Source organism: Poromitra crassiceps (genome assembly GCF_964638095.1).
Source record: "Poromitra crassiceps genome assembly, chromosome: 21".
NCBI lineage: Eukaryota > Metazoa > Chordata > Actinopteri > Beryciformes > Melamphaidae > Poromitra > Poromitra crassiceps.
Window position 1 is genome coordinate 9,425,304 of NC_139638.1, and position 144,179 is coordinate 9,569,482.

The 144,179-nt window shown below is 43.5% G+C and overlaps 6 protein-coding genes and 1 long non-coding RNA gene across 8 annotated transcripts; 3 read left to right on the forward strand and 4 right to left on the reverse strand.

Moving 5' to 3' along the window:
- Nucleotides 1-18,382: 18,382 nt before the first annotated feature.
- hook3 (hook microtubule-tethering protein 3) lies at nucleotides 18,383-62,253 on the reverse strand (the record flags this gene model as incomplete). The annotated part of the gene is made up of 23 exons (XM_083657601.1): nucleotides 18,383-18,523; nucleotides 19,582-19,653; nucleotides 21,392-21,496; nucleotides 22,529-22,629; nucleotides 22,893-22,975; nucleotides 23,207-23,241; nucleotides 27,478-27,565; nucleotides 30,023-30,163; nucleotides 33,767-33,836; nucleotides 34,138-34,222; nucleotides 36,791-36,901; nucleotides 37,092-37,205; nucleotides 38,454-38,541; nucleotides 38,666-38,806; nucleotides 39,234-39,397; nucleotides 42,386-42,469; nucleotides 44,020-44,082; nucleotides 47,087-47,154; nucleotides 47,738-47,870; nucleotides 49,475-49,525; nucleotides 50,347-50,419; nucleotides 50,613-50,698; nucleotides 62,197-62,253. 23 exons carry the CDS (start codon nucleotides 62,251-62,253, stop codon nucleotides 18,383-18,385), a joined length of 2,154 nt encoding a protein of 717 aa, XP_083513727.1.
- A 4,320-nt stretch (nucleotides 62,254-66,573) lies between these two features.
- On the reverse strand, nucleotides 66,574-73,546 carry rnf170 (ring finger protein 170). Of its 2 annotated transcripts, none has more exons than XM_083657731.1 (7): nucleotides 73,454-73,546; nucleotides 71,966-72,129; nucleotides 71,693-71,768; nucleotides 69,725-69,839; nucleotides 68,591-68,664; nucleotides 68,257-68,388; nucleotides 66,574-67,324 (listed from the first exon to the last, which is right to left on the reverse strand). In XM_083657731.1, the coding sequence occupies exons 2-7, from the start codon at nucleotides 72,103-72,105 to the stop codon at nucleotides 67,055-67,057; spliced, it is 807 nt and encodes a 268-aa protein (XP_083513857.1). In that variant the 5' UTR covers nucleotides 72,106-72,129; nucleotides 73,454-73,546; the 3' UTR covers nucleotides 66,574-67,054. The 2 variants fall into 2 exon arrangements, with proteins under 2 accessions (XP_083513857.1, XP_083513858.1); XM_083657732.1 differs by lacking the exon at nucleotides 73,454-73,546 and adding an exon at nucleotides 73,086-73,157.
- A 1,004-nt stretch (nucleotides 73,547-74,550) lies between these two features.
- On the forward strand, nucleotides 74,551-80,923 carry gpn3 (GPN-loop GTPase 3). Its single transcript, XM_083657642.1, has 8 exons — nucleotides 74,551-74,756; nucleotides 75,337-75,445; nucleotides 76,263-76,430; nucleotides 78,387-78,511; nucleotides 78,669-78,784; nucleotides 79,975-80,071; nucleotides 80,240-80,368; nucleotides 80,520-80,923. Exons 1-8 carry the CDS (start codon nucleotides 74,709-74,711, stop codon nucleotides 80,574-80,576), a joined length of 849 nt encoding a protein of 282 aa, XP_083513768.1. The 5' UTR covers nucleotides 74,551-74,708; the 3' UTR covers nucleotides 80,577-80,923.
- Nucleotides 80,924-81,562: 639 nt separating this feature from the next.
- Nucleotides 81,563-86,264, forward strand: arpc3 (actin related protein 2/3 complex, subunit 3). Its single transcript, XM_083657593.1, has 7 exons — nucleotides 81,563-81,668; nucleotides 82,075-82,171; nucleotides 82,573-82,649; nucleotides 83,268-83,336; nucleotides 83,932-84,058; nucleotides 84,819-84,913; nucleotides 86,128-86,264. Exons 1-7 carry the CDS (start codon nucleotides 81,663-81,665, stop codon nucleotides 86,188-86,190), a joined length of 534 nt encoding a protein of 177 aa, XP_083513719.1. The 5' UTR covers nucleotides 81,563-81,662; the 3' UTR covers nucleotides 86,191-86,264.
- Nucleotides 86,265-87,517: 1,253 nt separating this feature from the next.
- ube2g1b (ubiquitin-conjugating enzyme E2G 1b) lies at nucleotides 87,518-95,582 on the reverse strand. Its single transcript, XM_083657574.1, has 6 exons — nucleotides 95,400-95,582; nucleotides 94,689-94,791; nucleotides 94,501-94,598; nucleotides 93,927-94,105; nucleotides 90,978-91,086; nucleotides 87,518-89,621 (listed from the first exon to the last, which is right to left on the reverse strand). Exons 1-5 carry the CDS (start codon nucleotides 95,440-95,442, stop codon nucleotides 91,000-91,002), a joined length of 510 nt encoding a protein of 169 aa, XP_083513700.1. The 5' UTR covers nucleotides 95,443-95,582; the 3' UTR covers nucleotides 87,518-89,621; nucleotides 90,978-90,999.
- A 20,005-nt stretch (nucleotides 95,583-115,587) lies between these two features.
- LOC310795521 (uncharacterized protein) lies at nucleotides 115,588-117,670 on the forward strand. Its single transcript, XM_083657586.1, has 3 exons — nucleotides 115,588-115,788; nucleotides 116,177-116,312; nucleotides 116,465-117,670. The coding sequence occupies exons 1-3, from the start codon at nucleotides 115,610-115,612 to the stop codon at nucleotides 117,218-117,220; spliced, it is 1,071 nt and encodes a 356-aa protein (XP_083513712.1). The 5' UTR covers nucleotides 115,588-115,609; the 3' UTR covers nucleotides 117,221-117,670.
- Nucleotides 117,671-118,793: 1,123 nt separating this feature from the next.
- Nucleotides 118,794-121,372, reverse strand: LOC310795822. Its single transcript, XR_014553649.1, has 4 exons — nucleotides 121,099-121,372; nucleotides 119,192-119,386; nucleotides 119,020-119,099; nucleotides 118,794-118,862 (listed from the first exon to the last, which is right to left on the reverse strand). It is a non-coding gene; the product is annotated as an uncharacterized lncRNA (long non-coding RNA).
- Between the last annotated feature and the right edge of the window lie 22,807 nt (nucleotides 121,373-144,179).

A 144,179-nucleotide genomic window follows, 5' to 3' on the forward strand; every position in this document is an offset into this window, starting at 1 on the left:
GGCCAGTGGTTCTCATGTCCTGTTAGTCCTGTAGGACAGTGGTTCTCATGTCCTGTTAGTCCTGTAGGCCAGTGGTTCTCATGTCCTGTTAGTCCTGTAGGACAGTGGTTCTCATGTCCTGTTAGTCCTGTAGGCCAGTGGTTCTCATGTCCTGTTAGCCCTGTAGGACAGTGGTTCTCATGTCCTGTTAGTCCTGTAGGTCAGTGGTTCTCATGTCCTGTTAGTCCTGTAGGCCAGTGGTTCTCATGTCCTGTTAGTCCTGTAGGACAGTGGTTATCATGTCCTGTTAGTCCTGTAGGCCAGTGGTTCTCATGTCCTGTTAGTCCTGTAGGCCAGTGGTTCTCATGTCCTGTTAGTCCTGTAGGACAGTGGTTCTCATGTCCTGTTAGTCCTGTAGGACAGTGGTTCTCATGTCCTGTTAGTCCTGTAGGCCAGTGGTTCTCATGTCCTGTTAGTCCTGTAGGACAGTGGTTCTCATGTCCTGTTAGTCCTGTAGGACAGTGGTTCTCATGTCCTGTTAGTCCTGTAGGCCAGTGGTTCTCATGTCCTGTTAGTCCTGTAGGACAGTGGTTCTCATGTCCTGTTAGTCCTGTAGGACAGTGGTTCTCATGTCCTGTTAGTCCTGTAGGCCAGTGGTTCTCATGTCCTGTTAGTCCTGTAGGACAGTGGTTATCATGTCCTGTTAGTCCTGTAGGCCAGTGGTTCTCATGTCCTGTTAGTCCTGTAGGCCAGTGGTTCTCATGTCCTGTTAGTCCTGTAGGCCAGTGGTTCTCATGTCCTGTTAGTCCTGTAGGACAGTGGTTCTCATGTCCTGTTAGTCCTGTAGGACAGTGGTTCTCATGTCCTGTTAGTCCTGTAGGACAGTGGTTCTCAAAGTGAGGTCAGGTCCTGTAGGCCAGTGGTTCTCAAAGTGAGGTCAGGTCCTGTAGGCCAGTGGTTCTCAAAGTGAGCTCAGGTCCGGGGACCCAGGGGTCCTTGAAGCGGTTCCAGGGGGGTCCCCAGCAAAAAGAGGAATAATTCATTTTGACCATAATTCCATCCATCAGTAGGCTAACACAGACAGAATGTAGGACTATTTTGGTCATGGGTTTCATACCCTTTCTGCAATCAAATGTCTCAAAGTAAAATCTATTATAAAAGCTAGCATGTGGGCAAAGTTCTCTGTTTCAATTTGGTCCCAGAAGTGATGTCATCAGTGATGTCACTTGAGCAATGGCGCATTGTGACATCGCTGATGATGTCATAGGCATTGTGACATCATCAGTGATGTCATAAGAGCAGGGGTGATGTCATCAGTGATGCGAAGTTGTGACATCATCAGTTTGTGACATCATCAGTGATGTCATAAGAGCATCGGAGCCCGCACAGCCGTCGAGCTGCAAGGCTGCACACTGGCCAAGCTGCGTATGCGAGCTGCAGGGCCAGCTTGGCGAGCTCACGGATGAGGGTTTCCAAATTCCAATCATGGAAGTTGGAAAGCCTCATTAGTGTTTTGCTTGCACCTGTGTTTACCCTGCCTTTTCGACACAAAATGGCCCCCGTGAGAAGGGTCTCTATCTCACGCGTGTAGCGTGCGAGATTCCTAGTCTTTTCAAATGGGGGCCCGCCATGGTGTAATTTGTGTCAGTTAGGGGTCTTTGATGTGAAGAAGTTTGAGGAGCACTGGGCTGCAGCTCCTGAACGACAGCCATGAAACAAACAGCTGAATGCCCAGATTGTGGGATTAAAAAGATGAATGTGTGAACAAACACTTAGCTGGTGCCGGCTGTGGTCGCCGGGAGGAATCTGATAAGGATGTGGCCGCTTTCTGACTTCCGTCTTTTTACTGACGATATGTCCCGCACACGCAGACACATTTCACAACCCTGGGACCAAGTCAAACCATTTGGAATGTGTGACTACTTCTAAAAATGCACAAGCTTTTCAGCGGGGAAACCACGCAGGATTTCTCAATTCCGGGAAGTGGACTTTTCTAGATCCAATGTTTTTCCTCTTTCCAGCAGACAGTGAATACAATCAGCAAATTGTATATCATTCTATAGGTAACATTATCTGGCCAACACCTGAAAACTGATTTATATGAAAATGTATTTTCTGATTTAGGCGTTTAAAGTCCCAACATTATGAGTTGTTTTGGCTTCAATTTTGATTGTGTCAATTAGTAGTTGCTGAGCTGTCGGGTGAATAAACCGCGTTTTAATTCTGCGTATAAATTTGTAGAATTGTTGTCGGTTCCTTTGTTCCTCTTATTTTGTGTGAATTCTGCTCTGCAGGCCGCAGCAATGCAAGTGTTTGCATGCTTATATAGCCTCTATGGGTGTTAATATGATTGTTTTCTTTCGGTTATTTAACTGCTCTTTGTCAGCTTAAGAACAACACTAAGATGATAATGACCGTTGTTGTAAAAACAGCTTGGTGCATGAGGCAACGTCCAAGTGAAAAAAGAAAACTAAAAACAAACATCAAATAGTTTAATTAGGCGAAGGAAGGGTGGTTCCGGCATTAAGGGAAGGGAAATCCAGCACAGAGAAAGAGTTTAATAGGGTCTTTATATGACCCTGGGCAGTTAAGAAGGATGGATTTACAAGGAGTAGAGAGAATAACTGTGGTTTTGAAATGTTAGATCTGAGCCCAAACAAGCTTATTCATAACCACAAACATTCTGTAAAGTAGTAAAAAAATCATATCCCTGCATTTTTAGGCCATGATCACTGCGTTTGATGATGCCTAACCTATCGGCACATTTTAGCAGGAGATTCAATGTTAGAACAAGCCTGAGAAAGTGGTCCGAAAATGTCGGGGTTTCATCGGTCGGAAACTAAGTGACCTCTGCTTTTGATATGTGACCTATCAATCACAGAGACGGGGGGCTGTAATGGCATAACGAGCACGAGAGAACAGGCCAGGATGACAGGAATACACAAATCTCCATCAGAAATTAACCGGATTTATGTCTCTGAAGAAAAAAATCATGATTGGTCTTTTAAATGTTTGCGTTTCTAAGTCGTGGTGGCCTCTATACACATAGAGGGGTCTGCCTGCCTGTCAAACGAGGCTTCTTCTCAGACCGGCCTCAGTTCTCCTCCTGGCTCACGGGGGTCAACACAATCCGCAGAGCCACTTTCCCTTCCTTTCACTCCCTGACTGTGTCAACAGGCCGACCATCAGGTTTGAGTTTCCCCCGCTGCACTTCTCACCTGCGCCTCACTGAAGCGCTGCCAAAAATGATCATGTAAAAGTGGAGAGGTCGTGTGGTTGTGTGTTGGGCTGGTGGTGAAAGTGATGCGTGTGTGCGTGTGTGTGTGTGTGTGTGTGTGTCCATGGTTGTGTGTGTGCATGAGCACGTTAAAGTCTAGGGTCAGGTATCCACCAGGCTCCAATCCAGAGGGTTGAAACACCACCCGATCCATGAGACCCATGTGTGTGTGTGTGTGTGTGCGTGTGTGTGTGTGTGTGCGTGCGTGTGTGTGTGTGCGTGTGTATCAATGAGAGCCTTGTGTTATCATACCCCCCCACCCGCGTCTGATTGAAATGTAAATTGAACGTGTCATAAAGAACATATTGTCAGCCAAACGCTAAGTTATGAAGAAATAATAACAGCCTCTTTCATTAGGGGAATGACAGCTCTCATTTGCTGTGATTTTCCTCTGGGTGGAATGTCTCCATAATTACTTCAATATTGAGCGAGCAGGAAAAAAGAAAGCAGCTGGGACGAATGACAACTTTTTTCTCTGACCAATAACAATATCGTGTTCTTCAACTGACAGCGTTTGCTGTTAATAGTAACAATGTTCTGCAGAATTTTTGCACCTACAATTTTGCCTCTCTCTCTCTTTTTTTAATAATAACTGACTGTCTACCTCATTTATGGGTGAGAGATTTGCTTTTCACTTTGACAGATTGGAGTAGATTGCATAGAACTCGGACCACGAAAATCCTAAATAAATATTAAATAATTTTGTAGTACTGTAGCATTATTATGGAAAACCAAATATGAAGAGGGCACATGGGATTGGTAGGACTTTTGGAATAATATGACAGTCGACTAATCAGACTAAGAAAGCTAAGACTATTTGGCCTTGCTCTTCACTGGATATGAATTATGTTTTTTCTCCCCACAATGAAATCAGAGGAGGGATTCTGGATCGGCCCGGTCCGGCTGTCTATTTGTCTGTCTGTTCAAACGGCGCCACTGATTAGATTTTGACAAAACTTTGGCGAATAATGTGTGCCATTGTGCAGCATATTCAAAATTACATTGATTGGCCTATAGGGGAGATGTGAATGACGCAGGTAAATGACGTGCAGCGCACAGGCCCTCTTGAGGCGTCCTTGAGGCATCCTCTCAGCCTCTGGATTGCCTTTGCCCCGGGAGGGTCTGGTGAGACGAAGGAGGAGCACGGCCGGGAGAAACCCACAGAGCCTAGATCCTCCATGCACCGAAGGTCCAATACTGCGGCGTAGCACTAGCTCTATTGCAGCGGATTGGGCGTTCTCTCTTACCCCTCCCGCGGGCAACGTTGCAGACAGAGTAGTAAGGCTGATCCGTGAGCGGCTTCTGGGACGCGAGTCGGGGTCTTAATTGGCCTCGGCTGGGTCTACTGGGCGAGGGTGTATGATGTTGACAGACCCGAAACACCTTACGACCCCAGATAACATCACTGATGACGAGTCCCAGCGCATGCGGCAGTAGTGTATTTGAGAATATGAGGTCTCTAGACCATATTTCAAGCAGAAGGCCATTCGTGCATAATCTAATCCGATCACCCCCTGACGTCAGTCAAGTTCTAGTATGACGTGGTCAGTCAAAGTCTTAGTATGACGTCTGTAATGACGTCAGATATGACGTCAGTTAATTCTCATATATATAGCAAGGGTTCTACGTCACCTCTCTCTCTCCGGCCGATCATAGCAGCAGCTAGCTTCACGGCAGTCCATCTCCCCTGAAGCCATCCTCCGAAGCGTTGTTTTGCCCCACCCACCTCCCCAGTCCGCCACCAACGAGTCGTGACTCCTGATCCCCCACGGGGGGGGGGGGGTCTCCTAGCCTATGCAGATGCCCTCCTCTTGCCTCAAGAGCAGCACCACTGGCTAATGGAGTCATGCGCCAAAGTATTTGCCATGCATGCCGATTGCTAAATAAAGTTTGTTAAATCCTACCAACTGGCCTCTCATGATTGAAACAGCATTTGATTAATTCCCTGCATGTTTTTTTCTCTGCACAGATTTCGATCAGAACCGAGTCTGTTTCCCTCTACGGAAGCAGAGTGGGCTGTGATTTAGATTTGACTCCTGTTAACTCGAGATCACAAGTTAATTGGGGAACTGATTGTGTTTGCATTTTCTGCCTGACATACCTTGCTCGCAAATTTACATACCTCGACTAAAGTCAAATCTGTCGTGATATCGTCAATTCCACTTTAGTCTGTCTGCACTTTGGCAACACCATCAAGCTGATAGGTTTGCCTCTCATGAAGGCAACAGCAATGCGGGACAAAAGATGTAATCTCAGCAACATCACAAATGGAAACATACGCCTACTGTATATGTATACAGGCACGTGCACACATAGACATGAAAGGGGGCTTGAGCCCCTGCCTTTTTTTCAGTCTGTAAAAAGTGCCCTTTTTTTTTTTTTTTATTATAATACATTTTTCATTTTCATTCCAACAACACATGAACAAAACAAACAGCTCAGACACATAAAAAAATAAAATAAAAAGTGCCCTTTCCTGACCATGAATGCATTTCTAATGGTGCTTTGTATGGAAATTGCCCTTTCCATGCCGTCACTGAAGGCAGCATTCAAAGAGAAATGCCTTTTCCGAGCTCTCTTGGCCTTGAATGCACCATTTGTAATAGGCCTCTGCATGGAGCAGTGTTTTTCTAAACTGCCCCTGAAGGCACCAACCCAAAAATGACCCCAAAAATGAATGAATAAATAAATACATAAATAAATAAACCACCCAATAAATAAATAACAAAAAATATAGGGAACAAATGCAGAATTGTTGCTCTTGCCTACTACTATACGCCTACTGTATACTTACAGAGGGAATCCCCGGGCCTTTCTGTGTGCACTTTGCATCTTCTCCCTGTGTTTGCGTGGGTTTCCTCCGAGTGCTCCGGTTTCCACCCACAGTCCAAAGATATGCTGTGATTGTGTAGTATCCTAATGTATATACTGTAGCCTAATCTAGTAAGAATGTGTAGTAGTGTACTCCCTGTAGTATGTATCATGTATGTATGTATGTATGTATGTATGTATGTATGTATGTTTGACAAACATACATACATACATACATACATGATACATACTACAGGGAGTACAAACATTGTTTGTATGTATGTATGTATGTACTGTATGTATGTATGTATGTATGTATGTATGTATGTCTGTATGTATGTATGTATGTATGTACTGTATGTATGTATGTATGTATGTATGTATGTATGTACTGTGAGCGCTGATCAACACCAAGAGGCAGAGAGGCTGGAAGTTCCAAAAGCAAATGGTTTATTGTAGGCCAAAGTCAAAGGGGGGGGGGGATAATGCACACAACTTAAATCTTCTTCCCCATTGGGGCGTTTCAGGAACCGATCAGACGGTTATAAGTCTCCAGAGGTTGCCTATGGAAGGAGAGAGTAGACTTATTAAAATATGTCCATTGACAACAAATATCCGTCTAACATAGTGGAGTGTGTGTGTAGCTTACCGCCCGACGATGCTTTCCTCTCCCAGGAGCATGAGCCTCTGACCGAGCAGGTTTGGCCTCAGTGTTATACTCAGCTGATCAGAGCACAGGTGTCCTCACTTGCTTGATCAGACACACCAGCCATCATTTCACACTGATTGAGTATGTACCGGGGAATGTACCGCCCCTCAATCACTCTGCCAAGGGTCAAATAGCTCCACCTACCTCTGGGAGGGCGCATGTCAGGGCGAGCCCACAGTGACACTCCACAGTACGTACAGTTAGGTCTATATGTATTTGGACATTGGACACAATCTTCATCATGTTGGCTCAGTACACGACCACAATGAACTTGAAATGTAAATATCAATATGTGTTTTAACTGCAGACTTCCAGCTTTAATTCGGGGGTATTTATATCCAAATCAGATGAACGGGCGTTACATTAGATTTTAAGGGACCAAGATTACATTTTAAGGGACCGAAATAGTTGGACAAACTAACATCAGACAACAGCAGCAGAATAAATTCTGAAGTGTTTCAGACAATATTATGATCTGCTCATATTCAGTCAAATGCTTCACAAACCATTTGGACAATTGCATGATTATGTTAGTTTGTCCAACTATTTCGGTCCTTTAAAATGTAATGTCACTCCTACACCGTTCACCTGATTTGGATGTAAATACCCCCGAATCAAAGCTGGAAGTCTGCAGTTAAAGCACATTTTGATTGTTTCATTTCAAGTCCATTGTGGTCGTGTACAGAGCCAACATGATGAAGATTGTGTCCAATGTCCAAATACATATGGACCTAACTGTATGTATGTAACCTATGTTGTGTGTAGATATGATATAAAATATGACTGTGATGATGCTAAAGCCCTTTGATACCTGCTTGTGTGATAAGGGGCTACAGACGTAACTGAACTGAAAAAGTGAACTTACACATACATAGGGCTGTCACCTTTTATTCGAAATTCGAATTTAACTTCGAATGTGGGGGAGGAGGGCATGTTCGAATGTATAATTGACCTGTTCAATTTTTATTTTTTTTACAATTAATTCTTTTTTTTTATTAACCTAAATTAACCAACTGCTGCTTGCTGGTAATGTTAATCCCATGTCAGGAAAAGTCTCCAGATTTGTCGCGTTAGTCTCTTCTGAGAAAGATTGTCTCCAGGGTCTGAAAAGTTGTCTGGAGTTGGATGCAGCCAAGTTTGTGAGGCAGTGTTGTGACTGTGAGCGTCCAAGCTAACACAGCAAGTGAAGAGGAGCTGACTGACTGGACCATGAGGACAGCTGAGGATTTTTTTAAAATATTATTTTAATATTTTATATTATATTATACGATGTAACCGGCAGGCGCGGACTGCATAATCGGGCACGTCGGGCCGATGCCCGGTGGCCAAAAAAAATTAAAAAAAAAAATTAACCAAAAAACTTCGAATATATTCGAACATTTTGCGGGCAATTAAAGTTTGTTCAAACTTTATTTTGGTAAAAAGTGACAGCCCTACTTACACAGCAGTGCAAACAGAAAGGTCAAAGGGTCACAGTGACCAATAATACTAACAACTAAACTTATATCTGCCAGGGTGCAACATTTACACCTCCCTGTTATCGTCTACCTTTGTAACTCGTGCTCATTGAATGAACCTGGAGGCTGTTGCTACCCTCGCCTGTCTGGAACCCAACTGGGATCAAATAAACCATGAAACCCACTGACACACTGTTTGACCCGTGCAGGTGTGTGGGAAGCTAGCATTGTCCCTGCTGGCTGCACACTCAGGTGAAACCATCTCCCTTCCCACTCGGGCTCTCCGTGGTGGGATCCAGTGGGGAAACCAGAGAGGTGTGTTTTTTATTGACAGCGGAGTGTCCCTGCGGGGCGGAGCCGTGCTGTGACATGTCGGCAGGAGGAACTTCCCGGAGGCGGATGGATGCTGCAGAGAAAGACGAGCTGTGAGGAGGCGAGGCCAGGCCAGGCGAGCGCGCCGGGCGGGGACATCGATACGGGGAACTTCCTGCGTCCACAGCCTCCGGGGGTGTCCGGGGTCTATTTCCCAGGCATGGCTCTGTGTGTGTGTGTGTGTGTGTGTATGCATAAGTATGTATGGGTTTAGGTCAACACTCAGGATTCAATTCATAGGGGAAACAGAAATTGCAACTCATGAATGAACCTAAACTTATGATCTGACCCATTGTTAATAAATATGAGAGACTAGTATGAGGAATAGTATTGGTATTGATATCAGGAAAAATCCCAGAACTAAGGAAAGGGTGGGGATTTCCCTATAGACACGCTCCATTTCAGTGGTTCTCAACCTGGGGGTTCGGGACCACCCAGGGGGTCGTGAGATGATTTTATGGTTGACATAAGGTGGTATTTTTTTTTGTATTCTGTCCCCCCCCCAACTGTTGCTTTTTTGTGAAATCGTGAATGATTTGAAGCCTAAGCTTCCTCTGATAATGAATCAAATGAAACAAACTCACCAGCGTCAGTCAGCATGGCTTCATTTAAGGCGCCACAAGCCCAAACCTTATGAGCACCACTGGCTGCTCTGTTGGAACGGAAACAAGCTGGACCCAGACTGCTGCTGCAGTACCCGGAACGGGCCAGCCAAGAAATGCCTCAGGAGGATACTGACTGACTGACTGTCTGTCTGTCTGACTGGTTGGCTGGCTGACTCTCTAACTGGCTGGCTGACTGGTTATCTGTCTGTCTGTCTGTCTGACTGACTGACTCCACATGGTTGAAACACACATGTGTGAGTGTTGAGCAGCAGCGGCAGCAATCCGGGTTCAGCGTAGCTAGTCTGCTGCTGCAGCTCAACATTCAGCATGCATGTTCTGCGTCCGGCAAATAGGCTACCCAACATGTTTCCCTGTTACATTTAAGCATAAGCTATCTATCTATATATTATATATACATTTGGCAATGTGGGCTATGTTCTCTGTTTACATTTTTGTCCCACTGACACACATACACACACAAGGAGGCATTGTGACATCACTGATGTCATACGACTGATGATGTCATCAGTGATGTCATAAGGGGCACACTTACTGATGATGTCATCGGTGATGTCCTAAGACTGATGTCATTAGTGATGTCATAAGGGGGCACACACACCTGCGTGGATGTAAACTTAAGGGCAATAACATTTTGTGAACACACACACACATGTGCGCGTGCCAATAGGGCAGGCGAGGCCACGCAGCAGCCGACCTGCAGGGTGGGCGAGGCCACGCAACGGGCGAGCCTAGGCATCGAGCGAGCGAGAGCTTAGATAGACTTTGCCTTTGTTTTTTTTGGTACATAATGTGTAACCGATTTCCCTTACATTTGACTGCAACTAGATTTTTTTTGTTTTTTTCTATTATCATGGGGGAGGGGGTACAATTGAATATAGTATATTTTGTATTTACACTGCCACAAAACGAATGATTAAAAACTACTAATTATGGTTTAATACAAGTCATCCTATCACGAAGAACTGTGGCGGCCCTGCCTGTCTATCTGTCTGTCTGTGTGCTGGTCTCTCATATTGTCTGTCTTTGCCAGAGGAGATGACTGGAGAGCTAATTGGCTGATCATGGAGGAGCAGCTGATTACCAGATCTGGGGCACCTGGGCCCGGTGCTCCATAGCCTCTAAAAGCTCCTGGTTCTGTCTGTCTTTCTCCCTCCTGCCAGCTACCTGCATATTGGTTTTGTTCTTGATTTACTTACTTGACAAACACCCTACACTACACTATCCACACGCATCCACACTGACACTACTGATGCTACAGATAAACACACTTCATACTTACCTTCATTTATTTACATTTATAATAAATACTTTATATTTTTGGCACTTTGCGTCCTGTTGCCTTCTTTTGCCATAACCCATAGAGCCGGGTTATGACAGAATGGGGGCTCGATCCGTTTTGATCCCATTTGTTGGCACAAACTAGTTGTATCTCTGGCATTTTTATAACTAGTTGCGCGTCTTTGCGTTTGCGCGCATCTGTTTGTCTGTGCTTTGATTACAGTAGTTTGGCAGTACTTTGCTGTTGGCACGTTAGTGAGAGATGCCAAAGTGTCTTTCAGGGACAGGAATGAGTGCAATTTTGTTTGGTTTGGTTAAACCAGTTGTTGTTCTGTGTGGAGAGTTTGTGCAGGTGTACAATTTTTTATTTTTATTTTGTTTTGACATCAGTTTTGTTACTGTGGTCTTAGTGGAGGGAGGCTTGGTGTGTGTGTGTAACAGTGGCCAGCTTAGAAGTGTTGTTTTCATGTGTATGGTGCTTGTTTGAGTGTGCGGAGTTTTCCCTTGTAGGCTTTAGAGCCACGTTCCCTTTTGGGTGCGGTGAGCATTGGGGTGGTGTAATGTTGCGGTGAAAGTGGTTGAAGCTTGTTTGTTAAAACACTGCTGGGAGCGCATCCCTAGTATCGCAGGGTTGCCAGCTTGCTGGTCGCCTTGCAATTCTAGCGGGTTTCGACCCCCGGAGTTCAAGCGCATAATTACCCGCCCAAGTACCCGCATGAAGAACTTATGTTAGTTATTGGGAGGGCTAAATAGCGGGGAAACTCCAAACTGGTTTGGGGATTTTGATTCTCTTTTGCACATGGAGAGCTCCACTTGTGTTGCTGGATCTGTTATGCATTTGTTTGTTTGGTAAGTTGGTAACTAAAGAAGTTGTTCTTAAAAAAAGAAGAAATGTGAATTTGTTTAAAGAAAAAAAGGCCTAAAATAATTTACACAAGCATGCTGAGTTTTATACAAGCTTTATTTACAATGTAATTTCCACGTTTTGCAGTGTAGGAAGCACATTTTTATCAACAAGTCCTGAACGGACAAATGCGATATGAAATCCATCAAACTCTAAACGTGACCTTTTTATTTCCCCCCTTCTCCAATGGCCAGAAACGACCTCTGACCTCTACCACCGTCTCTCACAGTTATGTACATAGAGGATTTGTATACAAGCAATAATATAAAACTTGGCAAATGGAAAGGTTATTTGCTACTTCAGTTAAATGTTGAAATATGAGTAAAAAATACAGCAAACATCACAGGGTGGTGTGACAGATTCTGACCTGTTGCCTTTTGTTGTTGGTTTTCTCTCTAACATGCGTCTTAACTGTTCCACACTGGAACTAACAGCCAAGTAACAAAGGGAACATCGGGCTACTGGTCGGGCACTCATTTAGGCTTATACTGTGTGTGTTAGCAATATGCAGCAGTTAGCATGAGCTTTGTCATGATTTGAGTGATCCTCAACCAGTATTTTGCTATTCCAAACATGGATGGTAATTAAGGATTTGTAGTGTAAATCATCTTTATTTCACATTTCAAACTTTGATGATCATTTGACTAGAAATGATCTATCATAAGCTAGTGAATTAGTGACAGTACCCAGGGTTCGCACACATTTTCATGGATACAATTTCAAAACTTGTCCATGACTTTTCAAGGATCCATAATATAATGTCCATGTAATGTGAGGCGATGACTCCGAATCAATATCAGAAATTATGACAATTATGAATACTACACTGGACAAATAGAACACACCTCTTTATGGATTGGAGCGCTTTGGGTCACTGTCTCTCATTACATGGACGCTTTTGAAAAAGGAAATTTGAATTTTCCATCCAAATATTAATATAAAATACAAGAAGCACTAAAATCCAATCCACGTAAGATTACTCTAACAATTAATTTCATTACACAAAACAAAATCCCATTACGACCATGACATTTCCAGGCCTGGAAAATGAGATTTTGAAATTCCATGACTTTTCCAGGATTTCCATGACCGTGGAAACCCTGATCTACCGTCCCTGGTTACTGTAACTCCCAATATCATCTCATGATCTGCCTCAAAGAGCTAATAAGCAAAGTATAAATACACACATACGTATGAGTAATAAATGAGTGCCAAATGTGAGGCGGCTGATTTGGGGGATGAAAGGAGACAACATCCTTCCTGATAAAGGAAGTGATGACGTGTGTCTGGTTTCTTTTAGGAAAATATTCCAAACACAAAGCTTCAATGTCTCCCCACAATCCCTGATGTTCAATTTAAAACAGGTCAACCAGGGTGTGTGCGTGCTCCATATAAGCATATCTCTTATCAAATCTTTGACCCATGGGGGTGGACGGTTAGGAGAGTCTTGTGTGACTTAACTTTACAGTTCAAACTGTAGAAGTTAATGACAGGTGGTTTAGAAACTAGATTTTTTTTTATTCTTCCTCGTAAGAGACATGCAAAAACCCCCAAGTACCGACCGAGACCAAGGAGACACGTGGAGGAGCAGACACCTAACAACTTCATTTATACTGAAAACTAATTTTCACTTCTGGGACATCATATTTTCTGTATAAACACGGAGTCCGATTTGTCCTCGTTTAGCCAAGATATAGGTTTTCAAACATATTTTAATGCCATTATATGCAAACATGTATGCAAAGAGAACAGTGTGTCAGAATCAATCCACTCTCATTTTAGTTAAAATTTAAAATGTGCTTCATTTTCAGACGGGACATGACAAGTTTCTTACATGATTTTTTTTTCCAATAAGAAAATCCTCTTCCTAAAGAGACTGACGGAGGTAAATCTGCCCCATTATTAAACTCATTTACATTGTTCTGCGCTGGCACGGTTAAGAGAACGCGTCATTTTCACCACATGGAGACGAGTCTTAATCTCATACAAGACAAACATCGCACGATCATCTTCATCCTCCTTCTGTTGCATAATACGGGCATGTAACAGTATTTTGATCAAGTATGAAAACACCACATCCACAGTAACAGTTTAAGGGTGAGATAATAATACTATTACTAATAATAATAATAATAATGAGTTTGCACTCTTTCAAACAATGTTACAAAATTGCTGTACAAGCCGCAGAAGAATAAATAAGCAAAGAAAATAAAAATAACTACAATGCATGGCATGATTTCAACCAAGGTTACACAATATAACAATTAGGAGTAAAATTGGTTATAAAATATAATAGGGGAAAAGCCCTCATTAAGCCCACTTAAATCCAAAATTTCGGACAGTTTCTATATGTGTCTCGGAGAGAGACACGAGGAATCTTTTGTCAAGAAATATGGATGAGTTAAGATTAAGCTAATCTGAAATGGAAGATATTTTTTATTTTTTTTATATATAATATATATGCCTGAAGGGGTAAGGCATATGACCACCTTTATTCTTAATAGAACCCATCATGTCTTACTCCCCACACCCCCAATAGCTGGTTTTACAAAAAAGGCACTGCAAATTGACCAAGAATATTAAACCATATTATCTTCCTATGCACTTATTGTCAATTTAATGAGTAAACCTTAAATAGCAAATACAAAACAAATAAACTGTACAGAAAATGGACAACATCCAGCAAAACAAAAACGGTTTTCCGATGCATGACATTATCGCTTGGTTAGTTCCCCAATACACCTCAAGTCCTCACAAGCGCTAACCATAAAAATGCAAATATTTACGTGAGCTCGTGAACTTCCTCTATAAACAGCAGTAACGGTAGAGAAGGGAAATAAATCCAGAACTACTCGGGAAGTTATTTGCACAGAAATTGTGCAGAAATTGACCCATTGACTTGCATTAACCTATTGATACCTGATGCAGCATTTGCGTGTATATCCCTCATTTGTGTGCGTATCCCTTTAAGACCGCGAACCGCGTTAACGCGGTTCGCGGTCTTAAAGGGATACACACACAAATGCTGCATCAGGCATCAATGGGTTAACAAAAGCACCCAAACACAAAGACAGGGTCGTTACCAAATCGCCCGGCATGAAAACTTTAGGAATGTGTTCAGAGGGGGTTTGACCTGTAATCAATAGGATTTCACGGGCTTTTTCACAGTCTAATGTATAGTTTAAATATTTTTTTTAAAATCATTTCGACCGTATTTCCATAAATTAGGCCCGGCAGTCGTAAAAAAAAAGAAAAGAAGTGTAATCTATGCGATGAAAATAATTGTACGCAGTGCTCTTCGCTTCAGGCTCCATTAGACAATGTAGCCAAATGAACACAATTTAAAAAGTCAGTAACACGATATGTACATTTGACTGAAAAATAGGTGTTTACACTCCGACATGAGAAAAGACATCTTCATGGAAAACTTTCAAGTAGGCTTAATGGGGGCTTTAATCCTGTATAAAAACAGACCTGTAAGAATGTTATTCAATTTTTTTTTTAGAAGACGTTGATTTTGCCATCCTATGCTCCTCATACAAGGTGTCCAAAAGCATGGGAGACATGAGAGCAGCTCCTCTCCTCCTCCTAAACTCATTGTACACCCACTCACTAATACTTGAGGTAAAAGCACTTCTAACATGTTCTCTGGTAACATGGTGAGAAGAAGTGGTCAGGCGGAACCACTACCGGTCAGCCATGTGCTCTTTTCAAAAGGTGACACAGTGACACACAGACAGGAGAAAAGCCTTAAGTCCATCCTGTTATGCAGACTGATCTGCAAGCTACAAACAGTAGAAACAAAAACACTTAAAATGACAAAATAATAAAATAAAGAAAATATCCAACCGCTTGATCTTAAGTCATTGTCAAATCAAACGGAAGAACTCATATATATATGCACTCCGCTTCCTATTTCTCTCTCATGGATCATCTCTCCTACGACCATTGTTCTGAACCAAGAACAGATGCATGGAAACATGTTACTGAGGTATCCTGAAACAACCAGAACTTCAACATAGGCACAAATACCACAGAAAATGCCTATTAATTAATCAACTGTTTGATTGATTAACTCATTACAGGCCGACTATAATGATAGTTAGATAAATAGATGATAGATAGTGGCAGATAGTTCTGCCTGTGTCCTAATCTGCGCCTTAGGTCATGATGGAAGCACAAGCAGACATGTCCATGTGTGAGAGAGGAGACACAAGCAGACATGTCCATGTGTGAGAGAGGAGAGGAGAGGAGAATTTGAAAGGAGTCTTAAGAGGAGGTTTGCATTTTGAAAGGAGCCTCCTCCGTCCCTCCTCAGGCTTGTCTGCAGGTTACAGTACATGACTCTGCAGGTTACAGAACATGACTCTGCAGGTTACAGAACATGACTCTGCAGGTTACAGAACATGACTCTGCAGGTTACAGAACATGACTCTGCAGGTTACAGAACATGACTCTGCAGGTTACAGAACATGACTCTGCAGGTTACAGAACATGACTCTGCAGGTTACAGTACATGACTCTGCAGGTTACAGAACATGACTCTGCAGGTTACAGAACATGACTCTGCAGGTTACAGAACATGACTCTGCAGGTTACAGAACATGACGCTGCAGGTTACAGAACATGACGCTGCAGAGGGTTGTGTTAGTGCTCATGCTGCTGGTGCGGTGTTGGTTATTCGCAGGCTCAACTCAATACAAAGTCATGCAAACGGCAGGCAGGCAGTTCATGCATCGCGGGCCTCAGCCCAGCCCAGCCCGGCCCGACCCAAGCCAAACCAGGCCAGGCTAAAGCAGGCCAGGCTAAAGCAGGCCAGCTCAGCTCACTGGAGAGCCCATCATGCACTGACATTGCTGTTGAGGGAGGAGAGAGAGAGAGAGTCCAAAAATGTCAAGAGGAGATCATTCGTGATGCGCCAAGCAAAACAATGGAGAGGTGAGGAGAGAATGGATTCAAGACAAAATGAGAATGGTTGGTTGGGTTACTAGGCATTCCTATTAAAAGTCATTAGGATTTAGTGACACAGAGACGAGGAGATGTGGGGAAGTAGTAACATTGATGAATAATACATGTCAAAAATTGTGTAGCACCTTTTCTGTATGTAGCTAGGTGTAGCGCTGCTTATCCAATCACCTTTCAACACAGCTTGACGGGCACATTTTGCAAAGACAGTGAACCTCAAACTATATGGAAATGAGTGTAAGTCCATGTCAACATGTATTGAATCCAGTCCCAGCCACCCTCCAGTGAGCCACTGGTATTAACGCGCATCAACTTGATCAAAAAGGCAACAAATTAATGTGATAAATGCTGGTAAAGCTGAAGCTATAGAGAGCCAAAGTGAACGTCACTTCCTGCTTCAGCACTGTACCAGAGATTTTCATCCGCCATTTATTTTCCCATAGACATTTCATAAAATGCTTATAAAAATAGTTTTACTTGTTCAACCCAAACGGTTTAGATATATTTAGAAACAGGAGAGACCACATAACATTTCACCCGGACCAAAACGTAAAAAAAAAAAAAAGCGGATTTAAAGACAATATTTTTTCAATGTTTTTTTACGTTTTGGTCCGAGTGAAATGTCTCTATCTCTCCCGATTCTAAATATAGCTGAACCGTTTGGTTTGACCAAGTATAACTAGTATTTTTATAAGCATTTTATGAAATGTCTATGGGAAAATAAATGGCGGATGAAAATCTCTGGTACAGTGGTGAAGCAGGAAGTGACGTTCACTTTGGCTCTCTATTTGAATCCGTTTAACGTACTCGCCACGTTGCTCCACAATGGCTCGATGTTCTTCAAGAAACATCGTTGAAACCAGTTGACTTTGTTACACACCACACTGATCTGTGGCACGATCTACCAAACTCTGCAGTGCATTTTATGGACTGCCTCTATTTTATCACGTCAAAGTAGTTATTTCAATGATTTCTTGGTAGCACGCTAACATTTCAACTTTTTTCTGCAATGCATTGCAACTGACAGTTAGGCCACAGGTTTCCACATCATATAAGCTCATTAGAGATCATTCTTCATCATCATTCAATGTAATGTCATGTCATGTAATCATTAATTAAACATTCAAAGCAAAACTCACAACACACCGCATTAAATCTATACATCCTCCTGCCTACACCACTCTGAACTTGTTGCTCCGTACTGATGCCATTCAGAACAAAACATAATGACAGAAGCCACTGTAGAACAACTTCCCAAAAATATCCTCCATTTGTACACAACAATTTTAAAGAGTCGACACATAATACTGTATGAAAAATTGCTGTCATCTGCTTAAAGCTTTTAGTGTTAAAACAGACAACGTGTGGCAGAAATTCAAAAAACGGCAACTCCGAGTCAAAACGCAAACGGGGAATAACAGGTAGAGATGTGCATAAATACTGCATGAACAGGTAGAAAAGTTTCTCAAAATGAGAAAAAGAAGTTTCCAAGAGGAGAACGGAAAATTGGGTGTCGTCGTTTCTTCTCCGCCTTCGGAGGGTCCAGGGGATGCTGATGCTGTGTGGCAAGAGCTCGTCACAGCGTACGTACGTACGGGGGTTGTTGGGGAAAGTCAGCGTTGGGATGGGAGAGGGTTGGAGTGGTTAGTCAGACCTTCCAATTATGTCTATAGCGGTTGGGAAAGGAGGGTTAGGCGCTAAAGCGGATATATGGGCTGGGGGGTGCAGACCGGGTGGATGTCTGGCGTCAGACGAGTCAAGAGGTGAAATATGCTTAGTCGGGAATAAAAGTGGTTCATGTTTTGGGCAGCCGTGGCTGGCATCTCTACCTCAAGGATCTGACACAAGAAGACAGAAAAAAGTGGGAGTCAAAACAGGAACCTCCGTTAGAAATGAATTGGAAATAGTGCGCCTGAGAAAAGGAATCTGGCACATCTATCTATGTTTAGGGGGGACTTGTAAGGTAGTTTGGCGTGCTGTTTTTGTTTTGGGCCCTGGTACTGTCTACCTGGCGGTAGCGGGCTGGACGTGGCCCGGGTAGGAGCGGCGCGTGCTGGTGGCCTGTCTCTGCCGGGCCAGGAAGGACTGACCCGACCCGGTGTTGGCCAGCCGGTCTTCAGCCGCCTTCTTCTGCAGAGACATTCCCTGCGAAGAGAAACCGATGAGAGAGAGGAAGCTTAATGGAAATGATACACAAGAAGTGTGCAGGTCTAAAAGCTGGCAGAGAGGAATAATCATAATAATGAAGAAGATGGATAGTTCAATGATGGTAACAACTTCAAGTCAGCAAGAGAAGAAAACTGCTCTGCATCCAATATTACCCAGGGAAAGAGTAAAAGAGGCACAGGAGTGTCAGCACAGCAGTTAGTAAAAAGTCTACACTGCCCTCTAGGGGTCAAATGTACTTCAGCATAAATACTGTGTGTAACATCAGTAAATGCAACTCAAATTAATTGAATACCCTTTTCCACCCATAGAAAGATGTTTAATCTCTGAGGAAAACCTGACATATCAGTTATTTCTGTCTAGATATTTCATCAATAGCAAATAATTTGATTTGCCTTTGCCTCAGATGCTTGAAAATAAGGTAACACAAAAGGTTTAGTGCTTACAATCAAACTGCTAATAATACAGGCGTTGTACCAGCTACTGAGCTCAATCCATAGGCAGTTGAGAAAAGTATAACATGGCAACCAAGCAAGAAACTCACCTTTTTGTCTGATGTGTCCCTACATCACCAACCATTTTCACTTTCCTCGTTTTAAGCCCGAGTAAACCCAAACCTCTAATTGAGGGTTGGCTTCCAGCCAGCGTGGTGGAACAGACACATTTACCTGCCACAGCCCAAACTGACCAACATGTGTAGTATGGCAGCTAGTGTTCATTTCCTGTTCCGATTACAATCTCAGTAACGGCACAGTCAACTTTTTTTTTAATACAACGTTATGCTTTGCTCTTGGGGTTTGGCCGCTGTATTGTGTAATTATACACAATAGACAGACTTTGATTACCAAAAACCTTAAAAAGTGTGTGGGAATCGTACAGGTGTTTCTCCCTGTTTGCCCAATCTCTCTCTAATGTGTGTGTGTGTGTGTGCGCGTGTGTGTGTGTGCGTGTGCGTGTGTGTGTATGTGTGTGTGTGTGTGTGGGGGGGGGGGGGTTGGAGTAGGGAATCCGTTTCAGACTATGTGGGCCTTTCTTACCATGTTGTACCAGGCTGACACAATCAGTTTCTCCTCGTAGTCTCTCTGGCTCTTCGTCTTGTCCATCTCTTTCTGTTTGGAGGAAATTACATATAACTCGTAAAAAAATTATCCAACGCAGCAATGTTTTAAACTACCGTAAATTCCGGACTATAAGACGCACCGGTGTATAAGCCGCGGGACCAAAATTGACTATTTTTTTCTTCTATAAGCCGCACCGGACTATAAGCCGCGGGTGTTTTGATGTTTAATTACCATATGAAAGGGTTCGTGCACAGAGAGGAATGTCGGGAAAGAGATCGCTGTTTGGGGAAGCTCCCATTTATTAACATTTCAACAAAACAAAACAAAAGTCAGGTCACTAATCCCCAGACAAAATCACACAACAATAGGCTACCGTATATGTGCAGCAAACCTGTAACCAGAGAAGTCAAGTCACTAATCCTCGTCTTCCTCTTCTTCCTGCGTACTGAAACCACCAAAGTCCTCATCTTCAGTGTCGGAAACGAACAGGTTCAGGGTGGCTTCGTCAACCACTCTCCTCTCTCCTTCAGGTGCCATGGCACGAGTCCGATACCTCACGAGTCCGACACCTCACGAGTCCGAAAAAAGAGGCTAACTTCCCCCAGACCCTAACCCAAAACCTAACCTCTCCCACCCCCACGCCTAAACCTAACATCCCCCAGACCCTAACCCAAAACCTAACCTCTCCCACCCCCACGCCTAAACCTAACCTCCCCCAGACCCTAACCCAAAACCATGAGGTGTCGGACTCGTGAGGTATCGGACTCGTGAGGTATCGGACTAGGGGGCAGTCCCCGTGGCGTCATCCTCTTCATCCCGCAGCAGTCCAGCGTTTTGGAACCCGTTGGTAATTGTGGATGTTTTCACACTCCTATAATATTCCGTGATCTTCCTTTGTGTGAATTCGCCGAAGTTTGTGATTTTCTCCTGATAGTCGGGAGGGAGTTGTTCAGTAGTTCTCCCCCGGACGGACAGTCCCTTTTGCCCAGGTTACGCGCGGCTGCTCTGTTTGATCGGCGGCTGCTCTCTTTTAATGCGAGATTGACTGCTTTCAACTTGAAAGCTGCCTCGTGTGAATTTCTGCGTACCTTCCCCATGGTAAGTGAGAGTGTTGCTTCTACTGCTCGTCTTGTTGTGAATATTCCTTGATCTTCCTTTGTGTGAATTCGCCGAAGTTTGTGATTTTCTCCTGGTAGTCGGGGGAGGGAGTTGTTGCCCGAGTGGCCGTTTGCTTACCGTAATTACCATATGTAAGTGGTCACGCACAGAGGGGATTGTCGGGAAGAGATGGCTGTTTGAGGAAGCTCCCATTTACCGTATTACAACATTTCAACAAAACAACATAACACAACACCACCGTTGTTTATTTTTACAGTGCACACAGTGTCCGCGGTGTGGTGAAAAGAGGGCAAGAGAGGAAATTAAAACAGAAGTGGATTTATAGTTAGAAAGAGTGCTAAAAAAGAGAGATTTTTTTTTTTTTTTTTTTTTTTTTTTCTGAAAAAATCCATAGATAAGACGCACCGTTATATAAGCCGCAGGGGCCAAAAAACGGGAAAAAAGCCGCGGCTTATAGTCCGGAATTTACGGTACATTAAAGTAGTGACCATGTTTTAAACAACATTAAAGTATTGTCCCAAGTTCTGCAGAGGGAGCCAGTGTTTGTCCCACTTTTACATGCTCACCCTGCCAACTGGATCAATGAAATGAATGATTAATTAAGTAATTAATTAATTGAGTGGGAGCTGAAGAGTCCTGATGAAGTGCTTGGCTGATGGATGCTTACCTCCAGTGAGTGCAGCATCCTGTCCTTCTCCTGCAGCTGGTTCTTAAGGGCCTGAACCTCTGGACCTGAACCCTGGTTCTGTTTGGGGTCCAGGGTCCGGATCACCTGAAGAGAACACACACAGTTTAACACACAGGTGTTGGTGTTGGCCTGTACCTAGAGAAACTACCAACAGTCTACAACAGTTCTTAATCATCATCTGTTTGGAGTCCTCTTTCCAGGCGCCACTGGGTTGGACTGAATCCTCGCTGTGGCTGTCCTCCACCGGGGATGGTCCATGGACCATCTTTTGGTCTATGCGGAGCGCTCTCACGTCAGCCGACACGGTCATCTACCAGGTCTTCTTTAGCCGGCCAATGGGTCTTGTGTCATTTGCTTGCCTCCGTACAGGCGTCCATACCATGTCAGCCCATCAGGGCCCGCTTCTGGCTTCCGTATATACAGGCTGAGAACACCGGTCCTTTCATCTTCAGGGACGGGGGGGCCTTGGATGTTAGAAAAGTCAAGAGTTCCCTGAACTTCTTCCATCCACTCTGACCCTCAGAGTCACCGCCAGGTCCACCCCTCCATCCACGTCCATCATGTCTCCAAGATAGCAGAAGCTATCCGCCACCTCATATGTCTCTCCGTTTGCGACTAGACTCTCTTTCTCATCTGCGACTACCTGTGGAACTTCTCTGCTACACCGCTTACACCTAAATGTCTCACTTTTTACTCTCACTTGCTGCCTGCAGGCTGCCTTTTTACCCCACTGCACCGCCGATGGACCCACTTCTGACACTCCTTGCAGTGAACAGAGTTGGTTTGAATTCCGTTTCTGCATATTCCACATGGCCATGTCCCGGTCTGCGGATTCACCCCCATGCCAGCACCACCAGACATGATCCTAGACTTTTCGACATTCCCCTTCATCCCTTTCGATTCCAGGCATGCCCTCCAGGCCGCTGGCTTCTTAGCAACTTCTTCTCTGGTGTGGGCCATCAGCACTAGGTCATCTGCGTAAAGCAGCTGGTAGTCCACCCCTCGCTTCCCTCCATCACAATAGCAAACAGCAATGGGCTGAGGACTGATTCCTGGACTGGTACGCCCCACCTTTATCAGTAGGACCTTTGGTAATGCCATGAATAATAAACTCACGCTCTTGGCCTTTTCCAGGTATTTCTTATATCTCTCCTCCATCTGCTTCATGTCTTCATCTTTCTTCTTCAAGGCATCCTCCAGCTCGTCCACTCGTTGGGCTGAGGGGACAGAAGACGAGACATTGCTCCTGAATGAGCCAAGGGGTTGTACAAGACAAGTTTCAGCTGTCTTCTGCAACTTTAGCATAAAATAAAATGAAAGAAAATGTTATTTCCATATTCTTTCTTAAATTCAGAGTTGATTTTCTTTTTCTTTTATTGTCATGTTATTTGACGTTCTACCATTTTTGCACTTTCAGTTGATCAGTTTCACGTTTAAAAACAACAACGAAACCAATGGATAGTAGTGTCTCTGAACTCACAGGTAGCGTTGAATTTGGGCTCCATGTCGTCGATGAAGGCATTTTTCTTCAGCAACTCATTATTCAACTCGCGCAGTTTCTCCCTGGTAGAAAAACAAAAACAAACAAAACAATGACAACACTTTCTGGCCTAGATCTGTCCACAGTGTCCCAGTATTCCATGTTTACAAGTTTGTCAGTACTTCACTACTAGCACAGATTTGAAATAGTTTCAGATCAGCTTTCAGGTTATCCAGACTAGATGAAAACAGTGTTCCGCGTCTCATTTCAGCAAACTAAAATGGTCATTAATTAATGGGGGGGGCGGTACTTACATGTGGTCTTCATATTTCTTCTTCAGGATAGCCGACTGAAAAATGAGAAACAAACATTTACTTTCACGACCGTATTCAATCTTCCATAAGTGTTCAAAAGAAGCCCTGGAAATATTCACTCTGTTGGATTATAGGATTAATGCAGTTGATACGGCAGCGCACTGGAAGAGCAGCAGTTTCCTCTCTACAGTTCATCTTTATATGTGAAAGACACCACAAGGCCATTTTGTGATGAAGTTCTACTTTGATAAGTGGACAGCTAAGTGCCCGTTAGAAACCTAATGATTGCTGTTAGTAATGGCGTGGCAGATACATTAGGTTGAAGTCTTATCCAAGATGAGGAGGACTGAACTTCAGAAGATCAACAGCAGATCATGGCCATATACTTCTACATGGTGGAGAACAGGTCAAGCACGGGACCCGGTTGGTTTAGGTTGAAAAGGTTGTGTCACGGGTTTCATGATGAAAACCTTATCTGACAAAATCCTGCATATTTCCCTTGGCATCCAACAGAGGGCAGTACAGAGCAGGGAACGTTTACAATACAGAACAATCCTGGCAAAAATACTGAATCAAAGCTCTGGTATGACGGTAAACAAATAACCAAGAGAAACCAAATTTCTCCGGCAGAATAACCTCGTGTTAACGTACGATTTGATGCCTCAAAACCAAACGGTGTGCTTTTTAGAAGCGTTCCAAATCATCGTTTTAAGGCTGTGTACAGAGATGCCCTTGGGCAGTGTCACTCTCTACTGATGTGGTATTTGGCAAATCGTGTGAAAGCAGATATCTGCAGAGTATTGGAAACAGGATTTCATGCTCAGTCTGGCTCTAAATCAGAAGGCAACAGCATGGAGGAATCAGGAGGAAGCGGACCTAGGGATTCTACATGGAGAAAAGATCTAGCTGTAGAGAGGGGGGGGGGAGATGTATCAAGACTGATCAAAGATGACTCTGAATATTTCTAATAGGAAAAGAAAAATGGAGAATCATGAAAGAGACAACTAGTATGGGAGAAAAACTAAGGACTTATTATTCCAAGTGTAGCAACTCAATGTAACAACTGCACAAAGTGTAATGTGCATAAGTTAGTGAAATTCTGAAACCAATGTAAGATATTAGAACATGAATTGCCATAATTAATTTATGAATTAGCAAAGCAACAATGTAGCATTGTGTGTGTATGTAAATAATGTAATAAAATTAACTCGTAACATTGTAACATTACATTATGAAGTTAGGAGCACATTTGTGACTCATATGGCATTTGTGTCTACATGAATTGCAGCCATATGCAGAACGGCAACTTTTATATTCTGTGTGTAATGTGTCTACTAAACATTAACCCATAATCTGATCTTTTCCCTAAGATATGGCACTCAAAATAAATTTGAAAACATAGATAGATAGATAGTTAGTTAGATAGATAGATAGATAGATAGAGATAGAAATGGTCAGTTTGGTTTTGTATTAAATTGTATTCTTGAGTTCTTACAATATTGTGTAAACTTCAAAGTCTTCATGCAGTTATTACAATTTGCTTATTTGTTACATTTTGCTACATGTGTTTCAGGAGGCCTAAAGAAACCACTGCAAACATTTATAGTCTAAAGCAAGGTGAGTATTTGGAAGTTCAAACTCTACAGGAGGGAGTTTGTTGGGGATCTACACGTCATACTTACTATAGTCTGATAGTGCGAGCACCGAGTGAAAAGAAAATGCACAACAAATGATTTACTGAATAGAAAGAAGCACAGACCTGCCAACCAGGATGATTTTTCTAAAATCTGTACTCTTTCCCCATCATCCCTTCAGTCATGACCACCCCAGCTGGTTAAGTTTGGCTGAGAGCGAATGGTTGACTGACTGTGAGACAAAACGCCCTTTTGGAGGTCATCATGATTACTCGTGGGAATGAATGGAGCTGAGTTGACCTTAGCTGACCTTTGACCATCAAAATCTAATCAGTTCATCCTCGAGTCCAAATGGATGTTTGAGCCAAATTTCAAGAACTTCCTAATTAAAGGAACACTCCACCCATTTTCAACCAGCTTTGTATCATTAGAACATCAGTAGTATATCAGAAAACTGTAAACGGTTTTGAAGTCTGTCATTTAATTTGACAGTTATTGAGTGTTAAAGTGTGGACCAGTGACATCACTGGTCCACACTAACTCAAATTAATAACTCAAATCAACTCTCAATAACTGTCAAACTAGATGAATGATGAATAGTTTGACAGTTATTGAGAGTTGATTTGAGTTAATGAGTTATTAATTTGAGTTAGTGTGGACCAGTGATGTCACTGGTCCACACTTTAACACTCAATAACTGTCAAATTAAATGACAGACTTCAAAACCGTTTACAGTTTTCTGATATACTACTGATGTTCTAATGATACAAAGCTGGTTGAAAATGGGCAGAGTGTTCCTTTAAGGAGACTCGGACGCACGTACGGACAAGCCGAAAACATAATAATGCCTCCGGGCTCCGGCCATGGCTATCGCCGGGTGGAGGCATAAAGAAAGTGTTGTGCCCGTTCATCTCGCTGCATTTTCCCACATATTTGACTGACGGCAGCTCAGCTCTGATGGCTGGAGCAGCAAGGTCACACCCACAGTCAACACCAGACTAATGATTCACTTGTAATGGGGATGCAAAATGGGATGCAGAATGAGTACAGTCTGGCAGGAAGGGAACCAGGATCCCCACGGAAACAGAAAACATGAAGCGTTTTAGATTTCAGGTTAATGAAGTGAATCATGTAGCAAAGACACACATCAGCTGATGGAAGATGCATGCAAGCTCTTTCGCTCTCTCTCTCTCTCTCACACACACACACACACACACACGCCACACAGACACACGCCGCGTCAGGCAAGTAGAGAAGTCTGCCGAGTGCGAACGGGGTCACGAGCAAAAACGCAAAACACAACAGAGAAAAAACACAAACAAAATGTTCCCATACTGCTCTCCTGGCGTAATCCAAGTCTCCACAAGCCCTGAGATTCCCAGGTTGACTTGAAAGTATGTCATTTACATTTACACCCTGGTTTTAGCTGAAATATCCACTGTAACCAGGTGCGGCGAGAAGAGGTGAAAGAAGTGGGGTTGCTTGCTGCACCACCTGTCTACACAGTGCGGATTTCCGCTAAAAACAGTGGATAAATGACGTCTTTTCACGTCAACTTGGCCTCCCGGGGCTTGTGGAGACTTGGATTACGCCAGGTATGGAAGCATTTTGTGTGTTTGATACTGTATGATACTGTACTTTGATTGATACTTTTATCATTGTATCTCTACACCCCTAACCAAATTGATGGTCTGATCATTGCGGGCCACATGTCAAACAAAAATGTATTTTACTTCCTGTAGAACAGTCCTCGGTATCCACCGCTGACAAGACAAGGAGAGGTTTTAAGTAGCTTCTTTCCCAGTCTCCACTATTTTTTTTAGAGAGGAGGTGTCATGGCAGCCTGAACATCAATCTCCCGGTCGCAGAGGAGACAGGGTAGCGGGGGAAAGGTAGTGATTTTTGTGTTTGTTTTGGGGATGCACTCAAGGTGGTGGTGCTGTGCCAAATATCACTGTTTCCTTGTAATGTCACGGATGACATGAAGGCCCTCAATCCAAGCAGGCATCTTCAACAAACAAGGCTGGTAGCCATCCAAAGAAAGATACTACCTTTCCAGCGCTAGAACACAACACATAGATTATGAAACCACGCACGCACACACAGACAGACAGACAGACAGAAAAACACGACCATCACAAACATGGATGACATGGGTGTTAGGAAATGTTAGTGTTGGGAAGAGTTAGTTACACATCACACAACAAATGGATATATGGACTATAAATAAAAAAAACACACAATAAATAAATAAATAAATAAATAAATAATTAATTAAATAAATAAATAATCTGATGAAGGCATATGAAACACAGTTACTCATTTTGCCTTAGCACTTTAAAGAGCTGCTTTTGTTGACAGCAATATGAATTTTTTCTTTTAAATTAAATATTTGATTCTGGAGCCAAAACCTTGACAGAAGTATTTCCCCCCTCCCTCCAGATGGTGGCAGTCTTGTTGTAGAATGTTACAAAGAGGATTATCTTTACTCACAACAATCACCAACAACGACTACATGTAAGATGGAATTTGACTTCCTGTGGTTGTTGCAAACAGTTTGACCAGAATCAGTGTTGAACAGACAAAACAAATCCGTAGAAGACCTTCACATCATGGTGTTGTAGTTGTTCTACTCACATCATCTGCTTTGGAGCCTTCTTCTTGAAGGTTCTTCTGCAGCTCCTCGACCTGACTCTGTCCCTCCATCAGGCGTTGATTTACTAACCTGGATGAGAAACACACAATCACACATAACATGAGTTTGTTATCCTTTATTCATCCCCATGGGGAACTTCATCCTCTGCATTTGACCCATCCTCTATTCCAGAGGTTCTCAAATGTTTTTCAGCCAAGGAGCCCTTACAAGATAGAAAATATACCAGGGACCCCCTCATTCTGATTTGTGATTTTGGGCTAAGCTTAATTGTTTCCACGGTAACGTGCTTGACTTTTAAATTGATAGGTTTGTTAGATTACGATTCAAAATACAATGCTACAGCATGCGCTGGGACGCGTCATCAGTGATGTTAACTGGGGTCGTAAGGTGTTTCGGGTCTCTCAACATCATACACCCTCGCCCAGTAGACCCAACCGAGGCCGGTTAAGACCCCGACCCGCGTCCCGGAAGCAGCCGCTCACGGATCAGCCTTCCTACTCTGTCTGCAGCGTTGCCCGCGGAAGGGTTGATCACGCCCAATCCGCTGCAATAGAGCTAGTGCTACACCGCAGTATTGAAAGACCCTTCGGTGCATGGAGGGCTAAGGCTCTGTGGGTTAATCCAGGCCGCGCTCCTCCTTCGTCTCACCAGACCCTCCCAAAAGGCAATCCTACTATGCCGCACCATAGACAAAGAGGATGCCTCAAGGAGGCCTGTGCGCTGCACGTCATTCGCCTGCGGCGAGCACCTCGCTCTAGCCTGAAGGACCCCAGGCCGCGCCGATCTTTTAGATTAGAATGTAATCCATGAACCATTTTAGAAGCACCACATTAAAGCATAAAATATTTTCATTGAACTATGAAGCTTTTGCAAAAAAAAAAAAAAAAATCCTTTAAACTTTTCGCGTGCCACGGACCCCCATTTGAGAACCACTGCTAGTCTACTAGGAACCTTCCTAGAACTAGGAGCAGTGGGCAGCCGCAGTGGGCAGCCGCAGTGCAGCGCCCGGGGTCCAACTCCAGTTCTTTCTGCCATTGCCTTGGTCAGGGGCACTGACAGGAAGGAGTCTTAACCGTGGACAACATCGTTTTAACGATGATGTCAAATTCCTGGATCCCAAATCTCTGGATTGACAAACACAATCCTGGAGGGGGAAATACATGGGAGATTGCTGTAAACTTCGAAACACGAAACCAAAATCAGGCCACAAGCAAAATGTGGCCCTCATTTATACCGAACAAAAATATCAATGCAAAAATATCAACTTTTGTCTTTGCTACTATTTTTAATGCGTTGAACTTAAAATTCTAAGACTACTTCTACTGTATGGACACAAACTTCTGTCAGGTTTAGTTGACAAATGAGTTGAAATCCGTGTTAGTGAGCAGTTCTCCTTCGCCAAGATAATCCATCCACCTGATGTCATATCTTGATATGCAATATCAAGATGCTGATTAAAGCAGCTGGATTATTGCACAGGTGTGCCATGGTGGACTGGTCACAATACTGCTGCCTTCAAAGGGGGCCATGTTTACCGTTGTTCATGAGAAGAGTCCATATGAATCCTGTGGTATTCACAACTTGGGATATGGAAATCTTCTGAAAGTTCAGAATTCATATCATCGTGTACACAACTTCCCATGTCGTAACCACATCTTCACCAAGGGCTCAGGTTCCATTTGATGGCAGCATAACATTTTGGAGATGGCTTATGGTCGTGAAATGGACATTCAATTCACAGGCAACATCTCTGCTGGACATTCATTGATGTCAGCATGCCAACTCACAACTTATGACATGTGGGTTATTGTGTTGTGTGAGAACACTGCACATTTTAGAGTGGGCTTTTATTGTGACCAGCCCAAGGCACACCTGGGTAATAATCATGCTGTTTAATGAGCACCTGGATATGACACACCTGTCAGGTGGATTATTTTGGCGAGGAGACGTGCTCACTAACACGGATTGAAACACATTTGTGAACAAAATCTGGGAGAATAAGCCCTTTGTATGCAGAGATTTGTTTTAGTTCAACACATGAAAAATGGGAACAAAAACAAAAGTGCTGTTTATATTTTTGTTCAGTATAGAATATATTTAACAGTGCTAAGGATTCAAGGTAGTAAAATATTTTAATTGTGTCCATTCTGATGCAATTTAATAAGACGACGTGTGCTATTGAGAAACATGTTGAGCCTCGGCTCTGTGCGTGTCCACGCTCTGTGCGTGTCCACGCTCTGTGCGTGTCCACGCTCTGTGCGTGTCCACGCTCTGTGCGTGTCCACGCTCTGTGCGTGTCCACGCTCTGTGCGTGTCCACGCTCTGTGCGTGTCCACGCTCTGTGCGTGTCCACGCTCTGTGCGTGTCCACGCTCTGTGCGTGTCCACGCTCTGTGCGTTTCCACGCTCTGTGCGTGTCCACGCTCTGTGCGTGTCCACGCTCTGTGCGTGTCCACGCTCTCTGACCTGTTCTCCGTCTCCAGAAACATGTTGAGCCTTGGCTCTGTGCGTGTCCACGCTCTCTGACCTGTTCTCCGTCTCCAGCTCGTTCTTTCTGCGGTTGGCATCCTCCAGTAGACTCTGCAGCAGAGCGATCTTCTCATTGTCTGATCCCTCCTGGGACAGCTTCAGCATCTTGTTCTCATGCTGAAGACGAATCAAATGCTCTCTACAAAAACACATGGGACAGCAGCAGGTTCAACACATGGGACAGCAGCGGGTTAAACGTGACACTTCACTTTAATTGGTAGAAAATTGTAACTACAAGTATAATATTAACTTATAGCACTTTTCTAAAAATAGTAACAACAGTAATAAGAGTCAGTCAGGCAGTCAGCTGCTGTTTGAAACAGTCTGTCAGGTTGTGTTAAAAGGGTTTGTCTCATTAGGTCTGTCTGCATCATGTTTTTTTTCCTCATTCAAGTTTATGAATAACTTTGCTTCTCTGTTGAAATGCTTAAGATGATTTATCTATCCATCCATCTATGTATCCATCTACCTATCACACAGATAAGACAGGTTGTGTTTTTTTCTGATAGTGTTTAGTACAGTACATTCTGTCTTTTGAGTGCTGTATTTTCTGGGTGTGGCTGTGGACTCCTTGCCAGCTGGAGGACTGAGGAAAATGTTTCCAGACATAGCAGACTCTGAGCTGCTGAGTAAGACGGGCTGGGCCAGGAAAGACTCTGAGCTGCTGAGTAAGACGGGCTGGGCCAGGAAAGACTCTGAGCTGCTGAGTAAGACGGGCTGGGCCAGGAAAGACTCTGAGCTGCTGAGTAAGACGGGCTAGGCCAGGAAAGACTCTGAGCTGCTGAGTAAGACGGGCTAGGCCAGGAAAGACTCTGAGCTGCTGAGTAAGACGGGCTGGGCCAGGAAAGACTCTGAGCTGCTGAGTAAGACGGGCTGGGCCAGGAAAGACTCTGAGCTGCTGAGTAAGACGGGCTGGGCCAGGAAAGACTCTGAGCTGCTGAGTAAGACGGGCTGGGCCAGGAAAGACTCTGAGCTGCTGAGTAAGACGGGCTAGACCAGGAAAGACTCTGAGCTGCTGAGTAAGACGGGCTGGGCCAGGAAAGACTCTGAGCTGCTGAGTAAGACGGGCTGGGCCAGGAAAGACTCTGAGCTGCTGAGTAAGATGGAGACTTCAGAACAGGCTCCTCCTGTGTAGCTCATTAGGTCAACTATCGCACCAACACAGAGTTTGAGCTTTGGCATAGATTGAGAATAACAGCGTTGTGTTTTCCAGCTGTGGCTCCGGTTATAAATGAGAAAAGTGGAAGGCAAGAACTTCTCCCTCAGACAGAAGCTCCTGGTTTAGGCAACAGGTTGGATCCAGGGAAAATAGCACAACACACGCTGGTCCTTTTCACTCTTGTGATCACTTCAGGACTCAGAAAAGTTGACCGAAAGTCAACAAGATGACCAATGATCTTTCTCACACAAAACATCTTTATTTTCCTTTCTCCACCTCCAGAGATCAAATAAGCTCTGATTGCTCCATTTCTAACTTTAAAACAGCCTCAGCTTCAATATCAAGTGTGTGAGCAAGTGAGAACATGAGATGCTGAGCTCAGTAAAACCTGTACTAGCCTGCTTGTGATCAAATAACTGTTATTTGATCAAAATCAGGCTAGGGCTCCACCGGGCAGAGTTTGGGAACCAATGAAATAATATAAAAAAACTCTCGTAACGGACAAGCCCGTCTTTTATTGTCACACGAACACCACAACACACTCATGCTGACGGTGGCCGGTGAAAAGTGTCCTCTGCATTTAACCCATCCAGGCATGTCCTTTCCTCCGGGGGGCAGGCCAGGAGCAGTGGTCGCTTTCTCGTACAGCGCCCGGGGACCAACTTCGGATGTTGTCGTCACTGGTCGGATGACGATGACGATCTGATCTTCTGCATGTTTTTAGTGGGGGGGTTATATACGGAGGAACCCCCTGGGGGAGCACGGGGAGAACATGCAAACTCCACACAGAGAGAAAGGCCATTACGACGAGATAACCCACCTGGGCAGTAGGCACTGAAGATATGGGGGGGAACACAACCACAGCGCTCACAGTGTCCCAGGCGAGAATCGAACTCAGGACCTTCTAACTGTGAGGCGACAGCGCTACCGACTGCGCCACCGTGCCCCATATCCATATGGCAATGTTTTTTCCTCTTCTTCTTCTCATTTGCCCCATTTTGGTAGTCTGGGATTGAGATAAACACTATACTGCAGTCTGCGGGGCCAAGCTGGCAGTGATCTCCGAAAAACTTTCTAGTGTTGAAAAAGCTTTGTGAAAAGCATCCACTGATCTACTCATGAGCATGGCCACGAGCAGGCCAGCAGGTGGCGTCTCCAGCAGGAGGAGCCAGGCTGATGTAACTAACTCACGCATCTGGAGTCTAACTGTTACATAACTCACTCACGAGTCACGATACACACACAGATACACACACAGATACACACACAGATACACACACAGATACACACACAGCTCGCTTTTCAGGCCTGGCTCATCTGCCTTCCAACAGTGGAGGGAGCAACAACAGGAAAAGCCTAGAGGCTAGCTGGCTACATGGAGAACAATAACACACACACACACACACACTCACATGCATACACACACAAAACAAGGTCAGTGCCAAACAGACCAATGTAAGGTCAAAGGTGAAGAACTTGGCCTGACTGAATTTAAGGGAGTCAAGCTTTGAAAACGACTCATGAACGTTTAGATTTAGTCCCAACCGCCGCTTTTATGCAGCCTTCAAATCTTCCCCTACTCTGATGTGATGTTTTCATGAAATACTGTGGCAGAAAACAGCTCTTCTGACGTAGATTAAATTTGTATTTTATTTATTCTTTGTCATTCTCCCTCTTGCCCTGTCAAGCACATTTTGAAGCAAAGGGTGCGATGAGGATGCAACCTTTATTATGCCCGTGGGGAAATTCATCCTCTGCATTTGACCTATCTAATAAAGAAAAAAAAAAACATCGCATGGATGCATAACTGGGACGTATCCTCAGTGATGTACCCTGGGGTCATAGGATGTTTCGGGTCTCGCAACATCATACACCCTCGCCCAGGTGACCCAGCCGGGGCTGGCCAAGCCCCAACTTACGTCCCAGTAGCTACCCACGGTCAGCCCTATAGGAAGGGTCGAAGGTGGTCACGTGGTCAGGGCCACTCAATCCGCTGCTCCGGAACTACTCTGCCGGGACCGGGGGAGGGGGAGGGCTCTGGTACGTAGAGGGACCGGGCTCTGTGGGTTGCCACCCGGCCGGGTTCCTCCCTCGTCTCACCAGGTCTATGACCTGTGCGCTGCACCAGACTCCCCCGCTCCAAACATCTCATTCCGAGGTGATGGTATCTTAGTGGATACCATGCAGTACCAGTACTTGGTGGCACTGCAGTCTCCACTTGCGGCTTGAATGGCCCTCCTAAAAGGCCTCTCGTGGGTTGTTGGGCTTCTTCCTCACGGAAGACACAGGCTGGGGAGCTAACCCATACTGCTACCCGGGTGCCGTCCCTGTTCCGGCTGTCAACTGACTCTCCAGTAGTCACTAGTCTTTCCTGGTTGTCACATAGTCTATTCCTATGAGTCACTGGCTAGGCCTGGCTAATACTATGCTACAGTAGGTAGAACCTAGGAGTAGTGTGCAGCCGCAGTAGTGCAGCGCCCGGGGACCAACTCCAGTACTTTTGCCAGTGCCTTGGTCAGGGCAGGGGCAGGAGTATTAACCCTAACATACATGTCTTTGATAGTTGGGGTTCAGAAATCATACCGAATCTCTGGGGTGGTGATCTCAGCAGCCAACGAATCAGAGCCCTCGTTGCTGGCCAATGGGAACAGACCTGGACCAAGAGGTAGTATTGTTAGTAAAGGGTAAACAAAACTATGCAGGTACTCCAGCTTCTAAGGTAGCAGATTAAGATGTGTATTCAAAATTAGACAAGACACTTGTAGAAATACTGGCACTAACTACTCCTACTAACTGGAATGAAAAAGCCCATCACATTCAATTATTCTATTGACAAGTATGAGTCACTTCTCTTAAAATATGAATTTGTTATTTCATAAAAAAAAAAAGTCAGATTGCATTGATTCACAAAATGCAACAGTTACACGACTAGTTCTCGTTTTAATTAATTTTACCTGAGGTGAGCCGTCCCTCTTGGGCCTGGACACAATGCAGCTCCTCAATAGTCTCTTTGAGTGAGTCTCTTTCTGTCCTCATACGCTAGACAGGGAGACAGACAGCAAACACGTGTGAATGCGTAAAACAGAATCAGACACAAGTAGAGAAATATCGCAGGGAAATAAACACCCGCCAAGCGGCAAGTGGTGGTAAAACGGCTTTTTCTCCAATTAATAATTTCACCCATAACTTTTTCTGATTATTCATGAGTTTCATGGAAAGCCAATGGGCGCTTCCATGACATCCTCCTTCCCTGTTTCCTGCTGCCGGTTTCCTGTTTCCGCCGAGGGCCGTTAAATTTTTTTATACAGTCGATGTTCATAGCGGAAGAGGCTAAAGCTCCGTTGTATAAGCGAATATAAGACTTCCAGTCGCGAACGATAGTGAAAATAAGACTTCCGGTTTGGACGATTAGCCTTCAAAATAAAAGCGGGCACTATGCAACCACGTACTATTTTTAGTCATTTCGGCTCAAATAAGCCCATACAGTACCACAATAGCTCTTTGACAGCGACGCGCACCCTCTTTTGCTAGTGAAGAGAAATGTAAACAGGATCAAGTCGACAAACGGCTACCGCTGAGAATCATGGGAAAGGTCAAAGTGCAGGAAAAAGGTGAATAATGGTCACTTAAGTTTAGCCTTTTCGCAAACTTTGTCCCTGCTGACCGGTCTGACCCCGCGAGTAAATCCTTTCAAAGCACAACAATGGTTGTATCAAACAGGCTCCTGGCTGGCTGGCTGGCTGGTTGGCTGGCTGGCTGGCTGGCTGGCTGGTTGGCTGGCTGGCTGGCTGCCGGCCACACTGGCTCCACACAAAACGGTAGGATTGGTGAGAAAACAAACATGACTGGATGGTAGCAAAGAAAAACTGACTTTGATGCTGTCAATATAGTATAATATACGATATTGATTTGAATTTAATATACTATATTATAGTAATACTAGGCTTTTTCTTTGAGATCATTGCAGTACTTTGTAACATTAAATCCATAATTTACGTTTACATGGGAGTGTACTAATTTTTCTGTAAAACAAAAGAAAGAAAGTTGAAGTTTAAAACAACTTTTGAGAGATCAGATCTTATTTGGACAGCAGCACTATGCTTGCCGTCACAGCTGGTATGTCTGGTTTGAGGAATAACAGATACACCATGTGCTGTAATGCAATCCACAGGTCTTCAAACCATTAACCACACAGGGACGAGGGCACTGTTTCTTCAGCTTGTATCCCTACAATAACACAGACTCTACTAACGTTAGTTCACTCCAAATGTCTGTCTCAATAACACTGACTCTACTAACGTTAGTTCACCGAGGCGGGTCTGTCTCAATAACACTAGCTGGGTTTCCATCCAAATGTATCGCAACTTTTAATCGAATTTTCAGAAAGTCGGCAAAAGAAAATGCGAAATAATGCGCGTTTCCATCCACTGCTATTTTGAGAATCATAGAGCTGTCAATCACCTGGTGTTTGAGGCTGTCTGAGCTGCTGATCCACCAGGACCTGACATGGGCCAACCACACCGCCACTGTTGTCAAAAAGGCCCAACAGCGACTACACAGACTCAGGCGCCTCAAGAAATTCGGGCTAAGGCCAAAAATCCTCAGGGACTTCTACAGAGGCACCATTGAAAGCCTGCTGACTGGCTACTTCACCACCTGGTACGGGAACTGCACCACCATGGACCGCAGGGCGCTAAGAAGGGTGAGGCGCACGGCCCAGCACGTAACAGGATGTGAGCTGCCAGAACTGCAAGATCTGTACAACCAGCGGTGCCTCAGGAGGTCCCTGAAGATCATCAAAGACACAAACCACCCCCACAACAGTCTGTTCTCCCTGCTACCCTCAGCGAGGAGATACAGGGTCCCAAGAGCACGCACAAATCGCTTGAGGGAGTTTCTTCTCACAGGCCACGAGACTCTTTAACATATACAAATAGTGTAGTAGCCGTACTGTACCGCACTGTACATGCCACCATTATGTATGACTAATGTTCAATAGTATGTTTAATTAGGTATACGCTATTTGCACCGAACAGAATATTATTATGTTTAATTATGTTTAAAATATGTTCATGCCATTTGCACTATGGGCAGTGAATACGCCACTGTCTGTGGCGTGTCTTACTGCTTTATTGCTTGTTGCCTCTTGTTTTTATTTATATATCTTTTATTTTTTGCACTATGTTGTAACGGAGCCTACAGCACAAGAATTTCACACGTGATACTTGTACTACGGAGTGACAATAAAAATCTTGAATCTTGATCAGCTGCTAGACCTGATATACAGCTCTGTTAAACACATCTAACGTTAATCATTTAAAGTTTCTTGATGATCTACAAGTAGACAATCGATACACCCGACTTTTCCACCTCCCTCAAGCGTGAAAACTTCTTTTTTGCAAAATTTGGAGGTTTTTGCGAATTAGGCAGCGTTTCCACTCAGTGTTTTTGTGCGCAAATTGAAATTTCGCATAAAAACAGGTGGATGGAAACCAGACTACTGACTCTACTAATGTCAGTTCACCGAGGCGAGTCTGTCTCAATAAATGAGACCAGTGCGCCTCCTCCCCCCCCAAAACAAAAAATGTATAAACAAATGGTGCGTACATCTTTCTCTTTTTGTAGAGAGTCCACTTTCTCTTTGAGGCGTTTGTACTCAAACTCCATCTTGTCAGCCTTTTTAGACTCTTCTGACAGTCTGTTCTGAAGTTCGACCACCTGTACCGGGCAGAGAGGACAGTTAAAGGGGAGAAATTACTTTGTAAAACAGGTAAACGTAGCTATATGTCTCTGTGTGCATATCGTTGAATCTAGAGGATCTTGTTGCAATGGTGGTTAGTGGTCAATTGATGTAATACAAAAGGCAGTAACAATGTCTGCTTGTCTTCACTAGGTGTCACTTGGTTACCTGTCTCTTGTATGCCTCTAGCTGGCCCTTGGTAGCATTAGCCTTACGTAACTCCTCTTCCAGACTGACTGCGTTCTGCATGTAGATCGTGTTCTTCTCCTCCAAAAGCTTCACCTGAAAAGAGAGAATGAAAGTGTTACCTGTTCTCTGCCTGAAAATGAAAGTGTTACCTGTTCTCTGCCTGAAAATGGCCTGTTAGCAGGCCAACCATAATCTTGCAAGGCAGCTGGATTCACGCGAGATCATGAGATCATCTTGCCACGCTCCAATCTATCGGTTTGAATCCGAACCACCAGTGGATCGCACCAATCAGCATCCAATGAGGCAGCTACTGGCGGGCGCATGACAGACAGTTCATCCAATCACCTGCCAGGTATTTTTTGAAAGTGCCTACCCCTTTGAAACGGTTTCCTGAGCGGCTTGTTCGCAGCGTCAGGTTAGGGCGACCATTTGTCTGATCTCAATACGCCAAATAAAGGAATAAGGAGACTAGTATGGAAGTGGTTGTATATTTGCAGTAAAAAGTATGAGTCAATTTGAGGCAGTCAGTAGAACATTATTAGCAATGTAGGCATGTTGTCCATCTGGCTGTGACAGTTAATTTTAGACACGGTTTTTGAACTTCAGAACGTATGATCATAGATCAGAAGCTGTTTAAGTTTTTAGAATCTTAAAGGAGAATTTCGTTTTTTTTTAACCTGCAGCCCTCTCCTCACATTAATTATGATCTGACGACTCACCCAGTGCTCTCCGCAGCGTTTTTGTCGTCCTAGGCGTTGTTTTGAGATCAATAGCGTCCAAGCCAATCCTAGAATGGAGCTCCGTGAGGGCCAGTGACAGCATGCTTTTCCTCCATTTAAATAGACAGTTTTATTCCCGTTTGACGCATATCGTCATAAACTGTTCCCTAAGGAACGATCAGACTGCATTTCTCCCCCTCGCTCTTTTCACTAGTTACAGGCAGGAAAGTCCCGCAAGACTTTCCAGACGAGAGTCGTGTCTCTCACTGACCAGACAGGCAAAAATGGGCTGCCTGTAACTAGTGAAAAGAGCGAGGGGGAGAAATGCAGTCTGATCGTTCCTTAGGGAACAGTTTATGACGATATGCGTCAAACGGGAATAAAACTGTCTATTTAAATGGAGGAAAAGCATGCTGCCACTTGGCCCTCACGGAGCTCCATTCTAGGATTGGCTTGGACGCTATTGATCTCAAAACAACGCCTAGGATGACAAAAACGCTGCGGAGAGCACTGGGTGAGTCGTCAGATCATAATTAATGTGAAGAGAGGGCTGCAGGTTAAAACAAAAGTGAAATTCTCCTTTAACAGACTGGCATAGCTACCAAGTCCAAAAATGTTGTACCTGTTTCCTGAGAAGTCCCAGGTCCTCCAATTTCTTCTTATAGTAGTCCACCGTGCCCTCGAGTTTTGTTACTTTGTCTGATGAATGTCTTGAGGAGGGAACAACAACAGACACGGTCAGATTCGTTTGTCTGGGAACCAGATGGCAATAAGCAATGACTGGAATTTGGATTCTGTAGCATTAGAGTCTCATCCTTGAGAGACTGGGCTTACCTGAGAACATCCATCTCATCTTTGAGAGACTGGGCTTCGTCAGCCAGTGACGTCAGCTCCTCGTTCTGAGACCGAACATCCGACAGTTCTTTTTCCAGTTCCTCACAACGGATACGGTAGTCGTCTTTAGCTGCCTCCAACCTGGAGAAATCACAAACATCACCTTTAGCACTAGTCTATGGCAGAGGTTCTCAAATGTTTTTCAGCTAAGGACCCCTTACAAGATAGAAAATATACCGGGGACCCCCTCATTCTGATTTGTGATTTTGGGCTAAGTTTAATTTTTCCACGGTAACGTGGTTGACTTGTAAATTGATAGGTTTGTTAGATTAGAATGTAATCCATGAACCATTTTAGATTTAAAGCATAACATATTTCCATTGAACTATGAAGCTCTGGCACACAAAAAAAAAGTTTTTATGTTTATTTTCCTGAAAACTTTTTGCAGACCCCCTGGCAAAGTGCCACAGACCCCTGGGGGTCCCGGGACCCCCATTTGAGAACCACTGGTCTATGGGGTTGCTCGTGACTGACCTCCATCCCTCCTTCCACCTGGTTAATCGCTCACCTGAACGTCTCTTCCTGTAGTTGCTCCAGTTGTGTCTGCAGCTGGAGGTGTCTGCGTCCTGCAGGGCTGTTGACATCCTCTATGGAGTCAGAGTGGTTAAGTCTCTCCATCAGGATCTGGTTTTCCGCGAGCAAACTGCCCTTCTCCTCCTGTAACGCTGCCACCTGCAGGAAGGGAGGTGACCCAGAGAGAGAGAGTTTGGATAGTGGAGAGCGGGGGAGTCGACAGAGCAAGAGAGATGAAAACAAAGTATGATTTATTGAGTGAAACTTAGTCAAATTTCATCTCGCAATTTAAATTGACATAATAGAGAGCCAAAGTGAAACGTCACTTCCTGCTTTCTCCCTCTACCAGCGCTGTGAAAAATATGAATGGCGGTGGACGGAGAATAAGGTTACTTTTTTGATCCCGTTTGAATTGTGCCACGGGGTGCCAACGCCAATTTTGTCCATTTAAAACATAACTTAGCATGTCAAGAAAGTCACAGTTTGTCGTCAAACTGAAACGTAGGGGTTAGTTTCGTATAAAAAACTACATAGCTCGTGGAAGCTCGTGGCATGTCGCCGGTCTTCAGCTTTGCCGGCAGAGAAAGTGACGTCACTTAGGCGACAGTGTATGTAGTCTTTCTGATTTATAACTTCTAGTGCAACAGTTTGACGACAAACTGAGACTTTCTTGACATGCAAAGTTACGTTTTAAATTGACAAAATTGGTGTTGGTACCCGGTGACACAATTCAAACGGGATCAAAAAAGTAACCTTATTCTCCGTCCACCGCCATTCATATTTTTCTCAGCGCTGGTACAGGGAGAAAGCAGGAAGTGACGTTTCACTTTGCCTCTAAAGTAACATTTTTCTTTACAGCATAAAATCCATTGGGTATTCACAATCACTGTGGTATCCATTTGGGTAATTAAAGCAAGCACACATCAAAAACACTTCAACAAAGGCAAACCAACAAACTGTGACATAGCCGACGGGGCTACATGCGGTTTGAGGTGGCCTTCTGATGGGTAGCCGGGGAGGGAGGGTGTCCAACTCCACACAAAGCAAAGCGCCAGCCGGGGGTTGGGTTTTTATATACCGGTATATATTGTGTCTAATTATAAAACACCAACCCGTGAAGAGCGAGTTAGCCGCGCCTAAGAACCAACTTCTTTCAACAGCCCACAGTGAAAATATTAGGGATTTTGCACACCTTAATATTTTTGTGGAGAGAAAAGAAATATGACTCATATTATTCAGGTTTTCAAGTACTGATCGGCAGTGATAGCCCTTCTTCAAAACACTTTAAATGGAATGAGACGAGTAATGAGAATGAGATGTTACCTCATCTCTCATCTCTCATCTTGGGGGAAGTTAAGTCTAGCCTCAATTTTATCAACATATTTTACCAGTGCATTTTGCCTGTTGTCGTTCCTACAGTAAAATAAAGATCACATAAAAGAGGTGATCAGACCAGCACAAAGAGCAGGAAATAAGGTGGGAATCAGTCCATCAATCTCCATTGGAAAATAACTGAAATAGTGAGCTGAGAAATCCTTGAAGTCATTCACCATTGAATTCCAGCGGGTGTTGAGTTACATTCAAGACTTAATTGTCTCTCTGCTGCTGACTTCTCCCTGCACAGTGCCACTAGAGAAAAGCATACAACAGACGTGGCAAACAAATCGTTTTGAAAATATTTGACCTTCTTGACGTGCACTTGATTCATCTTCCTATCCATGGAAATAAAGCAGAAAGAGCAACACCACACACAAAACTTAATGCAATCAAAGTGCACATCATGGTAATATTCTCAAATATTTGATGCGCCTTCAACGATCTGTCTGCATCAATGATGTCTGTTAATGACTTCGCTCTGTGGTCCAAAAACAAAGCTCCTCCCCTTCCTGTCTACCATGGCCATGAGGAAACACCACGCTCCTCCCCTTCCTGTCTACCATGGCCATGAGGAAACACCAGGGTCCACAAGGCAGAAGGTTATTAGTCACACAACACTGCAATTGTGGCTGGTGTGGCCAAGGATGCACACACACGCATACACATATGTGCACAAACGTGTAGATACACACACACACACACACACACACACACACTTTGGAGAAGGGGGAATCTGGATTCCAAAGGTTGTTGCAAGCAGACTGAAAAGAATCCAGGACTATTAGACACGCCACACACCATGAATGGAAAAAAAGAAAGAAAGTTTGGATTTACCCTCTCTTCTAGCTCATTAAAGTCTAACCTCAGTCTATCACGCTCTTCTTGGACATGGAGGGCCTTCAAAGCAAGGCACACACAGTGTCGAGAGTCAGGCCATGAGAGGAAAAGGATTAATTGAAAGAGGAGAACACGTAACCCTTTAAATTACAGCTCCATATTTTTTTATGTGGTCATTAAAATATATATATATATTGTACAAACTAAAAGTAATAGTCTAAAGTATATGATCAACGGAGTTGATTGTTGTCAAGGTGAAGAAAAATTCACCAATCTGACATGGAATTAATTGATATAATTGAGATAAACTGATAGATCTACTGGCAGCGACAGAACCAGCTGAAGCTGTGAAATTACACTGATTATGCAAAAAAGGGAGCTGCTTTTTAAAGTTTAACCAAAAATATATAGCTTCAAAGGAACACAGTATTCTGTGTTCCTTTGAAGCGATATATTTTTTCAAATCAGACAGCTTAAAGAGTTGTTAAATAAAACAGAAAGAAAATACCAGTGGGAATTGTCGTCATTGTCATGTATGGTCATTATGTGTCAGTATACTTAAAAAAAACCTTAACCTCATAAAACCTGAAATGAGATGCCTTACTTAACCTGAACGTAAAAATTATAGTTATAATACAACTGCGCCGATTTATCCATGGCTAAACAATTTAATCTTTCGGACGAATCACTTAATGTAGTAACTTAATGAGTAATGTATGGCATTCACAGTTCAAATGATACATTTGATGATATTTCATAATAGATCATTGTCAAAACAAACTTATGTGACTGCCTGAATGCTTCAATGCTGTGGAGGTTCAAAAATGAATATCTCTGCTAAGAACATTACGCTGTGGCTGTTGTCTACCCAATGTGAAGACCTAACTATTATCTTTGATCTTCCAATAAGTGACAGTTGATGTTCAAACCAACCTGCATGTCAAGCTCACGACACCTCTGGGCAATCTCATCCTTAGTGGACAAAGCATCGTTGAGCTCCTCCACCGTCTTCTTCAGCTGAGAACAGAAACAACATCACATCCAGAGTAAGTTACATCCATACAAGAGAAACTAAACAAACAAGATCCAGTCCACCCAATCACAATGTCCCATTTCCAGTCCACCCAATCACAATGTCCCATGTCCTAGAAATTATTGACCTTTCAGGCAGCTTTTCAGGGGATGATGTTACCCAGTGCTGCTCGATTGATTAATAGATCCAATGATAGACAATTTATTTAAAGCTGCGTTCACACCGACCTATTAAAGTTTTTTCGCTGGCATCGAGTTTACATACAAAGTCAATGCAAACGAGCGATTGAGCGTATATTCGCCCGGGATAAAAAACGCTGGGCGTCCGAGCGACAGCGACAGAGCGAAAATTCGCTCGTCGCCCGATATGAAATATCCCAACTCGAGCGAAATTTCGCTGCCAACAGTCGTGTTGTTTGCGTTTTCATCCTGTCTAACGTTAGAGCTGTGTGCTGCTTGTTTCTTGACAGTGAAGATCTCTCTCGTTTCTCAAGCTCGCTGCACCCCGCCCACATCTATCAGCAGGCCGACACAGGTGCTGCCAATTGTGCACAAAATAGTCTCTCCCTCTCTCCGAGCTCTGAGTATGAACACCTCGGCCCGAGGGCGGAGTGCGCTCCCGGTTTGCGGAGCGATTTAAACACAGCGACAGAGCCATTCCCAAGGGTTGACTCGAGAGACAGGGAGAAAAATAAATATCTCGGTGTGAACACAGCTTAAAAGGAAATTATTTTTTGCAGTGTACACATGTAAAGACTAAAGACCAGAGGCCGGTTACACAAAGCACGTTAAGTTAATATTTTCCTTAGGGTCCGATTTAAGGTGTTCATAAAATAAAACCGGTTGCACAAACACCCGTTAAATCTTCTTCTTAAGAATAAACATTTTAAGGAAAACGTAAGCACAAGGTTTAAGGGTGTTTTGTGCAACTGATTTTATTTTATGGCTGCCTTAACTCGGACTCTAAGGAAAATATTAACTTAAGGTGCTTTGTGCAACCGGCCCCGGTCACACAGGAATATGGAAACCATAAAGAACAGTAAGACCTGCTATAAACAGTTTACAGCATACATTACAGACCATGCCGACACTACAGACATACAAACACAAATAACCCCAAAGTAATCGGAGACATTATTGAGACAGCTTGTTCAGGGCCATGAGGGCAGAGGACACACAGTTACTGCTGAAGCCAGCTGTTTGACACATCCAGGATCAGTGTCTGTGGCCGGATGGAATGGTTAAATATGTCTGGGTGGTGGGGGGGGGGGGGTTTGTGTGTTATACAGTGTGCTTTACATGTACCAGAATTTGCGTTGTGGTCTGTGAGGTTCAGAGTGGAAAGCCCACGTAGTTTCACTGAGGGAAAATGTCAGTGATCACTGAAAAATATCACCGATCACAAGGTAGATGATCGTGTATGTTCCTTCCGACGTTTGAGACAGTATGGCTGCCATTGTTAGACAAAAAAAGAGAAAAGAAAAGAAAGAGAAAATTGTATGCACCACAATAAAGGCTGTATAAAATCTCCATACCTGTCTGTCCAAGTCCACATATGACTCGTTTCCTCCCGTCACTGGAGTCTCTTTACTCATCAGCTGGAGAAACACAGAAATAGGTTAATGGTGTAGGGAAAGTAGTCCATAAAAGGGCAAACTCACTGCCTCGACTCAGGGTTCCAACCCACACTTTAGTTCCATAACGACAACTAGCTGCAGTGGTAGTTTGCCTCGTCAGAAAACACTCCTTCGGTACAACTCTGACACAAGAAACTCCCACTACACCAACTTTTTTTTATAATTTGACGTTTGCGTTTTATAAGATTGATTGTCCCATGAGAACTCTAACAAGTTGAGCATTTTTCAACTTTTCAAGGTGCTCTGCTCTACCTAAAAAGAAGTCAGGTGCAGCTCTTTGAACAACTTGCCTGCTTTCTGACAGCCTCAAGGACCACATGGGTTGACCACATGAAGCCAGTAGTTCATAATGGAGGTTAGCCTAAGTTCAGACAGGAAGACTGTCTTTGTTTTCCATTCACTCACTCTCCTTCTCTCTTCCCAGCTCCCCTGCAGAACAGCTGATAAGAGGGCATTAGCATTTTTATGCTAAAGCTAAACTAATCAGTGTTAGCCACATCTTCCCATTCAGCCAATCCCACTCTTAGCCGGCAACCTTAAGAGCTGTTCTCCTCTCATTATGCTGTCTGCTGTAATTTCAATGCGATCTGCTGCAACCCTCCTCCAGCCCATTCTCCTCCAGGTCCCAGACTTCCAGAAGCCCTCTTCTAGGGCTTTCACACCGGCAGGGCTCCGTGCCGGTTCCGGTTCCCGAACCCTAATTTGAACCGGCCGGCGCGTTCAGACCGACAAAATAATTGGTTCGGAACCTGAAAAGTTGGTTCTCAGCGGAACCAAAAAATAGTTGTTTTTTCCTTGGGAACTGTGACATCATCAGTGGGCGTGTCTCATTCACTCACTCAGGTTCTGAGACTCCAGAACGGAGCCAGAGCCAGAACCAGAACCGTGTCTGTCTGAAAGCGGTATTCTTGTCCTCCCAATGAGTTCTCAGAGTCGGAGTCCATCACCAGCAGCACATCTAGGCTCCACAGGGGGATATCCTACTCTACTGTCGGCTTCACTGCCCCCTTCATAATCACCATGATGTCAGGATGGAGTCTAATCGCCAAACATTCATTTCATTTCATAATTATTGTTCACCTGTAATTAAATCATTGTGTTCACTAATGAATTAGTCTCGCCTGTGTGAAATGGTGCCAGGGAAGTAAACCATTGAAGTATTGGATATAATTTAGACCAGTTTAAACAGAATGGTGGGTCTACCTCCTGGATGGCTGTCATGATATTAGATATAATTTAGACCGGTTTAAACAGAATGGTGGGTCTACCTCCTGGATGGCTGTCATGATATTAGATATTATTTAGACCGGTTTAAACAGAATGGTGGGTCTACCTCCTGGATGGCTGTCATGATATTAGATATTATTTAGACCGGTTTAAACAGAATGGTGGGTCTACCTCCTGGATGGCTGTCATGATATTAGATATTATTTAGACCGGTTTAAACAGTATGGTGGGTCTACCTCCTGGATGGCTGTCATGATATTAGATATTATTTAGACCGGTTTAAACAGAATGGTGGGTCTACCTCCTGGATGGCTGTCATGATATTAGATATTATTTAGACCGGTTTAAACAGAATGGTGGGTCTACCTCCTGGATGGCTGTCATGATATTAGATATTATTTAGACCGGTTTAAACAGAATGGTGGGTCTACCTCCTGGATGGCTGTCATGATATTAGATATTATTTAGACCAGTTTAAACAGAATGGTGGGTCTACCTCCTGGATGGCTGTCATGATATTAGATATAATTTAGACCGGTTTAAACAGAATGGTGGGTCTACCTCCTGGATGGCTGTCATGATATTAGATATAATTTAGACCGGTTTAAACAGTATGGTGGGTCTACCTCCTGGATGGCTGTCATGATATTAGATATAATTTAGACCAGTTTAAACAGAATGGTGGGTCTACCTCCTGGATGGCTGTCATGATATTAGATATTATTTAGACCGGTTTAAACAGAATGGTGGGTCTACCTCCTGGATGGCTGTCATGATATTAGATATTATTTAGACCGGTTTAAACAGAATGGTGGGTCTACCTCCTGGATGGCTGTCATGATATTAGATATTATTTAGACCAGTTTAAACAGAATGGTGGGTCTACCTCCTGGATGGCTGTCATGATATTAGATATAATTTAGACCGGTTTAAACAGAATGGTGGGTCTACCTCCTGGATGGCTGTCATGATATTAGATATTATTTAGACCAGTTTAAACAGAATGGTGGGTCTACCTCCTGGATGGCTGTCATGATATTAGATATAATTTAGACCGGTTTTTTTTTTTTTACATTCTCAAATACACTACTGCCGCATGCGCTAGGACGTGTCATCAGTGATGTTATCTGGGGTCGTTAGGTGTTTCGGGTCTGTCAACATCATACACCCTCGCCCAGTAGACCCAGCCGAGGCCAATTAAGACCCCGACTCACGTCCCAGAAGCCGCTACAGATCAGCCTTACTACTCTATCTGCAACGTTGCCCGCGGGAGGGGTAAAAGAGAACCCAATCCGCTGCAATAGAGCTAGTGCTACGCCGCAGTATTGGCCCTTCGGTGCATGGAGGATCTAGGCTCTGTGGGTTTCTCCCGGCCGTGCTCCTCCTTCGTCTCACCAGACCCCCCTCATGACAAAGGCAATCCAGAGGCTGAAGGGATGCCTCAAGGACGCCTCAAGAGGGCCTGTGCGCTGCACGTCATTTACCTGCGTCGAGCACCTCGCTCTAGCCTGGAGGACCCCAGGCCGCGCCGATCTTGCGCAGATTTTCAGGAGGCTAATCCGTAGCGTTTGTGGATTTCTCCCTCACGAGAGAGCCAAGATGGGGTGCTAATCCCATCCCGTACCGGGTTGCCGTCTCTCCGGCCGTCAACTGTCTCTCCAGCTCGTCACCAAACTATACTTGGCTGTCATGATATTAGATATTATTTAGACCGGTTTAAACAGAATGGTGGGTCTACCTCCTGGATGGCTGTCATGACAACATGCTGCACTGATTCTTCCATCATCATTATGGTCTGGATGTATTCTGGAAGAAACGAGACAAAATAATGAGAGAAATTGAGCTTCTCGTTCACCAAGTAATGCAGTGTGATATACAGATCCTTTCCAAAGAATTGGAATATCATGGAAATACCATGGATGACCGTGGGCTTCAGCAAAGACGATTAAAAAGATTGGCGGAGATTCAGAGGGAGTGGCCTGAGGCTGGAGTCAGTCAGAACTGAGAAGTAACTGCTGATTTTCTTCACACTATTCTAATTTCTTGAAATACTGTTTTGGGGGTTTTCTGGAGCTGTAGGCCAAAACTATGAAAAATGAAACAAATAAAGGCTAGACATATTTCACTTTGTGTGTAATGAATCTATAATCTATGAAAGTTCCACTTTTTGAAAGGAATTATGGAAAAAAACTAACTTTCCATGATATTCTAATTTTTTGGAAAGGATCTGTATAAGGGTACTTTGTTTTCCAGTATCCAAGTAAAGCCTACATATTACACATGATAAGTTCTCTCTCACACACGTGCGCAAACACACACACACACACACACACACACACACACACACACACACACACACACACACACACACACAGTGGCACACACACACCTTGTTTCTGTTCACAGCTGACAGCACAGCCCAGTATAAGTTGTAGCATTCTCCCCAGCTCTGCTGCGTCGGAGTGTTCTCCAATAAGGTTCACGTCTGGCAGTGAGAAGTCATTAATCTGCTGACCTAGGATCTACAGCAGACACAGAGATGAAGGCTGTTACAATGGATTCAATAGCTTAGCATGATAAGGTTCGGTTTAAATGGATATTGGTGCGTTCGTTTTAGAAATGACAGACTCAAAAATCATTATTTTCAAAACACAACCCCGCACATGTCAACAGGCACTCATAGAATAGGTTCATGCATCTCACTCAGTTTTGACACCAAAAAAAAGTTCAGTCTGTTCCATTTAAACAGCCAGGGTTAGCCCTAGCCAGGCTAGCCATTGTTAGCAGTAACACTTGACAAACAATGCATTTCGTGGTATTTTGCTCATACAAACACGGTAGCAACATCTCCACAGCTAGAAGTTAGACAGTACTGTGTGTACATGATTGATTGATTGATTGATATTTTTATTTAAGAGTCATGCACCTTAGGGTGGGCTTACAAGACACTATGATACAATAGCCAAGTACAACTGATTTAATGAGACCCAACTCAGACAGAAGTGCTAATAAACAGTATTTAATACAACTTGAACTACTGTTGAAGCGTGGAGCTGCCATCTTGGCCCATGAGGTGATGTGAGAATGGCCATTGTTGGCACATACATTGAACACAGGAGGATTCACAGAAAACAATAGGCTCTTGTCCATGGTCATGCTCAAGACCAGCATTATGAAGTAGCATCATTGCTTCCTGTTTGCTTCACACTTCAGTGGAGTTTTCTTTGGCTTTATTGCAGTGGTCTGGTCACACCTCAGGCTTCTACTTTCATTTAGGCCTTTTATTATTTCAAGCTACAAAGAAGCTTGGACATGTTTCAGAAGGTGACATTCAACAATGACTATAGAGAGGCAAAGTGGAACGTCACTTCCTGCTTCAGCACTGTACCAGAAATTTTCAACCGCCATTTATTTTCCCATAGACATTTCGTAAAATGCTTATAAAATAGTTGTACTTCGTCGAACCAAACGGTTCAGCTAACGCTACAATCGGAAGAGACCATAGAACATTTCACTCGGACCTAAACTAAAAAAAAACAACATCGAAAAAATATTTTCTTTAAAGCCGCATTTTTTTAACGTTTTGGTCCCAGTGAAATGTTATGCGATCTCTCCTGTTTCTAAATATATCTGTACCGTTTGGTTTTGAACCAGTAAAACTATTTTTATAAGCATTTTATGAAATGTGTATGGGAAAATAAATGGCGGATGGAAATCTCTGGTACAGTGCTGAAGCAGGAAGTAGGCGGTCACTTTGCCTCTCTATAGTTATGCACGGAAACTCAACACCATGTTCTCTTTGCATTTCCTCTCAGTAATATGATGCATGCATTTTTATTGTAGAAGGGATTAAAGGTGGAGTAGCTGATGACGTCTTCCCGCTCCCAAACCCTCCAATCAGACGCAAGGTCTCATGTGATTGTGTCCAAATTGATATACACACACACGAGGCTTGTGTTATAGACGAATGATCATGCTCACACCCCCACAGCCAATGGAAACCCTCGACTCACAATAGTTTTACCACTGGGTTCTGATTTCAGGCCCAGGGACCTATAGAGCTGGAAGGGACCTATAGAGCTGGTAACTATTTGATTTAAAAATGAGTAGAGTAGATTCTTCTCACCTCCTGGTTATAGTCTAGGATGCCTTTCAGAATTTTCTTTAGATTGCTGATCTGAAATGAGAAAACGTCACGTTGGGGTTTCACTGGAATAAGCACACAATCAGATATCTTGTTGTACATGCAAGCTTCTTTCCCCCGCAAAAAATATCTGATGCAGATGACACTAGTGCTGTATGTAATGTCATGCACTACAGGTGGCAACAATGTGTTTGGATAAAACCTTAAGATTTGACATGGATAGGCCAGGTACTGTTATGTCATGCAACCAATGCCATACAACTCAGTACCAGTTATATTTTATTACTTGTGCTTGCTGTGTGCACTTATAACAACACATTGTGTTGTTGTTGTTCTTAGAAGAGAGTCTGGGTAAAATACATCCATCATTGAGGCCATTTACACGTGGCGTTAACATGTGTTTTCTGTGATCAGATTCAAAATCAGATTGTGTTTTTTTATCACTTGAAAGTACAGGTGTAAACACCCCCAAAACGCATTGAAGAAGGATTGCAATCTGATCGGCCAAACCACCTCCGGAGGTGGTCAGGGATGCATTGTGTACACATTGAACACAAGTGTAAATGCAATGTGACCTCTCAATCTGGATACAGCAACTTTATGCGGATTGAGAGGACAACCATTTCTGCAATCAGATTGCAATCTGATAGCAGAAAACGCATGTTAACGCCAGGTGTAAATGGCCTCATTAATTCAATCAGCAAACAGATCTGGGATTGTCTGATCACTAAATAAACACTATATATATTTTTTATTATTATTGGCAAGCAGAATCTGCCCCATGAAACCTGATGGCTGGATCCCTAGTCAAAGGAAAACAAGGGCAGAAAATAAATGTGTTTCATAATTCATACCTTTAACCTCCAGTTGTCCCCAACATCAGGCTTGATTCTGCTGATCCAACTGTCATTGAAATATGATACATCTCTATAAAAAGAAATATCAAAGAGACAGGAGAATAAGTGGTGATCGATATGGCATTTTATTTAAAATCAAAATAGACATGTAATCTATTGTTATGATGTAAGAGTACACCTCTATTTTAGGCCAGTACTAAATTCAGAGAAGTTGAATTCATTTGAACAGTGTTTCAGGATCATTTTGAATTTATTTAACTTACATTTTCTGTAGAGCTTGGGCCATGACGATACCGCTGGTCAAGTCATCTACTGTCTTGCATGGAGCCTCCACTCCAAATGTCTGGATCTAAAACACAAACAACAAAGACTGAGTACTTGGGCGGTCAGAGGTCTGTGGGACAGCAACACCTATACAGAGAGACAACGTCACAATCTGACAGTTTAAAGCCAAGTTTTGAAAAGTTGAAACCGTTTTGAAATCTTGTAGCTCACTTTTGAATTTTTGCAAACTCGAAACAAAGTTTCAGCAATTTATTGCTGGAATTTTCTTGTGGGATCAGTTTGTAACTTCCTGTTTCATCAGCTTGTACATGATGTCCCAAACTAGTGGGGCCTGGGGGCGGGGCCATATACTAATCATCTGCCCTCTGTCGAAATCCAAGCCAATCAAATGCCACCTTTCACACTGAGACTGCTGCCATTGGCTGGACTTCATCTATCACACTGAAGGACAGTGACTGTCCAGGAATCTCCATCTAGACAGCATGGCTGAACACTGACTAGAAATAACACCATCCTATTTTGGTCCTTCAACCCAGCAGCATACAGAATGCTTGAAGAACATTAGGGGGAAAAAAACACCTAAAATAGCCTGAAAAGCAACATGAATCATTTTGCAAAAATCACATTTATAGACGTGTAAAAAAAATATATTTTTACATGCCAAGAAATAAAAAGCATCCCATGTTTTTAGCTCTAGTGTAGTTTTAATAGTGAACTTTATTGGTTATATGGAGGGGTGCGCACTCACTGATTGGCCAATAAACGTTCAAAAGTGGCTCATCAACCGCCCAATTAAAAACAAAAATAGTTTGAAATTGCCGGATCTGGAATGCAGTCAAACAGCAGAACATTAGGCATGTCATCCAGCTGTCACTTTTTCAAAAATATCTGATGCAGATCTCACTATCAATCATATATGCCCACGTGTCTTTTCTTTCTGTTCTCTTTCTGCCCACCATATTATCCCTCTCTACCGCCCCCTCCCTCCAGTCTGGAAGACTGTCGCCCAGACAGAAGGGGAATGATTTTTTGGGCCAGCCGCCAACGGTCCACGTGCCAGAGAGAGGAGGAGGAGGAGGGGAAATAAATGGAGGAGATGAGAGCAGGAATGCTGGAATGTTGACAGGAAGAAAATGACTGACTGGGATGTTGAGTTTCTGCCCGGCACGTCTTCCCTCCTGCCTCACCGGCTTCTCAATACGTGGCTCAAAAAACCACGTGTCCTTTTAGCTGCAGCTCGCTCAAATACATCCAAAACAAACTAGCAGAAGCAGGTGGCAACAATCACATGGCTTTCTAGATGTCTGGAAGGCTATAGAGAGGCAAAGTGACCGCCTACTTCCTGCTTCAGCGCTGTACCAGAGATTTTCATCCGCCATTTATTTTCCCATACACATTTCGTAAAATGCGTATAAAAATAGTGTTACTGGTTCAAAACCAAATGGTACAGATATATTTAGAAACAGGAGAGATCGCATAACATTTCACTGGGACCAAAACGTTAAAAAAATGCGGGTTTAAAGAAAATATTTTTTCGATGTTGTTGTTTTGTAGTTTTGGTCCGAGTGAAATGTTCCATGGTCTCTCCCGATTATAGCGTTAGCTGAACCGTTTGGTTCGACAAAGTACAACTATTTTATAAGCATTTTACGAAATGTCTATGGGAAAATAAATGGCGGATGAAAATCTCTGGTACAGTGCTGAAGCAGGAAGTGACGTTCCACTTTGCCTCTCAGTTTCTGAGAAGAAACAGCTTTTCCAATAAGGGAACAACAGGAAGTGATCAGGGACACAGGGTCAAACCCCAATGTGGACAAGCATCATCTGGCCTGTCCCATGTGTCCTCCTGACTCCTGCTGTCCCATGTGTCCTCCTGACTCCTGCTGTCCCATGTGTCCTCCTGACTCCTGGACACTGAATCCACAACAGCTCCACCGGTGCTGCTGGCAAACAGCTGATCCTGCACTGTAACGTCCCTCCCTCCCTGGTGCTACTGGCAAACAGCTGATCCTGCCCTGTAACCTCCCTCCCTGGTGCTACTGGCAAACAGCTGATCCTGCACTGTAACCTCCCTCCCTCCCTGGTGCAGCTGGCAAACAGCTGATCCTGCACTGTAACCTCCCTCCCTCCCTGGTGCAGCTGGCAAACAGCTGATCCTGCACTGTAACCTCCCTCCCTCCCTGGTGCTGCTGGCAAACAGCTGATCCTGCACTGTAACCTCCCTCCCTCCCTGGTGCAGCTGGCAAACAGCTGATCCTGCACTGTAACCTCCCTCCCTCCCTGGTGCAGCTGGCAAACAGCTGATCCTGCACTGTAACCTCCCTCCCTCCCTGGTGCTGCTGGCAAACAGCTGATCCTGCACTGTAACGTCCCTCCCTCTGGCAAACAGCTGAACCTGCACTGTAACCTCCCTCCCTCCCTGGTGGTGCTGGCAAACAGCTGATCCTGCCCTGTAACCTCCCTCCCTCCCTGGTGCTGCTGGCAAACAGCTGATCCTGCACTGTAACCTCCCTCCCTCCCTGGTGCTGCTGGCAAACAGCTGATCCTGCACTGTAACCTCCCTCCCTCTGGCAAACAGCTGATCCTGCACTGTAACGTCCCTCCCTCTGGCAAACAGCTGAACCTGCACTGTAACCTCCCTCCCTCCCTGGTGCTGCTGGCAAACAGCTGATCCTGCACTGTAACGTCCCTCCCTCTGGCAAACAGCTGATCCTGCACTGTAACCTCCCTCCCTCCCTGGTGCTGCTGGCAAACAGCTGATCCTGCACTGTAACGTCCCTCCCTCTGGCAAACAGCTGAACCTGCACTGTAACCTCCCTCCCTCCCTGGTGCAGCTGGCAAACAGCTGATCCTGCCCTGTAACCTCCCTCCCTCCCTGGTGCTGCTGGCAAACAGCTGATCCTGCCCTGTAACCTCCCTCCCTCCCTGGTGCTGCTGGCAAACAGCTGATCCTGCCCTGTAACCTCCCTCCCTCCCTGGTGCTGCTGGCAAACAGCTGATCCTGCCCTGTAACCTCCCTCCCTCCCTGGTGCTGCTGGCAAACAGCTGATCCTGCACTGTAACCTCCCTCCCTCCCTGGTGCTGCTGGCAAACAGCTGATCCTGCCCTGTAACCTCCCTCCCTCCCTGGGGAGGGCGGCACACAAAAAGAACACTTCCTCTACAGGGATCAATACAGGATGACATCACATTGTGTTGATGACAGACACCTTATCCAGTTCAGACACAGAGCAGAGCTCAGCTGAGCAGAATGTATTGTTGCTCTGCTGAAACTGTGACACAAACTCTAACTGAAGCAGTTGAAGCAGTGCGAATGATTTGGATCGGTTAACTTAAAGAGCCCTGGATGACCTTTCAATTTATGAACATAAGGCGTATGGTGATGATACACTCACTGAATATTGATGTTTTCAATTTCCATCGATACACAACACAATACGATCGATGATGTATATCGATGTACTATCGTCCCACGGTCCCACCCCTAGCTAGTCACAGTTGTGGGGCTATATGAATAAGGATGAATGAACGGCACTTTAGCTTAAAGATCCTGACAAATAAAAAAATAAAAAAAAGTGTAGTTGGCTATTTTTTGTGCTGAATAATTGTCCAACAAATACCACAAAGTACTAAGTAACCTGATCGCTATCCTAGACAGTCTTTCTTTACCCCTGACTGTTTGACCTGTCTCTGCTATTTTTCTGTCATTCCGTCTGTTGTCTGGTCTGGTGTGAGGAAAGCTCTCCCAAACCTGTCTTGCAAATCTCTCATCTCCCTCCTTTATGTGTGAGACAGAGAGAGAGGAGTAAACAAGAAGACAACGACACCTGACACTGTCCTCCTCACTGAAGGATACACCTCACATGGCATGGGGGGTGACAGTCACCAGAACACGCATACCACCCATACCACCACTGTTCAGTAATGTAGGATAACTCAGTTCAAAGTAAGGGAACCTAGGCTCAATGTTAGGCTCAAACTTTTGTTCTACTTTAGGTTTCAGCAAAGAAGAGTGATTGTTGAGGCTTGAAGACCTGCTGCGCGAAAACGTAAAGATCCGATTTAGGAACGGGTTAGACATTTTGTCCATTATCATCACCAGTAACTACCTTGTGTATCTGCTATGATTCCTACTCCCACCAGCTAGCGTTTCAGCCTGTCAGTCAGTCAAGCTAGCAACAAGTTAGCTGCTTAGCCTCTCAGTCAGTCAGTCAGCTAGCCAGGCCACTGGCCCACAGCCGACACGGGGCTGCTGCACCAAAACAATACCCTGTGTAACGTGCTACATAACACCAGTTACCAGTGAGAGGCAGAGAGGGAACTTCACCAGCTACACACACACACACACACACACACACACACACACACACACACACACACACACACGTGTGGAGAAGCGGAAGGTAGGTTGTTCACTTTTTCTCCAATATAGGAACTTGGGAGGTTACTCTGGCTGAGACACATCATCCTATTCAACAACTCACATCATCAGACATCATCAAGCTGGCTGGCAGTGCAATTGTGATTTCACACAGTGGACAGACTAGTAGAATTGCACTCTCGAGCCAAATGCCAAGCGCGAGGGGGGGGAAAGTATTAATAGATAGATAATTAATTACTAATTAATATATCCAACAATCCAACACAGGCTAAATAGCCTGAGCTCTGGTCACAGTTTCAGCAGCAGCTCCTCCACCTCCCTCTCCGCACAGCTCTGTCTTTTCTTCCGCTGCCGACTGAAATGGTCGGTACGAATGCAGTCAGACTATCCTGCGCCTACTAGATAGAGACACGTCCCAGAGCGTCCTGGGCCTAGATAGAGACACGTGCCCGAGCGTCCTGGGCCTAGATAGAGACACGTGCCCGAGCGTCCTGGGCCTAGATAGAGACACGTCCCCGAGCATCCTGGGTCTCGATAGAGACACGTCCCCCGAGCATCCTGGGTCTCGATAGAGACACGTCCCCGAGCATCCTGGGTCTCGATAGAGACACGTCCCCCGAGCATCCTGGGCCTAGATAGAGACACGTCCCCGAGCGTCCTGGGCCTAGATAGAGACACGTCCCCGAGCGTCCTGGGCCTAGATAGAGACACGTCCCCGAGCGTCCTGGGCCTAGATAGAGACACGTCCCCGAGCGTACTGGGCATAGATAGAGACACGTCCCCCGAGCGTCCTGGGCCTAGATAGAGACACGTCCCCGAGCATCCTGGGCCTAGATAGAGACACGTCCCCGAGCGTCCTGGGCCTACTAGATAGAGACACGTCCCCGAGCGTACTGGGCATAGATAGAGACACGTCCCCCGAGCGTCCTGGGCCTAGATAGAGACATGTCCCCGAGTGTCCTGGGCCTAGATAGAGACACGTCCCCGAGCATCCTGGGCCTAGATATAGAGACACGTCCCAGAGCGTCCTGGGCCTAGATAGAGACACGTCCCCGAGCGTCCTGGGCCTAGATAGAGACACGTCCCCGAGCGTCCTGGGCCTCGATAGAGACACGTCCCCGAGCATCCTGGGCCTAGATAGAGACACGTCCCCGAGCATCCTGGGCCTCGATAGAGACACGTCCCCGAGCATCCTGGGCCTAGATAGAGACACGTCCCCGAGCATCCTGGGCCTAGATAGAGACACGTCCCCGAGCGTCCTGGGCCTAGATAAAGACACGTCCCAGAGCGTCCTGGGCCTAGATAGAGACACGTCCCCGAGCGTCCTGGGCCTAGATAGAGACACGTCCCCGAGCATCCTGGGCCTAGATAGACACACGTCCCCGAGCGTGACTGACAGCCTGACAACAACTGTCACCTGCAGAGCTGCTATACAGTTTCTCACAAGGAAATTCACCGTGTGTCCCTTCATTTATGTCCAGTAGTTGACATCAGAATGGAAAGCCACTTGCAAGCATGTAGCTAATGTTAGCATGTAGCTAATGTTAGCATGTAGCTAATGTTAGCATGTAGCTAATGTTAGCTGTGCATCCCAGCGTGCACAGTCTGTGTTTTTCAATTTCTTGAAAGATGAAGCAGAATCCACATCTCTTCTAAAACATGGCTTAGGGGAGTGAGTGTAGTTGGGATGGAGGAGGAGTGGCTACCTCCTCGCCAGGCTGGGCGTTCTGTGTCACGATGCCACTAGCGAGCATGTGTGTGCTAAAAACAGAGCTATAGAGTTATTGGAGTCGGCTATGAAAACAAGAAAATATGTTGTTTGATACATTTGATACCAGGGTGGAGTTTGAATTCCTTTTGATTTCTTTTGACACTCACTGAAATTCAAATATTGAAATTCATTCTGACAGCCTCACAATTCACATGCTTTCTTTCCATTGAGCGTGGTTGAGCTATGCCAAAGCCTGTGTCTCAAAACTTTATTTCTCCGCTGTCTTTAGAACCTAGCGTAACCTGCAGGACCACACTTCAACTCCTATGTTCACTATGTTTTATCGCTCCAGTACTGAAAATAAATATGAATTTGAAGTGTGCATGATTTATTGTATATATATATTTTTTTTTTGTTCCCTTTTATTTATACAGGGGGAGTTTTTCAGGAGCTCCCTGTTCACCTTCTCACACACATTCACACCTGGAAGCTGACCAGCACAACCACAGTCTGATCTGCTGGCCACTGAGCAGCTCCGGGTTAAGGGCCTTGCTCAAGGGCACCTCAGTGGTGGCAATGAGGGAGGGGCAAGCGCTGCTTTTTCACTTTCCCCACACAGATTTATCCTGCTGGTCCCGGGGGATAGAACCGATGACCTTCCGGTCAAAAGCTTGGGTTCTCTAACCTTTAGGCCACCACTGCCCACATTATTCTATGTTGATGATCCTCCAATAGCAGCTTGTTTGAGTGATATCAGTGATAAGGGCTATTTGGTGAATAAGTCTCTCATCTCATCTCACAGCCAGTCCAGGGTTTCCTAACCAGCACATGGGAGCTACATTTAAATCTCCACAGCACAGCGTGGTCACTGGTCAGGATAACATTTTACGACTATAATTGACCTAATGGTCGCTGGCCATTGGTTGGGCACTTTTTTTTTTAAACAACTCATTATTAATAAGGCTAAAGGTGTTCACTTCTTAGTGAATAGAGATGAATGAAATACATTTTGAGCACTGGAGAACCTGCAATTCTGAAATGTGCCATTGTGTGCCAGGTCTGAGCTCAGTATGGAGTTGTGTAAAAGACTGTGCAAAAACCTGTTTGGGTAATAAAACCTGGCAGACAGAAAGCCAGCAGCAGTACTAAGCAGACAATTGTCCAAGTCCCTCTGATCCGAGTCCCAAGCGAGTCTCAAGTCAATTGGTCCCGAGTCTCAAGCAAGTCCCAAGTCTTTCCTTTTGTCGGCAAGTCAAGTCAAGTCAAGTCACAATGTTATTTCAAGTCAAGTCTCGAGTCGAGTCACAGGTTATGTCAAGTCGAGTCACAGGTTAGAAAAAATGACAAGGCAGAGATTATTTAGGCTGCAGATGTGCGCGTTCACGTTAATACGTGCTTGTTGCCAAGCAACACACTTCTCTCAGACGAGCTCCAGACAGCTGACAGACAGCTCCAACTCAGCTCCAACTTATAGAGTTGTATTCAAAGCATAGAAACGTTCTCACAGCTCAATTTGATGGGACTTGAAAATTGGGTTAGCTAGCTGTAGTGTAGTTGATGTTGAATTCTCCCTCTTGGGTACTTTTAAGCAGACTTATCATCTTAATGCTAAATGCATAAGGTTATGTAATATGGTACCAAAACAGCCTATGCAGATGAATCGATGAAGGAATTTCTACCGTAATATTCAATTAGGAATGGACATGTGTTATTAAGTTTCCATCAAAAACTCTGGAACGCTGAAAAAACTGGACAAGCATTCCTGCTTATGTGGGATTATGAACACAGAAAGAGGCAGAACTATACTGTATACCGTATAATGACAGACTGCGGTCAAAAAAGGAAAACCACACCTACAAACACAGCACCCAGAGGCATACACAAACACACAGACAACACAAACACACTCTGGTTTGTGGAAACAGTTGGAAATGGGGACAATTGAGATCAGGAAAGATCCCTGTGTCTATAGGCCTAAAAAAAAGGGAGGGGAGGGTTCAAAAAGTTGATACAGACTAGTAGCTAACAGCTGACATGAAAGTAATGTGTGTGAAGAGACTGCTTATACCACTAAACTGTTATTGTCACAAATGTCCACATGAATATATTTTCATGGGTTTTTGCCACCAATGCCAGACTTGCCAGACTTGGGCAACCTTTTGGATTATGAAGTTGGAGTTGAAGTTTTTCCAGCTCATACAGCTCACATTTGCGATCAAAAATATCCAACACATACAGTATAATTTGATATGAGCCAGAGCCATTTATTTGATCACTGAAAACTACATTTTGACTGTGTGTGTGCATGCACCTGAAATGAATATCGCACAATTACAGTAGCTCAACATAAGCAGTCAGTAAAAAATAATAAATAATAATAAAAAAGAAAGTTGTTGAACTACCCACATTTGAACTCACTTGCATCTTACCGTTTTCTCACCAAAACTGGTTTGTTGTAAATGATAGATGGTATACTATTAGGGCAAAATGGTTGTTAATTGAGCAGATAAACTTAGGCTAACAGCCACAGCAAAAGTTAATAAGCATTTAGCTTGTGGCTGGTTGAAAGTTTCCACCCTGGTAGCAGGATTTGCTGCCTAGTAAAAGCTGGCAAATACGACAGCTGGCAAAAAGCCACTGCAACCAATGAGGAGCAAATTATTTTGGGAGCATCAAGTCAGTAAAGTTCAACTTGTGATAATCTGCAAAGACGCTTGTTTCTTTTGGGGACACCTCTGGTGATAATAAGCAGTCATCATTACTTGCACTCAATGTCGGCTTCTAATATTTCTCCTATACCTTCTCCTATACCTTCTAATATTTCTCCTATACCTTCTTATATTATTCTAATATTTCTCCTATACCTTCTTATATTATTTCCAAACAAAACCGCTGTTGTTGATGTAAACGTCAAATGCATCACTTCCTGTGCAGGACAGGAAATGTCCCGGCAAAGAGGAAGTCCCTCGTACGGTTAAAGTTCTACGACTCCTTGAGGACGCCGTCATCCGTGGCCGACATTACTTTCTTTCAGACGCTGTAGCGGGCTCATTTTTAAAGCCAGGGTGAAGATACTGCGCTGGTATTCTCTGAACTAAACTGATAGATTTTTTTAAATTTCAAACACAATGCAAACTAATTGTGTTTATTAAATTAATATTGAACAGAAATTGCAGACAGAAAAAAGTTAAAGTGTGCATTATTTATTTAGGTAGTTTAAGTCAGTCTTTACAATCCTTGACTAACGTTTCCTTGCAGAAAGTGTGGGTACACGGTCTAAAAAAGCTTTGCGTCCTTAATATCCTCCAAATAAACACTTTTGTGATTCTTCATGCTAGCCTTTCCTATCACCATTCACCTTGGCCTTAGTCTCGCTGGCCAGCCTCCTCTCCCTTCCGTCCGAGGAGTCTGGCGCCGCAGGTCTCCATAGTGGGATTGCGACGGGCGGCGCTTAGCGGCAGTGACCTTGGAAAATAGTTTCAAACAATCCAACTTGCCGTTTTCAGCGTGTAGCAAGGAGCTAGCATGTAGGTTTCTGCGGTTAGCTTGCTAGCTAGTTAGCGTTGTTGTTTTCACTGCGGCGGCAGGGCACTGTTTACAGCGACACACACGGAGGAGGGAGGGAGCGGAAGCCGCTCTGATTGACATGGTCGGAGCCAATGACAGAGCTTGTAATAAGCCGGGAGCGGACATCCGGCTGCCACCGAAACAGTCGCTCAAATGGGAGAGCAGAGTAGAGCAGGGGAGGGTTTATCCCAGTTATGGAGACCTGCGGCGCCAGACTCCTCGGACGGAAGCGAGAGGAGGCTGGCCAGTGAGACTACCTTGGCCTGAAGCATAAGTTTATGGTTCTTCATGCTTCTAGCCTTGTCTATCACCTTGGCCCTGAAGCAGAAGTTGCAGAACCAGTTGGTTTTTATTGTTTGCATTGTAGTAAGAAATCACACTCTCTCCACCTGGTGTTTTAGCAACAATCAGCAGTGTGACTGCACAGTTAACAGGTATGTGAGGAATGTTAGCCAGCCACATCATTACTACAGAGATGAGAGGCCTGCCTGCGTTTTCACACATAGGAGGACAGGAGGAGGAGGAAGCAAGCGACCCTAGCTAGCCCTGATGGGATGGACAGATAGGATCCATAATGGGCTACAACTGTGCATAAAGAGTTGACCAAATTGATTCTTATTGCACTAAACGGGCCTCAACAATCAAACCTGTGCCAAGCAGGAAACCAAAATATCTAACATACAAGTCAACTTAGTCGAGATATTTAGAGGCAACGTAGAGTTGAAGACTTCATACTGGGCTACACTACCACTGTGGATGTATGTATGGTGTTAAAGGAACACTCCGTCCATTTTCAACCAGCTTTGTATCATTAGAACATCAGTAGTATATCAGAAAACTGTAAACGGTTTTGAAGTCTGTCATTTAATTGGACAGTTATTGAGTGTTAAAGTGTGGACCAGTGACATCACTGGTCCACACTAACTCAAATTAATAACTCATTAACTCAAATCAAGTCTCAATAACTGTCAAACTAGATGATACAAAGCTGGTTGAAAATGGACGGAGTGTTCCTTTAATAGATACAGATAAAACAGGCCATATAGCCGAAATATTGAAACTGTGGGGTAGGATCAGCTTCTCGACTCTTCTCTACATGATACACCTGTGATGCAACAGTCTTTCAACACACGACACACAAAAAAAAACACTGACGACCAGTGAATTCGGTTTGACACTATTGACAGTTACACCAGTCTGCAGCAGCATAGCATGAAATGCTGTTTGTCAGGCGCCTGTGCACATGAACTACCAACACCCTGCGCTGAGCTTAGAAAATGTGACTGCCCTCTACAATGTAATGCCCTTTTCCTTGGTGGGCTTTGTATTCAGATTGGAGCAGTTATTATTAAGCCCCGTATTTGCTCGTTTGAATCGAGGGAGATGGAATGGGGAAGGCAACGGAGAGGCGGACATATCGACAACAATGACTGGAATGTACCGACCCACGGTACTACTGTACTGTACTGTATGTTCAGCCCACTAAAGGCTAGCTAAAGACCATTCTCCAAACGGTACTATAAACAAGGGCGATGTCTTTACCGATGAGTAAACAATCCGACCGTGACTGACAACATAACGTTTGGCATTAAGAAAGTTGGCTAGCTAATGTTAGTCACAAAGACAAGCAGATGGTTTGCTGTTAGCGGATATGAAACGACACACCAGCAGCTATTTCAAACACCATACAGCTGGCCTGCTGTATACGTAACCAAAACGTGAGCAGCCGCTGTTTCATATTTTTTGCCCAGTAGCAGCTAGCCAAGAGAGCTAACGTAATCGTTAGCTCGTCTTGCTAGCATTTAGCCTTCGAATGCTAACACCACCACCGGCGTCCCCGGCCGGGGAGCTGTCAAAATGTTAACCAAAAAGGAAAGAAAATCTTGGTATTTCATGAAACTTACCCATGTCAGGAGACTCTCACACAGTTCCATTCGGTCCAGGGACTCCGAGGTACTCATCGTAACTTAGCGTACACTGACTTTGTGCTGGGAACGGACAGTCCGCTTCATACACTTCAGGGAGCTCTCTGTCTCTCACACACAGACAGGCGGCGTATGCCAGAGGGGCGGGGCGGGCTGGGTGGGCGGAGTCTGCAGTGCATTTAATTAAACGTCGCCGAGAAGAGCCTGGTGACGCGAGGTTAAATTAAACGAGAATTGGGTGTGTGACACAATGACGGGACATGACACGTGACATTTATGAACTAACTCTATTTGCAGAACTGGTAGTTTTTTCCTGAAAATGATCTACCATGCACACAAAATAACTTGTAGTTTTTTCCTGAAAATGATCTACCATGCACACAAAATAACTTGTAGTTTTTTCCTGAAAATTATCTACCATGCATGCACACAAAATAGCTTGCTGTTCAATGGTCCAATGCTGAAGTGGTATTGGAGGACCAGTAGGAGGTGCATGCATTGCACACAGCTTGCTGTTCAATGGTTCAATGCTGAAGTGGTTTTGGATGGCCAGTAGGAGGTGCTCTTCCCTCTGGTCTAATGAATAGTCTCCCCAATGCCCAGGGCAGAGACAGGGACTCTGTCCTGTGAGTGTGCACCGTCCTTCAGATTAGATGTTAAAACTAAGTTGGAAGTCCTGACTCTCTGTGGTCATTAAAGATCTCATTAGCACTCTTCACAAGAGTAGGGGTGCGACCCCGGAGCCCCTGGCTAAATCCCCACACATAAACCTTCCTTCAATCATGTCCATTGTCCACCTAATCATTCCTTACTTTACTTTTACTTTACTTTTACTTTACTTTGGCACCATGGTGGGTGGTGGATGAGTTAAGAAGATTACTCAATATGTAAAGTGCTTTGAGTATCTAGAAAGGCGCTGCAATGAATTATTGTTATTCGCTTATGGAACAGACTGGTTAATATGCCTGATCATAGGCTGACGAGAAAGATTTTCAATTGGGAAACATCAAAACTATCTCCCTGGGCCAGTGAGGTGAAATCCTTATTTTCCATCTTTGATTTGTCATTCATATTTCACAATAGACTACATTGCAATATTCAGGAAATTAAAAAAGCTTTCTTCCAATTACATAAAGAAAAATGGACTATAGAAATATGGAATAAGCCTAAATTAAGAACTTATTGTCTTATAAAAAATACTTATGAAGTAGAAAAATATGTTGAACAAAATCTATCCAAAACACAAAGATCTCTCTGTGCCCAGCTACGCTCAGGTACCTTGCCTCTTGCCATAGAGACAGGCTGGTTTAGCGGTGTACCTGAGGAACAGAGACTTTGCCTGTTCTGTGATCTAGAACAGATTGAAAATGAAATTCATTTTATGTTCTTCTGTCCTCTGTATGATGAATTTAGACATGTGCTTTTCGAGAAAATGAGCTTGCTATATAATGATTTTTTTTATTTGGATGATTATAAAAAATTTGAAATATTGTTTAAGAAAGGGAGCATTCCATGCAGCCAATTTCATTTCTAAAGCCTGGGAAAAGAGAAAAAATATGCTGTATATTTGATTTGAGTTCTATAATGTGTACGTTTGTGTATATGTATCCAGTGTGGATATGTTTATATATGCATACACATTGTGTGTGTGTGTATATATATGCATACATACTGTATGTTTATGTCAAGTTGTTTACACACCTTGCAAGATTGTTGTCTTTAGTGTCTTATAAGCCCATGCGGGCTGGGCACCCTGTGTGCATGACACTTGAATAAAAATATCTATCTATCTATCTATCTATACTCTCAGGGAGTTTGTTCCATAAAATAGCTGCTGAGTAAGAGAAGGTACATTTACCCTTTAAAGTTTTAAATTTGGGGGGAACAATGTTGGCTGATGATTTCATACCCAGTGATGATGTCAGACATTGTGACATCATCAGTGATTTCATAAATTCCTTGCTGAGGTTATATTTATTACTTTCTCAATTCTGTATTGAATTCATGTCTAACTTTATTATGGGTTCAAGCCCTCGAAGGGGGATGGAAACCCTGCTATGTTGTTTCTTTCTTTATTCTTTATTCTTATTTTCCTTCCGTAAAACTGTGTATATCTCAGAAACCCTAAGGCCCACAGTAACCAAATATTGCACCTAGGCTAGAAAACTCACTCACTACTCAGAAACAAAAAATTACACCAAGACCTAATTTCCTGTTTTTCTAACCATCCATACCACTGGGCCAATCCATGAAATTTGGCCCAATGACAGATATGACAGATATTCAAGCCCCTTCGGGGGCAATAGGCTTGAACCCCTGGTATTGCCGCTTGCGGCTATAATTAGGGGTCCAAGCCCCCGAAGGGGGCTGCAGGCCCTAATGTATTTGCTATGTTTATGCATCATGCATGGATGATGCACTGAAACTATAAAATGATTGGATGGAATACAAAAAAACTCCCTTCACACTTTCATGGGGTGTGAAGGATCCAGCGAAATGATACTGTACCACACAAGGTTATTCCATTTTCTCATATTTGAAGTTTGTCGTTCTCCATACTGGGCACCCAGGCCAGAGTCTATCAGTCATAGATGATGATAGATGACTGATGACCTATCACATCATAAACATTGTGACATCATCAGTGATGTCATAGACATTGTGACATCATCACAATGGGGACTCTGTGAAGTTTGCTGTTTATAGAGGTCCTCGAGTGACTATGAATCACCTCATTAGATGCAAAGCAATTGCATCAAAATTTCCCCATTCTCTGGGGTGGAGTTGTACAATCTCTACAACCCAGTTTCACGGGGGTTGTAGAGATTACTTGCATTTGTTTTCTTTACCAAAATGCTGCTGGGCTACATCATCATCAGGAACCCAATCTGTCCAGCGTGTTTCCCTCGGCAGGCGGAGTGCTTCAGCGGTGCACCACTGATAACGTTAATTTCATTCTGCTGCTATACTTGTACCAACCACAATCATCAATGCAATATTGACTATATATTTTGCTCTAAAAGCCAGTATATTGACCTTATGACCTTCAGACCATCTATTCTAGTGTCCCCCCCTTCTCACCAATGGACATTTTCTGTTCGCTTGTTTAAAGGGATAGTTGTGATTTTTTTGATGTGTGGTTGTATGAGGTACTTGCATACAGTCAGTGTAGACTACATGCAGTAGAATGTAGCCGGCAATCGGCATGGTCCCAGTTTGGAGAAATGCGACAGGCTGCGTCAGGCAAGTAGCAGAGATGCTCACAAGTCATTTAAGTCCAAATCAAGTCTCACGTCTTTGGTCACAAGTCCAAGTCAAGTCTCAAGTCTCTTATGGACAGTGTTGGGAGTAACTAGTTACTGTAACTTAACTACTTTTTTCAGTAACTAGTAATCTAACTAATTACTTTTTCAAATTCAGTAACTCAGTTACAGTTACTAAAATAGTAACTGGGCTAGTTACTAGTTACTTTAGGACATGAAAATAACGGACAACTTCAGAGGATTACCCAGTTTCTGATCCTCAGACCTAGTCCGGGGAGAGAGCTGCAGCCAGAGCCCCAGAGGCTAATGACCTTGATAGGCTATAAGCCTCCCCAATAAGCGAAGGTTCAATGCCACACTGTGGCACAGCAACACTAACATAATGTGTGCATTACTAACAATCGAAGCGGACTTTTAAAAGTAACGCAAAAGTTACTTTCCCTAGTAACTAATTACTTTGAAGTAACTGGTAACTTTCAAGTAATTAAATTACCTTTTGAGAGAAGTAACTAGTAACTGTAACTAATTACCAATTTTCAGTAACTTTCCCAACACTGCTTATGGATGAGCGTTCTATCATCTGCTGCATGTCATCCAGTCTGCTTAGAACACTGCATAGCTAAAACTAAGGGATTCAAAGCATGTACTGTATTTTCCTCACTCCTTTCTATTAGAATACAATGTACATGACTATTTTGGTCATGTGTTTCATACCCTTTGTGTAAGTGACCCTCCTCCTACTCTCCTGGCTCTACTCACAGGAGCCGTTGAGGTCACATGATATCTCCAGCCCCGGAAGAGAACTTCCCCATTAATTTTCTCCATAGACATTTTGAAAAATCCTTCTATGAGTTTTAAGGCTGGAACCAAGCCAACCAGCGACCTACTGAATCGTCAGTGAATCAAAATCTCCCCCCCCTCACATTTTATTGATCTATTTATCTATTGACATCGTGAATATCGATTTTTCCGACACGTGTCAATAACGAGCCAATTACAGATTCCTTTCCATTTCTTTTCTTGTGTGTGTCATTACGATTTTTAGTCAATGTCCACCACAGACTGAACCTCGGTTTCCATCGTAACACATCAGGTTTTTATTCATTCATTCAGAATTGTCAGAATTGAAAGCTCTGAGTTTTCATCTGCACATATATGCTAGGCTGTAAAAGAGAGACTGGTGGCAAATGCTCGCTAAATATTTCCCACGGGTCGTTGAATGGGCCATAAGGATCTACATGGCTGTTGGTACAAAGTGGAAATCCAAAAACATGTAGTCTCTCAGCGTTGGAATTGTTATGATTCAATCTACCGGCGGTATGCACATTTATCAGTGAATTCTATTTACAAAATCAACACATATGATTCAAAGTATTTCACCCTGTCAAATAACAATATCACACCCCAGGCAACTAAATAAACCCATGTCGAGAGAACCGGCATTATCGATCAACTGTCCTACAAAACTCAAGTCTCTCCGTGTCTGTAAAGTGTCGACATCTCAAGATGCAGGGTCCACTCTTCCCGAGGTTCTTTTGCCTGATGAGAGCACAGCGCAGGCTGAGCAGCAGCTTTTAGCCGTTCAGTCTCTGCGTCACCACCTCTCTGTACATGATGGAGATGTAAACGAAGAGCAGCAGGATGACGAAGAAGTCGTCCAGGAAGCCCAGGAGGCCGAAAAGTGCCTCGGGGAGGAAGTCGAGCGGCGAGGCCAGGTAGGTGAGCGCCCCCACCAGGCAGAGGATGATCCGGATCCGGAACATCCAGAACAGGCCGCCCACGGAGAACATCTCCCTGAAGGCGTGGCGCAGCAGGGTGGGCACGTCCCGCAACCGGTCCATCAGCTGGAGGGGCAGAGGAGAGACGAGGAGAAAATAATGTTTATTACGGGAATGTCTGTCTTGTATTATAATGCGCGACGCAAGTCAGTATCTCATACTGAATACTTTTAAACACACTTTTTGGAGACAACTGGAGCAAGAGGCTCTCCAGTTTTAGCATGCAATCATATGTCTTGTCCTATGTTTCGTTGTTCATGAAAAGCTGAGGTAAACAAGAAGTTTCACCTTTTATAATCACACTGGAGAGAGAGAGCAAAGTAATGGATTTATTTCAACACTACGGTAGTTATAAAACATATACATGTTAAATATATTTAAATGTGCATGTGGTATAGACCTTATTCGACTGACGTCACTCACGTACGGGCATGCCCACCGCCGCCATGTTCTCGGCATAGCGCTGCAGCTCTTAAGTGACAACCTATGTGAGAGCAGCGTTTATAGGAAGCTAGCCCGCCGTTAGCGTTACCTGTATCGTTCCAATTGTGTTTCGGATGGTGACCTGCTGTAGTAATGACAGCAATAAAGTCCCTGTGGTTTGTTTCTATCTCTACCGTCCACAGACGTGAAGGGAGCGAGACGGAGGATACGTCAGCAGCACAGGAGAGATGTGTGGATAGTTAGGAGAGACAGGTGAAACGTTCTCACAGCTCCTCACAGCAAAGTCTGTTCACCTCGTTTTTTCTTTTGTTTATTATTACAGGCATTAACGGCAGCATACAAACAACAACTCTGGGGTTTTTATTGCTGTCATCACTATCGCTATTTTGTAATGGAACAGAAATGACAATAAGGCCGTTACTCTAGTTGTCAGCTGCAGGACTGTATGTCAACAATATGGCGCCGCCCGGGGTTAGTGAATAAGGTCTATACACAGTAAGTCAAATTAACCTTGAAATACTGTTGGCTAAAAGTATGAAAAGCTCTATGCTCACAGATCGTGGCTGTCCTGAGAATCTGCGGTTGTAATCGTTGATGTCTCTCAGGATCAGCTGGGGCTCCGCCTCCCCGTCCTGCACCCTCTCCGGCTCCGCGTGCTCATGGAAGAGAGGGAACAGCAACGTCACCTGGACGAGGAAACAAACACACTCATTACAATCACCACAATACAAATGATAACATTTGCATTAATAATACATCAACATTATTTTCCTAAATAAATTGTGGGGAGGGGGGGGGGGGGGGGGGTGTAAAGTTGAAAATGTCAAGTAAAAGTAAATGTAAAGTTTACATGATGTTCCTAGTATCCCATGTCCAACAATTGCTCACCATTTGTCTGCAGATGGGGCAGTGAATAGCACCCAGCCAGGTGCCATACCTCCAATAAGCTATTATGCAGGAACCTGCAGAGCAAGACAAATAACACTGTACTTTAGAGGAGAAACAAGTACACATACCAAATCAATCAATCAATCAATTTAAGGAAAAAACAAACAACACAGACCAACTCAAATTTGGCCAAAAAAGGAGAGCTGATGAAATAAGATTATCATCAAGATGTAGTGATGTGGTTACAAAGTTGCTAAAAGAGGAGTGACGATGTCTCCAGCAGTGATGAGTGTGATTTTATTGACTTTTGACAATGTGGTAATATTTCCTTGCTTACTGCGTATTTACCACTGAGCTATATGAAAGCTATTTACTAGCAGCTAGTCTCACCACAGAAGAGATGTATTTACCACTGAGCTATATGAAAGCTATTTACTAGCAGCTAGTCTCACCACAGAAGAGGTGTATTTACCACTGAGCTATATGAAAGGTATTTACTAGCAGCTAGTCTCACCACAGAAGAGGTGTATTTACCACTGAGCTATATGAAAGCTATTTACTAGCAGCTAGTCTCACCACAGAAGAGATGTATTTACCACTGAGCTATATGAAAGCTATTTACTAGCAGCTAGTCTCACCACAGAAGAGGTGTATTTACCACTGAGCTATATGAAAGGTATTTACTAGCAGCTAGTCTCACCACAGAAGAGGTGTATTTACCACTGAGCTATATGAAAGCTATTTACTAGCAGCTAGTCTCACCACAGAAGAGGTGTATTTACCACTGAGCTATATGAAAGGTATTTACTAGCAGCTAGTCTCACCACAGAAGAGATGTATTTACCACTGAGCTATATGAAAGGTATTTACTAGCAGCTAGTCTCACCACAGAAGAGGTGTATTTACCACTGAGCTATATGAAAGCTATTTACTAGCAGCTAGTCTCACCACAGAAGAGGTGTATTTACCACTGAGCTGTATGAAAGCTATTTACTAGCAGCTAGTCTCACCACAGAAGAGGTGTATTTACCACTGAGCTGTATGAAAGCTATTTACTAGCAGCTAGTCTCACCACAGAAGAGGTGTATTTACCACTGAGCTATATGAAAGCTATTTACTAGCAGCTAGTCTCACCACAGAAGAGGTGTCCGCAGTTGGTCTCTACAGGCAGAACAGCCTGCTGTAAACACACAGGACAGGACATGTCTGTGTAATACTGCTGCCGGGCCTCCGACGGAGGGTTTCCATCCTGCCAAAATGGAATCAAATGCAGAGCAAAAAGTCACATGAGAGTTATCAGATAGCAGCAAGTTATGAAAGGACATAGCATGATGTATTCTCTACTGTTGACAAAATGTGATATTGTAAGTCGCTTTGGATTAAAGTGTCTGCCAAATGACGTAATGTAAATGTAATGTATTCATAGCACTATAGGGGGGACAAAACAATCGTAATTATGTTTAAAGGCTAACATTTCACATTAAAGTAGTAGTGACACAATCTCAACGTTACGTCAGCTGATGCAAACAGTTTCATGGGATGATGAGAGTCAAGGTGCGTTCACACCGACCTATTAAAGTTTTTCGCTGGTATCGAGTTTACATACAAAGTCAATGCAAACGAGCGATTGAGCGTATATTCGCCCGGGAGAAAAATCGCTGGGCGTCTGAGCGACAGAGACAGAGCGATAGGGTGAAAATTCGCTCGTCACCCGAGATGAAATATCCCAACTCGAGCAAGATTTCACTGCCAACAGTGGCTCGCTGCTTAACGCTGATTGGCTGCCGTAACCCCGGAGTATTTATTCATTCTTGCATCGGGGGAAAACACAGATGTGTTGTTTGCGTTTTCATCCTGTCTAACGTTAGAGCTGTGTGCTGCTTGTTTCTTGTCAGTGAAGATCTCTCTCGTTTCTCAAGCTCGCTGCAGCCCGCCCACATCTATCAGCGGGCCGACACAGGTGCTGCCAATTTTGCACAAATAGTCTCTCCCTCTCTCCGAGCTCCGAGTATGAACACCTCGGCCCGAGGGCGGAGTGCGCTCCCGGTTTGCGGAGCGATTTAAACACAGCGACAGAGCGATTCCAAAGGGTTGAATCGAGCGAAAGGGAGAAAAATAAATATCTCGGTGTGAACACAGCTTCAGAGTTGCATTGTGATTTTGAGACTGAGGACTCTTTCCTTGAAACGATTGTTTTTTGATGCCATAATCAGCATGTTGAAGACCATTTGAAAGCCCATTTATTCAGCTGACATAGACTAATAAAGTTCAAGCTCACATGTTTGCTGGCATCTCAGCTCACAATGGCAAACAGCTGCATCTGAGTTCCTGCCTGGTTCTACTGCATGTTAACCCAATTTAACACCGCCCCCCCAGCCAATCACAAATGAGTATTCGCTCAGTCCATATATAAGTAGGCCTGGGCGATATGGTCAAAATCAGATATCATAATATCTTTGACCAAATACCTCAATATCGATATTGCAAAAATATTGTAGGGATCACTATTGGTTCTTTCGTAAAAAATATATATTTATACAATGAGATTTTTAAGCGGTGCAGCGGCTTCTATAAGTGACTGTGTGTGTTTGAGCACGGGAAGAGATGTGTGTGGGCGAGATTTAGCCTAGGCCCCTCCCCCCCGCGCCCGGTTCGTACAAGGAAGTGAGAGTGGAGACAGAAGGTACCGCGGCTCCAAGCCGGTGAAGCACGCACGCACGCGCACGATAAAAACAGTCCCAGCCCCGCTGTCGCGGCTGGTAAAAAGGTGAATGCCTCTCCCTCTATAGTCAAGACGTCGCCTGGTGTCGGCGTCCCTTTGCCTCATGTCTGTGCGGGTGTGAGGTGTTAAGATAAACAGGGAGGCACTGAAGAGGGAATATATAATAACAATATTATGACTATTGTGATCTGTTTAAATAAGCAGAGATTGTAGCACACACACACGCGCGCACACGCACGCACGCACGCACACACACACACACACACACACACACACACACACACACACACACACACACACACACACACACACACACACACACACACACACACACACACGTACGTTTGTATAGAAAGGCCTGAGTTGTAAATAGTGCTTACCTGCTCCGTCTGGAGCTGCTGGCGGACGGCTCGGACATGCTCCTGATTCTCAGGATGAATGTTCTGCTGAGCTTCTCTGCAAAGGTCAAAGGTCACATACTGAGTTCAACAAAACAGTCAAAGGCACTGTTGTCAAAAGACAACTTTGACTTCATGCCGTACCTACAGAACAGTCTGTGATGCTGTTTGACATCCATCTAAAGCTGACTTCATGCTGTACCTACAGTCTGTGATGCTGTTTGACATCAATACAAAGCTGACTTCACGCCGTACCTGCAGAGGAGTGTCAGCAGGCCTCCCAGGAAGGTGATGCTGAGCACCACGACAAACAGCACCTGGTCGCTGACCCCCTCGATGAGGGAGTCCTCATCTTGGATCAGGAAGTCCAATTCCCCACAATGACTGTCCTCCATCACAAACACTCATAGCCTACAACACTGGAGAACAACACACACATTGCTGGCTTTAGCCCAAACAGAATGACAGCGTGTGAAAAAGCTGGTCAACAAGGTGACCTTACAGTCCATGTTCAACAATGTGTCTTTCATGTTCATGAATACAGTTGCTGGATTATGCACATGTTGTAATGAAGATCAACTCCGTACATCATCTCAGTTCAAATTGGCTAAGTGGTGTCTGTCTGTGGCGGCAATGTGTGTCACGATTGTGATGTCATCAGTGATGTCACTTGAAATCGTGATGTCATCAGTGATGTCACTTGAGCAATTGTGATGTTATCAGTGATGTCATCACTCGAGCAAGGCTAAGGCTATAAGTGGTGGGAGTATAAGTAGGGAGAAGAGGACAAGTGGCATCTCCAGAGTCTCCACGAATACCACGAATGTCACATTATTTATCATTATATCATTAAAAGTGCTGGGAAATGCCATGTGTAGCTTTTTCTTGTTCAGTGTAATAATTTGTGTATACAGATAGCTTATGTATGTAGGCAGTTCAGGATTCAGGATTATGTTACTGACGTTAGCATTAAGCATCATGCACCTGCTATCAATTTTAAAGTCTAAATATTATGACCAATTCTCCCAACTTATTTTTAGATTTCCCATGTACGACCAAACTCATAAGTTCATCACTGAGACTTCCCACTAGATAAAGAATCAAAATAATTTAAAATGAAGGATTTAAATCCACTTTGTCAGCTGCACAATGAGGAACAAAATACCAATGTGTTGTGTTTGATGAAGTTAGTTTACTTTTGAGTTGCAAACAGTAACTTGAAGTAGCAACTTAGGCCAGTTCTGTTTTCCTTATATTTGTCTAACGAGATTACAGGTAAGAGATAACGTTGTTTTACTGCTATGACGTCACGTGAAATGTTTACACATACACTGATTAGCATAACGTTACATAATGTGACATTATCGTTAAATACCTTGACTTGTCATCGATTCTGTGCGCGCAAGCTAGCTAACGTTAACTGTTGACCACTTTAACTGTACGGTTGTCTACAAACACCAGGCTAATGTCATCATAACGTTAGCCAAAGATTTCGTTTCTGTTTCGTTCTCGCACATTAAAAACTAGCGCTGGTGTTTTCCATTAAGATACAGTATCGGTTCCTGCTAGCGTTAGCCTAGATTCGTTAGCGCTGCCATATCACTGCCATTCATTTATCGATAGCAGACCACTGGTGCATCGATCAGCTCATCGATCATGAAACACTGCTAGCATATCACACCACCCACACCACCGTGATTGTACGTCAATGGGTGTAGCTGTCACGGATCATAAACAACATACCTTATTGACTTGCAAAGCAACGTCTTCTTGAGTTCCTCTTATCCAAGAGACGAGATATATCCAGCTGGCCGTGACGACATCGCAACACGTCGGAGGAAGGGAAAGGAAGTCCAGTCAGCATTGTATTTGAACTTGTGTACAATAAAGTAAAAAAAGAAAATACAGCATAAAAAAGTGTTCTGGCTCTTGAAGCTTGCTTTCTCTCAGCAGGATTTTATGTGACATAATTGATGATGTCACAATTGATTTATGACATCACTGATGATGTCACAATGAAAACGTGACCAAAATCGTGAACAATTGATTTATTACATCACTGATGATTCCACTGATGATGTCAAAATGAAAATGTGACTAACAGACACCGCAAATGGTGACTAACACCGCCCACCAAATCGTGACTAACACCGCCCGCCAAATCGGGACTAACTGGAGGGCTGATGATATCACAATGTCTATGACATCATTAGTGGGTATGACATCATCAGTCAGGCCCGATGTCACTTTCGTGACAGAAAAGGTGATGCAAATCGTGACCTCGCCGGCAGCTCGGCCGCTGTGTGGTCTCGCCTGTTCATCTGTTGAGCAATCCGATTATAGTAGGGAAATTATAGTAAAGAGTTATGACATCACTGATAATGTCACTATGATGTCACAATGCAGAGTAGAGGCAGTTGTGCAAACGGCATTCCAATATAGTACAGAAACATAGTAAAGAGTTATGACATCACTGATGATGTCACTATTTGATTATGACATCACGGATGATGTCACAATGCATGATGTAGAGAGGCATGCATGAAAGTATTCTGTTACATCACCACACGGCCATATTGGTAGGAAAATAACAGGTGATTGTAATCAAGTGGCATAAACAGTCAATGAGCTGTGCACCATATTAGTAGGAACATGCTTGTGACGTCGATGGGAATACTATGAATAGACACAGGACATAACTTGATATGTATTACGTAGAGAAGATAACAGCGACATCTAGTGGGGACACACTGGGCTGTAAAAACTTTAAAAGATGTCGACCGCCTCCTCAAAACTAAAGAAGCCGCAGCAGCAGTAGCGGTAGGTGGCGGTAGCGGAGTTTATAGTGTAAACGTAAACCGCCCTGGCCCTCGGCCCTTCTTGTTTAACAAGAAGAAGGTAAACAAGACGTGTGGGGGGTTTCCGCGGTACATTATCATCATTCCAACGTGGGAGAGCAGAGCAGCGAGCAGGTCCAGAGAGAGACGGGAGAGGCACAATGCCTCGCTACGCACAGCTAGTGATGGGCCCGGCGGGCAGCGGCAAGGTAAACGGCGGGCTAAAGCTAAGCTAGCTGCTAATGCTATCCAGCCTCTAGTTTACCACGTTACATCAATAAATAGAGCATGATACATGCGTCATTGGACAGCACAACACAAGTGCGATGGGGTTCATTTTCTGAAACGTTGGTTGGTTGGTTTATTGATTGGTTGGTTGGTCGATTAATTTCTTGATGCATGTATTAGCAAATATGGTGTTTTTAACCTGCTATGCCAATAAAGCAGTGGTTCTCAACCAGTATCATATTGAGGAGAGGACCCCACATTTAGTCCAGCCATTGACCCCCATTTGACGATATTTTCTATCTATGATTTTGTCCAGAATTCCATGACTAACTTTATCTATCTGTACTGTAGATAGAGATAACTGTGAAACTATGATCAAAACTGTTTATATAGTCAATGTGCTGAATTCATTAATTTTCTGGGGAACCCAAACCCCCTCAAGAACCCCTGGTGGTCTCTGGACCCCACATTGAGAACCACTGCAATGATTGCATAATAATTGAGTTGAGTGTACTAGCAGTTTTGTTCTCAACTGCTCTGTCCCTTTCTGTATCTGTCAAGAGTACCTACTGCTCCACTCTGATCCAGCATGCAGAGGTCATCAACCGCTCCATCCAGGTGGTGAATCTGGACCCAGCAGCTGAACACTTTGACTATCCTGTCATGGCAGGTAAGAAGATGGGAAACTACAAGATGTTAGTCTTGACAGCCTGGTATTGCACTTGCACTCTCTGTACCAATCAATCACCAATCATCCTCTGACTGATGCTGTCCGATGTCTCCTCATTGTGTTGATTGTGTTAGAAGGTAGAAAGAATAACAGCCTCATTCGGTAGAACCAGTTTCTACTGGTTATACATCATGATCGAATGAGGCTGCTAGTGAGAAAGTTTGGGGGTCAATTCATTATTTAACTCATCAATCCCAATTCAACCAAGGAATTGGAATTTGACAAAACCTACATGTACAGGAAACATAATTGCAAATTGAATTGGAATTTCAGTTAGTTGAATTTAATTCAGTTAATTTGAAATCAACAACTACTGAATATAATAAAATGTAAAAAAAAGTACAGTAAATGTACAGTTCAGGTGGTATTTGATGCATAACATGTAACCGCAATATACATACATTATGATTAAATGCATTTGATTTGTTTAACTGTCTCTTGATTCATAATTGTTGATTTATAATGTTTAGCGAGTCAAGACAACCTCTCTTAGAAGTGGAATATCATGGAATCTAATGAAATTAAATTCTGTTTCATGTCATTCCAATTAGTTCAGTTCCTGTAATTGGAATTAACCATGCATTCTCAATTCAATAAAATCAATGGACCCAACCCTGATATTGAGTACACCGTTACACAGATGCAGGTTTTCTAGAGTTGCTACTGTGTCTGTATACAGTATTCTGATAATACCCCAATATGGTGGTACTGCTAATTTAGCCTTTGTATGATACATGTTTCTGTGTCGTGTCGTCAGACATCCGTGAGCTGATCCAGGTGGACGATGTGATGGAGGACGACTCTCTGAGGTTCGGCCCTAACGGAGGCCTGGTCTTCTGCATGGAGTACTTTACCAACAACTTTGACTGGCTGGAGGCGAACCTGGGGCATGTGGAAGATGATTACATACTGTTTGACTGCCCAGGTAAGCTTCTAGTACAAGGCCGTGTGAGGAAGGGGGACAGGATTTACCCGCCTCTTCCTGGGAGAGGACTGGGTTTGCGCATTATCCGACAGTTGACGATTTGGTGATAAAAAGGGATGACTGGAAAAGTACGGTAATTGGATTTTAAAATAGGATTTTAGAGGCCAGAGGAAGTGCTGAAAAATTATAAAAGGAAGAACGGCTTTAAAAAAGTGCTGAAATCTTACAGTTAGGGTAGTTGATTATTTTTTAGTTCAGTCACATTAAAATGTGGTCATGTGTAACCCGCATGTGTAGTCTGGGGATCGAACCGGGAACCTACCGCATGCGAGGCGGACGCTCTAACCAAGAGGCTAAAGCCCATGAGCTCTAGCGTCTGTCGTTAGAGCGTCTCTTGAGCTTTTGCAGAGTGAGGGGGTCACTTACTGCACAGCGCTACCCGCTGGCCACCGTTACACATGGACATTTGAAAAGGGGTCATGGAGAAGTCCTGGAAAAGTTTTGGAAATCCATCAGTGAAAAGATGTGGGAACTAGGGCTGTCCCAAACGATTATTTTCTTATCGATTAATCTAACGATTATTTTTTCGATTAGTCGATTAATCTAACGATTATTTTTTATTTAAATTTTTTATTATATAACAATAAATTTACCCAAAACAAATAAATAACCAAAAACTTCTCAATTTCAGTATTTTATTTAACCATCTCTTTCTCTTTAACAGTCCAACATAAAATCTCTCAAATAAAATTAAAGCAAGAGCTTGTCCTCAAATAAAATGAATATAGTGCAATTCAAAATAAAATAGTAGAATAAATAAAATTCAAGTCACTTTCAGGAGGAATACCAAAAACCTTGTGCAATGTCAACTGAGTTTAGCAGCAGTCCAACATAAAATCATCATCTTACAGTACAATGGTGTGCAATTTTCAGTAACAGTGCTCTTAATTTTGGAGAAAGACAAAATGCTCCATGTAAGATGGTCACACGTCATCCAGACACAAGACTGTGTCTGTAGCATCCACACCCAACACCAACTGTTCTTAAGCTAAGTCGGTCGTGACTTTACGACCTAACAGCTACGCCGGTTGCACTAAGACCGGTTGTAATATTACGCCTACTCGCCTAGTCCAGAGCAGGTGTAAGGTGCAGTATAGACGGTTTTCACCTGTGTGTTGCGCAATAGTCACTCACAACCCCTCAGTACGGCTGTAGTCAGCCCTCAATTATAAACCGCAAACCGGAGTACGTTATAACGTTATAAATATAGTCACGACGTTAACAACTAACCAATGCTGGGGGTCCGTATGGAAAGTGGAAATCGAAATGGTCAATTTGGTCATTCAGTGGCATTTTACTGCCATGTAAAGTAACGACAAGTAACAGTTAGCCGCTAACATTAGCCACACTATTTTTGTTTTGTGACGATTGTGACGCGTCGAGGCACGTAGCGTGCGTCGACGTAATTACGTAGTCGACGTCATCGATTACGTCGACTCGCCGGGACAGCCCTAGTGGGAACACTGTAATGTGATTGTATTTCCAATCCGAACTATGTGTAAGGATGTGTGTTGCATATTTGCAGCCACCGCTTCAAAGTTTTGGAAATTTGGCAGCAGCATGGCGTCTACAAAACACTCTTTTAGCTGCAGCCAGCAAGCTCTAAGTCTCTCCGTCGATCAATGATCGATCAATCGATCGATCCACAAACAGTTCACCAGCCGTTAGCGGGCACAGTTTTCATCCTAGGAGGCTGAACTTTGGCACGGAGGTGGTGTGTGTCTGTGTGATCTGGCACATTGGGGCGGTGGGGGCATGGGCAAATTTCAAAATGCAAGGTGGCAGAGTAGGGTGGGCTGCCGCTACCATCCTTGATTCCTGCATTTCAGAAATTTGCATATGTGGTCGGAGCGATTGCAAATTTGCGCTCGTTTCATCGACGACTTGATTTTGCAGGTCAGATCGAACTTTACACACATCTGCCGGTGATGAAGCAACTGGTGGAGCACCTGCAGCAGATGGAGTTCAGAGTGTGTGGTGTCTTCCTGGTAGACTCCCAGTTCATGGTGGAGAAATTTAAGGTAACTGTCCATATCTACAAAACATTTGTTTATCTGACACACTCACTTTGCCCCCTGATTATATCATATTATGTGTTGTAATGGAGTGTAGATATTGTAATGATGTTCTATAACGACAACAAAGCTGAAGTCTTGTCTCCTCCTTCCCTGACCACAGTTCATCTCAGGAGTCATGGCGGCCCTGAGTGCCATGGTGTCACTAGAAATCCCTATGGTGAACATTATGACCAAGATGGACCTGCTGAGTCCCAAGGCCAAGAAGGAAATTGAAAAGTACGTTTGGTGGGAGTTTTTTTTATTTGTGTGTATGTATTTATTTTTATGTTTCCAACGACAAAAGTCCATGTGTCAGTGTGTCTTCATACGCTCCTCTGAGGTCACTTGAACAGAAAGAGAGGTCTACCCATTAAAGTCGAGCTGAACCCAAGAATGACTTTTCTTTTCTTTTAGTTCAAATACATGGGTATGCAGTGCACCTATTTAATAATGTATGCAAAACAAATCACAACAATCTAATTTCTTCAGTTTTTCACACTTTTTCACACCAAAAGATCGTTTTTCAAGATTTCATTGATAACAGTAATTTACAGTTTGCTGACGTCAACTAGTACTATCAAATTTCTACCCCATATCAACCAATCATTTCAGGACATGGCAGCTGTCAATCAAATTCATTTCAGGATAATTTTCTCTTCCAAATGAAGGGGAAAATGGCGCCTAGTGCCTGTCTCGTTGTATGCAAGCTGCCGTAACTGTGTAATGTAACTGGCTCGTTAAAACACGCATTCCAGGAATATTATTTACATTCATAGCGACAGCCTCCCTGGCTGTCAGGGGTCGTCTCTCGGAGATTCCAGGCGGGCGGGCGGGCAGCACCTATGGATCGGATTGTCCGCTCGCTCCGCACGAAGCAGCTGGCTCCCTGGTACTCTGCGGATCCCACTCGCGTAGCATGACAACAGGCTGAATCCCACCCTATTTGGGGGTGGAACACGCCAGGATTGGCCAATGCCAAAGCCAGTCCTCAGAATTGTCAAATCAAATCATCGACACGTATATGGTCCGCCTCTCAATTCGTTTTCAGTGTCCGACGCTCGCGCTGGTGCATTCCGTTCCGGTTCAGTTCGACTTTAAGACTGGATCCCTATTATTGTTTCTACTGAGACCCAAAAACAGGAATTTCACACTATTTTCATTGTCATCTTTTTCTTAGTTTTTTGTTGTTGTTTCTCGGGTGTCTCTTGAAAAAGATATCGCTACTAAACGCTTGACTCCAGTTTTGGTGTTTTGCAGTGGATTTAATTCTTTCTTATTAGCCAGAGTAAATTTCATGACCCTAAAATCAGTGTATTGGGTAAATATAAAGGAAAGGGAATTTCTAGTTATTACATTTTTGAAAAGCTTACAATTATGAAGAAACCAGGTTTTAATTGTTTATGGTTTGCTGTCTTTTTTCCCATTAGGTACCTGGACCCAGACATGTACACAATGATGGAAGATCATTCTGACAGCATCAGAAGCAAGAAGTTCAAGAAGTTGACTAAAGCCATCTGTGGTCTGGTAAGTGAAATCCTCAGTCTGTCTGCACAGGTGGTTTTGGACTGGCACCCATTGTTTTTAAGAGATTTCAAATGTTTTCTGCCTTTCTCCACCTTTATTTCTGTCTGTCTGTCTGTCTGTCTCTACCTTTATTTCTGTCTGTCTGTCTGTCTGTCTGTCTGTCTCCAGATTGATGACTACAGCATGGTGAGATTCCTGCCTTTCGACCGCACAGATGAGGAAGGGATCAACATAGTACTGCAGCACATTGACTTCTCTATACAATATGGAGAGGATCTGGAGTTCAAGGAGCCAAAGGTGACAATAGACAATATACAATTATAATGTAATCTAATATGATGCAATAGCAAGTAATATACTTTATATTTTATCCAAAGACTTATCTTGCATTTGATCCACTCCACACATATTCACAGTCCCATCCTTTCATTTTTCCACTTGTCCACAGGAGGTTAATGAAGAGCCCAGTAACACAAATTATGATGAATTCTTTCAAGACGGCTAAGGTGTGACTCCAGATGATGCTGAGGAAAATAGACTTGTGACGTGTGAAAGACAAAGACAAAAACATCTGATGAAGAAATTTGATGAAGAAACTAGAAGCCCGAATTCAATAAACCCTGTCAAGTCCAAGCGGAAAATTGAGATGCAATGTTCTTCCGGATGCCGATGAAGACACTTTGTGGACATGTGTGCGCTGAGAGAGGGGGAAAAGCATTCATTGCAATGCTGAATATCTGCATCATATTTATTTTCAAGAAGTTTGTTTGCCTGTTGTTCTGATGACTCAAGGCATGTGTGATTTCAGATCGGATTATTTTAACAATGTTTGAATTTTGAAGGGTTATGCAAATGCAGTTCTATTTTTAAATAATAAAAATGAAACCAAAACAAATTGCCTGGTCTGTAGCTTACATGTACTACGGTAGACATTGACAATCAGGGCCACATGTGAATCTGTTTGTGTTTGAGTTTCAAGTCAGAATTCTGATTCCCCCCCCTCACAATTATGACTATTTTCAGAATCTCAGAGTTATTTTTTTCTCAGAATTTGTACTTAAAATTCAGAACTCAAATTTTTCACATGGCTCTAATCCTCTTCCATATTACAGTCTACGGCAGTCATTCTCAATCTGTTTCATACCAAGGACACCTCATTTAGGCAACATTGGGCCATGGACCCCCATTTCATGAGATTTTGTCTGACCCAAATCTGAAAATATTTGAATTATTCTCATGATTTTGTCCATGTAGAGAGACAACAAACTGATCAAAAAGTCATTATTATAACTAATTGTGTTATTTTATTATTTTTATAATGGTGAAGTTTATTTGAATTTGCTAAGGACCCCCTGGAACATCCTCAAGGACCCCTGGTTGTCCCCGGGCCCCACGTTGAGAACCACTGGATGGTCTGTACAGGAGGGGACACACACACACACGGTTTGTTGTCGCCACCTCGCGGCCGCTACAGCGCACGACACCCGTACACTTCCTGATTCTGTAGGGTGGGACAGGCGGAAGCAGCGTCCTGCAGCGCTCTGACATTTTTCTTTCGCCGAGCAGCAGCAGGACAGACTAATAATTCAAGATGCCGGTGAGTAAAAACCCCTAAATACCGACAAGCGATAACCAGCTTTTTGTTGCCAAGGCTGATGGTAACATGATTAGCACCGAACCCCCCCTCGCCTCGGTGATAGAGAGGCCTCCGAGGAAGAATGGCGACTCTTGTGGTTAGCATCAGGTTAGCATGCTAGCTCGATGATGATGGAATTGCCAAAAAACCTACAAAAACCTGCTTTCATTTCATACTTGCGAGAACGGCAATTTCACGGCTGACAATGGCACCATTCGGCGATGTGATATTATAACATCGGTGACAACAGTCTTTGGTGTCACTCGGGGTGACTTTGCTAACGCTAGCTAGGTAACGTTACTCAGTACGAATAGAGCGTTGTGACAGCTAGTAACTTGTTGTGTCTCTCCTCTCCTCTCCTCTCCAGGCGTACCACTCCAGCCTTTCTTCTGAGAGCAAGCCGGTGGGCAACATGGCTTTGCTCCCCCTCAAAACCCAGTTCAAGGGACCAGCTTCGAAACAGAGTACGGAAACGTGATCTCTGTTGTTGTTTCTTCTGATGTGCAGTTGACAGCAAAGTTTTCCAGGAAGTCCCCCCCCCCCCTCCTCTTGTTTATAGACAGTAAATAATTGCCAGTCACTTTAAAACGACGTTTATTTTTTTAGCTTATTCAATCAGCTTTTCAAGGGTTCATTCCCTGATGTGACACATTATTTACTCAGCTGGACTCCACTTCCATATAAGGTCTGGTGTGTAGTACATCCTCTTTAGGCAGACTGTGTCAGCATTGTCATCTCTCATTTTCGAATTCACTGTCAAGGTTTAGGATTGAGGTTTAAGGTAAAGTGTTTGTCCTGCTGTGTGTTGGCAGATTGATTATTTCACCACTTAGTACTGAGCCTTATTATTCTTTTATCATTTCAGCCTCGGACTCCGATATCATCGATGAGGCTATCTACTATTTCAAAGCCAATGTCTTCTTTAAGAACTATGAAATCAAGGTGAGAAATGTATATATAGATATATTCAATGTATATATAGATATATTTTTGGGGGTATTTTGTGTTTGCTCCGAGGCACGGCAGCTTGCATATTGCTCTATTTGAGTCCGAATGACCAAAGTGTTTTAGGGAAGTGAATGTCAACATGCCTTACCTAAAAAGATAGGAGTAGGTACTGACGTAGTAGGATATTTGCTCAGTCAGTTCTTCTTTTACAGTCTGTTGATGGTGGTGGAACCTGCCAATATGTAAACATAAATCCAACATAAATAAAATAGAAGTTTAGCTCTTTTTTGACAGTTCAGATATTCAAGTGAGGGGCAAGTATGTCTATTCCCTGTATTTCTTTTCCTTCTCGTAGCCCTGCCTCTCTGTGCCTTGAGGCTGCTGTCTCTGCTCCCGCACATGTCCCAGCTTGCAGGTTCTCCTCAGCCATAGAATCTTCTCATAGTTTCATAGCTGTTTAACTACTCAGCCCAATGCTGGCCAAGCCAGCCTGGAACTGTACTGATCACAAGTCCACCTTGTGTAAATATCAATAGAGAAAAATATAGGATTTTTCAGGGCAATTCCAAGTATTGCAACCAGTGAGATGTGTGTTTTGTGTGTGTTTTTCAGAACGAGGCAGACAGGACGTTGATCTATATCACACTGTACATATCTGAATGCCTAAAGAAGCTACAGAAGGTAAACGGCACTATTTGTTACAGGATTGACAATGGGCAACATCTGCATTTTAGACTTTATTTAGGCTTTATTGAACTAACAGTGAATTTGGTGATAAGTGAAAGATGTGTGCTAAAGCAGAGGGTCAGGAGCCACAAGGGGGACCGCAAGATGATTAGAGGCTCATCAGTTGATAATTAAAAAGTGGAAGAAGAAGAAAGTGTTTCTATACACATGTATTGTCTCTCTTCCCTTTCTTTGTTAAGGAATGCCTATTTCTTCATTAACAATGAATATCTGCAGCATTTAGACTCCTTTCAGTAAATAATAATAATGCAATCACTGAAATTGTGCTCACGATGTTGTGTAAGCATCTGTGCTCTGTATCATGATATATGTTACCCGTTAGGCCATTAGCCACTGAGAACAAAGTTCAAGAATTGCCAGTAGTCGAACAATAAAGAAGTACAAGAAATCAACATATAGTGTTGGTAAGAGTTATTCACACATATAGGATACTATTTGTTTAATGTAGAACTGAATGTGCTGCATAGGTAAAAAAGCTTGTTTTTTCTAGTGATCTCACCTCTGTATTGGTGGCGTTTGGTCTTTCCAGTGCAGCTCTCGGAACCAGGGAGAGAAGGAGATGTACACTCTGGGCATCACCAGCTTTCCCATCCCCGGAGAGCCCGGCTTCCCTCTCAACGCCATGTACCTCAAGCCTACCAACAAGCAGGAGGAGGGTAAGAACCAACACTGCACTCTACATGGCCTAATGCTGCCTTCAAGTGGAAGTCGTGAACTCGTGTTTACTGGGCCAGAAGCCGTGTACATGACATGCTTGGCATTCAAGTGGTCATGTCGTGAGCATAGAGACACTGCGTAACGCGTCATCATTCAGAAGCCACGCCCAAGACGGGGGAAAACAGAAACCCCCCCTCCAATCCTGGCGTTCTCCTATGTCGCGCGCATGGTTGCGTGTTGCACAAAAAGATCGTATATACGGAAGATGAACACTCCAACTTACTTCCTTGACAGCTAGATCCACATTTTTCTTCTCGCCAATTCCCAATGGCTTCCTTGTTTTGCTCAGGAGTACAAAAAAACGTTAACTGGCGATTTTTTTACATTTGTTGTCTGCGCAGCCCCACCACACAACAGCTTTTAGCTATGTTTAATTCAAGGAAAATGATGCTGGTGTCTGGAAATGAACGGAGCTTTTCCCCCGTGATGGGCGTGGCCTATTTCATGCAGTGTCTCTATGTTGCAGTTGAGTAGAAGCCACGAGGCTAACCCTAACCCTAAACCACTGGAATATCAGTTTGGGAGAGAGGTTGAATGTTTTATGCTCTTGGTGCAGCGTTATGTCATCATTAAAGATTCTCTGTATTTCAGGAAGTAAAAGTAATGCGAGTCGATTTCACGGGGACTTTAAACTAAACAGTAGTTGTTGATGTGGGGGATGGTAGTGACTGATGTTGGTGGCTGTGTTTCCCTTTCCAGAGACCATGAGGGCGTACCTGCAGCAGATCCGCCAGGAGACCGGTTTGAGACTATGTGACCGCGTGTTCGATCCCCAGACGGACAAACCTAGCAAGGTGAGGCAGTCAAACACATTTTCCAAAATCTATATAATGAAGTCTGTGTGTGCCTTTATTAGTGCACGCCCACAGCGCAGGTCTGATTAGGCTGGAAATGTACGTGTGTTATGATCCCGGGGAAGGTCATGAAGTCCTGGAACCTCCTAGAAAAGTCCTGGGAAGCAGCACCTCCCCAGGTTGGCTAGAGTGCCTAAGGCTGGGTTCACACCGGCGACCCAAGCCTTGCCTACGCCTTGCCTTTACCCACGCTTTTAAATAGGCGTCCGTTTTAGTCAACGAGGCTGTGTACACCGGGCGCCTGAGCGTGAACCCTGCGTGTACCCACGCCTCGTCCGTGCCTTGCCGATTTTATCGTTTAGGCGTGAGTTCTATTTTCAAGCCGACAAGGCGCGTGCAGGCAGGCTTCTTCTGTCAAGCCATGAAAGAAAAACGCGACAATATCCGTGGGAAATGGCAAAGTCAACTGAATTTCAAAATAAAATGGAGTTACTACAACAGTGTTGAGCAGAGAGAGAGCGAGAGAGAGATTGACGGGTGGCTATCACGTGGAGCTTTCTCCCTGTCTGCAAACAAATCTTCATGAGAGAGAATAGAGACCGAAGAAGCAAGATGGACAATGTTGTTGTGCCAGCACATATTCTTGCAAGATCACCTTTCTAAAATGTCCGATTATAGTCAGACCTGGTTATACATATCCAGCATCAATAGAACATTAAATATATCCGATTTATTTTACCTATGATAATTCGGGACCACACATGAAAAAATACAGTCGGGAGAGAGGAGAGGCGCTTGTGACTCTGCTCCAGGTTCAGCGTGCAAAGGCGTGCGGTGTGATCGCAAAAGCGTGTAATAGGTTCACGCCCAGCTCAAGGTCTGCAGGCGTAGGCGTGGGTTGAGGCAAGGCAAGGCGTAGGTTCTCTGTGTGAACTAAGCGTTAGTCACACCCTCTTCTGGGTTTGGCATGGACCTCAGGGAGTTCATTTCACATTCATTTTCCCATCTCCTCTGTATAATGGATCATTGTTTATCTTGTTCACTCAGTAACATCTTGAGGATAATCATCTAGGTTTGGGAGATACGATACATTTTGTGCTGTTGACTTTAATAAAAAGTATGATGTTGCTCCCCATCTACACGTAGCCATGGGTGGTTTGACTGAAGAGACTTGTCTCTGCAGACTCCTCTTGACATCAGTGTGTTTCTTTCAGTGGTGGATGTGCTTCGTCAAGAAGCAGTTCATGAACAAAAGCTTGTCCGCTCCTGGACAGTGAACGGACTCGGGACCGCTTTCTGTTCTACAGACGCAAGACAGATGGATTTGTGTTGGTTTTTCCCTTGTTTGGGGGGGCGGGCGGGGCGGGTTCTGCTTTTGTGTGGCTAAGATGATTTTTTACTGAATATGAGTCCAAGGATGTGTCCTTGCTTGTCTGGTTGTTAATCATATTAAGCTGGTGCTTAATTCAATAAAGCAATCATGGAGGTTGGAAATAAATGTGCCACTGTATTTTGTCCTTATTGCACTTGGCTAGAAACGGAGGCGACTGCAAATCTAATTAGAATCAAACTTTATTTCTATAGCACCTTTCATGCAAGATTGCCATACAAAGTGCTTAACAAAATGGCGGGGGGGGGGGGGGTAAAATAAGAAAATACATAATTAAAAGTACCGTAATACATAAAATTGGGGAGCACAGTAAAGCTTTCAGTTTAATAAAATTGTTAAAACGCTAAAAAGAAATATGAGAAGTTGTATTATCAGTCTTATTTCAGGTTGAAAGCTAATTAACTAATAATTTAGGCTATTTGTAAAATATCTCATTAGTCTATTCAAGACATTTAGATGTAATTAGTTAAAATGTGGAAGGACAAAAAAAGTGGACCAAAGCAGCTCGACAGCCTGACGAAGATCAACGGTTGAAACACGTTGCATTTTGTGTTTGCCCGTATCGAATTGAAGATGCATTCTGGTTTGTAACTCTTTGCAGTACGCAGATACAATTACTTCTCATTAAATAATATATTCTTTTCAAACTCCAAGCAGCTCCTTTTTTTGCCTTGTATTATTTAAAATGCCAAATGGAGACTAGGGTTGGAAATTAGCTACAATGTGCATACATCATTTATATTTCGATTGTGAAGTGCAAAAATTGTGTTCACCGCACTGACCCTATTTTATAAACCAGTGCTTCTGGGGTACTTACGCAGCTTACAGGGGGTGGAAAGATTGGGTTGACAATTTATTTCCAAAATGATATATAGGCCTACATAAAAAAAAAAAAATCAAGTAATTTCACAAGCACATTGCTAAAATAGTATGTGCAACTAGTTCCCCCCGACAGGTGCCAACTGTTACACTACTCTGAAGAGTATGTATCACGCATGTCAGAATCATTCATTCAATTAATAATTTGTCATGTTAGATACTAATCGTTTAATAGAACACATTGAGGAAAGTCATCAACATGCATTGAGTGAGGGACTACTATTGTTGGCATGGCAACACAACTCGAGGCGTACATGAAAAAGGTTGGGAACCACTGTACTAAATAAAAGTAATGGGTAGAGAAACTCCACAACATCAGTAATGAATATCCACACTGAGCTTTATTGCTTGTTCTCACAATCTAACATATTCATGATGATCTCAACAATGGGTGAAATTGAACAACTGTAACTCAACCAAAAGCATCTACCAAGAGCATCAAAAGTGCCATTTTCAAACATTTTTAAATCACTTGACCAGGAGACCCTGGAACGGAGGTTGGGGCTTTGAAGCACTACTGGACTATGGCAACACGCGAGGCAGAAGCACTTCTCTCTCTGTACAATGTGCAATGTTCAAATGTATGACAGTTTCTCCGAGGGAATACAAACAAGGTCAAACAACTTGCCTTCTATGATACAGTTAATATTTACACATAAAAATACTGTAGCATTGATCTTCATTACAAAAAATATTTTATTGGTGTTTCATGCTTCAATTCATAGCTTTTTTTGGTTTGTCAAAAACAAAAACAAAAGAAAAACTTTTTTTTCTGGACTCAAAACAGAAGCGAAGCCTCCTGATGCAGACGTCACTGAAGAAAGGTTTATTTTCCTTGCAGTGAAAGTAATTTGTTAAGGCAGCATTGTGTGATGGTTTCCCCTTAAGAGAAGGAACACTTTCTCTGCAGAACATTTCGGAGGTGCAGGGACGAGGAAAAAACTCTACATCTTGGTTTGGTCTCTACATCTCTTTAATGACCGCAAATGCGCCAAACCCCGAAATTGCATAATTTATTATGACATAACTGTAGAGTGGATGGCTCAGTGTGGCAGGTTGAAAATAAAGGAATAAAAGCCCTTCAAAACAAAGAGACATGCATCAAAAATAATCATAATCTAAATAAATAAAAAAAAGTGAACTCTGGTGAGAACATTACCGGTATTAGCAAAGGGGATATTTTCTCCACACATTCACCTGGCAGAAATCTGAGGAGTATTTACATAATATGGAGAACAGTAGGCTGTATAATTTCATATCTTCCTATGAATTAAATATTGATGTTATAGTTGGAGATGCTTTTATTCTATGTTGGGGTTGGCAGACCTTTTCAACTGACAAAAAACTTGACTAATCACAAGAGCTTCTATGCTGAATTTTTACAAATTCAATTTGTCGCATTCGAGGTAAAAAGGTAAACGGCTTGCACGGCTTATCCAATCACATCATTCAGAGCAACGTCCTCATTTCCACCACAGCTTTTTAGAGACGGCCAAAGAGCGCTCGGCTAGCCGCTGGTGAAAGTAAGCGTCACACGGATATTTTGGAGGAACAAATATTGCTAAAAAGTCAGCACAAATAAACCCCTTCGAGTAGAGCTCAGTATGCTATTTTCAAATGAAAATAAACGTGTCCGTTTCAAACGACGTAACCGGCACTGCCCGGTGCCCACATACTTCCATGCGTCTTTTGCGATGTTATGTTAAGCAATACATCCACTAGGGGGGCAGTAGAGAGTCAAATGTGTTGAGGGTGTGTGTGGTACTGCTCCGTTTCATCGGTGTCTGTAAGCTTTCAGAAAAGGTGCAGAATTGCGCACGAAATGAAGGCAGAGTACGGACAGAAAGCTCTGTACGCGTATCTATTTAACGTTGAGCATAAATGGGCCTTTACTGTCATCTGGTGTGAACACATTGGTGGAAGAACTTTCATAATGTGCATCTACGCAGGAACGAATAGTGCCAGTTATCAATTTCAGTTTTTTCACTGTGTTGAAGAAGAGTTGAATAAAAACAAAGCAAAAAAAAAAAAAAAAAAAAAAAGCTACATAATCTTTTTAACACCTGAAGATGTACTACAAGGCTATATAAGTGGATGTTGAACATTTGAACGTAAAACAAATCTTCAGGCAGCGTGAATGCTGCTGTCATTCAGCCGTACAGTATGCAGGAATATGAACAATGGCTCTCAAACTGGTACTAGCAGAGAAACAAATATTTGACTGCTCAACAATGTCCAAGATATATATATATATTGTTTTAAACCACAGCCGATGCTACTAAAGTATTCATGGCTTAAGAAACAGATTTCCTGTGTGTCTTACTCTTCTGTGGGTGGCTAGTCGACATTGCAAAAGTTCTGCCAAGTGGTCTTCCTAGCTGACTTAAGTGCAAACCCAAGTGCAACTCCTAGTTCAATCCCCTGTTGATTAGTTCCAACCTGAAAAACAAACAAAAACAAAACTGCCATTTGGTTATATTCATCACTATACAAAATAGGGATGGGCATTTCTAGCAAAAACACTATTCGAAATTCGCTGGCCAAAGTCGACTTTTAATCGAAATTCGAAAATAAAAATAAAATGTAAAAAAAATTAAAAATGTATTTTTTTTTTTTTTTTGTGAGTGAAATGTTGCTTTGAGCAAGTAATTTTTTTTTATAAGCATTTTAAGCAAGGTTTATGGAAAAATGAATGGCGGATGAAATCCCATGAAGAGGGAGAGGTTGCTTATAGAAATTGTTTTACTCTGTCTCAATAAACTAATTTCGAATTTCAATAATAAAAGTCGACCTTGATAATAACAACGATTATTCGAAAATTCGAAATTCGATGCCCATCCCTAATACAAAATAGCATTTCAGTAATATGTATAAAGCATGTTGTGACAAACTATCTGTATGTGATTAGCAGCACAACAGTTGCTCCTCATCTAGGACCTAGGTGAAAACTTTCCTAGTAACAGACCATTTTCTTTATTGGTAAATGGTAAATGGCCTGCATTTATATAGCGCTTTTATCCAAAGCGCTTTACAATCAGTAGGTACATTCACCCATTCACACACAGACACTTCGACATGCAGACTGGAGGAGGCGGGAATCGAACCACCGACCTCTTTTATCCAAAGCGATTAGTGGACGACCCGCTCTACCTAATTTTTTTAAAGTATAGAACCTTACAAACCACAATAACTACACACACTTTCTCCCACGTCTTCCCCTTGTGATGGTCGAAATGCTAGAGAAGCTGACAGGAGGCAGTACTTATACCCCGTTCAGGACAACTCGGACCGCTGGAAAAAATGGGTTCCGACCTGTAAAAAGTGAATTGAACGGTCGTTCAGGCCGGAATTACAGCTCGGAAATTCGGGTATCATCCAGAGCTCCGGTTTCTCCGAGATGACGTCACAGCCACATGAAAATGGCAACTTGCATCGTTAATGATGATCACAGAATTATTATAAAGACGTTTGTTGACGTTTTAACACACAATTTGAGGTCTTAATTATGTAATGTTAACGTTTCATATGTGTATGTGTCATCGGTGTTTCGCTCCGTGTGAAATTCAGCATTCAGCATGTTCGGTTAGCATGGTTTGCTAGTAGGTAGCTACCATGCTAACGCAGGTTGCTATAGGAACAGTTTGGTTTCCCCCCAGAGCGGGAGGTGCAGCGTGAACGCAAATCTGTCCGGGCTGGAGGTTCCGTGTTGAAACTTACGGCGGTCCGAATTGTCTTGAATGCGGTATTACTCTGGGCTGATGCCTGTAGAGAAGCTGTACAGGAGGAAGTACTTACTCTGGGCTGATGCCTGTAGGCTCTAGTCAAAAGCCATCTCCTGACTCTTCCGTACGCAGCGTGCCACCTTTCTTTTGAACTCTCCTGTGGGATCCTCCCTCCACTCTTTCTGCAGGGCAAAGCACAACAGCGCCACATCAACCATGTCTCTACATCTATTAATTATGATTGTCAGCTTCATAAAAGAACACGCCATGTAAAAGGGATCATGTTTATTCATACAGTGTCACAGCACACAGATCATCATTACCGTCCCTTAGCAAACTACCTACCAGTATATCTTGTTTTACAGTATAGCTCTGCCTAACCAGGCAAAATGTTTCCTATTCATAGTATTCCGTGTCATCTCCACACCGCCATCTTGGTACATCTTGGAACAATAACTGATTGTAAATCACAATCACAACTATTTTTATATGATTTTATATTTACAGAAATAGATGAATCGATGATTATAACAAGCGTAAGCGTTTGCTTACCATTTCACTCACTTAAACGGTTTCGTAATATAGCTACTTCTAATCGAGAATATGTCTGATAAAACGTTGCAAATGACACTGGCACTGACAACACCCCACCAGCTTCACACGTGCAGACACGGCCAATTGTGTCTGTAGGAGCGTCTGACCGAGAGCCGTGGGTGCCGCTGCCGGGAGCTGAACCCGGGTCTCCGTGTTGGTAGGACAGAGGTTCTCAAATATTTTTCAGCCAAGGACCCCTTACAAGATAGAAAATATACCGGGGACCCCCTCATTCTGATTTGTGATTTTGGGCTAAGCTTACCTGTAATTGTTTCCACGGTAACGTGCTTGACTTTTAATTTGATAGGTTTGTTATTAGAATGTAATCCATGAACCATTTTAGATTTAAAGCATAAACTATTTTCGTTGAACTATGAAGATTTTGCATTTTTTTTTTTTTTTTTATTACATTACATTTACATTACGTCATTTAGCAGACGCTTTTGTTTTGTCCAAAGCGACTTACAATATCACAATTTGTCAACAGTACAGAAAACCACTATGCAACACAATCAATGACAGCCAAGATATTTTGATAGACTAGCACCATGTAGGAAGTAGTTTGAGAAGGAATAAGTAACATGTAGCATTTTTCTTTTTATTAAAAAAAAAAAAAAATTACCTGAAAACTTTTCGCGGACCCCCCCATTTGAGAACCACTGTGGTAGGAGAGCGCGTTTACCTCTACACTACCCAGACGCCCCGGCTATGTGTGCGGATTCCTCAGGCTCAGGTTGAAATCCAGCCTGCCACATAATGCACCACTGGCTACGTAGATACGGTCTGTCTGGTATCAATCTGTGCACCCAGAGTCTGTAGGCACCCAGAGTCTGTAGACACCCAGAGTCTGTAGACACCCAGAGTCTGTAGGCACCCAGAGTCTGTAGGCACCCAGAGTCTGTAGGCACCCAGAGTCTGTAGGCACCCAGAGTCTGTAGGCACCCAGAGTCTGTAGACACCCAGAGTCTGTAGACACCCAGAGTCTGTAGACACCCAGAGTCTGTAGGCACCCAGAGTCTGTAGGCACCCAGAGTCTGTAGGCACCCAGAGTCCATCAGTCTGACGACTAATAAGACTCTGGGACAGGGTTTCCACCAGCGGACGTCCCACCCCAAGACTTAAGGTCCTTGCACATAGAGTCCGTTTTTTCGTCTGAAATTGACGCACGAAAAAAATAAAAATACGACCTCATTTGTGTCAATCATCATTGACACACCGAGTCCGACAATTACGTCCGTCATTTAAGTTTTCGGACGAGGTTCGATTTTCTGCGTTTTTCCGCATCCATGAAATCGTTTTGACAGGTGTTTGACCACTCAGAGCTTCCGTAGTGTTGCTATTCACAATGAAAAATGGCGTCTGAGAAGTTAATTCAGTTCGTCTCCCAGCACAAAGCATTTTATGACAAAGCAGGAATACAGAGATTCGGAATTAAAAGACAGAATGTGCCGGGTGATTGCAGACCAGCTTGGAACGCGGTGTGTGTGTGTGTGTGTGTGTGTGTGTGTATGGGGAAGGGGGTGGGGGGGGGGGGAGAGAGAGAGCCACACAGACACACTGCCAGTTGTGGATCAATAGGATCGCGGTAGTTTTCTTTTCGTTGCGAATCTTCGCAACGAATATTGGATAATTAACGCATCGGACTCAGTGTGCAAGGTATCTGTGCGTGACGTGTTTTTTTCGGATGACGGATTAAAAAAACGCAGCGAACAATTCGGACTCTGTGTGCAAGAACCTTTACACTTCTGTCCTCGTTTAGAGTCCGACAACATCTCGTATGCAGCGATCTGTATATAGAGAGATTGGCCGAAATGCCCTCTGGACCTAAAACACCTCCAATTGATCAACTCCAACTCCCATTCTCACATCAGATGGACTGTAAACAATGACCGTGGCGCACGGAAGCAAAGTGTTGGCGCGGATGTAACGGTATGAAAATTTCACATCACGATTATCGTGACCAAAATGATCACGGTATTCGTAAAAAATTGCTGAAAATGTTCAGAAAGTACCGAGAGACTCACTGAAATAATTTTACGTTTTATATTGAAAACTCAAGACCCAAAAAGGACTGATACACTCACTGAAATCATTTCTCCAAGGCTGCACGTTTGCATCTGGGAGACGGTTGCCAACTTTGGTTGATGATGGACAGTATTTACCATGTTTTTCACAGCACTGTAATCACGGTACCACGGTTTTAATGATGAAACGGTACGGTTATCGTAAGGAATTTTATCACGGTTATCATTAAAACCGATTATCGTTACATCCCTACTCTACACCGGAATCCATGAAATATGGGCCATCTGTCCCAGAGGTTTTATCAGTGGTCAGACTGATAGACTCTGGGTGCCCAGATTGGTCTGGTATTGAATCCAGTCCCAGCTTGAGAGTCTCCTACCGTACGTCTGCACCATGTACTTACAGCTGCATCCACATTGGCGGGAGAGTCTCCGTTGGGGTCTGCCAACATGGAGATAACACTGATCATGATGGTCTCCACTGTGTGGATGGGCAGCCAGCGCTCCTCAGGTTTCTCATAGCCGTACTTGTCCTCTCCAGGCTCGTGCAGGATGGAGATGCACACATCGCCGTTTTTGGCCACTGGTGGAGAAAGAAAAAGGGGAATATAATACACAGATATTACTGATAAACTTGCTTGTACCCAACGGTAGCAGATATGCCTTACACACATCCCAAATAAATCCCATTCTCTGTCTGGGTGGCATGTTTTAACTTGTAGTTATTTCCACACACATCAAGAATGACAAGAGAAAATGTGTCCCTATCCCTCCCCAATTTGCATCATTCAATTCAAAATGTAGTTAATGAGTTGGGATTCACTAAAATGTCCTCAACCTTTGTTGAGGTGGGATGGATAGCCAAGGGCACGCCTGTAACTGTATGCTGTAACGGTTTTATTGTCTAGACTCCATGTTGTTGTTGTTTACATTACATTGACTGTTTCTGATTAGGTTGGAAATAAGGCGGGGCCTTACCATTGGGATGCCAGAGTTCTGTGATGAACTTCATCTTGGGAGGCCTCAGAGGGTAGTCATGGGGAAAGGTCAGGTTGGCTTTGAAGAAACCTCCTTCACTGCAAATGAGAGACAGGATGTCCGTTTGAACGAGCAGAGATGTGAGCAGACAGGGAAGGTCAAAGGTCACACACACACGTTTCACTCACAACAGTGTATCTTGAGGTCCAATGACGACCACTTCCCACTGGTAGATGTCATCATCGTCTATAAGACCCGCAGAAAAGCCCTCCACTGGGTTCTTGTTGAGCTCTGGGGGGGGGGGGGGGGGGGGGGGGGGAGGGGTTCCCAGTTAGATCTCAGTGTATTCAAACAAAACTGAATGAATTAGCGTGGCCTATATTTGTGACCAGGTTTTTTTTTTTTTTTATCCAAAATAACTTGACAACCATAAACTACTACTACTACTACTAAGTAGAAGTGTCCTCAAATGTCAGTAGAAAGCAGGAACAGACGTGTCTGGAGGACTGACAGAACAGTGAGGGGCAGTTACATCTTTTACGGACGGCCACATGTCATGTGTGTGACATGGCATGGCACTTTTGAAATGCTAACGTTATGTACTGTCAATGGTTACCAGCAGTGATTAACGCTAGCTACTGACACTAGCTGCTAACTAGCGTCAGCTAGCCGAAATGATTGTCGCAACTTAGCTAACGCTAGCTAACAGCCAGTCGAGCAAAGCTATCTGTTCAAGCAGATTTGACTAAACAGTTCGCTTAAGTTGTGTACAGTGACTAACTTAGATCCCTGTTTGAAGAAACGTATCGTAAGGTAACGTTATGCCTGGCCACGGAGAAAACAATCACAACAAGACAGATGTGTCTCAGCTGATGAACGTTAGCCATCGACTAGCTTACCTGCTAGTTGTTTACGTAGTAACAGCGAGGATTGTTCAGTCATTTTAGCTATGTGTAATTCAGGTTCTAGGACTTATCAACCACTATCAACACGGTGAAACGAAAGCGGGTGGGTGAAGAAGGTAAAGCACGTCGTCCACGTTTCCTCTGCTGGGCCTCGCTGTGCTGTTGGCTACAACAACACGAAATCTCAGCAACAACTCAAGTTACAGCAATGAGGGTAGCACTGGTCTCTGAGGCACGCATGCGCAAGGGATGACGTATTTTTTGTAGGCTTAACAAGAGCCTGGTAGTTTGAGCATGGAAGGAAAGAGACGACACTCCGGCCATTTTTGGAAACAGAATGCGCCTCGCAGTGGTCAGCTGCGGTAGCGCTGGCCCCTATAATCAGCCTCTCTAAACAGTAACTCAACGGGAGTTGAACCTCGGGTCCTCCTTTTCATTAGCTATTTATCTTAAAAAAACTAAACAAATAAAACGAAAAATGTTGCTTAGTTTCCACAATATGGTTGTTGTTTTACATCCCTGCACTACACCACTTCAATCAAGATTTGCAGTACAGAGAGGCTGATTATACGGGCCAGCGCTACCGCAGCTGACCACTGCGAGCCTGTGCGAGGTTCTTTTGGCGCTGTCACGCTTCCAAAAATAAAAAAAATGGCGGAGGCTGCTGGGCGCTGATGTTGCAATGGGGCAATATGGAGCTGTCATTTCTTTCCATAAAAGTTCTTTGAGAAGGAGGAGAAGAAGACGAGCGTCAATTGAGCAGGAATTTCACTTCCGGCCAGCAGGAATTTCACTCGGGTTTAGTGCTTTTGCCTTCAAAGTAAAAGCATGATAAAGTTCGTTATTTTTTAACCATAAAAATTGAAGTAGAAATCTAACAATTGACTTTAGATTTGTAATCTTTATTTGAAATCGGACCGTTTTCATGCTCTTCTGAATGGGAGCGACAGCTTGAAAATTCCTGCTCACTTGACACTGTACATACATGTCCAAAACACAAAAATTGACATCCATGATGACTTCCCTATGATAGATGGACTATGCCTCTACATGGATCAAGTAAGTTTGACGTGCAACAATTGACTTTAGATTTTTAATCTTTATTTCAAATCGGACCGTTTTCATGGTGTTCTGACTGATTGGAGCAAGCTTAATATAATAATATAGAAGTAGTTAGTACTACAATAACAAAGGATATATAGATCTAAATGCAATATAACCTTTTCCATGTGTATTTTTATTCAATTTGTGTGATATAACTTCAATTTGTGTATTTTATCGAGTTTGAATGATCGCTTTTATTCTGGAAAATCCTGACCGGAAGTAAGAAATTCCTGCTCAGAAATTCCTGCTCATATGACGCTGGTGAGAAGACGGAGGAGAAGAAAGAAGGAGAAAGAGGAGAAAAAGAAAAGGGAGTCTGTCACGAATACTGGAGACGAGGCCCCGTTTAGCACTGAGAGGAAGAACAAGCTCCTCTCTCTTATGGCTCGTATGGATGGTTTAGCCGTGAAGCTATCGGAGCTAACGTTTAGCCTATTGGAGCTTTGAAGAACCTTGTTTGTCAGTAAAACGTTCTGGAGGAAAAGTTCCTGTGTCACTGTATGGAAATGTCTAATGCTGAAAACCAGACAGTGTTGGTGAACTAACGCCTAACTGCTAACTGCAGCCACTGAAGAGATAGTTGGGCAGTTTGAAAGAAGATAGCAGAGTACGAGGAGGAAGCTTCTTTGCCTGAGTCCAGACTTTCAGATCTTCCCACTCCACTGAGTTGACTGCTTCTGAAGAAGGAAATGGCTTGTAATGAGTTAACAATGCACTCTGATATCAGGCTAGAATCTTCTGGTTCCAAAAAGAATGAGCAACAACAGAAGCTGCTGGACACTGTTTTTAATCCTGTAGTGCCGTTAGACAGAGCAGCCGTACCTCCAGACGTCCAGCAGCTGTTGGTCATTAAAGAAGAAGTTCCCCCTGAGCAGCAGGAGTGGAGCCCCAGTCTGGACCAGGAGGACCCAGAACACCCACACATTAAAGAGGAACAGGAGGAACTCTGGACCAGTCAGGAGGGAGAGCAGTTTCAGGAGGACCCAGAGCCCCCAGACATTAAAGAGGAACAGGAGGAACTCTGGACCAGTCAGGAGGGCCCAGAGCCCACACACATTAAAGAGGATCGGGAGGAACCCTGGACCAGTCAGGAGGGAGAGCAGCTTCAGGAGGACCCAGAGCCCCCACACATTAAAGAGGAACAGGAGGAACTCTGGATCAGTCAGGAGGGAGAGCAGCTTCAAGGGCTGGAGGAGGCTGATATCACCAGTGACATCATTGTTGTCACTGTGAAGAGTGAATATGAGGAGGAGGAACCTCAGTCCTCACAGCTTCATCAAAGCCAAACTGAGGAGAACAGAGAGGCAGAGCCTCTAGCCAGCAGCTCAACTGAACAGATGAAAACAGAAGCTGATGGAGAGGACTGTGGAGTATCAGAACCAACGAATGCTGGCAAGACTTCAGACTCTTCTGAGACTGAAGACAGTGATGGTTGGACGGAAACTAGTCAACCTCACTCTCTCTTAGACTCGCAGAAAAACAGTGAAGTTCTTGGGGATAAACAGTTTAGTTGTTCAGTTTGTGGTAAAATATGTGTTCATAAGGGAAACTTGAACAGACACATGAGAGTCCACACAGGAGAGAAGCAATTTAATTGCTCCGTCTGTGGTAACAGTTTTGGTCAGAAACTAAGCCTGAAGAGACACATGAGAGTCCACACAGGAGATAAACCATTTAACTGCTCAGGCTGTGGTAAAAGTTTTGGTCGTAAAGAAAACTTGACACAACACATGTTAGTCCACACAGGAGATAAACCATTTAAATGTTCAGTCTGTGGTAAATGTTTCGGTCGGAAGCAACAGTTGACAATACACATGAGAGTCCACACAGGAGATCAACAATTTAAATGTTCAGTCTGTGGTAAATGTTTTGGTCAGAAATCAAACTTGACAGCACACATGATAGTCCACACAGGAGATAAGCCATTTCAATGCTCAGTCTGTGGTATCTGTTTTGGTCAGAAGCAACAGTTGCCACAACACATGAGAATCCACACAGGAGATAAACCATTTCAATGCTCAGTCTGTGGTAAATGTTTTGGTCAGAAGCAACAGTTGACAACACACATGAGAATCCACACAGGAGATAAACCATTTAAATGCTCAGTCTGTGGTAAATCTTTTGGTAATAAATCAAACTTGACAACACACATGATACTCCACACAGGAGATAAACCATTTACATGTTCAGTCTGTGGTAAATGTTTTGGTCAGAAATCAAACTTGACAATACACATGATAGTCCACACATGAGATAAACAATTTAAATGCCCAGTCTGTGGTATCGGTTTTGGTCAGTTGACAAAACACGTGAGAATCAACACAGGAGATAAACCATTTAAATGTTCAGTCTGTGGTAAATGTTTTGGTCAGAAATCAAACTTGACAGCCTCAGTGTTACACATGTTCTGGCTCTGTCCTAGATTGTCAGAATTCTGGAAATGTATATTTAACTCCTTTTCAGCAGCGCTGGGCTCTGTAATCGACCCATGCCCGCTCGTAGCTCTTTTTGGCCTTCCCCCAAAACACACAACACTTCCAAAACTTCATCAAGGTGCCCCTTGCCTTTTCTACTCTTATAGCTAGACGGTTGATCCTTATCAACTGGAAATCTAGTCATCCACCTACTCATACTAACTGGTCTCGCAATTTAATGGGTTGCATCCACCTTGAAAAGATAAGATATGTAAGGGAGGGCAAGCAGGAGAAATTCCTGGGTGTATGAGAACCGTTTATTACTCACTTCTCCTCTCAGTGCTGATGGGACTACTCCCACTTCACCGTAGATCTCTTCACTGAACCGAAATCTAACATCCTGGAGACTCCCCACTCTTCCCTTCCCCTGTCTCCCCTCCCGCCCCCCCCCCCCCCTCCTATTTTTATTTTATTTTATTTATTTTATTTATTTTATTTATTTTATTTATTTTATTTATTTTATTTTATTTTATTTTATTTTTCTTTTCTCTTTTGTTTGTTTGATTGATTTATTGTGTTTGGGTCTATATTTTGAGATGACCGTGTCTTCTGTCCATTTTTTATTTCCTTTTCGTTCTGCCATAGCTGCCATGGTGTTGTTATATCTAATTTGATCACATCTGTATGCACTTTGATTATACCTGTATGCACTAAATTCAAAAGTGAAAATAAAGCATTTAAAAAAAAGAAATCAACCTTGACAACACACATGATAGTCCACACAGGAGATAAACAATTTAAATGTTCAGTCTGTGGTAAATGTTTTGGTCATAAATCAAACTTGACAACACACATGATAGTCCACACAGGAGATAAACAATTTAAATGTTCAGTCTGTGGTAAATGTTTTGGTCATAAATCAAACTTGACAACACACATGATAGTCCACACAGGAGATAAACAATTTAAATGTTCAGTCTGTGGTAAATGTTTTGGTCATAAATCAAACTTGACAACACACATGATAGTCCACACAGGAGATAAACCAAATGGAGTATTTCAAAATCTATAATCAGTCAACACATACACTGATAAAAGGGCACAATTCTGACTCAACATATCAAATGGCTACTCTGTCAGAAAAGGTTTTCTGTATTCTTTGTATCTTTCTCATTAATTGTCCACATTTAAATACACTCAGCAATGGACAATTTGTTTGATATTTGAAATTTGAATTCCTTTCTGGTTTAATTCAGTATACTCATTCATTGTGAATTCACACTAATTGGACTTGCTGAGTTATAGAATTGTTAGCACTCTTTCCAGACACTTCTATTATATCCTTTTTCGTAAAGCAGGTAGAATCATTGTAATATACTTGAATCAGTCACTATATAAATAAATCTATCGTACTGGGCACAAAAACACATTTTCCTTAATAAAGTATACTTGGGTTCACTTGTTTCAGCTTTTGTGTTTAATTCACTGGACCTCATTTACAGTCAGTTTATTCACTTTACTTTTGTTAATACAAATAAAGGTCTTGATGACGATCAAAAAGAAGCATGGACTCATTTCCTGGTGGGGTTCTGGAAAAATGTTTACAGCTTCTGAAACTGCTGGTAAAAATGTGTTTTATGTCAAGAAAAGGTTTTCAACTTTTTATTTTAAAACTTTTGTTATTTATTTATTTGCCTGACCAGCCTGCAGGGCATGTCGGCCCAGTATGGAGATGGCGAGTCCAGCCCTGCTTACACTCACATCACGGCATCCTCCTGTTTTCAAAAGGTGTATAACAAAACAGAAGGAGAAGAAGAAGAAGAAGGAGGAGGAGGAGGAGGAGAAGGAGGAGGAGGGAGGAGGAGGAGGAGGAGGAGGAGGAGGAGGAGGAGGAGGAGGGAGGAGGAGGAGGAGGAGGGAGGAGGAGGAGGAGGAGGAGGAGGGAGGAGGAGGAGGAGTAGGAGTCTGTCACGAATTATAAACTGGAGATGTGGCCAAGCCCCCAGGAATAGCGCTGGGCTGTGAAGCCATTTGAACATGGTGGCGAAGCGCTGTATTGCAAGTCACGTGACGCCATGCAGCCCAGAAAGGAAAATTCCCATCCACTTGCATGGGGACCCCGGCAGCTGTTAAACCCAGCCACTCGTTTGAGTTGACTGCCGCCTCGCCTGGAAAGCAGACGAGAGCAGCCGAGCGCAGTCAGGCGAGGCATCAACAAGTCGAACACACCCGCAGCACACTCACTGCTGCTTTTCTTCTTCTACAGTTTTGTTTAACAGCGGTTTGTAAACAGATTAAAACATGCATTAGCGCCACCCACACTCACTGCTCAAATGACAGCCCTTCAGATTCCTTATTTTTATTTTTATGTAGGCATTACAGGTGGTATTTATGTAAAATATGGAGTGACAGCTTAGAATAGATATAACATTGAAGTTTCTACACTTCACTGTGGTTGTGATGCACCTGTGTTGAACCAATGGGCGCTCAGCCTGATGCGTTTCTCGTCATCCTCTGTCCCCGTTCAAGACAACTCGGACCACCGGAAAAAGTGGGTTTCCGACCTGTAAAAAGTGAATTGAACGGTCGTCCAGGCCGGAATTCCAGCTCGGCCCGCTTTGTCCGAGATGACGTCATATCCGCACATCTCATCCAAAATGTTACATTACCGCCTCCACTTCCCAGAATCCTCCTTGGTTTTTCCCTGTGTTTTACCTCCGACCAGGAAGTGCAGCGTGAACGCAAATCTGCCTGCTGCGGCGGAGGTTCCGAATGTAAACTTCCAGACGGTCCGAGTTGTCATGAATGCGAGACCGGAGATCAAAAAGCTCTGGTGACGCGAGGTTACTGGAGACGAGGTGACGAGGCTCCGTTTAGCACTGAGAGGAAGAACAAGCTCCTCGATCTCTCTTATGGCTTGTATGGATGGTTTAGCCGTGAAGCTATCGGAGCTAACGTTTAGCCTATTGGAGCTTTGAAGAACCTTGTTTGTCAGTGAGTAAAACGTTCAGGAGGAAAAGTTCCTGTGTCACTGTATGGAAATGTCTAATGTTGAAAACCTGACAGTGTTGGTGAACTAACGCCTAACTGCTAACTGCAGCCACTGAAGAGATGTTTGGGCAGTTTGAAAGAAGATAGCAGAGTACGAGGAGGACGCTTCTTTTTCTGAGTCCAGACTTTCAGATCTTCCCACTCCACTGAGTTGACTGCTTCTGAAGAAGGAAATGGCTTGTAATGAGTTAACAATGCACTCTGATATCAGGCTAGAATCTTCTGGTTCCAAAAAGAATGAGCAACAACAGAAGCTGCTGGACACTGTTTTTAATCCTGTAGTGCGGTTACACAGAGTAGCCGTACCTCCAGACGTCCAGCAGGTGTTGGTCATTAAAGAAGAAGTTACCCCTGAGCTGCAGGAGTGGAGCTCCAGACCCTCCAGTCTGGACCAGGAGGACCCAGATCCCCCACACATTAAAGAGGATCAGGAGGACCCAGAGCTCCCACACATTAAAGAGGAACAGGAGGAACTCTGGATCAGTCAGGGGGGAGAGCAGCTTCAAGGGCTGGAGGAGGCTGATATCACCACGTTCCAATTCACTCCTGTTTCTGTGAAGAGTGAAGATGATGAAGAGAAACCTCAGTCCTCACAGCTTCATCAAAGCCAAACTGAGGAGAACAGAGAGGCAGAGCCTCTAGCCAGCAGCTCAACTGAACAGATGAAAACAGAAGCTGATGGAGAGGACTGTGGAGTATCAGAACCAACAAATGCTGGCAAGACTTCAGACTCTTCTGAGACTGAAGACAGTGATGATTGGACGGAAACTAGTCAACCTCACTCTCTCTTAGACTCGCAGAAAAACAGTGAAGTTCTTGGGGATAAACAGTTTAGTTGTTCAGTTTGTGGTAAAATATGTGTTCATAAGGGACACTTGAACAAACACATGAGAGTCCACACAGGAGATAAACCATTTAAATGTTCTGTCTGTGGTCAATGTTTTCGTCAGAAATCAAACTTGACATCACACATGATAGTCCACACAGGAGATAAACAATTTAAATGTTCAGTCTGTGGTAAATGTTTTGGTCATAAATCAACCTTGACAACACACATGATAGTCCACACAGGAGATAAACAATTTAAATGTTCAGTCTGTGGTAAATGTTTTGGTCAGAAATCAACCTTGACAGCACACATGATAGTCCACACAGGAGATAAAAAATTTAAATGTTCAGTCTGTGGCAAATGTTTCGGTCGGAAGCAACAGTTGACAACACACATGATAGTCCACACAGGAGATGAACAATTTAAATGTTCAGTCTGTGGTAAATGTTTTGGTCAGAAATCAAACTTGACAACACACATGATAGTCCACACAGGAGATAAACAATTTAAATGTTCAGTCTGTGGTAAATGTTTTGGTCGTAAATCAACCTTGACAACACACATGATAGTCCACGCAGGAGATACCGGTAAACCAAATGGAGTATTTCAAAATATATAATCCGTCAACACATACACTGATAAAAGGGCACAATTCTGACTCAACATATCAAATGGCTACTCTGTCAGAAAAGGTTTGCTGTATTCTTTGTATCTTTCTCAATAATTGTCCACATTTAAATACACTCAGCAATGGACAATTGGTTTGATATTTGAAATTTGAATTCCTTTCTGGTTTAATTCAGTATACTCATTCATTGTGAATTCACACTAATTGGACTTGCTGAGTTATAGAATTGTTAGCACTCTTTCCAGACACTTCTAGTATATCATTTTTCGTAAAGCAGGTAGAATCATTGTAATATACTTGAATCAGTCACTATACAAATAAATGTTCTATCGTACTGGGCACAAAAACACATTTTCCTTAATAAAGTATACTTGTTTCAGCTTTTGTGTTTAATTCACTGGACCTCATTTACAGTCAGTTTATTCACTTTACTTTTGTTAATACAAATAAAGGTCTTGATGACGATCAAAAAGAAGCATGGACTCATTTCCTGGTGGGGTTCTGGAAAAATGTTTACCTGTAACAGCTTCTGAAACTGCTGGTAAAAATGTGTTTTATGTCAAGAAAAGGTTTTCAACTTTTTATTTGTAAAACTTTTGTTATTTATTTATTTGCCTCACCGGCCTGCAGGGCAGGTCGGCCCAGCGGGAAAATGCCCAGTATGGAGATGGCCAGTCCAGCCCTGCTTACACTCACATCACGGCATCCTCCTGTTTTCAAAAGGTGTACTGCTGCAGTCCGTCAGTAGATGGCAGTGTGAGACGCATATTAAGACAAAAGTGTGAGATGTAAGTCCTGACATGCAATTTCAGTGGTTTGAATAATTTGCTAGTTTTTTTGTTTTGTTGTTGCTTTAAAACCCTGTCTGTATAGGTTTTTGATTTGGGGCTAAAGTTGTGTAATAATGGGTTTGGTCTTTCTTTGTAATGGAAAAACAGATTGAACTACATAGTTGAAGCTGTACTAGCAGGTAACATGCATTTTTCACCAGCACATGAGAGAAGCTGCAATGAAAAGTTCAAAATAACACATTTTTTGTTGTTGGACTTGTTGTGATAATAATAAGAATTTATATGATTTAAACAAACATCTGAGCACCGCAGGAATGAGTCCAGAAGTAGCACTTGGGTTGATCAGGGGAAAAGTCTATGAGGATTTAACATGGGGATTTTGCTTAAAAGCATCAAATCAGATCTGGGGTTAACAAATGTTTACGGGCGTGGTTAAAACGTTTACTGAAAATAATGTTTAAAAAAAATGCATTTACGTTTCAAAAGTCATAAAAGTGGCCCAGGTGTGTGAAGATTATCTTGCTGAACACAAATGACCACGCCCATAAGCTTTTGTTAACCGCACAGAGCTTATTTGATGCATAACCCCATAGCCTTTTTCCCTGAGAACCAACATGGCGTCGATGTCTGGTTAAGCCTACAAGCCTTCGTACTCGGGTATGAAACTACAAAATATGTTGAAGTTTGTTCGTTTGGTGTTTGACAGCTCGGTGACATTCTGTTGTTTTATTTTCACATTGATATATTCTGCTTTAAATAATGGGAGTATTAAATCACCTTGATTTAAATCACAGTCCTACCTGGCTGATTACATCCTGCTTTGATTTAAGTTGCGCTCATCCTTCACAAACTCCTTTGGAGTCCTCTGTTCTGCCCGGAAATTAGTGGGCCAGTCAAAAATAATAATTAATAAATGGTGGAGTAAAATGGTCTTTTAGGGCGGGTTCACACCAGCCTTGTTTAGTCCGGTCTATCGGACCTTTCCCCTTTAGTACGGTCCATAGGGTCGGTGTGAACGCTCCTACTCAAACTCTGGTGCGGACTAAAACCCGCGCTCTGGTTCGCCTGTGAGAGGTGGTCTCGGTCCGCTCTCAAGCGAACTCTGGAGCGGCCCATTTCTGGTGTGAACCCCACCTGGACTAGTCAGAGGAAGCACGTGGTTTTTTGTGTTGATTTTTTTGGTTATTTCCTGTTTTGGAAGCTCCCGCTGAAGAAGAGGCTGCTTGCTAGCTGTAGCAGTTAGCTAGTTTATCTCGTCTCGTTACCAGCAACATCACAAACAGACAAAAATGACTAGTGGCATGGTTTGTTTACTTTTGCCCCGACAAATTGTATGGCCAATCCACGTTATTTCTGGCGGCCATGATGCTTCCTTCTGCTGTCCTCTTCCCCCGTTACGTCTAGCTTGACACAACACAGCCCGTCTAATGTACCCGTCTGTAAACGGTGCAGCTGAGCTGATAAATGCCGACTTGTTCAACGAGCAACAGGTTAGCGGATGTGATAGATAACATCATTAGGCTACATTCCCAAAACTAGTGTTATTTTGTAACGAGCAAACGTTTAACGTCGGAGTTCAACAAGGAAATGCGATGCGAGGAGGCACCGGGAGGCACGCACTGCAGTGCAGATTACCCCGCTAGCCGGGCGCTTCTCGCTCATACAGTGCAGAGTAGTATCCAGGCAGCGTCAAGCCAACAAGTGTAAACACACAGTTTCTCACGTTCTAGTCCGGATATTGCTCCCAGAATTATTTTACAGCGGAGCCTCACAAAAATAAGGTGGATAACAGAACGAGATTTCTGCCCACGTGACTTTGGTTGGTGTGGGCAGGACTAGTGGATTTTGGCCTTGTGAACGCAAACGAACCAGCCGAAAAACAAAACAATGTATCATCCTCTACTCTGGCCCGAACCAAGGACCCAGACTTTCTGGTGTGAACCCGACCTTAGATGCTAAAACCACTGATGTTTGTTTCTTCATGTCAGCCCTGCTCAGAGTCACAGTTTAAGTGACTTGCTGGACTCCCTCCCAGGCAGCAAATCTCCAAACGAGGCTTTTTGTTTTCAATGTGGAATGACATGAATCAATGCATCTCTTTTATTAACCCATTGATACCTGATGCAGCATTTGCGTGTATATCCCTCATTTGTGTGTGTATCCCTTTAAGACCGCGAACCGCGTCACACAAATGCTGCATCAGGTATCAATGGGTTAAGGCACACTAGTGTAGCTTGAAGGGCCAAAAGAAATGACAACAAGCTAATAGTAAACATGTAGTCCCTCACCATCAGTGATGTAGTAGTCCCACCCTTTGGTCAGACAGCGATTGTGGAGTGTAGGCCTACTTGAAATGGTGAAATTGAAGCATTTTCGTAGCAACAATGAGAGGACAGATTGATAATATATTTCTGTTTGCCTTCTCTCCTCAGAATTAAGCTTACAACTATTACTACTATCTTGAAATCTAATGTACTTGTTGTGTTCTGACTCATAGTACAAAATATAAGAACAACAATGAGCGATAAATACCTACAATGCATATACATAATGTACCAGGCTTGGAATTAAGGCCAAGGCCACATTGACCTTTGACCTTTGATGGGGAATTGCGGGCAAAATGTAGGGCACCAAGGTCAAAACCATTATTAAAATCCTTTGTATTTGGCCAGCTAGCTAGCTAGTGCAGGCTAAAGGGCAGGTAGGCAGCACTGTCTGAGGCTGGCTAGCAACAGAGTCCTGCCCTGTCTGGTCGGGAGACTGCGCATGCCCCAACTCACACCATGTACAGTATGGGTGTGCCATGGCCGACCAATGGTGGAACTTCATCACTCACTCACAAAGTGTGATGGGAATTAAATCCCTTGTAATATGAATCATTTTAATATCCTCCTGAAAAAGCAAGACAGAGGCTGTGAAAGATGAACCCACATTGGGGGGGAAATATGATCGCCTAGATCAAATCTGATCTTAAAGCCCTGCATGATTGGAAGGAGTACAACTTGAGTTGATTTCTCTTGTTACGCTTCAGATAAAATCCCTGCTAATGGAGAAGATGATTTCTACCCTGAAGCCAGTTAACTCATTGAGTGCCAATGACGTCTAAAGACGTCAATTCAAATAGTAACGTAGAGTGCCAATGACGTCTAAAGACGTCAATTGCGTTTTTTGACGGTGGGACGTGGATCAAAGCCTGATGCATCTCCTGTAAAAGTATGGGGGATTTTGAAGGTGTAGAAGCTATTTTACGGACCCATTAGGTGGTGACAGTGCTCTCCGGATTAGAGAAAGATGAGAAAAAAGAGTAGAAGAAGCCGTGTGGGGAAACGGAAATGCTGTAACGTTAGCTGTGCCTGTGAACAGCAGCCAATCTGCCCCCACAATTGAGCCCCTCCATCTCCGCTGCGATAGCCCCTACACATTATTAGTTGCCAGAAAAGGAGCACGACACCAGCGTCTTTCTGAAAAGCCAAATCATTCTCAGCTGGAAGCGCTGGGAGCCGGCGCACAAAAACAGTGAAACGATGTGAAAATAGAGCTGGGTGTAGCGCACTTTGAAACGTGCAGAGCAAACGTGCAGCAGAGAGCCACCAGAGACACTCCCACGGAGGAGTTTGCAGTTGAGGGGGGTGGGGCACGTAGGGCACACAATACCGACCCAGACAGCAGGCTCGATGGACAGATTGGCAAACAAGCTAGAATATCTGATGCCCACCAGCAGTAAATCAAGACCAGCAAGATGGTGTAGGGTCTGCGCACGCAGGGGCCAGCGCTGCTGGTTGGAGCTAAAAAATATTATTTTGCAATCAAAATTCCTTTGTTTTCGCTCTTTTATTGAAGGAAATTATTTTTGAGGTGTCACTACATCAGAAAATATTAGCTTCAGAGTCAGTGATGTGCTTGAAATGCTTCATTTCACAAAAGGCTCATTATCTCAACTTCTAGTTTGAAACGTCTGTTTTTGGTGAAATCAACCTATCTTCTCCGGCTGATAACTAAAGAACGGAAAATGATATCAATAAACTTTTTTTTGCTGATGATACAAGAGAGTCTCATCGTTCTTTGGGCGTGTTCGTGTTTACATAGTAATATCACACAATATTCTGTGGGTCTTGAGTTATCACTGAAAACGCTCTGAAAGGGCTGGCACTGGGAGCATCCGTTTTCCAAAAGTGGCTGGCACTCAATGAGTTAATAGCTGGAGTTTCCCATGGAAATGTGTTTCAGTGGATAATGATCGTTCAGATGCACTTCATTACCGCTATATTCGCTTTTCTTCTTAAAAGGCCGTTCTGAGTTCTGTCTCTGAACAGTTAGATGCTCCTTCTACTATCAAATAGGCCCAATGATCAGTTAAATGCATAAAACACATTGACCATTGATGCACATGAGAAACTTATCGACTCTGCTTAACATGTAGTCAGAGCTGTTTTATACCAAGTCACATTGGACTTTAAAAGCCTTGCTTCTTAGACATTATTGTGTGTTGTGTTGTGTTGTGTTGTGTTGTGTTGTGTTGTGTTGTGTTATTGAGGGCAGGCCATGCTGTCGCCATCCTGGGGGGAAAATATTGCCAGCAGGACTCTTATATTCCCTACCTTTTCACATAGCATATTACGCCACTGAGTGACTGAAACACTAGCTGAACATGTAGGTCTAGGTCTAGTCTGGCAGTAGCCAGCTGTAGATACAATACCTCTATGTCTGGAACAGAACTCTGAAAAGTGGTTAACACCTGCCCCCAAAGACAAAAGAAAAGAGGCGTGACAGACATAGCAGAGACACTGCGTAATGCGTCATCATTCAGAAACCACGCCCAAGACGGGTGAAAACAGAACCACCCCCTCCAATCCTGGCGTTCTATGTCACGTGCATGGTTACGTGTTGCACAAAAAGATCGTATATACGGAAGATGAACACTCTGTTGTGATGTGATCTTATTGACTGTCAAAGGCTACCGTAGTTGTAGTACTGTAGTAGACGCACACGAGTGACGTCAGTTGAGCGACTGTATGTTACCTGAACAGCACGTGTATACCTGTCTCATGCAGTGAATAAACCAACGTAAAGTAAGAACTGCGTCTTCCTTCAATCCTCATCATGACATGGTGTCAGAAATAAACGCGAGTCTACGCCGACAGTGAACGAGAGCCGAATGGCAAAGTTTGGTCCGCCAGAACCGTTCGATTTCACACGACCAGCGGAGTGGCCGGTGTGGAGGCAAAGGTTTGCTCGCTTCCGAGTGGCGTCCAAACTCGACCGAGAGAGCGGCGAGGTACAGGTCAACTCTCTCCTGTACGCGATGGGAAGAGACTCGGAAGCCATCTACAGTTCATTCGTGTATGACGAGGGAGAAGACGATGCCCGTCCTGAGTTTGACTACGAGTTGGTGGTCAACAGGTTCGACGACCACTTCATCCCCAAGAGGAACGTGATACACGACCGGGCGTGTTTCCACAAGCGGGTTCAAAGGGCCGGTGAGACGGTCGAAGCTTTTGTCCGCAGCCTGTACGAGCTAGCACAGCACTGCGAGTTCGGCATCACAAAAGATGAGCAAATAAGAGATCGGATCGTCATAGGAATAACTGACGGTGACGTTTCACAAAAGCTACAGCTGGAGTCCGACTTGACGCTGGAGAGAGCGATCCAGCTTGCACGCCAAAGCGAGCAGATCAAACAGCAGAACGCGGACATGCGCACGGACTGTGAGGTGAACGAAGTGAAGCGCAGGCAGTATGCTAATGCTAATGCTAATCCAAGGAGAAGCTACGACAGACAGCGTCAGTCCATGGGAGGACATAAACACAGTGAGTTTAAGCAACAGAGTGCTTGCCCACGCTGCAACCGTAGCCATGGCACAAGAGAGGATTGCCCTGCCCAAAATAAACGATGCAGAAAATGTAATAAAGTGGGCCACTTCGAAGTAGTGTGCAAAACAAAAATTATAAAATCAGTGAGAGCAGGGGCAAATGCCAGTGGTGAAGATGATTCCTTTTTCCTTGGAAGCATAATAGAGCAGCCTGACAAGGACACTGAAGATCATGAAAGACACAAACCATCCCCACAACAGCCTGTTCTCCCTGCTACCCTCAGGGAGGAGATACAGGGTTCCAAAAGCATGCACAAATCGCTTGAGGAACAGTTTCTTCCCGCAGGCCACGAGACTCCTTAACATACACAAATAGTAGTCGTACCGTACCGTACTGCAGCTGCTACCATTATGTATGCCTAATGTTTAATTGTATGTTTAACAAGGTACATGCTATTTGCACCTGTATGTCAATTACGTCGAATTTAAAATGTCTGAACACGTCTAACGTATGCACAATGCCTAATGTTTAATTGTATGTTTAATAAGGTACATGCTATTTGCACTGTATGTCAAATACGTCGAATTAAAATGTCTGAACACGTCTAACGTATGCACATAACATGTGCACCTACTGTATGTGCAATGAATATGCCACTGACTTGTCTTATCGCTATTCTGCCTTATTGCCTATTGCTGCTTAGTATTGCTTATAGATGCCTATTTCTTATTGCCTATTGCTCATTGCTTGTTGCCTATTTGTACTATGTCGTAAACGGAGTCCACAGCACAAGAATTTCACACGTGATACTTGTACCATGGAGTGACAATAAAAATCTTGAATCTTGAATCTTGAATCTTGATTGGGATGTAGAGCTTCAAGTGAATGGCAGCCCAGTTGAATTTAAAATTGACACTGGAGCGGACATCACAGTGATGTCACAAGAGACATTCAGTGGCTTGCTGCACCCACCGAGGCTGACCAATGCCAGGCCAGACGTGTCCAGCCCAGGAGGTAAAGTGACATGTGTGGGCAGATTTCTAGCTGCTAGCCCATACAAGGGACAGAAATACAAATACTGGATTACAGTCATAAAAGGGCCGTTTGCTAGCAACTTGCTGGGCAGGAGTGTGGCAAAGCGCATGGGGCTGGTCGTAAGAGTCAATAAAGTGAGCAGCGACTCACTCGGGGACGTGTTCGGAGACATAGGGCTGCTGGACTGCGAACCCGTGAAAATAGAGCTCAGAGACGACGCGGAGCCCTACAGCGTGACATCTCCAAGGCGAGTGCCCTTTCCCCTCCTGCTGAGTCTGGGGATTATAGAAGAAGTCACAGAACCCACAGACTGGTGCCAGCCGCAAAACGGAACAAAGAGCAGGTCAGAATTTGTGTCGATCTGAAACGGCTAAACAAAGCAGTAAAACGGGAGAAATACATTCTGCCCAATTTAGATGACATAACTCCCAAATTGGCCGGGGCTAAAGTCTTTTCAACCTTAGACGCTTCAAGCGGTTTTTGGCAGGTCCCATTAGACCCCAGCTGTCAAAAACTGACCACATTCATAACCCCGATGGGCAGGTTCTGTTTTAGACGGTTACCATTCGGTATTACATCAGCTCCTGAGATCTTTCAAAGACTGATGAGTACACTGCTCAAAGACTTAGAAGGGACTGTCGTCGTGATGGACGACATTCTAGTTTATGGAGCATCCAAAGCGGAGCACGACCGCCGCCTGGACACGGTCATACAGGCCATCAGGGCGTCCGGACTGAAGCTCAACCGAGCCAAGTGCCACATGGGCAAATCAGAATCGCAGTATTTCGGTCACATTATCGGTGCTGATGGTGTGAAACCGGATAAGAGCAAAGTGGAGGCTGTCTCTCGCATGCCGAGCCCCACTAACGTCGAGGAACTGCGCCAGGAGCTGGGACTCATCAACTACCTGGGCAAGTTCATACCCGACATGTCCACCATGCTGCACCCACTCACCGACCTACTCAAAGAGGAGAGTAGCTGGATCTGGGGGGAGCCCCAGGAGCAGGCGTTCACCAAAGTGAAAGAGATGTTGGTGACAGCGCCCGCACTCAGCTACTATGATGTGGACCGAGAGACAGTGGTCAGCGCCGACGCAAGCTCCTACGGCCTGGGTGCTGCCCTCCTACAGGTCCACGACGGCGAGCTGCGGCCCGTCGCCTTCGGTTCGAGGACTCTAACAGACACTGAAAAGCGATATTCGCAAATCGAAAAAGAGTGTTTAGCGGGGGTGTGGGCCTGCGAGCGCTTCCAACGCTATGTCCAGGGCATGGGTTGCTTCCGCCTTCAGACGGACCATAAGCCCCTGGTACCGCTAATCAACACTTATGACATCGACAAAGCACCCGTGAGGTGTCAAAGGCTCCTCATGCGCCTTATGAGGTTTAACGTCATCGCCGAGCATGTTCCGGGTAAGCAGCTGGTGGTGGCCGATACGCTCTCAAGGCGCCCCCTGAGCGGGGAGGATGTGTCGGATACAGACGAGCACGTCAAAGCGTATGTGGACGCTGTGATGGCGGGCAGACCAATCACGCCACACAAGCTCGAGGACATCCGCAGAGCCACACAGAGCGACGCTAACCTCCCGAAGGTAATCGCTGCCATAAGAAAAGGGTGGCCACACAACATGTCCAAATCTTCCTTGAATGGATTTTACTCAGCCAGAGCTCACCTTTCTGAGTTGGATGGACTTGTGCTGTATCAAGACCGCATAGTGATTCCCACATCACTCAGACCTGATGTTCTACAGCAGATACATGAAGGGCACCTCGGGCTGACAAAGTGTCGCGAGCGAGCAAAGACAACAGTCTGGTGGCCCAGTGTCGGAGCTGAAATCATCAAGGTGGTGACGTCCTGTGAGTTTTGTGCTGAGAACAAACCGACACAGAGGCGTGAACCGCTAGTGACAACTCCCCTGCCTAGCGGTCCATGGCAAAGAATTGCAGCTGATCTGTGCGAGCTGGAGAGCAAGAAGTATCTCATTGTAGTGGATTACTTTTCAAGAGACATTGAAATTGCCTACCTGTCCACTACAACCAGCCAGCAGGTCATAAACCGACTCAAACAAATGTTTGCGAGATGGGGGATTCCACTCGAGCTGGTTAGTGACAACGCTACACAGTTCACATCAGCCGAGTTCCAGGACTTTAAACAGAGGTATGGTTTCACACACATAACCTCCAGCCCCCACTACCCACAGGCTAACAGGGCCGCAGAGAGAGCTGTCCAAACAGCCAAGCGCATCCTCAAACAGCCAGACCCCTGCCTAGCCTTAATGGGTTACCGCGCAACGCCAATTGCAGCAACCGGGGCAAGCCCAGCACAGCTCATGACGGGACGACACATTCGCACCACCGTCCCTGTGCTGGCAGAAAAGCTACAGTCTCGCCCGGTTGACTATAATCTTGTGAAACAGCGAGACACTAAAGCTAAAGAGGATTACAAGTTCTTCTACAACCGCCGACATTCAGCTCGTCCACTCCCTGAGCTACAACCTGGTCAGGACGTGAGAGTGAAGCTCGACGGAGATAAAGGCTGGGAGACGCCGGCCAGAGTCATCGGCAAGTCTCCAGAGCCCAGGTCCTACTTGGTTCGCATGGACAACGGCACAGTGACCCGACGCACCAGGAGACATCTGCAGGCTGTCCCAGAGGCAGTCGTCCAGGTGGAGCAGCGAAGGGTCGACCCAGCGCCATCTCAGCAGGCCAGCACTCCTGTGTCCAACAGGCAGAATACCACTGGCTCTACCAAATAACAGGCTGGTTAGCTCAGATGGTAGAGAACCAGACTTACAATTTAACGATCTTGGGGTTCAGGGTTCGGATCTCACCTGGAGGGAGTGTTTATTTGATAAGGATATCTTTCACTTTATATTAGGGTGCGAAAAGAGTAACTAATGGACAGGTAATGATTCAGTATTCATAAACTACTGAGTATGATGCACCACTTTACAATAGGGTACACAAAAAGATTAACTAATGATTAACTAATACATTCACGCACTGACATTGTGGAATCATTAAGTAATGATTAACTACTCTATTCACGAGCTGACATTTAGTAATCATTAGGTAATGATTAACTTCTCTACTCAGGAAATTAGATACTAATCATTAACTAATGACTACCTACTCATTAACTATGATTAACTAGTGATTGACTAATGCCAAATTTTTCATTAGCTACTCATTAACTGGCTATTAGTTAATGGTTAGTTTACTAGTAACTACTATAGTATTTGTGTACGTTATTGTAAAGTGTTACCCTTCTGTTTTGTTTGTCTCTCATTAAATCAGCTGTACACACAGCACTGCCTAACTTCTATCTGTGTGGACATGAGGCTGCAGTGTTTGTATGCACAAAATGCCGCAAAATGCCATGTTGTCAATTGTTATTGCTAACAATGGCTAGCCTGGCTAGCGACTGGATCTGACCAATGAACAGTGAACTTCCCAGCTCAAGTTTTCTGCAAATGGAACGCTAACAAAACGGATGTGATGTCATTTAGCCTCCACATCCCAGTTATTTTGCGATAAAGGAACGCACGATTAACAAGAGGCTGGTAGTTTTATTATTATTATTATTATTATTATTATTATTATTATTAATTATTGTCAGACACAAGGTCCAATAAAAACACACAATACATATTATTATTATTATTAATAACAAAAACAGTCTTACAAGTGCATTCAATGAACAATGACCTGTAAAAAGTGAATTGAACGGTCGTCCAGGCCGGAATAGGCTAGTTGCACAAGTGATTAGACGAACTTCCGGTTTTCTTGCCAATCGGCGAGCCAGTTTCCGCTTTATCGGCTTCCTCTCCTTACCGGCCCGGTCGCTGTGCTAGTCGCTGTGTTTATCAAACTTATCTCTAACTATCTGGTTTTTCGACACTATTTCTGGAACTGATTACTGAATTTGGATTACGGACTTGGCTGAATGGATATTTGATTTGACCGCTGCCTGGACACGGACACGAATTTAATGATTGCGGACTTGTATGACGTTTAAGCTGGCTAAACTAACCTAACGTTAGCTAACGAACCCTTAGCTAGAAGCTAGCAAAACACTGAGAACCCCGAATGACAATAACAAGACAAGATGAGTGCTGTGAGGAAAAAGAAATATAATGTACGAGATGTGCACAAGTTACAAAGAGGTATGGGTGGCTCTAATGATCACTGCTGTGTGCCACTTTGCTCAGCTTCAAGTCGCTATAACCGTATGATGAGCTTCCACTGCTTCCCAAAAAACACAAACCTTCGTGCACGGTGGATACAGAAAATCAGGAGGATGGGATTTTCAGTGACCAAACACACAAAGGTATGCAGCCGACATTTCGAGGATAATCAAATCACCACTACTGCTAAGGGTAGACGGATATTAGAAGCAAGCTCCGTCCCATTATTGTTTGAGTGGAACAACTACACCAACAAGACACGAGCTGGTGTTTGGGAGCGCCGACCTCGACCGTCAAGTCCGGGACCATGTCCGGAGCCTGTGCCGGATCCTGAGGAGGACATTCAACAAACAGTACCGATGGTTCTGGACCACGACTATGGTGCCAACCGTACCATATGTGTCGACCGGGAGCAGTATGAAGGGATGATGAGGGAAATCGAGGCGCTCAGACAGGAGCTCCAAACATATCATCTACAAAACACTTTTGGACTCCAGCGATTTGCTTCCTCCCCAGAAGACATCCGATTTTACACCAGGTAAGACATCTAGCATTAGTCTAAAATAAACCCATCAAGCTAATAAATAAATAATGGTATAGTTGTAAGATCAAAATGAAGCAGTTTTATTTTAAGTCCAAAATCACACCAAGGTGTGTCTCAATATACTTTCCGACGAATAACAGAATGAATAATACAATGAACATAACAAAAACAAAGTTAATACATCTAGTCTAAATGATTACATCAATGACTGCCCTCTCAGGCCCATGCATACTGTATATAATTGTGTATTTCTTGTCTTTGTGTTAAATATTGTAAATGTTAATATTTTGTCTGTTTTAGTGTATTGCTTTTTCTCTCTCTGGCTAATTAATATGTATTGATGCTTGACTTGCTTTTGTTATTATGTTTTGTTCTTTTGAAGATTCCCAACATACAATCATCTGATGGCATTTTGGAACCTGATCGAGGCAGCAACAGCCAAAATAGTTAGGGTCACCAGAGCAAGGAAAGCCGATGTCACTAGCACGACAACTGAAAGCCCTTTAACCAGACCAACTGTAAGTACACACACACACACACACACACACACACACACACACACACACACACACACACACACACACACACACACACACACACACACAAAGTATGGGGCATGAAGAGGATACTTTTAAACAACTAACAGCTCATTAAACTTTTTTCCCTCCAGAAACTGTTGCCGATAGATGAGCTCTTCCTTTTCCTGACATACCTGTCCACCGGATGTACCCAGAGGGAGCTTGGCCATAGATTTAACATCCACCGAGCGACAGTCAGCCGAATCATTGTAACCTGGGCCAACTTCCTCTACAGCTTACTGGGCTCCATCTGTATCTGGATGTCACCTGCAGCTGTGAAGGCCACAAGGCCACGTGATTTTGACGGCAGCTACAGCAACACACACATAGTTCTTGATTGCACAGAGCTATGGTGTCAAACACCTTCATCCCTCCTCCTTCAGAGTGAAGTCTTCTCCACCTACAAGTCCCACTGCACCTTCAAGGCCATGGTGGGCATGTCCCCTCATGGAGCCCTGACTTTTGTGTCACCACTCTTTGAGGGTTCCATGAGTGACAAGGAGGTGTTTCGTCAGTCAGGTATTACATCACTCTTAACACCTGACATGGCCGTCATGGTTGACAAGGGATTCTTGGTGGATGACCTTGTGCCTGGGAGTGTTCATCGTCCTGCCTTCCTCTCCAAGAGGACCCAAATGCCAGAGGTGGATGTTCTGAAGACGCAGTCCATTGCCCGTTTGAGAGTCCACGTGGAGAGGTTGATCAGAAGAGTAAAAGAGAACAAACTCTTTGAGACCACTATCCCTCTCTCTATATCAGGGAGCATAAATCAAATATTCACAGTCGCATGTCTCCTCTCAAATTACCAAAATGGACCCCTGGTCAAGAAATGGAGATGTGAAAATTGAAAATTGTAGCCATAACTACCTCTTCTGAGGAACTTGATATGAACTATTCAGTGTTCAATGTACACTTTTCCACCCGACAGCAGCTAAATTCCTTGTAGTTTTAATTGGTAAATAAATTGTCTGATAAAAATGTATTTTGAGTGTTTGACAATTTAAAGGTGCAAGATAATAAAATCACAATCATATTAAGTTACAGTGGTCATTGTTAAGTTGTACAGTTGTCAAAAAGGGTCAATTCCCACAACATTCTGAAACTTTTTTGCCCTTACCTGGATACCAGGAGTGTTGTCTATTCATCCAGATAATTTTGGTGTGATTTGCCTATCTGATTTCACTCAAACAATTAAAAAAAAACTTGTCAATTTGTCAGTTTTTATCAGAAAAACGAAGCAAATTACACCAAAATAATCGGGATGGATAGCATTCTGGTTAAGGGGGATTTTATTTTTTGTGAACTGCCCCATACAGCTATAATTGTTAAAATTGTGAACTTTGGTTAACTGTATTAAAATAAAAACAGCAGGAGTCACTCAGCCAATTTACACTTTTATTGTGTTAACATGGTGGGAAGGCAGTGTTATTAATCATGAAAGCATTTCCCATTAATAGTGAAAGTAAGATGATTGATGCTCAACACATTTGATTTGCATAGTGTACAATATTTGATGTCTCAATCTTGAAACCTTACAGGCATTTCTGCATGTAGACATGGAAATAAAACCTGTCTACTTTCTCTCTGATCACCTCCAACATATCACTGTCCCTGTATATTCGTTGAATTAGTATGTCTTCTTCAGCTGAAACCACAAAATCACACCAATCCATTCCAGTTATTAGCATCTGCCCCTGCACTTGTGAGTAGTAAGCATGCGTTTGTTTTAGCTCCAATTTCCCCAAATTCATTTTGAGATACGGGCAGTCAACATAGCTCTTAACGTTTGGGCACTTAATCTCAATCAGACCAAACTGACATGGCTCTGAAGGGTCAAAGATCAACCCATCTGGAGATGCCCCCAGCCAAGGAGCATCGGGGTGGATTACAAATCCACAGGGGTAGTGGTTGACTCTCTTTAGCTGGCAATACTCCCAGATAGCATCTGCTTCCATTTCGAGCCCCCTCTTCATAGCTGCCGTCTGACGGGTCCCTTGCAGTATCCGGTTAGCCAGACCTTCCTCAGAGTTCTCTCTAACTTGACAGATCTCCCTGAAACGTGAGGCAGTCAGTCTAGGCCTCCTTAGGCGATGCCAGTCAGCACATGAACTTTGTGCTCTGGTAGCACACTCAAATTTCTGTGCCATAACCCAGGTGACCTCAAGACACTTAAGGTGTAGCTGTTGTGCTTCAGTACATACAAACATGGAACTGGATGGCTGCAGTCGGTAATTCTGAAGAGGCAGAGATGGAGGTGGTGGGGCAGCATGGAAGGACAGGTCTCTCTTTGCCGTCGCTTGTTGTTGGTAGGACAAAGGACTACCGACTTGAACCTTGCCAAGGGCAGAGTCAACTAGAGGAACTTCACAGCTGATGCCCATGCTGCAAATCATCGGCGCATCAGCTGCGGAGAAATCCTTATACACCTCTGTCACCCGAAAGACGGAAAGATCAGGCAAGTCCCCACTGAGGCCTTTGTAGAGTGTGCTCCTGTGTGGAACATAAAGGTTATATAAGTGGCGTATGCATATTTCCATTCAAACATTCATGTAGCATATTGCAATACAGTAAATCTATCATCACTGATGACATCATTTCTAGTTGAGTGACATCACTTCTGGGGAAAAAAGAGAGATAGATATTTTACCTCACACCCTCTGTTGTTGCTCTGCACTTTGGCTTAGCAGACAGCACAGTCATTTTATCCACAGGGCCTGGCTTTATACCCTATTAAGGTAGGGAGGATATAGATTAGAAAATATCACCAACAGGTGTATAATTATAGTGCAACAGGTTAATATGCATTTTTCTTGACTTGCCAAAGTTCTGGGCTTGTGCCATTGTTGTTCTCCCTCGGTACAGCTGAGCACAGGGGGGACCACTGGCACCTTAAGCTGGGAGTAATGTGCCGACTGGAACAGCAAAGCAACACAGTGGTTGCAGAAAGCTGTTCCCGCCACACATGTGCAACTGTGATGCATCAGCTCCACAGGACTGGAATCTTTCAATACCACCTGCAAAAAGTCACATGTCATAGTAAATACTTATTTCTCTTAGCTTGTTTCATTGTTTGACCTAGGGATGTCAACGGTTAACCGTTAATCGATTAACCGTCGCTAACGTCGTTGTTCGGTTATTGCTGTCGGTCTATCAGTTAATATAAAAAAAAAAAAAAAAAAAAAAAAAAAATTTTTTTTTTTTTTTTTTTGGTCTATTTACTCAATGAGCTCATGCCCAAACAAGGCGTGTCTATTTAGATGCTGAAATGTTAATGCTTTTTGTGTTAGAAATTCTAACACAAAAAGAATTTGTGTCGAAATGTTGATGCTTTTTGTTAATGCTTGTTAATGCTTTTTGTGTTAGAAATTCTAACACAAAAAGCATTAACATTTCAGCATCTAAATAGACACGCCTTGTTTGGGCATGAGTTCATTGAGTAAATAGACAAAAAAAAAAAAAAAAAAAAAAAAAAAAAAACTTTTTTTTTTTTTATATTAAAAAATTATGAATTAACCGATAGGTTAATCGATTATTAGCGTCGGTTAATCGAAAGTGAAATTAACCGAAAATTGACATCCCTAGTTTGACCATTCCTTTAGGATGCAATCTTGGTTTTTAAATAATATATATTTCTAATATTATTCATCTATTATCACAGACCAAATGTTATGTACTTCGATATGTTAAGAGCATGTTGTATAAGTCAAATGCACTAGATTGTTTATTTGACTCATGATAGCCTTGTACTTTTAACACCAGATTGCACCTAAATGAATGGCTGAGTAAAACCAGGGGCGTAGTGGAGGCTAAACACAAGTAAACACAGTTTACCCTCCTCTTTGAAATGAGGCAGATAGTTTACTCACCTATTTGCAGATCACCTGTATCAATTGCAGAGGGGAAACAAGGTGGATAAACTACTCACTATTGATAGTTTACTCACCTCTGTATTTACCACTACACCCCTGGCTAAAACATAGCTTATATACCACGACCAAGTGGTACAAAAACACATGCAAAATTATCTGATGAACAAAACGAACAGATTAACCCAGGTTCTGGGGATCAGCTAGGTCAATGTATCTGCCTACTCTAGCCACTCTTTTGAGCGTTCCATTACTAGTTACGTTGTATTACAACACTAGCTGAATCCCCAGAAACAACAGGAACACTGGGTTATTAAAGTAACATGCATATCGCATATAGCTTCACCATACACTCAAACTGTGTGGCTTCTCAGATTTCCTCATGGATCTGTGGCACAATGCCCTGATAATCATTTCACCTGTGCTCTGATCTTTGTTTGAAACTGAGAGAGGGGGGAGGTTAGTAGTTAGTACAACAACTAACAATGTGTGTTAACATTAATAAAAACAAGCTAACATCGTAAACAAACGTAATCTGAAAAAAATATTCAAACCCATCATTATTGACCAAAATCATCTTATGACATCGCTGTTGTGACATCATTCTAAAATGGATCCTGCCAATCTTGAACATATCCCAGGCTATGATAATCCCCCCAAGAGAAATCCAGTTTGCCTTTATGGGAAGGAAAATAATTCACTTTTTGTGTTTTCTACTGTACTTTTTACTGTACACTGGCATTTGAGGGGTTAAAATTCTGAGTAGGTATGACATGTTGGTATGAGGTATTAGGATGAAGTTAACAAACGTAACAAAAGCAAAGCATCAGCAAGGCAGCTTGAATCTAAACACTACTTACCCTCGTAGTTGTGGAGATAACTCGATATGTATAACTTGAATCCCTTCTCTCGCTTGCTTATGGGAGCGGGGGAACAGGCATTAACGATACGATGGACATCGTTTACGTTTATTTTAGGCAGATCTTGGAGACATCTCGTAAAAATTGGCATTTTTTAAGCAATTCGGTGGTAGAGAAGATGTTCGTTCTAAACCTATGGTTCCAACACTGTTAGCTTTAAACTAACGTTAACGTTAGCTTTAGCTAACGTAATAGCATATTAAGCTTCATACAAGTCCGCAATCCGTAAAAATTCAAGTCCGTGTCCAGGCGGCGGTCTAATCAAATATCAATTCAGCCAAGTCCGTCATAAAAATTCAGTAATGAGTTCCAGAAATAGTGTATAAAAACCAGATAGTCAGAGATAAGTTACATACACACAGTGACCGGGCTAAAGCGGAAGCTGGCGAGCCGATTTGACTGCAACCGGAAGTTTGTCTAATCACTTGTGCACAGAGCCTATTCCAGCTCGGCCCGTTTTGTCCGAGATGACGTCATATCCGCACATCTCATCCAAAATGTTGCATTACCGCCTCCACTTCCCAGAATCCTCCTTGGTTTTTCTCTGTGTTTTCCCTCCGACCAGGAAGTGCAGCGTGAACGCAAATCTGCCTGCTGGGGCGGAGGTTCCGAATGTAAACTTCCAGTTGTCATGAATGCGAGACCGGAGATCAAAAAGCTCTGGTGACGCGAGGTTACTGGAGACGAAGTGACGAGGCTCCGTTTAGCACTGAGAGGAAGAACAAGCTCCTCTCTCTTATGGACTCGTATGGATGGTTTAGCCGTGAAGCTATCGGAGCTAACGTTTAGCCTATTGGAGCTTTGAAGAACCTTGTTTGTCAGTGAGTAAAACGTTCAGGAGAAAAAGTTCCTGTGTCACTGTGTGGAAATGTCTAATGTTGAAAACCTGACAGTGTTGGTGAACTAACGCCTAACTGCTAACTGCAGCCACTGAAGAGATATTTGGGCAGTTTGAAAGAAGATAGCAGAGTACGAGGAGGACGCTTCTTTGCCTGAGTCCAGACTTTCAGATCTTCCCACTCCACTGAGTTGACTGCTTCTGAAGAAGGAAATGGCTTGTAATGAGTGAACAATGCACTCTGATATCAGGCTAGAATCTTCTGGTTCCAAAAAGAATGAGCAACAACAGAAGCTGCTGGACACTGTTTTTAATCCTGTAGTGCGGTTACACAGAGTAGCCGTACCTCCAGACGTCCAACAGCTGTTGGTCATTAAAGAAGAAGTTCCCCCTGAGCTGCAGGAGTGGAGCTCCAGACCCTCCAGTCTGGACCAGGAGGACCCAGAGCCCCCACACATTAAAGAGGAACGGGAGGAACTCTGGATCAGGAGGGAGGGAGAGCAGCTTCAGAACGACCCAGAGCTCCCACACATTAAAGAGGATCAGGAGGACCCAGAGCCCCCACACATTAAAGAGGAACAGGAGGAACTCTGGATCAGGAGGGAGGGAGAGCAGCTTCAGGAGGACCCAGAGCCCCCAGACATTAAAGAGGAACAGGAGGACCCAGAGCCCCCACACATTAAAGAGGAACAGGAGGACCCAGAGCTCCCACACATTAAAGAGGAACAGGAACTCTGGATCAGCCAGGAGGGAGAGCAGCTTCAAGGGCTCGAGGAGGATGATATCACCACGTTCCAATTCACTCCTGTTTCTGTGAAGAGTGAAGATGATGAAGAGAAACCTCAGTCCTCACAGCTTCATCAAAGCCAAACTGAGGAGAACAGAGAGGCAGAGCCTCTAGCCAGCAGCTCAACTGAACAGATGAAAACAGAAGCTGATGGAGAGGACTGTGGAGTATCAGAACCAACGCATGCTGGCAAGACTTCAGACTCTTCTGAGACTGAAGACGGTGATGATTGGACGGAAACTAGTCAACCTCACTCTCTCTTAGACAAGCAGAAAAACAGTGAAGTTCTTGGGGATAAACAGTTTAGTTGTTCAGTTTGTGGTAAAATATGTGTTCATAAGGGACACTTGAACACACACATGATAGTCCACACAGGAGATAAACAATTTAAATGTTCAGTCTGTGGTAAAGGTTTTGGTCGGAAGCAACAGTTGACAACACACATGATAGTCCACACAGGAGATAAACAATTTAAATGTTCAGTCTGTGGTAAATGTTTTGGTCATAAATTCAACTTGACAACACACATGATAGTCCACACAGGAGATAAACAATTTAAATGTTCAGTCTGTGGTAAATGTTTTGGTCGTAAATCAATCTTGACAACACACATGATAGTCCACACAGGAGATAAACAATTTAAATGTTCAGTCTGTGGTAAATGTTTTGGTCGTAAATCAATCTTGACAACACACATGATAGTCCACACAGGAGATAAACAATTTAAATGTTCAGTCTGTGGTCAATGTTTTGGTCATAAATCAACCTTGACAACACACATGATAGTCCACACAGGAGATGAACAATTTAAATGTTCAGTCTGTGGTAAATGTTTTGGTCATGAATCAACCTTGACACAACACATGATAGTCCACACAGGAGATAAACAATTTAAATGTTCAGTCTGTGGTAAATGTTTTGGTCATAAATTCAACTTGACAACACACATGAGAATCCACGCAGGAGATAAACAATTTAAATGTTCAGTCTGTGGTAAATGTTTTGGTCGGAAATCAAACTTGACAACACACATGAGAGTCCACACAGGAGACAAACAATTTAAATGTTCAGTCTGTGGTAAATGTTTTGGTCATGAATCAACCTTGACAACACACATGAGAGTCCACACAGGAGATAAACAATTTAAATGTTCAGTCTGTGGTAAATGTTTTGGTCAGAAATCAACCTTGACAACACACATGATAGTCCACACAGGAGATAAACAATTTAAATGTTCAGTCTGTGGTAAATGTTTTGGTCAGAAATCAACCTTGACAACACACATGATAGTCCACACAGGAGATAAACAATTTAAATGTTCAGTCTGTGGTAAATGTTTTGGTCAGAAATCAAACTTGACAACACACATGATAGTCCACACAGGAGATAAACAATTTAAATGTTCAGTCTGTGGTAATTGTTTTGGTCATAAATCAACCTTGACAACACACATGATAGTCCACACAGGAGATGAACAATTTAAATGTTCAGTCTGTGGTAAATGTTTTGGTCATAAATCAAACTTGACAACACACATGATAGTCCACACAGGAGATAAACAATTTAAATGTTCAGTCTGTGGTAAATGTTTTGGTCAGAAATCAACCTTGACAACACACATGAGAGTCCACACAGGAGATAAACAATTTAAATGCTCAGTCTGTGGTAAATGTTTTGGTCAGAAGCAACAGTTGACAAAACACATGATAATCCACACATGAGATAAACCATTTAAATGTTCAGTCTGTGGTAAATGTTTTGGTCAGAAATCAAACTTAACACACATGATAGTCCACACAGGAGATAAACAATTTAAATGTTCAGTCTGTGGTAAATGTTTTGGTCATAAATCAAACTTGAGAACACACATGATAGTCCACACAGGAGATAAACCAAATGGAGTATTTCAAAATCTATAATCAGTCAAAACATACACTGATAAAAGGGCACAATTCTGTCTCAACATATCAAATGGCTACTCTGTCAGAAAAGGTTTGCGGTATTCTTTGTATCTTTCTCATTAATTGTCCACATTTAAATACACTCAGCAATGAGCAATTGGTTTGAAATTTGAATTCCTTTCTGGTTTAATTCAGTATACTCATTCATTGTGAATTCACACTAATTGGACTTGCTGAGTTATAGAATTGTTAGCACTCTTTCCAAACACTTCTAGTATATCCTTTTTCGTAAAGCAGGTAGAATCATTGTAATATACTTGAATCAGTCACTATATAAATAAATCTATCGTACTGGGCACAAAAACACATTTTCCTTAATAAAGTATACTTGGTTCACTTGTTTCAGCTTTTGTGTTTAATTCACTGGACCTCATTTACAGTCAGTTTATTCACTTTACTTTTTTAAATACAAATAAAGGTCTTGATGACGATCAAAAAGAAGCATGGACTTATTTCCTGGTGGGGTTCTGGAAAAATGTTTACCTGTAACAGCTTCTGAAACTGCTGGTAAAAATGTGTTTTATGTCAAGAAAAGGTTTTCAACTTTTTATTTGTAAAACTTTTGTTATTATTTATTTATTTGCCTGACCGGCCTGCAGTGCATGTCGGTCCAGTATGGAGATGGCCAGTCCAGCCCTGCTTACACTCACATCACGGCATCCTCCTGTTTTCAAAAGGTGTACTGCTGCAGTCTGTCAGTAGATGGCAGTGTGAGCCGCATATTAAGACAAAAGTGTGAGATGTAAGTCCTGACATGCAATTTCAGTGGTTTGAATAATTTGCTAGTTTTTTTGTTTTGATGTTGCTTTAAAACCCTGTCTGTATAGGTTTTTGATTTGGGGCTAAAGTTGTGTAATAATGAGTTTGGTCTTTCTTTGTAATGGAAAAACAGATTGAACTACATAGTTGAAGCTGTACTAGCAGGTAACATGCATTTTTCACCAGCACATGAGAGAAGCTGCAATGAAAAGTTCAAAATAACACATTTTTTGTTGTTGGACTTGTTGTGATAATATAATAAGAATTTATATGATTTAAACAAACATCTGAGCACTGCAGGAATGAGTCCAGAAGTAGCACTTGGGTTGATCAGGGGAAAAGTCTATGGGGATTTAACATAAGGATTCTGCTTAACACGTTGACTGCCAAGAACGAGTTGAGTCGTCAAACACAATCCAGCTGTTCACTGCCAACGACGACTTGACTCGCCAAACTGTTTTTTCAGTGGTTTCCACTAGGTGAGGCCCTTGGGCAATAGGTGAATGTGGATCCGACCTCTCCCGCTGCCCCGGAAGTACTCTAACAAAGATTTCTATATAAGGAAGGCGGGCTCCTTTGATCGCGTGGGTTGAAGTAGGTTGGCAATAGATTGAGACAGACAGCATTACATAGCGATTTATACATAGAGAATTTCAGCAATTTAGCGTCAGATTTAGAGCGAGTTGGTTAGCGTAGTTGATTTAGTTTGTAGTTGTTAGTACAGTAGTAGTGTTTAGTATAGTCTTCATAGTAGACTTAGTTTAGATACTTAGTTCGCGCGTAGTTACAGTTAGTGTTCATTGTAGTTAGCTTAGCACATTTAGCATTAGCGTCAGTTCATTTTAGTATTTAGCCTTTATTCTAGTTCAGTTTATTCTAGTTCAGTTTGATCGAGTTGGTAACCGGTAGATTAGCCTTATTTCAGTTCAGTTTGAGCTAGTCGTAGCAGTAGTTGTTTTATTTCAGTTTAGTTGGGAGCGGGTGGCGTGTTTGTGCCATGCCGGCAAAACGCAAGCGGTCTTCGGCGGCCACACGCAAGCGATCGGCCGATCAGAGATCACTGCTGGATTTCTTTTCTGTACGAAATGAGCTTGTGCCGGAGACCGATTCCGAGGTCTCGGATGATGAACGGGGTGAGCCTCTGGATGTCGCGGTTGCGGCTGCTGGACTGACTGAGTCCGAGTCGAGTGACATCACGTCTTCCCCAGACGTGGAGGACTCTGAAGATGAGTGGGCCCCATCCAGGAGCGAAGGTCCACAGAGCAGTGGTAAGACGATGTTTGAGATGACTTGTGTAACTTGTGTAAATGTAATTACTATGACTGTACAAAAGCCAGCAGTCAGTCAATTCATTTTACTGAATTTCAGACTCTGAAGATGAGCCTGAAGCAGCCAGCTGTAGCGGTACAGCACCTGGTGCCACAGCCTCTCGTGCCAGGAAAATGGGTAAGAGCACACTTCAGAATCAGGTTTATTTTGTCAGTCCCCATGGGGTGGGAGGGAGGGAGGGAAAAAGAAAAAGAAAAAGTTTTCATACTGTATTTTGTGATATCCTTGTGTTTCTGTGAAAACTGAGAAATAAAGTGATAAAAAAAAAAGAATCAGGTTTATTTTCACATCACAGGTTCCAGCCAGAATTCCAGAAATTCTAGAACTCCAGAATTCAGTACCACACATATAAAAAACACTATTTTATGGTAATTATGTATTTCTATAATTTGCAGATGGAGCTGGAAGTGGGACACGTCCTCGGCCTGCAGGTCCTGAGTGGTGTGGCGTTGACTGGGAGCCAACCCACATCCCATTCACAGCAGAACCGGGTCCTCATAGTGGTGGTGCTGCTCAACCAGTGGAGTTCTTCCAGCTCTTCCTGGACGATGAGCTGCTCCAGGCCATTGTAGTCCAAACTAACTTGTATGCACACCAGTGCATCAGTCAGGTCAGTGAGGCTCTGCCACATTCAAGGCTTGGGAAGTGGAAGGACACTACAGTGGCAGAACTCAAGAGCTTCTTGGGACTATATTTCCTGACTGGGATTGTCAAGAAGCCTGAACTGGCCATGTACTGGACCACAAATGAAGTGACTGCTACCCCCCACTTCCCCAGAACCATGTCTCGCAACCGCTTTCAGCTCCTGACACGATTCCTCCATTTCAGTAACAATTTTGATGTTGATGGTGCAGACAAGTTGTTCAAGGTCCGGCCAGTTTTGAACGACCTGTTAGAAAAGTTCAGAGCCATGTTGACACCAAGTCAAAACATCAGTATTGATGAGGGGATGCTCCTGTGGCGTGGGCGGTTAGCCTTCAAGGTGTACAACCCACAGAAACCCATAAAGTATGGGATAAAATCATACATCCTCTGTGACTCCCAGACAGGTTACTGCTACAGCATGAAGCCCTACTGTGGTGAGCGGTCCACCCTAGGCGAGACAGTGGAGTTCCTCCTCGGGGACTTGGCAGGGCAGGGGTACCATTTATACATGGACAACTACTACAACTCTGTTGGAATGTGTGCACAGCTGCTGGAGTGTCAGACACATGTCTGTGGCACTCTGAGGAGGAACAGGGGCGAGCCACCTGCTACAAAGGTTACCAACCACACCGTGAAGCTGGGGGAAACCGTCATGCGCCACAATGGTGGCACCATGGTTCTGGCCTGGCGAGACAAGCGCATCGTCAAAATGGTTTCCACTCTGCACGATGACACGATGGAGACGGTGCAGGTCAGGCAGAAAGGCAGCAGAGAGAGGGTCACACATGCAAAACCCAAGTGCGTTGTAGACTACAACAAGTACATGAATGGGGTAGACAGATTGGACCAGAACATTGCCTACTATCCCTTTGCCAGGAAGACATCCAGGTGGCCATTCAAGTTTGTCATGTACATGTTTCAAATGTATTTTTATAACGCCTTTGTTCTGTACAAAGCTAAACACCCAGCTAAACGCCAGAGAAAGTGTAAAACATTGATGGCTTTCATCCTGAGTGTTGTCTGTGCATGGACCAGACCTGTGGTGGAGGAGGAGGTGGGGGCTGGGGTGGAGGAGGAGGAGGTGGGGGAGGAGGTGTGGGAGGAGGTGGGGTCTGGGGTGGGGGAGGTGGGGGGTGGCGGGGAGGAGGTGGGGGGTGGGGGGGAGGGCAGTGACCAACCTGCAACCAGGCCAGGCCGGGCACCATACCTGGACCCTCCAAGCAGGCTGGATGTCAATCTAGCGGGCCATTACATGGCCATGTATCCAGCCTCACTCAAAAAAGCTGGCCCAACGAGGAGGTGTAGAGTTTGTAAAGAGAGAGGTGTTAGAAGCGAGACACGCTACCGTTGTGTCCTGTGTAATGTCCCATTACACAGGGCTGAGTGCTATGAGGTGTACCACTCAGAGAAGAACCGTGCTCGGTGGCACAAGTAGGCATGGGTCGTAAAAAAAAAAAAAAAACTGCCTGTTTTTGATGCACTTTGTTTGATTGTTTGCTAGCTAGCAGGAATACATAAAAAGCACCTGCCGATTTTCATGTAACTTACTGGATGGGTGTAACATGGGCCAAGGAAGTACCCATTACATTTTGGAGCAGTTCTGGATTCGGTGTACGAGCCCAAACCGGTTTGATCACGAACCGAAAAAACCTATAAAAAAAAAAAACATGTAAAAAAAAAAAAAAGCTGAGTGACCTGTGGTCTGCTGTTGTTTTGTATTTATTTTGACATTTATTTATTTTATTATGGTATTATTCCTCCATTATTGAAAACAACTATTGTTCAGATGTCTGATGTCTCACTGATTTCAAAAATAAATGGTTAAAGTGACTTTTGTGCCTGTTTGATTGAATTTCACAAAACTGCGATTATCTCAGCTTTCTGCCTCAGACCCTGAAACCATGCTGTACTCAACGGCTAATATCTACATAACTACTAACTCTACAAACTAACTCTTTTAGACAGAGAAAGTACACATTCTATTAGTACTTTTGAGATATTGTATGTTCACAAAGTCCAAGCAGAAACAAATCCTCGGCTCTTGTAAAATGAGCCAGAATCCTCAAAAAACGGCTTGGCAGAAGCTACCTACAGCAAGAAAAAAACGGCTGGCAGTCAATGTGTTAAAAGCATCAAATCAGGTTTGGGGTTAACAAATGTTTACGGGCGTGGTTCAAACGTTTACTGAAAATAATGTTTAAAAAAAACGCATTTACGTTTCAAAAGTCATAAAAGTGGCCCAGGTGTGTGAAGATTATCTTGCTGAACACAAATGACCACGCCCATAAACTTGTGTTAACCGCACAGAGCTTATTTGATGCATAACCCCATAGCCTTTTTCCCTGAGAACCAACATGGCGGCGATGTCTGGTTAAGCCTACAAGCCTTCGTACTCGGGTATGAAACTACAAAATATGTTGAAGTTTGTTTGTTTGGTGTTTGACAGCTCGGTGACATTCTGTTGTTTTATTTTCACATTGATATATTCTGCTTTAAATAATGGGAGTATTAAATCACCTTGATTTAAATCACAGTCCTACCTGGCTGATTACATCCTGCTTTGATTTAAGTTGCGCTCATCCTTCACAAACTCCTTTGGAGTCCTCTGTTCTGCCCGGAAATTAGTGGGCCAGTCAAAAATAATAATTAATAAATGGTGGAGTAAAATGGTCTTTTAGATGCTAAAACCACTGATGTTTGTTTCTTCATGTCAGCCCCGCTCAGAGTCACAGTTTAAGTGACTTGCTGGACTCCCTCCCAGGCAGCAAATCTCCAAACGAGGCTTTTTGTTTTCAATGTGGAATGACATGAATCGATGCATCTCTTTTATTAACCCATCGATACCTGATGCAGCATTTGCGTGTATATCCCTCATTTGTGTGTGTATCCCTTTAAGACCGCGAACCGCGTCACACAAATGCTGCATCAGGTATCAATGGGTTAAGGCACACTAGTGTAGCTTGAAGGACCAAAAGAAATGACAACAAGCTAATAGTAAACATGTAGTCCCTCACCATCAGTGATGTAGTAGTCCCACCCTTGGGTCAGTCAGCGATTGTGGAGTGTAGGCCTACTTGAAATGGTGAAATTGAAGCATTTTCGTAGCAACAATGAGAGGACAGATTGATCATATATTTCTGTTTGCCTCCTCTCCTCAGAATTAAGCTTACAACTATTACTACTATCTTGAAATCTAATGTACTTGTTGTGTTCTGACTCATAGTACAAAATATAAGAACTACAATGTGCAATACATAGCTACAATGCATATACATAATGTACCAGGCTTGGAATTAAGTAATTTTTTAGGCCAAGGCCACATTGACCTTTGACCTTTGATGGGGCATTGTGGGCAAAATGTAGGGCACCAAGGTCAAAACCATTATTAAAATCGTTTGTATTTGGCCAGCTAGCTAGCTAGTGCAGGCTAAAGGGCAGGTAGGCAGCACTGTCTGAGGCTGGCTAGCAACAGAGTCCTGCCCTGTCTGGTCAGGAGACCGTGCATGCCCCAACTCACACCATGTACAGTATGGGTGTGCCATGGCCGACCAATGGTGGAACTTCATCACTCACTCACAAAGTGTGATGGGAATTAAATCCCTTGTTATATGAATCATTTTAATATCCTCCTGAAAAAGCAAGACAGAGGCTGTGAAAGATGAACCCACAGTTGGGGGGGAAATATGATCGCCTAGATCAAATCTGATCTTAAAGCCCTGCATGATTGGAAGGAGAACAACTTGAGTTGATTTCTCTTGTTACGCTTCAGATCAAATCCCTGCTAATGGAGAAGATGATTCCTACCCTGAAGCCAGTTAATAGCTGGAGTTTCCCATGGAAATGTGTTTCAGTGGATAATGATCGTTCAGATACACTTCATTACCGCTATATTCGTTTTTCATCTTAAAGGCCGTTCTGAGTTCTGTCTCTGAACAGTTAGATGCTCCTTCTACTATCAAATAGGCCCAATGATCAGTGAAATGCATAAAACACATTGACCATTGATGCACATGCGAAACTTATCGACTCTGCCTAACATGTAGTCAGAGCTGTTTTATATCAAGTCACATTGGACTTTAAAAGCCTTGCTTCTTAGACATTATTGTGTGAAGTGTTGTGTTGTGTCGTGTTGTGTTGTGTTGTGTTGTGTTGTGTTGTGTTGTGTTGTGTTGTGTTGTGTTATTGAGGGCAGGCCATGCTGTCGCCAACCTGGGGGGAAAATATTGCCAGCGGGACTGTTATATTCCCTACCTTTTCACATAGCATATTATGCCACTGAGTGACTGAAACACTAGCTGAACATGTAGGCCTAGGTCTAGTCTGACAGTAGCCAGCTGTAGATACAATGGGCCCTATTCTCCCACAGGCCTTCGGCGCTAAAACGGGCCTTAAACGCAAAAAAACGTGCCTTGCGCCTGTTTTGGGACGATATCAATATGGCTTTACGCTGCCAAATGCGCTTTAGGCCGAATGGGCGTGGCGCAGTCCCAGAATGGGCCAAAGTGGGCGTGTCGGCCTTAAATCTCGGCGTACTGCTATCTTCGCACCCCCCCTAAATTTAGCGCTTTGCGCCTTTGAAAACCAGGCCTATTCAGTGCGCCAGTGCTCTTCTGCTGCCTCTCCCCTGTCACCCTTCTCTGTCTCTCTCTGAAACCAGGCCTATTCAGTGCGCCAGTGCTCTTCTGCCGCTTCTCTGTCACCCTTCTCTCTCTGACTTCCTCGCTCAGACAGACACAACACATAGCAGCACCCAGCTTCCCATAGGAAATAGCAGTTGTAAGTTTACTGCCTGTGAATGTCCCTGTCCCAGCATGCAATTGGGTCCTCCATTTCGCTACTAAATAGCAACCAAATGAGCCGAAATAGATATAAAAGGTAGATCTAAAATAATGTGTAATGGTAAGACAACCTGCAATTGTAGAAGATTTCAATATTGGACCAAATAAAACATCGAAATGAAACACCACCCTATGTGAAACATATATGTCCTCTTGAGCCTATATATTCCCTGTGTGGATTTAACGTGATTTAGATAAGTGACAGCGGAACGCGCTTGGGAAGCTTCTACTGTCATCTGCTATACTGTGATATACGCTCCAATAACTTGGCCCTACTCCACATTTAGTTTTACAATAAAAACACATTTATGCAATGACTTTACATAATGTAGGCTATATTTATGTGCATCATCCTTCCTGCAGCAGGCGAGAGAAAATGATATCTTTCTGGACAAACTTTCACCAATCTAATAGGCTATATTTTTCTAGCTGATGCGTTTAGAACATTATTTTCACTTTGATCTTGCTATAGTGTAGCGTATTTACATGCTTGCAGTATTGAAACTGCAGTTAGATTGGTTTGAGAAGCATAATAATATGGAATAATAGCCTATAATGCAGACATACAGACTGGATGAAGGGAGGGGGGGGGGCAGAGCGTTTGGCTTTCGTCTGGTTTTGCGGGATCACTGGAATTGGAGCTAAAAAGGCAAGCGTGCGATTCGTTTATTGCAGTTATCCAATGAGCATGACGGTGCATAATTTTACGCTTAAAAGGCGTGGTTGTAATGCTTTAGGCTGCGTGTAGCGCCAGCACGACGATATCAATTGCGCTGGTCCACGCCCACTGATTTGAGCTGCGCCAGGCGTTCGGCCTAGAAACAGCGCCGATGCAACGATAGGGACCAATACCTCTATGTCTGGAACAGAACTCTGAAAAGTGGTTAACACCTGCCCCCAAAGACAAAAGAAAAGAGGCGTGACAGACATAGCAGAGACACTGCGTAACGCGTCATCATTCAGAAACCACGCCCAAGACGGGGGAAAACAGAACCACCCCCACCAATCCTGGCGTTCTGTCACGTGCATGGTTATGTGTTGCACAAAAAGATCGTATAGGCCTATACGGAAGATGAACACTCCAACTTACTTCTTGACAGCTAGATCCACATTTTTCTTCTCGCCAATTCTCAATGGCTTCCTTGTTTTGCTCAGGAGTACAAAAAAACTTTAACTTTTAAACTTACATTTGTTGTCTGCGCAGCACAACAGCTTTTAGCTATGTTTAATTCAAGGAAAATGAAGCTGGTGTGTGGAAATGAACAGAGCTTTTCCCCCGTGATGGGCGTGGCCTATTTCATGCAGCGTCTCTATCGTCCAACAACCATGAGGGTAGCACTGGTCTCTGAGGCACGCATGCGCAAACGATGACGTATTTTTGTAGGCTTAACAAGAGGGTGGTAGTTTTATTATTATTATTATTATTATTATTATTATTATTATTATTATTATTATTATTATTATTATTATTATTATTATTAATGATTGTCTTGTCAGACACAAGGTCCAATAAAAACACATAATACATATTATTATTATTAATAACAAAAACAGTCTTACAAGTGCATTCAAGTATGAACAAATTACCTGTAAAAAGTGAATTAAACGGTCGTCCAGGCCGGAATTCCAGCTCGGCCCGCTTTGTCCGAGTTGACGTCATATCCGCACATCTCATCCAAAATGTTGCATTACCGCCTCCACTTCCCAGAATCCTCCTTGGTTTTTCTCTGTGTTTTCCCTCCGACCAGGAAGTGCAGCGTGAACGCAAATCTGCCTGCTGGGGCGGAGGTTCCGAATGTAAACTTCCAGACGGTCCGAGTTGTCATGAATGCGAGACCGGAGATCAAAAAGCTCTGGTGACGCGAGGTTACTGGAGACGAGGTGACGAGGCTCCGTTTAGCACTGAGAGGAAGAACAAGCTCCTCTCTCTTATGGCTCGTATGGATGGTTTAGCCGTGAAGCTATCGGAGCTAACGTTTAGCCTATTGGAGCTTTGAAGAACCTTGTTTGTCAGTGAGTAAAACGTTCTGGAGGAAAAGTTCCTGTGTCACTGTATGGAAATGTCTAATGTTGAAAACCGGACAGTGTTGGTGAACTAACGCCTAACTGCTAACTGCAGCCACTGAAGAGATATTTGGGCAGTTTGAAAGAAGATAGCAGAGTACGAGGAGGACGCTTCTTTGCCTGAGTCCAGACTTTCAGATCTTCCCACTCCACTGAGTTGACTGCTTCTGAAGAAGGAAATGGCTTGTAATGAGTTAACCATTCAGTCTGATATCAGGCTGGAATCTTCTGGTTCCAAAAAGAATGAGCAACAACAGAAGCTGCTGGACACTGTTTTTAATCCTGTAGTGCGGTTACACAGAGTAGCCGTACCTCCAGACCTCCAACAGCTGTTGGTCATTATAGAAGAAGTTCCCCCTGAGCTGCAGGAGTGGAGCTCCAGACCCTCCAGTCTGGACCAGGAGGACCCAGAGCCCCCACACATTAAAGAGGAACTCTGGATCAGGAGGGAGGGAGAGCAGCTTCAGGAGGACCCAGAGCTCCCACACATTAAAGAGGATCAGGAGGACCCAGAGCTCCCACACATTAAAGAGGAACAGGAGGACCCAGAGCCCCCGCACATTAAAGAGGAACAGGAGGACCCAGAGCTCCCACACATTAAAGAGGATCAGGAGGACCCAGAGCCCCCACACATTAAAGAGGAACAGGAGGAACTCTGGATCAGCCAGGAGGGAGAGCAGCTTCAAGGGCTGGAGGAGGCTGATATCACCACGTTCCAATTCACTCCTGTTTCTGTGAAGAGTGAAGATGATGAAGAGAAACCTCAGTCCTCACAGCTTCATCAAAGCCAAACTGAGGAGAACAGAGAGGCAGAGCCTCTAGCCAGCAGCTCAACTGAACAGATGAAAACAGAAGCTGATGGAGAGAACTGTGGAGTATCAGAACCAACGAATGCTGGCAAGACTTCAGACTCTTCCGAGACTGAAGACAGTGATGATTGGACGGAAACTAGTCAACCTCACTCTCTCTTAGACTCGCAGAAAAACAGTGAAGTTCTTGGGGATAAACAGTTTAGTTGTTCAGTTTGTGGTAAAATATGTGTTCATAAGGGACACTTGAACAGACACATGAGAGTCCACACAGGAGATAAACAATTTAAATGTTCAGTCTGTGGTAAAGGTTTTGGTCAGAAGCAACAGTTGACAACACACATGATAGTCCACACAGGAGATGAACAATTTAAATGTTCAGTCTGTGGTAAATGTTTTGGTCATAAATCAACCTTGACAACACACATGAGAGTCCACACAGGAGATGAACAATTTAAATGTTCAGTCTGTGGTAAATGTTTTGGTCATAAATCAACCTTGACAACACACATGAGAGTCCACACAGGAGATAAACCATTTAAATGTTCAGTCTGTGGTAAATGTTTTGGTCAGAAATCAAACTTGACAACACACATGATAGTCCATGCAGGAGATAAACCATTTAAATGTTCAGTCTGTGGTAAATGTTTTGGTCATAAATCAACCTTGACAACACACATGAGAGTCCACACAGGAGATAAACAATTTAAATGTTCAGTCTGTGGTAAATGTTTTGGTCATAAATCAAACTTGACAACACACATGATAGTCCACACAGGAGATAAACAATTTAAATGTTCAGTCTGTGGTAAATGTTTTGGTCAGAGATTCAACTTGACAACACACATGAGAGTCCACACAGGAGATAAACAATTTAAATGTTCAGTCTGTGGTAAATGTTTTGGTCATAAATCAAACTTGACAACACACATGATAGTCCACACAGGAGATAAACAATTTAAATGTTCAGTCTGTGGTAAATGTTTTGGTCAGAGATTCAACTTGACAACACACATGATAGTCCACACAGGAGACAAACAATTTAAATGTTCAGTCTGTGGTAAATGTTTTGGTCAGAAATCAACCTTGACAACACACATGATAGTCCACACAGGAGATAAACCATTTAAATGTTCAGTCTGTGGTAAATGTTTCGGTCGGAACCAACAGTTGACAACACACATGATAGTCCACACAGGAGATAAACAATTTAAATGTTCAGTCTGTGGTAAATGTTTTGGTCATAAATTCAACTTGACAACACACATGATAGTCCACACATGAGATAAACCATTTAAATGTTCAGTCTGTGGTAAATGTTTTGGTCAGAAATCAAACTTGACAACACACATGATAATCCACACAGGAGATAAACCAAATGGAGTATTTCAAAATCTATAATCAGTCAACACATACACTGATAAAAGGGCACAATTCTGACTCAACATATCAAATGGCTACTCTGTCAGAAAAGGTTTGCTGTATTCTTTGTATCTTTCTCAATAATTGTCCACATTTAAATACACTCAGCAATGGACAATTGGTTTGATATTTGAAATTTGAATTCCTTTCTGGTTTAATTCAGTATACTCATTGTGAATTCACACTAATTGGACTTGCTGAGTTATAGAATTGTTAGCACTCTTTCCAGACACTTCTATTATATCCTTTTTCGTAAAGCAGGTAGAATCATTGAAATATACTTGAATCAGTCACTATATAAATAAATGTTTTATCGTACTGGGCACAAAAAAAAATTCTTAATAAAGTTCACTTGTTTCATATTTTGTGTTTAATTCACTGGACCTCATTTACAGTCAGTTTATTCACTTTACTTTTGTTAATACAAATAAAGGTCTTGATGACGATCAAAAAGAAGCATGGACTCATTTCCTGCTGGGGTTCTGGAAAAATGTTTACCTGTAACAGCTTCTGAAACTGCTGGTAAAAATGTGTTTTCTGTCAAGAAAAGGTTTTCAACTTTTTATTTGTAAAACTTTTGTTATTATTTATTTATTTGCCTGACCGGCCTGCAGGGCATGTCGGTCCAGTATGGAGATGGCCAGTCCAGCCCTGCTTACACTCACATGATCACGGCATCCTCCTGTTTTCAAAAGGTGTACTGCTGCAGTCTGTCAGTAGATGGCAGTGTGAGCCGCATATTAAGACAAAAGTGTGAGATGTAAGTCCTGACATGCAATTTCAGGGGTTTGAATAGTTTGCTATTTTATTTTATTTTTTGCTTTAAAACCCTGTCTGTATAGGTTTTTGATTTGGGGCTAAAGTTGTGTAATAATGGGTTTGGTCTTTCTTTGTAATGGAAAAACAGATTGAACTACATAGTTGAAGCTGTACTAGCAGGTAACATGCATTTTTCACCAGCACATGAGAGAAGCTGCAATGAAAAGTTCAAAATAACAAATTTTTTGTTGTTGGACTTGTTGTGATAATAAGAATTTATATGATTTAAACAAACATCTGAGCACCGCAGGAATGAGTCCAGAAGTAGCACTTGGGTTGATCAGGGGAAAAGTCTATGGGGATTTAACATGGGGATTTTGCTTAAAAGCATCAAATCAGGTCTGGGGTTAACAAATGTTTACGGGCGTGGTTAAAACGTTTACTGAAAATAATGTTTAAAAAAAATGCATTTACGTTTCAAAAGTCATAAAAGTGGCCCAGGTGTGTGAAGATTATCTTGCTGAACACAAATAACCACGCCCATAAACTTGTGTTAACCGCACAGAGCTTATTTGATGCATAACCCCATAGCCTTTTTCCCTGAGAACCAACATGGCGGCGATGTCTGGTTAAGCCTACAAGCCTTCGTACTCGGGTATGAAACTACAAAATATGTTGAAGTTTGTTCGTTTGGTGTTTGACAGCTCGGTGACATTCTGTTGTTTTATTTTCACATTGATATATTCTGCTTTAAATAATGGGAGTATTAAATCACCTTGATTTAAATCACAGTCCTACCTGGCTGATTACATCCTGCTTTGATTTAAGTTGCGCTCATCCTTCACAAACTCCTTTGGAGTCCTCTGTTCTGCCCGGAAATTAGTGGTTCAGTCAAAAATAATAATTAATAAATGGTGGAGTAAAATGGTCTTTTAGGGCGGGTTCACACCAGCCTTGTTTAGTCCGGTCTATCGGACCTTTCCCCTTTAGTACGGTCCATAGGGTCGGTGTGAACGCTCCTACTCAAACTCTGGTGCGGACTAAAACCTGCGCTCTGGTTCGCCTGTGAGAGGTGGTCTCGGTCCGCTCTCAAGCGAACTCTGGAGCGGCCCATTTCTGGTGTGAACCCCACCCGGACTAGTCAGAGGAAGCACGTGGTTTTTTGTGTTGATTTTTTTGGTTATTTCCTGTTTTGGAAGCTCCCGCTGAAGAAGAAGCTGCTTGCTAGCTGTAGCAGTTAGCTAGTTTATCTCGTCTCGTTACCAGCAACATCACAAACAGACAAAAATGACTAGTGGCATGGTTTGTTTACTTTTGCCCCGACAAATTGTATGGCCAATCCACGTTATTTCTGGCGGCCATGATGCTTCCTTCTGCTGTCCTCTTCCCCCGTTACGTCTAGCTTGACACAACACAGCCCGTCTAATGTACCCGTCTGTAAACGGTGCAGCTGAGCTGATAAATGCCGACTTGTTCAACGAGCAACAGGTTAGCGGATGTGATAGATAACATCATTAGGCTACATTCCCAAAACTAGTGTTATTTTGTAACGAGCAAACTTTTAACGTCGGAGTTCAACAAGGAAATGCGATGCGAGGAGGCACCGGGAGGCACGCGCTGCAGTGCAGATTACCCCGCTAGCCGGGCGCTTCTCGCTCATACAGTGCAGAGTAGTATCCAGGCAGCGTCAAGCCAACAAGCGTAAACACACAGTTTCTCACGTTCTAGTCCGGATATTGCTCCCAGAATTATTTTACAGCGGAGCCTCACAAAAATAAGGTGGATAACAGAACGAGATTTCTGCCCACGTGACTTTGGTTGGTGTGGGCAGGACTAGTGGATTTTGGCCTTGTGAACGCAAACGAACCAGCTGAAAAACGAAACAATGTATCATCCTCTTCTCTGGCCCGAACCAAGGACCCGGACTTTCTGGTGTGAACCCGACCTTAGATGCTAAAACCACTGATGTTTGTTTCTTCATGTCAGCCCCGCTCAGAGTCACAGTTTAAGTGACTTGCTGGACTCCCTCCCAGGCAGCAAATCTCCAAACTATGCTTTTTGTTTTCAATGTGGAATGACATGAATCGATGCATCTCTTTTATTAACCCATTGATACCTGATGCAGCATTTGCGTGTATAGCCCTCATTTGTGTGTGTATCCCTTTAAGACCGCGAACCGCGTCACACAAATGCTGCATCAGGTATCAATGGGTTAAGGCACACTAGTGTAGCTTGAAGGGCCAAAAGAAATGACAACAAGCTAATAGTAAACATGTAGTCCCTCACCATCAGTGATGTAGTAGTCCCACCCTTGGGTCAGTCAGCGATTGCGGAGTGTAGGCCTACTTGAAATGGTGAAATTGAAGCATTTTCGTAGCAACAATGAGAGGACAGATTGATAATATATTTCTGTTTGCCTCCTCTCCTCAGAATTAAGCTTACAACTATTACTACTATCTTCAAATCTAATGTACTTGTTGTCTTCTGACTCATAGTACAAAATATAAGAACAACAATGAGCGATAAATACCTACAATGCATATACATAATGTACCAGGCTTGGAATTAAGGCCAAGGCCACATTGACCTTTGACCTTTGATGGGGCATTGCGGGTAAAATGTAGGGCACCAAGGTCAAAACCATGATTAAAATCCTTTGTATTTGGCCAGCTAGCTAGCTAGTGCAGGCTAAAGGGCAGGTAGGCAGCACTGTCTGAGGCTGGCTAGCAACAGAGTCCTGCCCTGTCTGGTCAGGAGACCGCGCATGCCCCAACTCACACCATGTACAGTATGGGTGTGCCATGGCCGACCAATGGTGGAACTTCATCACTCACTCACAAAGTGTGATGGGAATTAAATCCCTTGTTATATGAATCATTTTAATATCCTCCTGAAAAAGCAAGACAGAGGCTGTGAAAGATGAACCCACATTTGGGGGGGAAATATGATGGCCTAGATCAAATCTGATCTTAAAGCCCTGCATGATTGGAAGGAGAACAACTTGAGTTTATGTCTCTTGTTACGCTTCAGATCAAATCCCTGCTAATGGAGAAGATGATTCCTACCCTGAAGCCAGTTAATAGCTGGAGTTTCCCATGGAAATGTGTTTCAGTGGATAATGATCGTTCAGATGCACTTCATTACCGCTATATTCGTTTTTCTTCTTAAAGGCCGTTCTGAGTTCTGTCTCTGAACAGTTAGATGCTCCTTCTACTATCAAATAGGCCCAATGATCAGTGAAATGCATAAAACAAATTGACCATTGATGCAGGGTACACACATGGGAAACTTATCGACTCTGCTTAACCCATTGATACCTGATGCAGCATTTGTGTGTGTATCCCTTTAAGACCGCGAACCGCGTCACACGGTTCGCGGTCTTAAAGGGAGACACACACAAATGAGGGATATACACGCAAATGCTGCATCAGGTATCAATGGGTTAACATGTAGTCAGAGCTGTTTTATATCAAGTCACATTGGACTTTAAAAGCCTTGCTTCTTAAACATTATTGTGTGAAGTGTTGTGTTGTGTTGTGTTATTGAGGGCAGGCCATGCTGTCGCCATCCTGGGGGAAAATATTGCCAGCGGGACTGTTATATTCCCTACCTTTTCACATAGCATTACACCACTGAGTGACTGAAACACTAGCTGAACATGTAGGTCTAGGTCTAGTCTGGCAGTAGCCAGCTGTAGATACAATACCTCTATGTCTGGAACAGAACTCTGAAAAGTGGTTAACACCTGCCCCCAAAGACAAAAGAAAAGAGGCGTGACAGACATAGCAGAGACACTGCGTAACGCGTCATCATTCAGAAACCACGCCCAAGATGGGGGAAAACAGAACCACCCCCACCAATCCTGGCGTTCTGTCACGTGCATGGTTATGTGTTGCACAAAAAGATCGTATAGGCCTATACGGAAGATGAACACTCCAACTTACTTCTTGACAGCTAGATCCACATTTTTCTTCTCGCCAATTCTCAATGGCTTCCTTGTTTTGCTCAGGAGTACAAAAAACTTTAACTTTTAAACTTACATTTGTTGTCTGCGCAGCACAACAGCTTTTAGCTATGTTTAATTCAAGGAAAATGAAGCTGGTGTGTGGAAATGAACAGAGCTTTTCCCCCGTGATGGGCGTGGCCTATTTCATGCAGCGTCTCTATCGTCCAACAACCATGAGGGTAGCACTGGTCTCTGAGGCACGCATGCGCAAACGATGACGTATTTTTGTAGGCTTAACAAGAGGGTGGTAGTTTTATTATTATTATTATTATTATTATTATTATTATTATTATTATTATTATTATTATTATTAATTATTGTCTTGTCAGACACAAGGTCCAATAAAAACACACAATACATATTATTATTATTAATAACAAAAACAGTCTTACAAGTGCATTCAAGTATGAACAAATTACCTGTAAAAAGTGAATTGAACGGTCGTCCAGGCCGGAATTCCAGCTCGGCCCGCTTTGTCCGAGATGACGTCATATCCGCACATCGCATCCAAAATGTTGCATTACCGCCTCCACTTCCCAGAATCCTCCTTGGTTTTTCCCTCCGACCAGGAAGTGCAGCGTGAACGCAAATCTGCCTGCTGGGGCGGAGGTTCCGAATGTAAACTTCCAGACGGTCCGAGTTGTCATGAAGGGCTGATACCCCGTTCAAGACAACTCGGACCGCCGGAAAAAATGGGTTCCGACCTGTAAAAAGTAAATTGAACGGTCGTCCAGGCCAGAATTACAGCTCGGAAATTCGGGTATCATCCAGAGCTCCGGTTTCTCCGAGTTGACGTCACAGCCACATCAAAATGGTTACTTGCATCGTTAATGATAATCACAGAATTATTATAAAGACGTTTGTTGACGTTTTAACACACAAGTTGAGTTCTTAATTATGTAATGTTAACGTTTCATATGTGTTTGTATCATCTGTGTTTCGCTCTGTGTGAAATTCAGCATTCAGCATGTTCGGTTAGCATTGTTCGCTAGTAGGTAGCTACCATGCTAACGCGGGTTGCTATAGCAACAGTTTGGGCTTTCCCCCCGAGCGGGAGGTGCAGCATGAATGCAAATCTGTCCAGGGCGGAGGTTCCGAGTTGAAACCTCCGGCGGGCCGAGTTGTCATGAATGCGGCATGACACTGAGCGCGCGACTGGAGAACGAAATGGCGGAGGCAATGGCGTTTGAGTGTGCGAGTGAGAGTGAATCAGAAAGTGAAGATACAAGGGGTCTTGAAAATAAACGTAATCGTGTATCAAGTGGTAATTCACGTGACGGTGGCTATCAGTAAGTTAAGAAAGTGAGGAAAGGGAGTGAGGGTTCGTATCTTGTAGGAATGAGAGCGACGGCAAAGGTGGATGGAATTTTCAGTAACCTGCATGAGTTGGGAAAGTTTCTGGAAAGGAAAGTTGGTGTGGTAAAAGCGATAAGGGTAACTAGAAGTGGGTTGGTAGTAATAGAGTGTGTGTCACAGGATCAGGGAATGAAAGTAATTGAGATAGGTAAGTATAATCAGTGTAGGGTCGAGTGCTTTAAACTAAGCAAAGAGCCGATGAAGAAATGAGTAGTAAGTGGTGTGCCGCTTGATGTGGAGGTGGAGTCATTTGAGGAACAGGTAGAGTGTGTGTATGAGGCCAGAAGGATGTCTAGGTTTGTAGAAGGTAAGAAAGAGGATAGTTTATCTGTGTGTCTGTCTTTTAGTGGAGGGCTTCCGGAAAGAGTGTTCCTGGACAGTGTGAGCTACAGGGTGAGGCCCTATGAAAGGGCACCACTCAGATGTTTCAGTTGTCAAGAGTATGGTCATGTAGCAGCGGTGTGTAGAGGAGAAAAAAGGTGTTATCAGTGTGGGGAGGATGATTGCGAATATACATATCGTAAGTGTGAAAAGCAAGTGAAATGTGCGCATTGTGAGGGAAAGCACTATACAGGATCAGCACAGTGCCCAAAAAGAATACGAGAAGTAATAGTGAGTAAAGTCAGAGAAAAGAAAGGGTTGTCATATGCTGAGGCTGTCAAAAGTATGGAGAAGAAACGTGAGAGGGTGGAAAGAAATGAGGACAGCGTGGGTGTACAAAAGGAACCGAGAAAGGAAATGGACAGATCGAATCAGAGTAATGTTATCTGCATGGATAAGAAGCGATTCTTGGCCTTTATTGCTATGGTGTTGAACTGTGCTGCTAGTATAACTGGGAAGACTGAGAGGACTGAAATGGTGGTGGATGCTGCAAAGAGGTTCCTGGATGTGGTCGACGTATCGGGAACAGATATCGATAAAATACTGAGGGACGCATTTGCGCAAACTCAGACAATTACGTCTGAGTGTTAGTATGGACAATATTTATGAATGGGATCATTTTGGGAAGAAGAACTATAAAGAAGACATCAAATTCCATTTGACCTGTGGAGGGCAGTAATACGCCGAGTAGCGTCTACACTGCCGGAAATCAAAAAGAAGAAGAAGAAGAAGAGTTGACTGCCGCCTCGCCTGGAAAGCAGACGAGAGCAGCCGAGCGCAGTCAGGCGAGGCGTCAACAAGTCGAATATGGGGCAGCATAAGGGACAAAATTAAGAGTACTGAGAAGCCGTCGGAGGCTATATCTTTGCCAAAGCCAGCTATGGATCTGGCCAATGATATGCCGGTGGCACCGGCAACTGAGAGACCGTCGGTGAGAAATGAGAAGCCGACTATTCATTTGTCTTACCAAGCAATCCACTGGATCGGCTGGTCATTAGCTTGTCTAGGCTAGCTACTAGCTTGGAGAGGCTAGCAACCCATTGGATCGGCTGATTTCTAACCCCACA

Coding starts and splice junctions, on each gene's coding strand:
- rnf170 (XM_083657731.1), bottom strand. CDS start 72,105: ATGGAGGACAGTCATTGTGGGGAATTGGACTTCCTGATCCAAGATGAG. Junction 68,389..68,590: donor GCCCCATCTGCAGACAAATG/GTGAGCAATTGT, acceptor TTCCTCGTCCAG/GTGACGTTGCTGTTCCCTCT. Junction 67,325..68,256: donor TCTCAGGACAGCCACGATCT/GTGAGCATAGAG, acceptor CTGCCCCTCCAG/CTGATGGACCGGTTGCGGGA.
- gpn3 (XM_083657642.1), top strand. CDS start 74,709: ATGCCTCGCTACGCACAGCTAGTGATGGGCCCGGCGGGCAGCGGCAAG. Junction 76,431..78,386: donor CATACTGTTTGACTGCCCAG/GTAAGCTTCTAG, acceptor TTGATTTTGCAG/GTCAGATCGAACTTTACACA. Junction 80,369..80,519: donor TGGAGTTCAAGGAGCCAAAG/GTGACAATAGAC, acceptor ACTTGTCCACAG/GAGGTTAATGAAGAGCCCAG.
- arpc3 (XM_083657593.1), top strand. Junction 82,172..82,572: donor GGGACCAGCTTCGAAACAGA/GTACGGAAACGT, acceptor TTATCATTTCAG/CCTCGGACTCCGATATCATC. Junction 83,337..83,931: donor GCCTAAAGAAGCTACAGAAG/GTAAACGGCACT, acceptor TGGTCTTTCCAG/TGCAGCTCTCGGAACCAGGG.
- LOC310795521 (XM_083657586.1), top strand. CDS start 115,610: ATGGTTCTGGACCACGACTATGGTGCCAACCGTACCATATGTGTCGAC. Junction 115,789..116,176: donor GACATCCGATTTTACACCAG/GTAAGACATCTA, acceptor GTTCTTTTGAAG/ATTCCCAACATACAATCATC. Junction 116,313..116,464: donor GCCCTTTAACCAGACCAACT/GTAAGTACACAC, acceptor TTTTCCCTCCAG/AAACTGTTGCCGATAGATGA.
- ube2g1b (XM_083657574.1), bottom strand. CDS start 95,442: ATGACTGAACAATCCTCGCTGTTACTACGTAAACAACTAGCAG. Junction 94,792..95,399: donor ACTACGTAAACAACTAGCAG/GTAAGCTAGTCG, acceptor CCCCCCCCCCAG/AGCTCAACAAGAACCCAGTG. Junction 91,087..93,926: donor CCGCCAATGTGGATGCAGCT/GTAAGTACATGG, acceptor TTTGCCCTGCAG/AAAGAGTGGAGGGAGGATCC.